Source organism: Magnolia sinica, chromosome 8, assembly GCF_029962835.1.
Source record: "Magnolia sinica isolate HGM2019 chromosome 8, MsV1, whole genome shotgun sequence".
NCBI lineage: Eukaryota > Viridiplantae > Streptophyta > Magnoliopsida > Magnoliales > Magnoliaceae > Magnolia > Magnolia sinica.
The window spans coordinates 81337301-81461465 of NC_080580.1; the positions used below are offsets into that span (position 1 = coordinate 81337301).

The window sequence follows — 124165 nt, forward strand, 5'->3', positions numbered from 1 at the left end:
CTGGACCCAAATCATCTACAACACTTGTTTTGCATCATGTTAATACGTGAAATCCACTCCCTCCATCAGGTGGTTAATGTTGGAGTAATAGCAACTCAATCACGATTAACACAAACTTCACAAATAACACACATAAGCAATAAGAGTTGTTTTCTTTGGATCGTAGGATAGCAGAGTATATTCAATTTTTGTTGTACATTTACACCACATAGTAGACTGTTTTATAGACAAGATGAGACACCTAACACTTGAGAGATTTAAGTAGCTACTGACATGTGGCTTAACCACATCCAACTTAGTTACAACAAACAGAGAGTAAATCGTGGAATTTCAAACATCCTTATGATCGTTGAGTTTGAATTATTCTCAACACGCCCTCTTAATTCAAACAACCTCAACTCCGAACATTTCTCGTAACTTGACGAATTTCTGCCAGGAAAGCGCTTTAGTGAAAATGTCTGCAATTTAATCCTCGGTGTTGCAGTATTCCAACTTGATTTCTCCTTTCGCCACGAGTTCTCTTATGAAGTGATGACGTACTTCTATATGTTTAGTCCTTGCATGAAATACTGGATTTTTTGTCATTGCAATGGTAGATGTGTTGTCGTAGTAGATTACCGTAGCTTCTTCTTGTTTTGCCTTCAAATCGAATAAGATCCTTCTAAGCCATACTGTTTGGCAAGCGGCACTTGTGGTAGCAATGTATTCAGCTTCCGAACTTGATAGCGCGGTAGTTTCTTGCTTCTTAGTCGCCCATGATATCATTCCGGATCCAAGACTAAGCGAAAATCCCGAAGTGCTTTTTCTGTCATCTGCACAACCGGCCCAATCACTATCACTATAAGTCACGAGTTTAAAATCACTCACCTTGCGATACCTAATTCCAAAGTTCAATGTGCCACGAATATATCGTAGGACTCTTTTTGCTGCTCCCATATGTTGTTTACTTGGATTTTGCATGAATCTGTATAGAAGGCTCACTGCAAACATTATATGAGTGAGATAGATTAGTCCACCAATCAAGCTTCTATAGTCTTTTCCATTAGTTTTATCTATCCCATCTTCTAACATAAGTTTATCATTTGTATTCATGGGAGTTTTTGCAGGATTACAATTAGTCATATAAAATCTTTTTAATATATCATAAGCATACTTTTCTTGACATACAAAAATACCATTGGAATCTTGAATAATTTGCATGCCTAAAAAATAATGTAAAAGGCCCAAGTCGGTCATTTCGAATTTAGACATCATATTTTCTCTAAATTGCTTCATCAAACTTATAAAATTGCTTGTATATATCATATCATCAACATACAAGCAAACTATAAGGATTTTCATACCTTGAGTTTTCACATAAAGAGTAGGTTCACTTTCACTCCTCTTAAAATTAGTATCAAGGAAGTACCTGTCGATCTTACTATAGCATGCTCTTGGAGCTTGTTTGAGTCCATACAAAGCTTTCTCCAATTTGTAAACCTTATTTTCTATCCCATTGAATTTAAATCCTGCAGGCCGTTCTACATATACATTTTCCTGTAACTCACCATTTAAGAAAGCTGATTTGACATCAAATTGATAAACATGCCAACTTTCTTGAGATGCCAAAGATAAAACAGTTCTAATGGTTTCTAATCGAGCAACAGGAGAAAAGGTTTCAAAAAAATCAACACCTGAAATTTGAGCATAACCTTTTGCGACTAAACGGGCTTTATGCCTTTTCAAAGATCCATTAGGATTAAATTTGGATTTATAAATCCATTTCAGTCCAATGGCTTCTTTTCCTGGAGGCAAATCAACTAATCTCTATATTTTATTTTTTTTCAATAACATCAATTTCTTCCTTCATTGCATCATACCACTCTTCTTTTGTCACTGTATCTTCAAAACATGTGGGCTCTCAAGAAAAGAGGGTAAAATCACATGATTGATAAATATCAGTAAGACTTCTTACCCTTCTTGGAGGTGATTCACTTGATTCAATATGTGGTGAATGTGGTGGATGAAACTCATTTGGTGGCATATAAGATGGGGTTTCTTCATGATCAACAATCAAATAAGTATTTTCGGCACCACTTTTATTAAAGATAACATCTCGACTGATGTTCAAAATTTTATTTTTTGGATTATAGAGCCTATAGCCCTTTGTTTCATCGCTATAACCAATAAAAATATATTTTTTGCTCTTATCATCTAATTTTTGTCTTTTTTGCGAAGGAATATGAGCATAGGCTATAGATCCAAATAATTTAATACGGCTCACATTTGATTTTCTCCTAAACCAAGCTTCATATGGAGTTTTTCTTGTGACAGCCTTGGTAGGAAATCGGTTTAATAAATAAACCGAAGTTGCAATGGCTTCAGCCCAAAAGGTCTTTGGTAGATCCTTTTCTTTCAGCATACACCTTGCGGTTTCAACGATTATTCAATTTTTTCGTTCCGCGACCCCATTTTGTTGTGGGGTAAAGCTTGCCGTGAGTTCTCTATTTATACCTACACTTCTGTATATCATAAAGAATTTTTTGAATGTAAATTCATCGCCCCAGTCAGTATGCAATTTTTTAATAGAATAGCCACTTTGTTTTTCAACAGAAGCCCAAAATTGTATGAAAAATGAAAGAGCGTTAGACTTTTTTTCAAGAAAATACACCCATGACATTCTAGTAAAGTCATCAACAAATAATAGAAAATATCTACATCCACCAAAAGAGGATGTACTCATAGGACCACAGATATCAGCATGTACAAGCATCAAAGGTTCAGTTGCCCTCCAAGATTTACCCACTTGAAAGGGAGTTCTATGATGTTTTCCATATACACATGCTTCACACAACTTTCCATCATTTGTCACCATGGGTAAACCAGCAACTATTGTACTTTTATGCAGTAAATTTAGCCCACCAAAGTTTAGATGGCCATATCGTTTATGCCATAGCCCCGAGGCATCACTAGATTCAACATTAAAAGCATTGATGGTGAGATCAGAAAATTTAAGAGGAAACATTTTAGTATCAGTCATTTCAACTGAAACTATTAATTCCTTGTTTTTCTTATTAAATATCATGCATTTATTTTCATCAAAAATAGCATAAAGTCCTCTTTTCATCAATTGTCCCAAGCTGATTAAATTTTGAGCAATGCCAGGAGCATACATAACATCATGAATAAGCTTCTTACCAGATTTGGTGTCTATGGAAATAGTTCCCTTACCTCGTACTTGAACTTGATTATCATCTCCCATCCGTACTTGAGACCTAATAGTCTCATCCATCTCAACAAATAATGATTTATCACCTTTCATATGGTTACTACAACCACTATCTAGATACCAAACATTTTCAGTACATGCAGTAAAACATGAAAGAAACAGGCTTTCTTCATCAGCTTTTTCATCATCACATTTTTCTTCATGAAAATTTGCCCTATCTTTTGGCTTATACCAACAATCTTTTCTAGCATGCTCAATTCTTTTACAAATTGAACAATGTGGTACATTGGAATCCTTATTTTTATACCAACAGTCTCTTTCAATATGCCCTTTCTTTTTGCACTTGTAACATTGAATAGGGGATTTACAATTACCTTGATTGGAGTTTGAGTTTCTAGAGTTGTTGTAGTGGCCTTTTCCTTTCCCTTTAAAGGATTGGTTTGGCTGAGCTTCACCACCATGACCCTTTTTAAATGGGTGAGTTGCATTGAGTTTTGTCTGCAATGCCTGCTCAACAGAATTTTCTGTGTCTTTTTGTAACTCTCTTCATAAGCTTGAAGAGATCCCATTAATTGAGTTAAAGGCAAAGTGCTTAGATCTTTAGATTCCTCTATTGCAGGAACAATAGAATCAAATTTTGAATTAAGACTCCGAAGCACATTTTCAACAATTTTTTGTTCAGATAGGTCTTCACCAAGAGACCTAGCTTGATTTACTATTGAGGTGACCCGAGTGAAAAATTCTTGAACCGATTCTGAATTTTTCATCAATAAGGTTTCAAATTCACGATGGAGAAATTGTAATCTTACAGTGTTACTTTACTTGACCCTTGGAATTCATTTCGAAGCAAGTCCCATGCTTCTTTAGATGTTTTAGCTCCCATTATTCTTGGGAAGATTGTGTGATCCAGAGCTTGCTGGATATATGACAGGGCCTTTGCATCTTTTTTCCTATTTTCTTTCATCTCCGCTTTTTGAGCTGTGGTCACCCTTCCTTCTTGATCATTATACTCTGTAAAACCAGTCTCTATCAATTCCCATAAATCGTGAGACATAAATTTCGTTCTCATTTTAATAGCCCAAAATGGATAATTTTCTACTTTGAAAACGGGAACAAAATTTTGATTAACACTTACCGTGCTACTTGTGGTTGCCATTACCTTTTACCTTGCTCCAGATCGCTGTGGAACTTGGCTCTGATACCAAATATGTTGGAGTAATAGCAACTCAATCACGATTAACACAAACTTCACAAATAACACACATAAGCAATAAGGGCTGTTTTCTTTAGATTGTAGGATAGCAGAGTATATTCAATTTTTGTTGTACATTTACACCACGTAGTAGACTGTTTTATAGACATGATGAGGCACCTAACACTTGAGAGATTTAAGCAGCTACTGACATATGACTTGACCACATCCAACTTAGTTACAACAAACAAAGAGTAAATCGTGGAATTTCAAACATCCTTATGACTGTTGAGTTTGAATTATTCTCAACAGTTAATGTCCTCGTATGTGCAAAATTTCAACCGAATGCAAAACTCAAATGGGCCAAGCCAGATGTGGCCCTCAGTTTTGGATCAAGTTGATTTTATATATTCACTTGATGCTAGTGAATGACATCTGGTGAACAAGTTTGATGAAGGATACACACAATGTTGGCCCCAAAAACAACCTATATTTTTCATCTCATCTTCATTGTTTCCAATATTGTAGGCTACCTGAGTTTTAATCTATTTGATTTTTTGTCGTAAGGCTTAACGTAAAGGATCAAACATGATGGACGGAATAGATATCAGATGTACAACATGGTGGGCCACAAAAAACTTAGTTTTTTTTTTTTTTTCAAAAGGATTTTCCTTGCTATAGATTAATTCGGGCAGCCCGATCAACAAAAAGAGATAGGGCCACCTATCGTAAGAAAGGGAAAAACAATGTGAAAAGCAAAAACAGATGATCACTCCTCCCTCATGTAACCCAGACCCCCTCTATACAGAAAACTTGGTTGTTTTACCCACCATGTAAAAAGAGTGTTAAGATTATTTGTCCTACCAAACCCTAAATCTATCTTCCCGTTGTTTTACTCTCAATTCCTTGGCCTTCTTCATCTCATAAAGACAATTTCTCTTTCTCAGCTCTTAGCCATCTTTAAAATAGAATGTCCCCTTTTCTCAACCATCTTCGTCTCATAATGAGAATTATTTCTTGGAATATTATATGGCCTGTTTTTCCTAGCCATCTCCATCTCATAATGAAAATCTCTTTCGTAGCTATTTTTTCTCAACCATCTTCATCTCAATTGGGAAATCTTTATTTGAAAGTGAGAAGATGGTTTGTGTCCTACCAAACCCTAACTCCATCTTACCTCGTTTTTCTCTCAATTCCTTGGCCATCTTCATCTCATAAAGATAATATCTCTTTCTCACCTCTTAGCCTTCTTCATCCCATAAAGACAATATCTCTTTCTTAGCTATTTCTTAAAATAAGATATGGTCCCTTTTTCTCAACCATCTTCCTCTCATCCTAAAGGACGTGAGGTCAAGCACAGTCTTCCTTAAGGATAACTACTCCGAATCCACTGAGCTTCTTCATCAAGGATAACCACGGAGCTTCTTCCTCAAGGATAACTACTCCGAATCCACGATGCTTCTCTGGACTCCTCACAGAGACTTCTCGAATCCACAAAGAAAAAAGCAAGAAAAATATAAATAAATTCTATAAAATTCGTAATTTGATTGATGAATGAAATAAATGAGTTCACAACCCTTTAAATAGGGATACTAAACAAAGGGAGAGGTTTCATAATCAAACTACAACTAAAACTCCTATAGTAAATTTACTTTTTATAGTAAGGGCCTGTTTGTTAATCTGAAATCCAAAGCCTGAATCTGAAATCTGAATCTGTAGTCGAAAAACTAATAATGAATCTAGAATAACTTGTTTGTTAACTAACGTCTAAAATATTTGAAATATATTAATTTGACACATTTACTCATATGAAACAATTGTGATTGAATCTCTACCTTTAAAAACTTCATGAATTTCATGGGAAAGCCTTCCCAAGAAGTCCACCACTGGAAATCTAGGTGGGGCCCACCGTGATGTTTGTGTGAAATCCACCACGTCCATCCATTTTGTGAGATCATTTTAGGACATGGTGCTAAAAATGAGCCTTATCTAATACTCAAATAGGCCGAAAATGTAAGGATTGGACGTCCATAATTAAAATATTCGTAGGGCCACAGAAGTTTTCAATTATGCTAATATTTGTGGTTTGAGTTCATCTCACTAGGAATGACAGTATGAACGGTATTGATGGCATGTAAACATCACTTTCAACCCTGAGGAGGTTTCAACGTTAAGAATTTTCCTACCCATCTTTTCCTTTAGTGCGACCCACTTAAGTCTTGTATTCTCCTCATTTTTGTCTCAAGTCCTAAAATTATATAAAACACAGATGGACAGATTAGATTTATCACAAATATAACGGTGGGCTCCACTTAAGATTCCAGTGCAAGAACTTCTTGCGAAAGGCATTTGCACATAATTCGCACCTCAAATCTGAGAGGGAGTTGCGTACCACCCCACCAAGATCTACCTAAATATGGACAATTAAGGGTTGTGTGGGGTCTACCATGATATATATGTTTTATCCATACCGTCCATTCATTTTTCATATTATTTTAGAAATTAAGACAAAAAACAAGGTAAATCTAAGGCTTAAGTGGGCCACACTACAAGAAACTATGGGAATTGGGTGCCTATCATTGAAAACTTCTTGGGGCAACATAAGGCTCTGATCAAGCTATTTTTTGTGTTTTTCCTTCATCCAGGTCTGTGTGACCTTATAAAAAGATTTGATGGCAAATAAGCTTCACGATGGACATCAGGAAGGTTTTAACGTCAGTCGTTCCAGTCCCTCTACTTTATGTGGTGTGGTTGACTTGAGCTTTGGATGTGCATCTTTTTTGGATCATGCTTTAGAATGATATAAAAAAGTTGATAGATGGTGTGGATCTAACACATAAATCATGGTGGGCTCAGAGAAGTGCCCCATGTTAAAAGTTGGGATGTATATAACGCAAGGTAGAAATCTTTGTTGCAAAGGACAATTTTGGATTAAAAAAAAAAATAACCACAGAGCGCATTCTTGATTCCCCATTAAGCTAAACTCCTATCACATAAAATTTTCGGCATAAAATGGTAGAGAGCTTTCCTTCCTCTGCGGTAATAAACACCACTAAACATGGAATATTTTCCAAATTCGACATTAAGTACAAAAATTCAACGTTAACAAACAGGCCATAAGTGTCCTATGTGGCTTAACCACGTTATTCTCCTAATTATTCTAAGCAATTTTCATATTGGACACAACTCCTAAAGCCCAACGGATGAAGAGTTATAATCAAACTAAAACTTACTAAAAATAGTAAAAACGGAAATAAACATGGAATTCGACTGCTGAACTGATGGAATCTCGCAAATTTGGCATGGGAAACCTGGCATAGCCAGGTTGGTTGGCTAAAGTAGCTTGTCCTACCTTAAAATCATATATGGTACGTCGAGTAACTCATTCCGGTTTGCAAGATATATTTGTTTTAAGGTTCTAACAGTCTTGATGACTTCTACCTTCTATTGGGCCTTCTCTGGTCCATCTTGGACACAAAAGTGTCCGCGACCCGCTCTACATCACTTTTTCTCAACCATCTTCCTCTCATAATGACAATTATTTCTTAGAATAGGATATGGCCCGTTTTTCCTACCAATCTTCATCTCATAATGAAAATCTCTTTCGTAGCTATCTCTTCGAATAGGATATGGCCCGTGTTAGGAGGGCGAGCGTTGCCCTATACATTGTTCCAATCATGTGGTCCAGTTAGATCATAGATGGGGCTGAGGTTTGGGCTCGTCACATAACATTAGGGGACACACCTGACAGTCAAGGTTGATTTTACATCAACATCACAGTGGGACCATCCAAGCCACCCATCGCTTGCATGGCGAATGTCAGACCAAAGGAACAAGATGAGTCTTTTTTTTTTTTTTTTTTTGAAGTAATGGAATGTAAAATTCATAATCATTAGTTTGTTCTTTTGTTTAATTTTCTCTTTTCTTTTTCATTGTTGTGCTGACATGAGCATAAATGTCGTGGCCAAATGGAATTTTAGGGCACAGGAAACCATTGTGCCCTTAACATAGATAATCTGCACTTCAAACTTTGTGGTGCCCACCGTATCCTGTGTGTAAATCCACTCTATATATCAAGGGGGAAATCTTTATTTGAACTATTCATGCAAAATATTAGCAAAGAAACTCATATAGGCCAAACTAAAGGGAACAATGTAAAGTTTCACCTACAACTCTTAAGTCCATGTGGTTTGGCCTACCTAAGTTTTAGAGGAGTCTTATTTTTTGTATCTTCATTTCATGATAGTGAATTACATTTGATTAACAGTTTTGATGAAAGATGCACACCATCCTTACACCACACAAACGTATGGTTGGAAAATCCTATTCCCATCATTCTCCTGGTGTGATACACCCGAATTGTGGATCTGGCCGATTTTTAATTTGATGACTTAGAATCATGGACATAGTTAGTGGGCCCCTTTTATACACCGAACTTTTCAATACTAGGGTATTGAAAGTCCTCAGATGTTATCATGAAAATTTAATTATATGTGTAGCAACTGAAATAACCTAACTTGAAATTTTAGAAAATCGCATATAATTTTAGCACGTAAACTTGATCATCGACTATTTTCACATTAGTTAGATTATGATCTTCTTATATAGGTGAATACTTTATATCATTGAAATCAAATTCTAATGGGTAAAAATACATCATTGATTACCTATAGCTTTTGAGGGTGTATATGTTTATACCCGACAATGAACCTCACAAAATCTATTTTTAAGAACATGATCGCGATGAAACTTCAGACAATGTTTAACTAGTACAATTAAGCAGTATACTATTAATTTCAAGACCTAACTCACCATAATCATTGTCCATCAAATTTTGCATTATATTCATTAGGCCACCTGGCCGAAAATCATTTAATGACTGTCGTTGTTATCCACAAAAGATCATGTCTATGCTTAGTCCACCCACGTCCAAGGAGAATCCTACATACTCCGTAATTTCTAAAACTCAAAATATATACAGTAGTCGTATGTACATTCCTCATCATGCACCCTCGCTTAATAAAAGCACTATTTAACCGTTGATCTGAGAAAATACTTACACATATATGCAATAACAACCCAAAAAACCTATGTGGACCACTTGAGCTATATTACCAACGTAATCCGACCATTAAATACAATCCCAAATCTCTTATAGCCATTAACGCAATGACGATTGATAGGAATCAATTAATAACGATCCAATATCACATGTTGGGTGGGTCACGGGACTATAGGACCATTAATCTAACTTACAAACCAAACCTAACTCTGCACATGTACAAACCAACACATGTGCGTGTTTGCATACAAACAAACCGAAAAATAGAAATCTCCTTCCCGCGTGCATGATGAGCGTTCGTAGGAAAGAATATCTGTCTAATTCCTTTAAATTAAAAGCCCAATCAAACTTAAATTCCCACAAATCATCTTAGTCTGATCTCAACCATCCGTTGAGAATGATCTCAGCCGTCCAAAGAAGGCGCAAGATGCAGCCTGAAATACACCTCCAGCATGACGTCTCCTTCAAGACCCGATCACAGCAGGAGACGTGATGTCTGATCAAGGTCGTTTGAAGTTGTGGGACCCACTTTCATGATACTTCGAGACCTTACGACAGTGATCGAACCTCCGTTTTCGTCGGAATAGTGTGCGGTGGAAGAGATCTTCAAACCAAAAACACGTGAAACCCGATCAAATCCGGATCGTAGACGTTACCAGACTCCTGGTTATGTTCCAACGAGATTTCACGACCATGAAGAAAGTCCGGGTTTTTCCGGAACTTTCATGACCATGAAGAAAATTGGATTTCGTGACCATGAAGAAAATCGTCATAAAATGTTTGGAAATCCGGGTTTTTCCGGAACTTTCACTTGCGGCAGCCACACCCTTCAAAACCGGAACCCATGAAGAAAATCTTTGCGAAGCTTCGATTTGAAGCTACTGCATGCTTCCTGACATCGATCAAGACCGTCCTACTAGGTAGAGATCTACTGTACAGGGCAAAAACTAGTGGACCGTGATGCCCATTTGTACAAAGAAAATTCTTGGACCGGCCTGGTAAGTCAGGCCCAAAACTGTCAATAATCCGGGGAATGATATTATGAGTGGCATGGCTCTTTAACTAATGGTATCCCCATACAACCATGGTTTTAAGACTTTGACGATACTGTTGCGACTCATCCCAACTGACTCAAAAGAGTCGGTAGGACCCAATCCCGTTCAACAATACCAGTTGAGTTGATCCAACTGGCCAAAGTCTTTTAACCATGCATACATCACATATAATCTATTTCCAGACTAAAAAATAAAAAATAATAACAATAACTCAGCAACTAGAATGATGATAGACAATAGGCAATGCTCGCCAATCCAGTGTCTGATCTAATGTGAATTTGAGCCATCACTGTCGACAATGAAGCCAATTAAATGAACCCAGATCCAAATCACCAAACCACATGCCACGCCTGGGAATCAGATGGGTGTTGAGGGCACCGACGTTGGATTTTGCATGCATTTGGATGCATCCCTGATAGGAATCGTAATTACTAGTCTAATGGTGGAAGCAAGCAGTTTCTAAATCTCCTTCACATATTTCTCCATCATACTGAACATTCACAATTCATTCAGTTCGAAATTCATTTCAATCCTGCATCCAAACACAACCTCAAGACAGCCATAATAACAAGCAAAATAAGCACTTGCGGAATAACATTGGAATCCATAGAAGAGGGGAATATAGCAGAGAAGAGATTCAGGGGTCACCACAGATCCATAGTAACATAGATCTTGAGTTCCAAGAACAATGTACGATTTCAGGACTCCCACCATCCCTACTAAAATAACAAATCCCAACCACCCACACTCAATTGGGAAGCAGAAAATTCTAGTGTGGGTCCAAAGCATCTCATACAAATCCAACCTCGTAGCCTGAAAGGACCTAACCTGCTAAGGTGGGACCAATCACAAGGTCACCGTTGTAGCAACAATTCAAATCATCCACTTTTCCGGTGAAAGTTTCTTGTTTATTATCAACACAAATCAACCATTCAAGAGACAACCCATGGACACAACTCAGACACAACTCAAGAAAGCGAATCCAATCTATCTAAATAGTGATATCCCAAACCAAGGTAGATACAAATGATCAATCATATTAATAGGTGAAAGAAGGGGCAAGAGAGTTCCACCACATCATGATGCAAATTAGTAAAATACAAACCGAAAGCATGGAGTGAAAGACAGAGAGAAGACTTAGGTAAGATCATCCTCTTCTTCTTCTTTGGCTTTCAGTGCATTCTTCGCTTTCAAGAGTAGAGAGGTTTTCCAAGCATCCTACATACAGATACAAAGTGGAAATATACGCAACTCAGCAAACAAAATGACACGCCCAGACACAAGGTATAGGCTCGTATACTAGCTTTGCTGAGCCAGGGTGTTTCTACACATTGCCACATATGCAAACCTGGCATAACCTGTGCATCAAGTGGTGGTATCCCACCATGGAGATGACCTGCCCAATAATTAGGTTGATCAATTCAACAGGTGGGCCAGGTGTCACAGTCAAAAAGCCAGTACGCAAGCAATGTTAATGTTTCCTGCATGATGAGCTGACAGGCCTGATTGTTGGATCAGGCCGACAGGGACACACCTGATGCAGGGGTTGGATGTCCTACAAATGCCAGCTACATGTAGAATTGTGTAGGCTTAGCAAAATTATGTATGTGTGCATTTATATAAGGAAAGTGTTCCTATAAGGTCAACCTTACTTTAGGGGAAAGGTCAAGCTGTGTAGACCCCACCATGATGTGTGTCATGCATCCACCCCATCCATCAGATGTACCCCCACTTTCTAGGCCTACAGCCCAAAATTCAGCCTGATCCACACCCACCCATTAAAACCTTGCTGATTGCTTGTGGGGACTCACTGAAGTGTGGATCAAACATCTGACTCATCTATTGTGTGTCCCTCTTGGATGAGGAGTCCCACCAAATTTCGAGTTATTCCAAAACTTAGGTGGGCCCCATGAATTGATGTCAGATGTTTTAAGCATGATTTTGCACTGTTCCAGATGGTATGGCCCACCTGAGTTTCGGATACAGCTGGTTTTTGGGACAATTCATCACCTGGAGGGGATTCACTGGATGCATGGATTAGATGTTTGAGACAATTATGGTAGGGTCCACAGAGCTCGACCTTACCATAAGCTACGGTAAGGCCAACCTTATAGGAACATTTCCCGTATGTATGTGCATGTGTATGCGCGCATATGTATGGCCATGTAGGTGTATGTATATATACATACATCCATGTGCACACAAAAAAAAAAAAAAAAAAGTAAACAATACAATTTTGATTTCTCATAATATCTGGTATAAAACAGGTCGCATGAAATGGTAGAAAGCTACTACATGTGCAAGGCCGATAAGATCAATCAGCAAAGTAAAATGAGGAATTATTGGGCCATGAAAGTGGTTTCGTGACAAGCAGGAGATACCCATGGTTTAGCAGTTCAAATCTTCATACAGGTGATTCAACCAGATTGGCAGGCTACAAAGGTTATCCGATCAAGTTATAGACCCATATGTGGGTATTGTTCACACAACTGCAATGTTCAGACATGTCTGTTCATCTATAGACAAGCATGAATTGGATAATTGACAAGTTAGTCCATATTTTTAGTTAGTTTACCATCACATTCAAGTTAAGGTAGTTCAAGTTACCTTTTCCAATTAAACTTGCTTCACAAGCAACAATGGTTGTTTAAGTTAAATAAGGAAATTGGTCAGCGCATTTGTTTCTGAGGCCGTAAAGTGGCATGTGATGCTCATTTTATCTAAATCTCCTTTTTAGTGGTGTGATATCCTAAGATTTATTCTCCTGTTTCTTTTCTCATTAATTCCCACAAGTATTTTTGCAAATTGGAGGTGAAATTTTATCCTACGATTGGCATCTACATTCTAACTTTATTTTTGGGTTTGGTTGTTGCTTCATCCTAAGTCAAGAATCACGTAGATCGGAAATTGTGACCTTTTAAGCTCCAGCCATTCTTCTTTAGATGTGGACTTTTTTTTTTCTTTTTTCTTGAGGTCTATTTGTACACTCAACAGTTAGGATCTTTGAATTTGGGAGATTTTAGGGTGTGGCCCATCTACATTGGGTCCCATCAGATCAATGGTTTATTATCACCAAACAAGGTGCCCCAGATGTACAAAATTACGACCCTAAGCAGAACTGGCCCAGGTTTTCAAAGCTTTTCTACCACTAAATTATGGTGGGTAAGCAACAAAAATCATGCCAAAAAAACAAAAAAAAAAAAAAAAAAACAACTGATCCATGATATGTCCATCCAGATCAGATCCGCCATCAGAAGTAAAATTTGAAACATGCCCCAGATTTCACAAGGTTACTACTAAGACCACTAATTAGAATGCAGCTTTCTTTTAAAATCAGTAGAAACAAGTTCCCACAGAACAGAAATTACCAGCCGGGTCATGCTATCGAACTCCTTGATCACGCTAGTGAACTTCTCAACATCTTCTTCATCAATTGCCGCAGCTAAATCCTGCCATATAAATAGAAATTTCCCGGTTTAGCCTAGAATCAAAATCATGAGGAAGCAAACAGTATTAACATAACACTCATTTTCATAATTAATCAGGTCATGTGGTTACTGTTAACGACCAATAATTGCTTTACGAATATTTATATAGCCTTCAAAAGAGGACATTTTTTAATACTTCGGCTAGATTTTAAGAGGAGGGCATGCTTGGAAGTTTCTGCCTTTAGCAGCAGCAGACAGGAAGTACTCCCACTCAAATTTCAATTAGGATAAGCATCGACCTTCCCTTTCTTATCCTAGTTCAGATTTAGGGGCCTTCCCTTTCTTATCACAGTCAAGATCTAGGAACCTTCCTGTTCCTATCCCAACTGAAACTTAGGGCAGAGAGCACCAAAAAAGGAATCACACTCCATGCAATTTTCCATTTTCGCAAGGCCCGAGGGAAGAGTTGACTGATATCTGCAAGTCATGGAACCAATTCTGATTTTATATCCTCCCAAACAAACTCTAAAGGATCTAAAGAAAATGCACAACCAGGTGCCGCATTTCAAACCAGCCATGTCCTGCGAGAGGCAAACTGATACAATTGATAGAAAAGTGAGCAATGAGAGGGTCACTGTTGATACCTCACCACAGCTCTGACACCTCACCACAGCTCTCCTATAGTTTTCATAAAATAAAAAGGAATGAGATTTATGCCAAAACTTACAGCTAAAAACTTGTGTTCACGCGTCCCTGAAAAGGTCGGATCCATTTCCTGCACAAGCATTTGCAAGATGCATATGTATAAGAAAGTCGATCCATATGTCAGATAAATTTTTGATTTGTTGATCTAGAGCAAGACATAGACCTCGTATCGCTCTAATGAGTTTGTTATTGCAACAACATCGCCCCTGCAAAGCTGGCAGAGGCCAGCATTGAGGAGAATTCCTTTAACACTGTACTTCAGAAGATTGTTGTTCATCGAATGCTTGGCTATCGCTTCAAAAATCTCAACCGCCTTAGGATATCTGAAGAAGAGAGAAAATATTATTATTATTATTTTATTTTTATATATTACTTTTTTTTTTAATTTTAGAGAGAGAGAGAGAGAGAGAGAGAGAGAGAGAGAGAGAGAGTTCAGCTTGTTTTATAATTAGCATTCTTGCTGCATATCAATGGCGTGCTCAACTCTGAGCAAATATTGCCAATTCTGAGAACTGATAATTGTTCTACATGCAGGTTAATTGCTCTGATTATAGATCAAAGAAAAAAAAGCATGTGATGACACCAAGCTGAAGAGACTCTTGAGTGACATCAAGGAGGGCCTTTCAGCCCAATTGCCAATCTGGCACACATGCAAGCTCTGGGCCATCCGTCAGGTTGGGCCCACCATCAAAACAGCCTATACCAAAAACCAGGCCTCCCAATCAATGGGGTGTTCAACTCACCATTTTTTAGATAAGGATTATATTTGCTTTACAATTAGCACTCTTGCTGCATATCAGCGGTATGTTCAATTCTAACCAAAATTTGAGTTCCGAGAATTGTTAATTGTTCTAAATTCAGGATAATTCCTCTTACTACCGATCATAGAAGAGAAGTTAATTACTCTAACTGAAAAGGGCATATGATAACATCAAGCTGAAGGGGATTGTGAGTGACACGAAGGGGGCCTTTCACAATAATTGTCAATCTGACACATGCAAAATGCTAGCCATCTGTCAGGTTTTACCCACACCAAAACACCCTAACCAAAATCAGGCCTCTATGGGGTCTCGCTCAGTGATTCTCCTGCCCAAGACACTTCAATCCAGTCAAGAAACTACAAGGCATGCTAGTGCGCTCCAGCTTTCTTCCCATGCTGCTCGAAATCAGCTGAAAACTCTCGAGTCATTTTTTTCTACGCTGGTTTGGAGCTGGCTTGACAAAGATGGATTCGAATAAGCGTCAATTCTCAAGCCGCGCTGTTGTCCACTACAATCAAATGGGTCTGAGATTGAATCATATCATTTTTCCTTTCTTATCCTTTCCCTTTCTTTTGAATATGTCCTTTCAATGCAAAGGTCCAAGGAAAAAAGAAAAGATTACTATCCATCCAGAAATGAAGGAATCTGCTAATCCTTTTCATCCCAAATACCCCATTGGTTCCACATGGCCTGTAAATTAAATGAATAAACTATGACGCATAGGGAGAAGCCCCAGCCATTACAGATAAAGCTCTATATTCAGAGTTATAGGCTCACCGTGATAGATCTGACTGCCCAATCTGCAGGCAGGCTGTGTATGAAAAATACGGTTCATTAGAAGAAAAAAAAATATATACCACAAGTGATGCAGCCTGATTTTGGATTAGGGCATCTTAACAGCAGGCTCAAAAACCACGCCCCCACCCCCACCCTGCAATTGAAAAAAAAAAAAAACAGATATGCAACCCCACAGCATTTATATCTCGCTCACAGAAGTCCCATTTGTGTTTCTCGATGGCACCATATTCTAGCATATTTTCTAATGAAATATGAAAATGACCAGCTGATTTTTTTAAATGGATATATTAGTATCCAACGCCATTGTTCAAAGTATCCCCGATATATCGATAATGTCCCTGACATTATTTGTATCTCCAGCTCAGCGACACCGATAAGACTGCTAGTGATACCAATAACACTGGTAGCATCGGAAATTCCAGGCATCAGCGATATATCGCTAAGTATCACCGATGTATCAATATCGCCAATGTATCACTAATATTTTCGACTGTGTAAATTCCAGGTGTCACTTGTATCACTAGTGTATCAATATCACCAATGCATCACCAATATTTTTTACTATGTAAATTCCAGTCGTCGCTTGTATCGCCAGTGTATCAACGATATTTCGATAATATCACCAATGTGCTGATATTGCCCAAAAAAAAAAACTGTTTTATTAAAAAAGTTTTCCCTGCAATTTTTTTTATGGGCACGTGGTTGTATGATGAAATGCATGCTTTTATGTGTATATATGCATGCATGCATGGATGGATGGTTGGATGGTTGGATGGATTGGGGTGTGTTTGTGTGTATGTGCGTATGCACGCATGCATGGATGGATGGATATTGGATCATGTATGTGTGTTTGTACGTATGTGCATTCATGGATGGATGGTTGGATAGATCTACAATTTTCCTGGATCATGTATGTGTATTTGTATGTATGTGCATTCATGGAGGGATGGTTGGACAGATCTAGAATTTTCCCTATGTTTCCCAAAGTCAACGATACATGTTTTTAGGCCCCATTAAAGGGAAACTTATTATTTGATTCCTAAATATGTAAACATACGTCTTTTTCGCTATTATTTGATTCTTACACATGCAAATGTGTTATTTTAGCATCTCCTGAAGTATCATACAAAAATTTGACCATTTGCCCCATGTTTCTCTATTTTTTCCAAGTCAGCATTACATGCTTTTAAACCCCCATTAAAGAGAAACTTATAATGCATGCATGTGTCTTTTTTGCAATTATTTGATTTCTAAATATGCAAATGTGTATTTTAGTAATCTCCTAAAGTTTCATTGAGAAATTCCATCATTTCCTCATGTTTCCCTCAATATACATATCTGGTTATCAGTGATATTATTGGCGATAACGATATTGTTTCCGTATACCCAACTAGTGAAACTTGTAGCAATGCCAATAACTCAAACACTGTCCAACATTAAGTATTTCAGGCACATTTAACCATTGGCTTTCCACAGCAAGTCTAAGACATGCAGGGATCAGGTTAATTAACAACCAACAGTTCGGAATTACACACATCTGATAGACAAATCATATTTACAATGATAACACATTATATAAACATGTACTAATTCCAATAATGTCGCCAATGTATCGATATCACCAAAAATCTGTTAATTTAAAAAGTTTCCACTTCAAAATTTTTTAAAGGGCACATGGTTGTATGATGAAATGCATGTTTGTACGTGTGTATATGCATGCATGCATGCATGGATGGATGGATGGATGGATATGAGTGCGTGTGTGTGTGTGTTTATATATGTGTGTTTGGGTGTTGTGCATGCATGGATGGATGGATCATGCATGTACGTTTGTACGTATGTGCATGCATTGATAGAAGGTTAGTTGCATGGATCTACAATTTCCTCTATGTTTCTCTGAGTCAAGGATACATGTTTTTAGGCCCCATTAAAGGGAAACTCATTATTTGATTCCTAAATATGTAAACATACGTTTGTTTCACTATTATTTGTTCTTAAATATGCAAATATGTTATTTTAGCATCTCCTGAAGCATCATTCAAAATTTCCACCATTTTCCCCATGTTTCTCTAATATTTCCCCGAGTCAATGTTACATTCTTTTAGACCACCATTAAAGATAAACTTACTATATATGCATCTTTTTTTCAATTATTTGATTCCTAAATATGCAAATATGTGGATTTTAGTAATCTCCTGAAATTTCATTGAGAAATTCCACCATTTCCTCGTGTTTCCCCAATGTTTCCCTCAGTCAGTGATACATTTCTGGTTATCAGCGATACCATTGGCGATAATGATATTGTTTCCATATACCCGGCCAGTGAAACTTATAACAATGCTGATAACTCAAACATTGTCCAACACCAAGTATTTCAGGCATACTTAACCATAGGTTTCCATAGCAAGTCTAAGATTGGCATGCAGGGATCAGGTTAATCAAAAACCAGCAGCTCAGAATTATATCCATCTGATAGATAAATCATATTTACACTGGTGACACATTACATAAACATGTACTAATTCCCATCAGAAAATACAGCTGCTAATATATAGTGCAAATTACTCTCACGTAAAAATTAAATAATAATTAAAAAAAAAAACTATTAAAGAAAATGAAGCTTCAAAAGGAATTTGCAGAACTTGCACATGCAGCAAGTATTCATTGTCCGAGAACAAGAAATACTAGGAGGAAACTTAAGAAAGTGGTATGGGATTCCTTAAATTCAGGAGCCAACATTTTTCAATTAGCGATATAGAATATCCTTAGATTGCGGTTCGATGATCAATCAAATTGAATTGCAATAATCTGGTTCAATAAAGTAGAAACATCCAAAGCAGTTAACCCACCCATTGACGCAACAAAATCTGGAAATACAATTAATTTTATAAATATGAAAAATGCATACTACTTTCTCGAAGTCAAAAGCTACAATTATAGATCCCAAGACAGATAAATGAAATACATACAATAGATTACGCAACACCATCTAATAACCCCGCAACTAATGAGATGGTAAGTGCAACACATACTCAAGGGACATACTCAATGCTTCAAACGTGAGAAAATTAACTTTATTCAAATATTCAAGTCTACTAATTAATGCATGACTTTGAAATTATTGCTATGACCTGATGGTTGCTCATGAAATCATCATCATCTAACCCTTATCCTGACTAATTGGGTTCAATGATAGTTGCTAGTTAAATGCCAAAAAATTAAAAGAAAGAAAGAAAAAAGAAAAATAATAATAAAAGAAAAAGGGAAGTCATATTTGACCATCCTTCAAAAAAAAAAAAAAAAAACTCTAAAAACCTAACGTAACGAGGAATCTTTTTTCCTTGAAAGATGGCTGATGTAGATCGTGTCACAGATACATTCCTAGCATGGTTGGGCCAAAAGAAGGTGGACCGTAAATTGATCATACTTTTGATCCGGGTATCATTACAGGACGCACAACCTATCAATCTTTACTGAACAGGTCATCCGAGGTGAATTGACCCACAATGGGTCACATCTATCCGTTTTGTCAGAAAACGTGTGCTTTCAACTCAAAAACGAATTTTTAAGGAAAATTACTATTTTTAGTAATTCTGATTTTTAATATTTTTTATTTTTGGAGTTTTAGATTTTCTTCTTTTTTAGAAATAACTTGTAATTATGATAGGTGATAAGGACTAGACATCACGCGCGCGCGCGCGCCGCCCCTTAAGCATGTACACCAGAAGGAGGACCCCACCATCAATCTGGATCGATGACAACGTCCAGGGAGGGCCTCTCAGTTAGGAAACGAAGTTTTGATTCAAAAGAGTGGGCCCGACAGTCCAGAAAAACCCACCATGGGAACTCATGATCGTGGCCCACTAGTCGGATTGATTTCATATTTTAGGTTTCGCTTATTAATGTTATTTAGAACATCATAAACGCTTTAGATTTATTTGATTAGTTTTTATTTTGGTTTACTTCATCGCCAAGTAATAAGTTGTGCACATGGCGCAAGTTTTGGGGTATAGGGGTTTCTTATAAATAGGCACCCCTTGTAGCTTTTTTTCATTCAATGAAGATTAATAAAAATTGTTGTGTTTTCCTGCTCCTTTTTGAGTTATGAAAACCTAATTGGGAGCGAAGCCCTCCCTTCTTCGAAGGGCTAACTACCGTGGTGCGAAGCCACATCTATCCCGATTCGCTCTCATCTTCTACCATCCGCCCCTCCATCTTATTTTATCCTTCCTACAACCATCTTCGCGCCCAGTCCATTTGTTTTGTAGCTGTTCATCTCTTCACAACCAGTTTTCAGAATATGGACCTATAGGAGGGCTGAAACTTCGACGAAGCACCACACCCAGACCACAGCCCAGATCGACGTGAAATTTGGAGGTTTTGCAACCTCAGCCTGGCCGACCAGGGCCAAGAAGCCGATTTGGGAAGGCGGGCCTTCATCACAAGTGCGGCCAGCACATCTGTGCACGAGCGTCAGCCTCGGGGCACCATCTGCACGTAGGAGCTATTTCTGGGTCAGATTTTTTTCTTGTTTTCCTCTTTTCATCCCTAATTTTATAAACCCTAACCCTAGATTGACCTAAATCCCCAATTTCTATCTCTTTTCTCACCCTAAGATTCCTTGATTTGAAATTGGTGAATTCCTTGGATTAGGGATTGATTGTCATGCATGTGTGGATGATTTCTATTTCCCTTTGAGTATTGTTTAGGTTCATAATTTTTATTGATCCAGCCCTAACGTGTGTAGGCTTGGACCCGTGCAGATTCCCCTTAATTAAATGTTTGAGCTTTTGTGTGGGATGTGGAATTAATATAGATTGTTTTGAATTAGTATGATCTAAAGCCTGAGATCTTGCATATCATATTTAATTTTTCATGTCCTGAATCAAATTTAGTATCAGAGCTTAGGTTTCTTATAGGAGAATGCATTACGTGTCTAGGGTTTAGTTGTTTATGTCCATTAAGCATCAATTCTCATCATATATGGCTGTTTAGAAGTCCACAAACCCTGACATAAGATGCTGAAATTTTTTGTCATCCCCTTATTTGAATTATTTTAGAAATTAACTAAGCATTCTATTTCTAGGTTTAGAAACTTTCCTTTTCTGTTTTTAGAAACTAAATTTTTAGAAACTTTCTTAATCTATTTTTAAAAATTAATTTCCTTTCCTTTTTCTTTTTAGAAACTTACTTTCTATTCTTAGAAACTTTCATTTTTCTTTTTTAAGAAACTTTTCTTTTCTTTTCTTTTTATAGAAACTTTCCTAATTTGTTTTTTTAGAAACTTTCCTAATTTGTTTTTAGAAACTTTCCTTTTTTTCATTTTTAGAAACTAGGTTGCTTTTTTAGAAACTTTCCTAATTTGTTTTTTTTAGAAATTTTCCTAATTTTTTTTTTTTTTTTAAGAAACTTTCCTAATTTGTTTTTAGAAACTTTCCTTTTTTTTTGTTTTTAGAAAATAGGTTGTTTTTTAAGAAACTTTCCTAATTTGTTTTCAGAAACTATCCTTTTTCGTTTTTAGAAACTAGGTTATTTCTTTAAATAAAAAAATAAAAAATAAAACTTTCTTATATTTTGACAACTATATTGCTAAATTTCGGTTTGCACCCTACACTAAACATGGAACAACTGCTAGAGTCACTAAACAAGCTGTCCCAGCAGATCGAGTCTTTGGATAAGCGCTTGGAAATGGACCAATGCTTTGAACAGCTTGATGTGCGCATTACCCGACTAAAGACCATCGCCAGGATAAACCCCACCATTGGGATAGATGTCCAATCTCAGGCAGGTGGCCTGGAGGATAGACCAATGAATGGAGTTGGTCAAGGAATCAATTATGGACATGCTCTCATGCACCCACCCCATGAGAGACATCAAGACCACTATTTTGAGGGGTACAACATGTGCGGCCTTGTGACTGAAGAGAGTGCACCAGAGGCTAGTGTAGAGTTACCCATTGAGGCCATTACCGTAATGGATGAGTTACGTGATATTTTTCCTAATGATCTACTAGATGAGTCTCTCCCTAGGAGGGATATATAGCACACCAGAACATGGGACACCGTAATACCTACAGCCGAGTTTACGTTTAATAATTCTATCGATAGGTCCACAGGTCTCAGTCCTTATGAAGTCGTTACTGTTTATAAACCTGAAAAACCTATTGAACTTGTCCCTATGTCACTGTCCCATAGGGCGTCAAAGCCTGCAGAGTCTTTTGCGTTTCACATTTATTCATGGCATCAAGAAATCAGGTAGAAGATCACTATTAGTAATGAACATTATAAATTTTCTACAAACCAGCATAAACGTTTCAAAGAATTCAATATTGGGGACTCTATGACGGTTCGCATCAAGCCCGAGCGGTACCCTCCAGGGGCCGTTCGTAAGTTACACGCAATTAGCGCTGGACCCTTCAAAATTATAAAACGAAACGGTCTCAATGTGTATGAGGTAGATATTTCACCTTCCATGGGAATTAGTTTTACGTTCGATGTGGAGATCTACTTATTTTTCAGGGGACCACTGATACTTTGTCCGACCCTTCGCCCACCCATCCTGATTCCTCAGATTTATCCCTTGATCCATGGCCCCCTTCTGACCCATTTTCTCAACCCCTACCTCTCATACCTATCCTTCCCGACCCATGTTCCCAGTATCTATGTCCCATACATACCCGTCCCGACCCATTTTCTCAGCCTCTACCTCCCATACCTACCCGTCCCGATCCATTTTCTCAACCTCTACCTCCCATACCTACTCTTCCTGACCTTTCTTCCGAGCCTCTGCCTTCCATACCTAACCTTTACACACCCAGAGAGGAAATAGAGGATATCCTGGACCATCAGATAGTTTCAACGTCGGATTGCGGGTTTCACAAGTACCCGGTTAAATGGAAGTCACGCCCAGCTTCAGACAGTACATGGCTCACTGAGGAGGAGCTTCAAAGACTTGATCCTGACATCCTGGAGCGGTTCAGGAGTTTTATTTTGCTGGTGACGAAATCTTCGCAGCCAGGGAAAATTAATGGGGACTAGACATCACGCGCATGCACGCCGCCCCTTACGCACGTACGCCAGAAGGACCCCACAGTCGATCTCGATCGATGACAACGTCCAGAGAAAGCCTCCTAGTTAGGAGACGAAGTTTTGATTCAAAAGAGTGAGCCCGACAGTCAAGAAAAGCCCACCATGGGATCTCATGATTGTGGCCCACTAGTCGGATCAATTTGTTATTTTATTTTTTATTTTTAAAAGCAACTTCATTAAAAGGAGAAAGGGAACTACAGCAGGAGGAAAAAAACAGAGAACGACAAAAAACGGGAAAAAAGCAAAGCTACCGAGATGGCAAGCCGCCCCTAACAACCTAGAAAAGATAAATCAAAAGACCTAAAAAAGTTTGCATTAGAAGCCCATTCAATCACCAACTTTTTAGCCTTAGTTCCAACCACGAAGGCGGAAGGGGAGACATTGTTGAAGCAGCGATTGTTTCTTTCCTCCCAAACAGTCCACCAAATGGCGATGATGGCCATACGCCAAATTATCGTTTTGACCTTCCCTACTTTTTGCCCTTTCCAACTGGATAGCAAACTGCCCACTAACGGAGGAGATCACCAAGTAACCGAAAAATGCTGACAGAAGTCGGCCTAAATTTTAGACATGAAAGGGTAGTGGACGAGCAAATGATCGACCGATTCAGCATCGCTCATGCAGCAGAGACATATTAACTATCTGCAAACCTCTCTTAACGAGATTATCCACTGTGAGTATTCTATTGCGGCTAGCTAACCAAGCGAAACAGATAAACTTAGATGGGACCTGAAACTTCCATATGAATGGAGCCGCGACTTGAACATGGGGATTCTCAGAATAGGAGGCAATGTATAGCGATTTCACGAAGAATTTGCCCGACTTCTCCAGCCTCCAAATGGGACCATCTTGCTCATTAGAAAGGGGAACCGATCGCAGGAGGCAATCCAGAAGAGCTTCGTACTCCAAAGTCTCACAATCGTTCAGATTTCTGAAAGTTCTGATGTCCCAAACAATGCGACCATCGAAAGCATTGTAGTAGTTGATGATAGGGGAGTCATTCATAGGAGACAGTCGGTAGATTTGAGAATATTGGACTTTGAAGGGCTAATCTCCAAGCCATAGATCTTCCCAAAATCGAATAGAAGCGCCATCGCCCAGCTCGAACGAAGTGTGTTGAATGACAGCATTTTTTTGCTTAAGAACCCCTTTCCAAAAATGGGAGACTTTATAAAGGGGGGCTTCTTTAGGCCACCAATCACCCTGAGAAGAGCCATACTTTCCTCTAATTATCCTAGCCCACAGAGCCGCCCTCTTTATAGCGAATCTCCAAACCCACTTCCCAAGCAGCGCAGAGTTCATCATTTTCAGGTTTTTTACATTAGCCCCTCCTTCCTTGAAGCCCTTACAGACGTCGTTCCAGTCCAGCAGGTGGAACTTCCTCTTATTTTCGATGCCGCACCACAGAAAATCTCTTCTGGCTTTATCAATAGCCTTAAGCACCTGGCTAGGACATTTGAAGAGAGACATGAAATATAGGGGGAGGCTAGACGGAGCCGCTTTGATGAGCGTAAGGCGACCTTCCATAGATAAGTAGCAACATGTCCAGGTAGCGAGGAGCTTGTGAAACTTGCTGGTAATCTTGTCCCACATGGTTATCGGCGGCCGCCCCACAGAGAGAGGAAGACCAACGAAGGAGGTTGGGAATGCAGCAACCTGACAACCAAGAATGTCAGCATAGATCTGAAGAGAGGAGGAGAGGACATTAACACCCAAGATCTTCGTTTTGGACATATTGATCCTAAGCTCGGAAACCGCTTCAAAGTAGTGAAGAGTAATTAGGGGGTTATGTATAAGAGCCTCCGAAGTCTTCCGAAAAGATGAGTGTCATCCGCAAATTAGATATGAGTGAGCGGGTTGGGAAGACCAAGCAGCGCAATTCCGCGAAGAAGACCCTAATCTTGCCCTCTGATTATCATAGAAGACAATGCTTCTGCCACTATCAGAAAAAGGAAAGGAGAAAGGGGGTCGCCCTGAAGCAGGCCTCTTGAACTTTTGAAAAAACCTTTTGGGGAGCCATTGAGGATATAACTGAGAAGTGGGCCGAGCCGATGCAGGCAGCTATCCACGTTCTCCACTTAACCCCAAAGCCCATCCGGCGAAGCATATAGAGGAGAAAATCCCATTCGACGTGGTCGTATGCCTTGGCTATATCCAATTTGCAGAAAATGCCTTTAGATTTAGATCTATGGCAAGAGTGGAGGACCTCGTTTGCTATTAGCGCACCATCCGTTATCTGTCTCCCCTTTAAAAAAGCATTTTGATTAGGTGATATGATATTGCCGATGACCTTCGAAAGGCGAGTAGCTAGGACTTTGGCTAAAATTTTGTAGGGGCCCCCTATCAGGCAAATGGGATGGAATTCGGAGAAGTGGCCCCTGCCACCTTAGGAATAAGAAAGATGAACGACGCTCCTAGCCCCTTCGATAATCTGCCACGGTCATGAAATTCCTGAATGAAAAGGATGAGATCAATGCGGACGACCTCCCAGAAAGTCTGAAAGAAGGCCATCGGAAAGCTGTCATGACCTGGCGATTTATCCCCTCCCAGGGCATCGACTGCCGCTTTGATCTCCTTCTTAGTGAACTGAGCTTCCGGCATCTCAGCGTCGACCGTCTCCAGAGAAGGGAAGGAGATGTTTTCCAAGCGAGGTCTCACCCAGTTCTCAGCCAAGAGGAGATCAGAGAAGTGAGCGATGGCTAGCGTTGCGATCTCGTTTTTGTCCTCAATTCTGCTCCCCTTGTCAAAGATGCTGAGGATGGCCTTGGAACGAGCGTGCGGGTTGGCCAGGTTGTAGAAATATTTCATATTCTTATCGCCCTCTGCAATCCATTTCGCTCTGGATTTAATTTTCCATGAAGCTTCTTCTTCGATAGCTCTATTAGGCAAAATCTGGATGATAGTTATTCGTCTGGACAGAGACTCGGTCAAAATTGGAGTGGCTTCAGTTGCCGAGTCGATTTGCTAGAGTTCCAACAACAGATTGTCGGTATCAACCTCCCTTCTCTTAACCTCCTCCTGACGCCACTCCTTAATTTTAGCTTTGAGAAATCTGAGTTTACACAGAATTTTGTGACCGGCGAACCCGTCCACCTGAAAGCCAGACCACCACTCGATGATCTTCTGCCTAAGATTGTCAGATTGGAGCCAAGCAGAATTGAATCTAAAGGGTTTAGGACCCCAGTCTTCCTCATCCACCGAAAGAAGTATCGGACAGTGGTCGGATGTGGTTCTTGGCAAAGCTGCTTGCTAAACGAACGAGAAAGCCTCGACCCATTCAGGCGAAACAAGAAATCTATCTAAGCGAGACTGGATAGGGGATGCCCGGCCATTGGTCCAGGTGAACCTGGCACCCAACCAACGATGAAGATATGCCGCCACAACGATGAAGAACTCATCGAACCAAAGCACCAACGGGATTTCATATTTTAGGTTTTGCTTATTAATGTTATTTAGAACATCATGGACGCTTTAGATTTATTAATTAGTTTTTATTTTGGTTGACTTCATCACCAAGTAATAGGTTACGCACATGACGTGAGTTTTGAGGTATAGGGTTTTCTTATAAATAGACACCCCTTGTAGCCTTTTTCCATTCAATGAAGATTAATAAAAATTGCTACGTTTTCCTGCTCCTTTCTAAGTTACAAAAACCTAATTAGGCGCAAAGTCCTCCCTTCTTCGAAGGGCTAACTACCGTAGTGCGAAGCCACATCTCGATTCGCTCTCATCTTCTACCATCCACCCCTCCATCTTATTTCATCCTTCCCACAACCATCTTCACGCCCAATCCATTTGTTTTGTAGTTGTTCATCCCTCCACGGCCAGTTTTTAAAATCTATCCCTGCAAGAGGGCTGAAACTTCGACGGATCACCACGCCCATATTGATGTGAAATTTAAAGGTTTTACAGCCCCAGCCTGGCCAACTAGGGCCAAGAAGTCGATTTGGGAAGTCGGGCCTTCATCGCACGTGCGGCCAGCCCATCTGCGCACAGGCGTCAGCCCCAGGGCACCGTCTGCACACGGGAGCTATTTCTGGATCAGGTTTTTCTCTTGTTTTCCTCTTTTCATCCCTAATTTTATAAACATTAACCCTATATTGACCTAAATCCCCAATTTATATCTCTTTTCTCCCCCTAAGGTTCCTTGATTTGAAATTGATGAATTCTTTGGATTAGGGATTGATTATCATGCCTGTGTAGATGATTTCTATTTCCCTTTGAGTATTATTTGGTTCATAATTTTTATTGATCCAGCCCTAACGTGTGTAGGCTTGGACCCACATAGATTCCCCTTAATTGAATATTTGGACTTTTGTGTGAGATGTAGAATTTGTGTAATTGTTTATGAATTATTTGATCTTAAATCTGAAATCATGCACATCATATCTACATCATATCTGAATTTCATGTCCCGCATCAATAGGACTCTTCTAGTAAAAGTTTATTTGGAATTTTTATTTTTAGAAATTAGGTTTTAGAAGAGTTTTTTTAGAATTAGGATTTTTATTAGAGTTAGGATTTTGCTATTTTTGGTAATTACGAATTTTATTTTTTTCTATATTAATGGTGTAACAGGGACACATTAGAAAATTATCCATTAATGAAATTTTGATTTCTAGAATTACTTCTAGTTTCTTTCTTCGTGGATTCGAGGCATCTCTGTGAGGAGTCCAGAGAAGCTCTGTGGATTCAGAGTAGTTATCCCCTTGAGGAAGACGATGATCGACCTCATCACGTCCATCCCTGCATCAGTTTGGTATCAGAGCAAGGACTCCCCTCGGGCCAATGGCAAACAACGAAGGTATGGGCCAAAATCCTGCGGACGGTGATCCAGGGATCGTTATCTTTTGGAAAGAATAGAAGCAGCATAGCAAGAGAATCGACAAGCCATGTAAGGGCTCTAGGCTTCCATCGATCGCATGACGAAGGCCATAGGGCAACTCCGTGTTCCTAGTGGTAATCCGCCACCAGCAATTGCTGGAACTCGTAATCATCCTGATCACAAGATAGTGCCGGCAGTGCACCAAAGGATCATTCCTAAGGAAGGGTGATCCAACGACGAGGAGGTCGATGACATGGTCCTCCAATATCCCAAACAAGGCGGCGATCGAGTAGATCACACAGATCGAGAGTTCAAGATAAGGGTCGATATTCCTAGCTTCAATGGCCAACTACACATTGAGGATTTTCCCAATTGACTTTCTGAAGTTGAGCGATTCTTCGACTATGTGGACATCCCAGAAGCAAAAAAGGTCAAGCTTGTGGCCTACAAGTTGAAGGGCGGAGCTTCAGCTTGATGGGAGGAACTGCAACTCGCACGAACCAACCAAACGAAAGCACCAATCCGCACATGGCAGTGGATGAAGCAACTACTACGCGCCCAATTCCTCCCTAGCAACTACGATCAGGTATTATTCCAACAATATAAGAATTGTCGATAAGGTAGTTGGTCGGTAAGAGATTACGCAGAAGAATTCTACCACTTGGCGGCACGTAACGATTTAGTCGAGACTGAATCGCAACAAGTCATCTGATTCAACGGCGGATTACGTATGGCGATCCAGGATCAGGTCCAGATGCAGTCTGTTTGGAGGATGAATGATGCAATCAAGTTAGCTACCCGAGCAGAAACACAGCTTGAACGTCCCAACACACGGATCTATCCTACCGCCAAGGTCGTCACGGCAAGTCCGCACCAAGGAGCTCCACAGCCCATAGGGAAGGAGCCCGTAGGAGCACGCACTCAACCTCCTACACCCATGAACCGAGATCAGGGAAGCGGGCAAGCTAGGCCCCAAAGAGGCGTATCGACTGTTGCTGGTCCGAGCAGGAACCCGAACCCCTATGCTCGGCCAAGACCCGACAATTGCTTTTGTTGCGGCCACCGGGTCACCAAATCAAATACTTGTCCCCAACGATAGGTAGCAAACCTCGCCACTAATGATGGTAGTGCTGAAAATGCCGAAGAAGATCCAGACACCGAGGAACCAGAGCATACCATAGATGACAAGGCGGATGAGACAAGTCGGGTTCAACAGGATCATGCGAGTCACTCGTCGTGAGGCGACTATTGTATGCGCCACGGAAAGAGGTACGCCCACAACGACATAACATCTTCCGAACTAGGCGTATGGTGAATCGAAGTCTGCGATGTTATCATCGACAGTAGGAGCAGCGAGAACATCTCTAGGGTAATGGTAGAAAAATTACAATTGAAAACGGAGCGTCATCCCTCCCCATATACAATCGTTAAAAAAGTGAGCAAAATAAAGGTAACTAAACAGTGCACCATATCCTTTTCAATTGGCAGACATCATAAAGATGTAGTATGCGACATAGTTGACATGGAAGCATATCACATACTACTCGGTCGACCATGTCAATCCAACCGTGACGCCACTCATAAAGGGCGAGATAATGTGTATATTTTCATCAAGGACAGCCTAAAAACCATGTGGCCCCTATAGGAACGGAGAATCAGCCCAAGACTTCTAAAGTGGATAGACAGTCTTTCATAACAAAACAGGCTTTTGTTAAACAATCTGAGGAAACAAGAGATATATATATATGCATTAGTTGAAAAGGAAGAATATAAGGAGCCTATAAACATCCCAGAGGATTTGAAACCAGTGTTGCAGGAGTTTAAAGCAATTATGCTAGATGAACTCCCTAATAAATTACCTCTCATACGAGATATACAAAACCACATTGATCTTGTCACAGGGACAAGTTTACCTAATTGCCCACATTATCATAAAGAATGTGAGATCTTACAGGGACCAGCGAAGGAACTAATCCATGCTAGCCAAGTCAAAGAGAGCATGAGTACATGTATTGTGTCAGCTCAAGAGCCTAATAAACATCGGTGTCAGAAGTTATCTGAGAATCATGAGACGAGTTTTTTTTTTTAAAGGTCTAATGTAGAACATGTCACAAAAAAGGTATTCAAAATCGGTTACATTTCGGCCGTACCGGCCGATACGTAACGGTAACAGTATCAACCGTTACGCGATACGGCCCCGAAACGGGGCACCTCTGTTTTTTGGGTTCGTAATGGCCGTTACGGCCCTAACAGCCATTGCGGTACCATAACAAGCATTACGGGCCATAACCCTAAAGAAAAATGAAAAAAAAAAAAAAAAAATACCCTTCTTCTTATTACTATTATTGGGCTGCAGCGCTGCTGCAGCAGTTGCTGCCCTTCTCTCTCTCTCTCTCTCTCTCTCTCTCTCTCTCTCTCTCTCTCTTCGGTCCCCTCTTTTCTTTTCATTTCCCTCTCCTTTTCTTTTTCCAGAAAAAAGGAATGAACTGGCGTGGCTGCTTCACAGCCATGCAGTTTTCTCTTTTTTTATACACTGCAGTGCACGCTGCATAGTGCACACGCACTATTTTATTAGTGGGGTGGGGCCCACCTTTATTTATGTATAGTAAATCCATGCCATCCATAATTTTTCAAGTTATTTTAAGGCATGATCCTTGAAATGAAGGGATCAAAATCTCAATTGGATAATGCAATTGGGATTGAATGCCCACCATTAAAATCTTCTTAGGGCCCATTATAATGTTTATTTTCCATCCAACCTGTTGATGAGGTAACATGGACCTTCACCTTAATAAAGGGAGAACACAAATAACAGCTTGATCCCAAAATAAAATGTGTTAAGAAATTTTTAATGGTGGGAATTAAATCTTATTTTGTGATCCACCTAAGATTTGGATCAGCCTCATTTTTCAGTCCATGCCCTGAAATAAGTGGGCAAAAAGGATGGACCACATGGATATACAACAAATGCATTGAGGTGGGCCCCACTTTTAAAGGCATGCTCACTAGTGGTCCATCGAAGATTTAGATCTACCTGAATTTTTGGACCATGACTTAAAATGAGTTGGCAAAATGGATTGATGGCATGGATATACAAATACATCAAGGTGACCTGCCTGGCCCACTAGTGGCCCACCTGAGATCTGGATTTACCCATTTTTTTCCAATACCCTTAAATGAGTTGACAAAACGGATGGATGACATGTATATATAATACATAATCGAGTGAACCCCACGTACATGGCCCTAAAAATTTATACATGAGGTATATATCAACTCAAAATTAACCAATTAAATTTTGGGACCATTGTTGCTATGTCACAATCCCAAAATTAAATTGTTTGAACAATTTTCACTATTAGTTTGCATACACTTGTCTTTTGAAATAGGACCATTTGATATTTTTCATTTTTCATTGTCCAATAAATGTCCACCAATCCATTAGTGGGATAAGTGCCAATAGATTGCATTAATTTGAGGCTAGTTTAGGGCATCAAACGGTCCCCTAATCAGCCCCGAATTGACAACACTATTTACCCCAATTTAATTTTAATTTTTTTTAAAGATCTATTGAGGAAAATGATATCAAATTGTTAGGTATATGAATTACATAATATGATACAAAAGTCCCTCGACTCTATATATTGAAATGAAATGTATGTGAGTCACGAAGTATGCAATGCACTAGCACTATAAATAAAAGGAAAACTTCAAAATATAAGATGTTTTGATATTACATTCATTAGATGTTTTGGTATTACATTCATTATAGTAAATTTATATAGATATTATATAGTTAGAAAACTAAATATAAAAGGTTTGCAGTTAATTCCAGGTTGTCAGGTTTGTAATTCCATCAGACAACCCGATATAGCATTCTCACCAAAAAGTGGACCGTTACACCACCATAAACATATTCCAAATTATAAATGAATGCATATTTGGAATATTTAGAATAGTCCGGATTTAATGGATATTTTTCCATAATTTTTTTACCGAAAATTTTTTTCGCACCGTTACACACCCTGTATCGGCCGATACGGGGCACCGTTACGCCCACCGATACCGCAACGAAACACCTTGGTCACAGATACATTCCTAGCATGGTTGGGTGAAAAGAAGATGAACCGTAAATTGATCATAACTTCTGATCCGAGTATTGTTACAAGACGCACAACCTATCAATCTTTACTAAAACAGGTCATCTAAGGTGAACCGACCAACAAAGTGGGTCGCATCTGTCCATTTCATTAGAAAACGCGCACTTTCAGCTCAAAAACGAATTTTTAAGGAAAATTACTACTTTTAGTAATTCCGATTTTTAATATTTTTATTTTTAGAGTTTTAGATTTTTCTTCTTTTTTAAAAATAACTTGTGATCATGATAGGACTCTTCTAGTAAAAGTTTATTTGAAATTTTTATTTTTAGAAATTAGGTTTTAGAAGAGTTTTATTAGAATTAGGATTTTTATTAGAGTTAGGATTTTGCTATTTTTGGTAATTACGAATTTCTTTTTTTTCTATATTAATGGTGTAACAGGGACACATACACATTAGAAAATTATCCATTAATGAAATTTTGATTTATAGAATTACTTCTAGTTTCTATATTTCCTTGTGGATTCGAGGCATCTCTGTGAGGAGTCCAGAGACGCTCCCTGAATTCGGAGTAGTTATCCCCTTGAGGAAGACGGTGATCGACCTCATCACACCCATCCCTGCGTCAATGGCAAATTAAAAAAATCCTTTCTATTTATACTTCTTGACAAATCATGTCTGTAGGATTTTATACAGAAGAAACCATGTGTGTGGAATCCCATACACAACCATAGGAAAGTTTAGGCTATATCTTCTTCTTCTTCTTCTTCTTCTTCTTCTTCAAATACAACTGAGATCGATGCCCATCCCATTACATCCACCTATCCCTTCTTAACACCTCCAAACACCTCCAATGCACCCCCTTTGGAACATCTTCATTAAGGAAAGCTATTGCAGCCAAATATGGTGAATAGAAGAGGGGATAGCAGCCCGGGGTGGCGAATAGAGCTAACAGGTCTTTCATCTGGAAGGATATAGCTAGTTTGTGAGACTCGACCTAAAAAAGTCAGGCTCGCTTTTTAAGGACACATAAGGTTGAAGATGGTAAGAGGATGTGTGGGTGGACGATTCCATGTTGGTAGAAAATATTCACATCATTTTGACTTTTACCCTCTTGAGACAAGAAATGCTTTGATTAAAAATTCCTGAGAACTAGTTTGAGAAAAGATGGTATCTTCTGTCCAATTTCATAGATATCTCTGCAATAGTGAAATAGTTATATGCTGGTGGAACTCCTAGACCTTGCCCACACGCATGCCCAGACATAGGGTTTTGCTAATGTCCAAAGCTTTAAATGGCACACGGCATGCCCTGTAGTCGATTAGGACTGTATTCATTGATACAACTAGGGGCAAGCCATGGTGCAACAATCACGCCGTTCAGATTATCCTAAAATCCCTTTTTTTTAAATATAAAAAAAAAAAAAACAATAGAACTTTTTAAAAAGAGAATAAAGATGGTGCAAAAAACTACAACCCGATCGAAGAAAAAAATTACAATCCTTTAAAGCATCTAATCAAGAGACCCATTCTGCCAATTAAATCTTCGCCCCACTGAAAACCTCAATTGCTCAATCACTCGTATTTTTGAAACATCTACCATTCCTTTCCCCCAAAAGGGTCTAATGACCGGCCAACAGCACCAATCTCCACACAACCCTTTCTTATTTCCCAAGACTCACCCTATGCCACGAGATAAACAAATCCGCCATTGAATCTGGCATCACCCACGGAATGCTGAAAATCCTGAGAAGTCTAGACCTAACCATGTGGACAAATGGGCAATGAATAAACAGGTGATCACTGATTCAGCACTTTCCATGCACATAACACAAACATTGGGGATTACCATTAATCTTTTCTGGTTTGAATTGGGTTGCAATTCAGTTCAATTCAACATCCAAAATGCAAATCTTTGAACCCTACTCATATATGAATTCCTAAGCTGTCAAAAAGAGTATGATAAAAACTGTGCTTCATCCACAGGCAAAGTTTTAATTGACCTGACTTTCCAGGTCTGCTACAGGTTGGCAACTCTAGCCAAGTGGAAAACTGGAAGCAATGAAAACCAGTCTGCAGCTTATCAACTCCTTGAGGGTGATTCCACGAGCGCTATGGTATGGGTCTCAAAATCTAGGCCAATTCCTTGGAAGTGGCAATATATTCTAAATGAAATTAAACGGCCGATGTCTTTGCAATTGGTTTCTTACAATCTTATTGCTTTGAAGCCAATTCCTAGGCCAGTTGTTTGGCCAAGGAAGGAGCATCCTGGAATTCCTTGCATGTTGGTGAAACTTATCCATTGCAACTGGATAATGTTTGTCTCCTTTTTCCAATGAAATCTAAGCATTGTTTATCTCTCGCCGCACACCCCGAAAAAAAAAATTCCTCACTATAGTAACCATGTGTCGTAGTCAGACACAGGTTGTGTAACCTTACAAAGAAGAGATTTGCAGCTAGAAGAGGGTGGGCTTACTGTTCCAGTTGAGCAGCAAATTGTGCAACCTTCTGCTTGCACTGGTTTGCAGATGTAGTCACTTCTTCACTTTGGAAAAGATCGGCGGCACGTTCAAAGTAATCCATCGACCGTTCAAAGTCTTGTTCAGTCTCATATAATTCACCAATTTCCTACACATTAAGATGCAGAACCCAAATCAGCCTGTTAATAAACCTTTATCAACTCCATATTAAGAAATAATGTTGCAGCGAGGGACACATCATGCATAAATATTGGTCACAGAGAATTTACCATATGGGAGCTACTATACCCACCTTGTATTAATTCAATTCCAAAACAAAAATGGCATACATCAATCGAGTGGGTGATATCAATTCCCTTACCATGACAGGTTTAGGTCCTTTAGGAACATATGGTTACAATTAAATTACAGTAAGAAGTACTTGAATCAAAACACTCAGAATCCAGCAGACATGCAGAGAGGAACTCAAAACTTTTTTTTCATTTTTTTTTTACACATGCACTCACACCACAGTGGTTTTTCACCACAATGGATACTTGAACCCATGACCCAGTGTTGAAACTCTTGTGAATCTACCACTGAGGAACTCGAAACTGATTGTAAAGGACCACCCAATATGATAGACTGAAATAAATATTTCCACACATTTTCAGATCAAAAAGTTATAAGTTGCAAACAGAGCAAAGACTTTACCTTGCAGTATCTTGCAGCCATGTTTAATCTCCCAATCTCCAAGAACAGATTCATGGCCTGATTTAAGCAAGATATAGCTTCTGCAGAGTAGATTAAAAAACACCCAATATCATCAGTGTGCAAGAAAAAATCTTTAAAAAATAAATAAAATAAAATAAAATCAGTGCAAGAAAATGTGTTTCATTTATAGATATTCTTATAATGAAAGAGAAGCAGCTAAAATAGATAGAATGGAAACAGAGTTTCTTCGTACATATTTGGAGGGAAGTAACTTGTGGCTGCAGACTTGATAAACCATGGAACTTTCTTATTATTGGCAACTAAATGAACTAATTAGCAAGAAAGAGGGTGACTGCAAAAAGATTCATCAAGATGGTGTATGCACACCCAAATATAAAGGGGAAGTCTAGTGATCTTTCCTACTCCAAGGAATCTACAATGGAAGCAAATTACCTTGATACATGCATAATGGAGACACTGCGAGAGGAAGTCCTCACCTTAATCTCTTGAACCCTTTCCACCAATTTACCCTCTTTTGCAATTGGTGTTGCTACAGCACCTTCTGCTCTAGTGAATTGTCCACACTTTACAAGTGTGAGTTCTATGTTATGGCTAATGATTTCCAAACCATGGACCTCAGTTGAAAGATCGATGTACGTATAGCATATGCCATGGCTGATAACTTAGCAAATCATGAGATTTAGCATCTTGAGATGGTTCTCAGATGAAATATAAGGAAGAAACAGAAATGGATGGGAAGAACAAGAATTGCAAGGGAGAAGGCCGTACATCTTAGGGAGTAGTTGGAGACTTGGAGGTTTGCAATTCAAAAGAGGGGAGTAGACACTGGTGTCAGTAATTCAAGACAAAGAAATAGAGCACTTTTGGGTAAATGGTTATAAGAACAGGATCAGGACACCCCATTTCTCAAAATTTAGGACATGGATAACAGTACGAGCATGCCATTCTTGACTAGTTATTCATATTTCATTGTTTTTACTGATAACATTTCATCCATTCCATTAGTTTTAGGTCCCATGTAGTAACATAATGCTACTAACAGTCTTTCTAGCATGCTAAGGTGGAGGTGGAGACTATGAAGGGAATTTACAAATGAGTATTGGAAAGTATTAAGTTTATGGTAGGTACAGGGGATACAAATAAGTTTTCAGAATGGCTGTTAATGCAGCCCACAGTGGATCACAATCAGATCGGTTGATTGTTGGATCAATATGGTGGCCACATGTCCAAAAGAACACCCGATGCTAACAGCTAGAAAGTAAATGTGCATTATTCATTTACAAGGACTTGGATCAATCTGGACGACTTGCTATGGTTTATGTAACTTAGCTAGAAAGTAGCATTTTATTGTTTTCTTTTTTAGAAGATGATGAAACTATTATTAAAAAGGAAGGAGGAGGGGTGCCAAGAAGGTGACCCAATTACAACCCAAGAAGATCCAAATTACATGAGTTTAGCTTAGAACACAAGAGGCCCATTCAATGGCCAAAGCTTTGGGCCCTTCGGGAAGATCCTTCTGCTGCCTTTGAAGTATCGCTGAAGCACCTAGCATTACGTTCTTCCCAAACAGCCTGCCAAATGGCGAGCAATGACATCCTCCAAAGCACTTTCTTCTCTTTCCCGATGATAACCTCATGCCAAGCACTCAAAGAAGATCAACCATTTCCGGAAAAAGACCACATAATTTGGAACCGGCCAAGAATATCTGCCCATATCAATCTCACAAAAGGGCAATGCAGAAAAAGATGGTCCACAGTCTCCTCATTATACATACACGGAAGGCAAATGTTGGGGAGTACCATAGATCTCTTCCAAAAATTCTCTATAGTGAGGACTTTTTTTTCCCTACCAACCACCTGAAAGCAGCAATTTTTGGAGGAACATCATAATGTCAAATGAACTTGGAGTGCCTCAGCACCATTTGGGGCCCGCCTCCACGCACAAGGGAATAAAGGGATTTAACCAAGAACAATCCTGACTTATCCACCCTCCAGATCGACTTATTTGGGTCGACACCAATCGGGACGAAGAGATGGATGCAATATCAAAGGGCTACGAACTCATCGATCTCCTCATCGCGAAGGAACTACCTGCGAGGAGACCAAACAATCTCACCTCTAATACGGGAGAAAGCAATTCACAACTACTACAGACAAGTCTCAGGCCAAGCAGAATGAGAGGAAATTCTGCTTTTAAGGTGGATGTTCCCATCCACTCATCTTCCCGAAACCAAATCCTTTCTCCATTCCCCAAAGAAAAGCCCACCCCTTCCAAAGAAGTTGACTTGATAGAAGAGATACATTTCCATAAAGCAAAAGCTCCATAAGTTGATGACCCCCTAGTCCACCATCCCTCATCCAAGGACCCATATTTGCTTCTAATAACAACATTCCAAAGTGCCCCTACTTCCACCCCAAATCTCCAATGCCATTTCCCAAGGCTTTTTTTTTTTTTTGAAAGATGATAATTTCATAGAAGGCCGAAGCCAAAATATACAAAGGAATAAACGAAAACAAAAGACAGCAGCATTGCTACCAACCCATCGGGAATTGGAACAAACTATCCAATCCTGACCCATTCTATTACAAACGATTTAGCCCTCCTAAAAACGTCTATCGCTTTCCCCTTGTTGTTCATGAAACACCGGCCATTCCTTTCAAGCCATAAAGCCCATAACCCCGCTAAAATGCTCAACCTCCATAACATCTTCTCTAATCTCCCAATTCCCCCACCATGCCAAGCTAGAAGAAAATTGTCTATCGAACCAGGGAGTACCCAAAACACCCCAAAAAAGTTGAAACGAGATCCCACATTTCTTTAGCAAACAGGCAATGAAGGAACATATGGTTCACTAATTCTGCATCCTGGAAGCAAAGAAGGCATGCGTTCAGAAGAATCATATTCCTCTTGCATAGATTATCAATAGTTAACACATGGTTTCTCCCCACGAGCCAGCCGAAAGCCGCTACCTTCAACAGAGCCTTGTAATGCCAAACATGAGACATCGGAGAAATCTCTATAATTTCCCCCTCGAGGTTAGGACCTATACAATGTTCATAGCTTTAAGATCCCTAATACCTGCTCCTCCCTCTTCATATGATTTGCATACCTCCTCCCAACTTACTAGATGAAATTTCTTCTTATCCCCCCTACCACAAATAGTTCCGCCTAAGTTTATCAAATATGGAAAGAACATATGCCGGACATTTTAACAGCGACATGAAGTAGAGAGGGAGGTTTGATAAGGTTTCTTTTATAAGAGTAATACAACCACCTAGTGAGAGATGTCGACTTCTCCATCTTGCAAGCATCCTTTCAAATCTTTCTATCACCCTATCCCAAAGATGAATAGCCGATTTGCCCACACAAAAAGGCAAGCCCACAAACGTAGTCATAAGGGATTCAGTCACACAACCAAAAACATCTCTACTAAATGAACCACCTCATCCGCCTCCATCCTAACCCTGAATGATGGTGTGGAATACATTATTCTACCTAAGTTTAAAAGAAGAAGAAATTAAGGGCTTCTTAAGCTCATTATCACTTTTGAGTGAAACTTCCATTGCAACGAATACAAAAGACGCGCACTTTTGGAAGTAGTTTGCAAATTGGGTGTTTTCTTCTAAGGCCTTCTTTGAAGCTTTAATGAAGTCCAGAGATGAGACCACTCCTTATGCCCTAGGGTGAAGCAAGCTAGTTCTGCTTCATGCTGTGGCTTTGTTGGACAATTTTCATTGACAAGAATCACAAGATCCCCACTGTAGATGATCTCCAAGGGAGGCAACATCTTCCTAACAAATGTTACATGTGCAAAAGGCCACAGGTAAAACAGTGAACCAAAAGCAATAGTTGGAGGCGAGAAAACAGAGAGTCCCAACTTTGTGGATTGCTAGTCATGGAGGCAGATCAGGGAATGATATCGTATTTGCAATGCAGACCATTTAGGTGTCTTGACAAATCAGCTGCATCATCAAAATTAGGAAAGTTGTTTCTTATAGCAAAATAGAATTTATAATTGTCCTCCAGAAGGAAAACGATGAAACCATGCTATTCATCCTACCGTCTGCTCTTGTACTGGACAACTTTTGCTCCTACCATAGCTTGTAATTTTAACTTTAGCTTGTAATTTTAACTTTATCTGCAATTGACAATTATGCCCCTACTGTCACTTGCATTTTTTTAGTAATAATTTTGCCCAATTGATCAAAAGGAGGATCACTCTAAAAATTATCTAAAAGAGCAGAGAGAGAGAATTGACAAATGTTGAATGTTCAGCTGGTGATGTTTCATCCAGTAACTGGATATGAAATTTTTACAGCTAATGATGAAAGGAAAGATATCTCAAAAGATGAACTACACCAAGTCGAGGAATGTATAATATGTGGAAGGCAACAAACACACTGTTACTTGAAGTTTGACTGTAACTGGTCAATCATGATTGTGGAATGCTAAGGCTGATTATGATGAAGGCTAACTTGGCATTTTGTTGAAATCAGAGTCCACGTAATTTGGTTTTCCTCAAAAGGTGTCTTGTTGAGCATCATAGATCTGCCCAACAGAACACTATTTTGGGAGTGGAATCAACAGTCCCACCATTAATTTGTGACGAAAAGCAACCATTTCGCCACAGACTGTGAGAAGATTCAACACACCCCAAATCTCCTAGTTACTTGTTTACATGCACGCACAAGATGCAACATCTTAATGCTAAGACTAAAAATGGTTCACAAATGTCAGAGAAGTCAAAGCTGAAATATACATGAGCAACAAAGTAAATGGTCATTCAGAAAAAAGAGATGAGACAAACTCTGTCATGAAAATTAACTCATGCAACCCTAATGAAACAAATTCATGTTTATGAGTTCATAAGAACCTTGGGGGGATATTTTCTTGTAACAGTTTGCTGCATCCACATAGGCCGAAGCAGCTTCATGCTTGCTTTCTGACTGTAAAAATGTAATCAATGACTATAGCATTATAAAGTTGCACAAGGCAATAACAGAAATTCTCAACCACATAAAAAGGTAAGATACAAACCTTCAAATGACAATTAGCCAATTTGATGTACACCGCTCCAGCTTTTTCCCCTGAAACACCGTCAATATATTGGTAGAGTTGGTAAGCTGGATTATGTCAGTTTTAAATGGCTGACATAAGTATGAGTGTGGGTATCAAAATACCAAGGATCAGGCATGACAGATCCTCATACAGGAACAACAAGGATTGGTTACAGCTTATAAGTATAATCAAAGTTACGAGTTGGGCTTTTGTCCAGTGATGACTCACTCTAAATTATAAATGCCTCCAGAGTTACAGCCTGTTTGGATAGAAAGAATTACAAAATGTGGATATGGAAAACCCAGGTTGCATCGTATGAGCAGGAAACACTGTGGATCCCGTTTGTTTGGCACAGTTGCTCCATGTTGGTTCATGAACAGTTGAAAAGTATACTTCCCTGGAAATCGAGTTCATTTTTTAGTGTTTCAACATTCCCAAGACCCTTAAGAACTTGGTAAAGCTGGAGTTTAAAACTTGGGAAAGCAATCGCTCATATAAGTATGCAAGTCGGGTACTCCAATTTTTAAGAATATAATTATTGAAGTACCATAGTAATTAATTAATTGCTTGATCGATTTGACAAGGAATCAGACTGATTCTAAGAATGTCCCGAAAAGGAAGCAGTAGTGCTTTGCCTATAGACATTGTTTTATTATGAGCACGCAGTTCATACAAGTGGTGCCCACCTTTCCATGATCCAAACGGTTCATCTGATGGCCCCTCACAGTCAATGGAGCACTTTATAATACCACTATCCTAGTTATCCAAACCATTCATCACATGTGAACCCTGCCTAAACAGAATGCTGACCCAAGTTAAATTGGTCATAGTAAAGGCGGGGAACACCCCTCTATTTCAAGAGCAATGAAAGGCCATCAAAACCCATCAATAGTGCCAGAAGAGCAGTTGCAACAAGCATGTATTCATTTTCTTTATCCTTTTTTTCCCCAGTGTATTGCCATTCAGAGAAATAATGCATAAATTTTATTTATCAATTTGTAAATATATAAAAGTTGAACGACGACGAAGATTGAGACAGGTGAAGAAGCTGAAGCTTACTCACAACATGCATGCAAGATCAAGTTAGTGAATCAAGTGAATCAAACCATGAATGTACAACCAATAACCATGATGGTCATATGATCCCAAGTTCCTAGGCACTGGATACATAGAATCAGTCGATGGTTCTTTACATAATAGAGACTAGTGAAGTCCATCATCTTGTATTCAAGAATTTTTCAAGCAATAAAATTATTTCACTTGGCAAAACAAAAACTTAGAAAAATAAATCATCAATAAGCAACAATCCAGTGTGAAAAAATAAAAAACTAATACATCAATAAGCAACAATCCAGTGTCAATAATTCCTCTCGGGGTGTCCTCCACTGGTCCCAGTAGCACCATAAGCTTAACGAGTTAACATGGTATCAGGCATGTGTGAGGCCCAATGGTGTATTCTTTCACACCGTCCAACCCATCCACACGATGCATCACCTCGGAAAAACCCTCACACACACACACACACACAAAAAGGCCCGATCCAAAACTTAGATGGGCCACAGCACGCGGAACGTATTGAGAGGGAAAGCGTGGGGGGCCCAACGTGTTCTATATATATAATCAAGGCTTTTCCAACCCTTCAAAAAGTCCAAATGAAGGGTCAGGCCAAAATTCAGGTTGTTTTGTGACTTAGATAAGCTCTTCTGAAATACACGGAGGCATTCCCTCCCAGCTTGTTCCCTTTTTATGCAGCCCTCCTTCGTTTTGGATTGGATTGAATTTTGGGCCCTAGAGGATTTCTGAGGTAAGTAGGTAACACATTTGATAGAAGGGTTGGAAGGTGTGAATGCATCATATAGGCCCCACATCTGCCCAGTAGCACTGTAATCTTACAGTGTTAGCGGTGCCATTGGAGCGCGCCCCATTCTCCTTACCTCGTCCCGGTGAAAATTCTAATGCAAGGACCAAGTGGTCCCAACCATGATCACCAAGGGAAGTTGGATCACTTTGATCAGATAAACAAAGCCATTTGATTAAGGGCATGAAAAAGAGATGATAAGAGCAAACAATACCCTTTCCATCCATTTCTCATGCCCTTGATCAGATGGCTACAATCAATCCCATCCAGGTGATTTCAGGGTCATGCATGACATTGCAGACCCTCCTATCCAACAGTCCACTATGGCCATATGCAGATCATCTGCACCCCAGAATTTACACCAAAACAATGCAAGATTCGAGACGGATTCATACCAAATCATCATAAACACAGCAATTAAGCTAACACAATCCATGCACTTGATTGGACAGTTGTAATCATCCAATCAGGGTGACTCCAGGGTCATCTGCTATGGAACCCTCCAATCCAACAATCCATCATAGCCGTAGGCAGACCATCTGGGTCCTGCAGCAAAATCTACACGCAGACAAGGTACCTTTGGGATGGATTCACACCCAATTCTCAGACACAAGAGCAATTACAATGTCACAACTCATGCCCACAATCAAATGATTCCTGTGCACCCCAACCACCAAACAGCCCATCACGACCGTCGCTAGACTATCCAGGCCCCACTTCCCCAAAATAAGGTAAGATTCGAGACGACTTCACACCCAACCATCAAACTAACACCAATCACAACATCCCAATCCATGCCCTTGATCAGATTGTTGGAATCATCCAATCAGGGCGATTTCAGGGCCATGTACAACCCGCCGTCGACACCTCATCCAACCATCCATCAACACCGTGGGTAGACCGTGTGGGCCCCACAGCAGGATCATCACCAAAACGACATAAGATTTGAGACAGATTTCATACTCAATCATCACCACACAAACAGCAATTACAAAAAACGTAATCGAAACATTCCTCACAAGATGAAAGATGCAAAAAACCTAGATATATGGGATCGGAAGCGAATCGAAAAAATCAGTTCTTGCAATCGATCGATCGATAGAGAGAGAGAGAGAAGGAGAATTACAGGATTTGGAGAGTTTGTAGCAATTAGCGGACTTATCGTATAAATCAGCAGCGTCTTCGTATTTGCCGGACCCGAACAAAGACCAGCCGGTCAGCTTCTTCTCGGCCTTCTTCTCGAATTCCTCTCCCCTCCCTATCTGATCGCCCATCGTTTTCCTTTTTGCTACCCTTTTGCCCTTCCGATTCTCTCCTTTTGGCAGCGCAGCAGTTGCAGAGATGGAGAGAAGAGAAGGGTTGCAAATGGTGGTGTTGGCGGTGGGTGGAGATGGAATAAAGGGAGAAAGGAAGGAAGATGGAAATGCTACTCGCGCGAGTAGGATTTGAAATGAGGTCGTACACGGAAATTCCAATCGGGTCTAGAAGTGGACCGCGATTCGGTGGATCCGTGACTGTGGAGACCACCTTGATGTATTTGTTTTATATCCACACCGTCCGTCCGTTTTTTCCAGCTCATTTTATGGCATGAAACCGTAAATGAAGCATATATGACTCTCAGGTGGACCACACAGTGATGATTGAATGCCACCATTGAAAATTCCATAGGGCCCGTTGTAATGTTTATTTGCCATCCAACCGGTTGATAAGGTCAAACAAACATGGATGAATGGAAAAAAATAAATATCAACTTGATCAAAAAAAATTGGCCCCCAAGAATTCTTTAATGGTGAGCATTCAATCAACATTCCTTCCTGAGGTGTGGTCCACTAAGATTTGGATCTGTTTCGTTTTTGGGAACACGCACTAAAATCATCTGATAAAACGGATAGACGGCATGGATATAAAACTTATACATCGTGGTGGGACCCACAGTCATGGATCCACCAGGCTAGCATCCTCTAGAAATCGGGTCCCGAGCCCATCAAAATACGGTCACGTCTATCGGGTTACCGTCGTCAGCCCCAGTCTCCGTAGGACCGTAGCAGTCTGGACGTTAGACGAAATATCCGCACGTGCACGGCGTCATCGCGGACTCGGGTTTAAATGCGTTGGATTGGCCCGATGGGCGGTGAATCCAACGTGAAAAATGGTGCGTATGCTTGAAATTTTAGACATGTGAGGCAGCTCCAGATGCATCCCCAGCATTACTTTATGAATCAGGTCAGGGTGCTCTCAAATTCAACCAGACCTGACCTAGTTTTGAAATTATCTTTGTTTGAGTTATGATAAAAACATCTAATACCAACCTATCACAAACCCAGACCCGATTCAAGCATAAGAAAATTATTTTATTACGTAGGTTTTTATTTTTCTTTAGGCTAAGTAGTATGAATTGTTTGTAATTGGATCAGCCAAGGTCTAACTTGTACTTTAATGAGTTAATGTTAGGCAGCCTCAAGTATAAGGCCACGTTGTAGTAATAATTTGATGAGATTGAGATTATTTCATAGGAAATTAGTGAGAACATAATAAAGGCAAAATGAATTTTTTGAATTTTTAATCCAATGGAAAATAGAATAATAAATTTGAAATAATAAATAAAAATATTAATGATCCAGTAATTTCCAATTAATGAAATCTAACATCAATTTAATTTATAAGTTGATAACTTAACTATAACTAAATTCCAATCTATTCTAATTAGAAAATATCGTAGTAAAATCAGTAACAAACATCTAATTAAGATAAGAATCAATATATGTTGATCTCTCATAAAGATATAGGTAATCCATCACAATGAATAAAAAATAATATACTTTATATCGAAATTAATAATAAATCAATTAATTTTACAAATTAATTCATTCCCCAATTGAAAATTTCAATCACACATAATCACAGTTCAATATGAAAATTAATAAAATTTTATAAAAAAATAAATTAAATATTAAAAAATTCATCAAGAGATTCATCCACTAGCCTTAACTAAAAGATTAGCCTGGCATAACTAATATCTTAAGAAAAAATAAATGAGAGAGAAGAAAACAAACAAGAACGAGATTTTGATAAAAGAACAACCTTGAAGAACAACATTTGGAAAAGCTTCAATTATTTTATTCCACCCCTTTTCATACCCTAAGTTGATATTTATAAACGCTATAAGGACCCCGATTTATAAAATTTACAAGTTATCTTACACACCACTATAAACAAATTGCAAATTATCTTTGAATTTATATAGTCACGCGAACCCTAAGTCGATCGAACTCCAATTTTTGATTGATTGAACCTAGTAAAATATGTCCAACAACGAATTTTCAAAATTCCAAACCTGTGTTGATTGATCCAATTCATGCCCTCGATTGATCGAAAACCTCAAAAATAATCCAGCAAGTTTTAGTAATAATTTAGTCAATTCACAATCACTCGAGCCTTCGACATACTATTAATCAACTTAGACCTGAGTTCGATCAATCGAAACTTTGCATATTTTTTTTGTTCTTTTGCAACTTGATTTCCATCACTTCCATTGTCTTGATATTTAATTTATTCAAGTTCTTTACGCTCTTTATCTTTAGGCTACAAATATTCAATTCTTCATCTTAACTTTCTTTTAACTTTAATCCTACTATTTTAAACATGTATTTATCTTTTATTTTAGAATCACCTTGCATACATAAAATATATATTAGTATATCATTTAACACTTAATTGCATATAAAAACTAGTTCAATTGAAAGTATAATATATACAATATTTAAGTCTCAACAGTTAAATAGTTGAAATTTAGATCTAAAATTCTAACCGTGAAATGAGTTAGATTCCTCTAATCCAAGCCTACCCATTGGGGTGCCCCCAACTAAAGCATGTAAGATACGTCCGACCACGATAGGTTGTCCATGCTCAATGGAGATATACAACTGTTGTGAATGGACTCCAGCGCGGGAAGGAGTGCTTATTTTTTCATTCTTCCCATACGTTCTTAGCACATGTGGGATAGATTGAAGCAGTCCCATATTGTAGATTTCTCAAAACTTAACTAGTCTATACTTTACGTGGTCAATGAGAATATAATTGATTATTTAAAGAACTTTGTTGATGCAGAAATCTGATCGTCCTCCTTAGATCGCTCGAGGCCTGCAAGATGGGACCATGCAAATATTAGCTTGATCTAGAACTTTTGTGGCCTATGAAAAGTTTTTAGTGGTCATTCACCGTAGTTCCCGAGGGGTGATCCGCCTTAGATTTGTATATGCTTTTTCTTTTTGGAGTCAACCCTTAAAATGATCTTTTAAAACAGATGGATGGGATGGATGTAAGGAACATACATCAAGGTGGCCCCCACCGTCAGGGATCCATCGACCTCAATGGATGTGAGAATCCAATAAAGTGTGCCCCCAACTAAAGCATGTAAGATGCGTCCGACCACGATAGGTTGTCCATGCTCAATGGAGATATGCAACTATTGTGAATGGACTCCAGCGCGGGAAGAAGTGCTTATTTTTTCATTCTTTCCATGCGTTCTTAGCACACGTGGGATAGATTGAAGCAGTCCCATATTGTAGATTTCTCAGAACTTAACTGGTCTATTCTTTACGTGGTCATTGAGAATATAATTGATTATTCAAAGAACTTTGTTGATGTAGAAATCTGATTGTCCTCCTTAGATCGCTCGAGGCCTGCAAGATGAGACAAAGATGGAAACCCTGGCTATTGCAAGGGATCCTCCGATGCCAAAGTCAAACGGGCCAACTAGGTCTAATAGAATGTAAGGTTTTAGAGTGTAAGATTATGCGTACCTTTCTTTGCAGGAGGGGCGCGTATGCGGACACACACACATATATATGTTCCCTGATGGCGGTGTTAGGTATAACAATGAATCTGCCAGCCTGATACCGTCTCACACTAGGATTTTGATTTTGAGGATGCGTGATTATTCTTCCGATATTCTCAGTGAAGATCTAGAGGAGGATCTTCTACTAGATTCCCAAGCGGTGGACAATCAACTAGGTCAGGGCCTAAGGCCGAGCTTGAACTCGAAGTTAGACAGGTTGAAGTTGGGATCGAGGTTGAGATCAGATAGACCGAGGTCGAAGTCGGACGGACAAAGTTCGAGGTTGGACAGACCGAAGTTGAAGTCGGGAGGATTGAGGTCGAGGTCAGATAGACCGAAATCGAAGTCGCAGTTTGTTTGAACTGAGATATAGTCGAGGCTAGTTGAATTCATGTCGACTTTGAGGTCGAGTGAATCACAGTTTAACAATGCTATTGGTGAAAGCCGTGCTGTCACCTTGAGTTAGCCGGTCAGTACATTTTCACCCGTAACAAACTTGAGTCATGGTTGATATTTAAAGTACATGTTTGGCTCTCCTGATAGTCGTTTAAACCGATTCCTTGGGCTGGAGATTATCATGGTGGGGCATACCTGAGGAATGCTCAGGTTCTTGTCATAATGCGACGAAGCCTCCGCCCATCATAGGTGAACTTGTACGTTATGCTCATCGCGTGGGACCCACTTACGATCTTTATCATACGCGTGGGGTCCAACTGGTTGATTGGCTGCAGAATTAGGATTCCGAAATGGGAAGTCACGCGTACGTACTCTTCGTCGTTCCTTGCATTTTCGCTTCTTCTAGTCTTCTAGATGGTGTTTAAGAGCTATACGCTAGCAAGGGTCGCCCAATCAGCTTGCACCACCAGGTGATGATCCAGACCGTTTATCTATGAGATACCAGTATATATTGTCTACTGGAAAATTTATTGGTCAGCAATCACGGGATATGGATGTGTATATGAGCGTAGATCTGCTTTCCTTGACCGTTGTTTCAAACATACTTTGAATGGATGTTTAGATATACAATGGGTGGGATATTTTCCACCTAATCCGTTGAGGATCAGAGATTGTAGATGAATGGCGTAGATCATCGTATGGTGGGAAAGAAGAAGCGAGCGGCAGGGGGAGTTTCCTGATCCCTTTAGGTGTCAATGGGCCAGGCTGGGATCTGAAAAGAGAATATCGAACCGGGCTTGCCCGGGTTCAAAACCGGGCCAACGCCTACCCCAGGCCCGCCCGCTGACAACCCTGCGCATCGTTGTTTCCGAAGAAAAGGACTCATTCTTCTGTACGGACGGTGCGTGACACGGACGCTACAAAAATCATAACGAAGCTTCCCAGGTCCAAGTTTGGGGCGCGATTCAGTCAGGTGGGGACCTGGTCATGACTGTGGGGCCCACATTGATGTATGTATTTTATTTTCATGCCGTCCACCCGTTTTGTAAGATCATTTTAGTAGATGGGTCCAAAAATGAATCTGATCAACATATCAGTTGGACCACACCACAGGAAACAATTCTGATTAAACGCCTACCATTAAGAACTTCCTAGGACCCACGGTAATTCTTTTTTGTCATCCAACCTGTTGATAAGGTCAAAAAGACCTATATTAAGGGAAAATACAAATATCAGCTTGATCCAAAACTTTTGTGACCCACAATAAGCTTTTAATGTTAATCACCACTATTTCTTTTGATGTGGTCCACCTGAAATTCGTTTTTGGGTCCATGCATTAAAATGAGCTCTCAAAACGGATGAAAGGCATAGATATGCAACATACACGTTAAGGTGGGCCCCACTACCTGACTGAATCCGCACGACGAGAGAGGATTCGATCGGGTCGCGCTTACACCTGGTCTGGTTAGGTCGTGACCGTGGGGCCCACATTAACGTTTATTTTGTATATCCACACCGTCCATCCGCTTTAACAGCTCATTTTAGGGCATGGGCCCATTAGGGAGATCCAAGTCTCGATTGAACCACACCAAAAACTACACCGAGCTGAAGGTCCAAATCCATTCTTGATTTCGCCTTATTTTTCTACAGCCATCCCTTTTTTCCAAGCATGGATGGATGGTTAAGAGTGCCTAACAAAGGCGATTCTTTGGAAACGTAAGCAATCCGTTATATCTAATGAGTAGATGGATCAAATTGTCAATTGCACCTATTTTTGCGTAAATGATCTTGACCATCCATATCAAAGACCATTGATCGGACGGTTAATATTCGTAGTTTTGGTGCGAGACTTGCATGGAGGCTCTTTAATGTGGGCTAGACATAATGAACAATCTAGATCAATGAATTGTACAGTCCAAGTGCCCCCATGCAAATGGGAGTACTGTAACTTACAGTGGTCTAAGAGAGCACTAGAGCATTCCCTTTAAGCAGAATCTGAACAGTTAGTTGCATTTCTTAGCCGTCCGTTTGTAAGCCACCAAGGGCTAGATTTGTTCTATCAGGGTGACTATTGGGCATGGTCCCCACATTGGACCAATGGATCACTGACGTGGGAGCTTGTATCGCTTGCTTGTCTTTTGGGGTGTGCATGTAGTAAAAGATGCCGCATTGACGGCAGAAATGAAGAAAAAATGCCCACCATGAAAACGGTGGGCCCACCACCATGAAAATCACGTGGTATAAGAATCAGGCCAGTCTGTACGAGAGCCACACCTGTACGTCGAGTCATACCATCGGCTGTCTAGCCATATTCGCATATACTGAGTTTAGGGTTGAGACATATTCGCATGTGTTGAGTCATGTCATCAATTGTCAATTGATTCCAACGGTGGGGCCCACCTAATGAGCTATTGGCCTGATTATTGTATGGGTGATCTCCATGTGGGGACTACCATTTCCACGACATGATTTCCCGCACATATGGCATCTTGGCAAGAATGACTTGTTTGGGCAACCATTATGATACTTCCAAGGGTGTTGTATTTTGTTTTAAAATTTATATTATTTAAAAAAAAAAAAAAAAATTTTTTGCCTACTTTCGAATTTAAAGTTTTTATCAGTTAAATTTTATTTACAACGAGAGTGTGCTCGTACTTACGTATTTTCATTTTGACATTTAGGCATGTGATTGATCGGTTGATTGCACTTAGAAATGTACATGAATTGAGTTAGCTTGGTTAATTCGCTTCACTCAACTCATAAAAGCTCAATTCGACTTGGTTCGAAATTGAATTTGAGCCGAGTCAAGCCTATCTTTAGAACTTGAAAAAATTTCGAGCCGAGTTAAACTTTGTCCAAGCTCGAATCAACTCAGATCGAACCCCAACTCGAATTGAACTAGTTCGGTGACTTGGTTATTTTGATTTTGATGTTGATTACAAAGTGTTTGATGAAATGACTTAACGAAGTGTCGATTGGTGGTGAGAAAGTTATGGATATGAAACAAATATCCTTGTATCTTGATTTTAATGTTGTCTACATAGTGTTTGATGAAATACCTATGAACTATTGTTGTTGTTTTACATACTGTGAAAAATTGAAAGTGCACTCTATGTGTTTGAGGAAATGGCCGCAAATGCTCGATCTTGGCTCGAATTTAGCTTGAACTAGCCTAAGCTGCTGATCGAACTGAGCCGATCTAGCCAGTTAAGCTTAAGGACTAAGCCGAATCAAGTTCAAGCAGGTCAGCTAGTGGCTGAGCCGAGTCGAGTTCAAGCAGGTCAGCTAGTGGCTGAGCCGAGTCGAGCTGTGTTAAGCTCAACTTGGTTTAACTTGTGTATAGCTCTAATCATGCCTATTGCGTTTATATTCAACGGACCAAATCATTTCGAAAAGGGTGCTTAATGCATCACTTCGGATTCTATATAAAGACTTTAATCTTATTTTTAAAAAAATTATGAAAAATTTCTACTTTTCTATGAAAAAACTCTCTCCATTGTTTTTTTATTTTACGAGTTTTGGTCGCTAAGTTTTTTACTAAGTTAACTCAACACTTTTGAATTAAACTACAAATAGTTCAAGCTCGCATACAATAAGTACACCCATAGGGTCGAGTAATAATTATTGAATTTTGGAAGTCGATTACTCTTAAATCTTTTGTTGCACTTGGAATATTGTCTAAGGGAAGTAAATTAGATTTCAAGCAGAGTGACTCGTATTACACCTCAACTCAACTCTATAAATATGCTATTTCACTTCTTTTATTTTTTATTTTTATTTTCAATTTTAAATAATTTATTTAATTTAACCAAATATTTTAAATATTTCAACAAAGGAAGTGTAGACCTGCGGTGGCCTGTAGATGGCCTACCAGAGCTCGTGCGCTCCAACCCCAAGATTAGCCTTTGATTGAGTGGAGTTTAGGCCCCTTGGTATTTGTGCCTCAGTCCACTTGAGAGAATCTAAGACACGTGCGTGATATCTGAGCCATTGGTTAGACATTACCCACAATCGCTGTGCCCCAACTGCGACAGTCAGATTCGTTTCACACGTGAGCCATGCCTCTAAGCAAACAGAGAATGTTAAATGGTCTTAACTGCACGTGCCACTGTGGCCCACTTTGATGAATAGAGCCGCCTAACCCAGGTGGGACCTGCCCAATGAACATCCCGGATCCACCAAAAGTGTCACGTGGCCACCTGCATGCGAAGTCATCTCTTGAATTTGGCTCATCCAACTCACACGTGCAAGTTAAACGGTACAATCTGCACCACGTGTTAGAGCATGGCACATTTATTTTGTGGGCCACTGATTTTAGGCCGCAGACTATTCCATTAACAATACAAATGGGCCTGTTCTTAGGCTAAATTGGGCCTCATTGGAAATCCCATGGCTTAGCCTGGGCAGTGGCCACTCCTAATGGCGGTGAAAGATGGGATGGTCTAGCCCATCTAGGCTTCCGATTCCAGCAAGAGCTGGGCAGGGACGACTCGACTCGCCTAACACAACTTGTCTGTCTCGTTCGGACTCGACTCGCGTAACTCAACTCATCCGACTCGTTTGGACTTGATTTGACCCGAACCGAATGGGTGAGTTGGTCCGCACCGAGCAGACTTCTCCCATTCCGAACTCAAACCGAATCGAGTTCGAGTTACCTAGTAACTCGACTTGACTCGATCCGAAACCAATTTAACTCAGATTCAGATATATATATATATATATATATATATATATATATAAATATATATATATAAAATAAAAAACTCTGACCTGATCCCAAACTCTCTCTTCCTCCCTCATCCTCCTCTTCCAATCCCAGCAACCACACACCTTCATCACCACCCTCTCTCTCTCTCTCTCTCTCTCTCTCTCTCCCACCCTCCTCTTCCAAGCCCACCACTACCCTCCTCTCCACTCCTGGACTTGGTACCGAGCCGAGTTGAGTTCGGGTCAGGCCTATTTCAAAATCGGATTGAGTCGGGTCAACCCTAACTCGGTCCGACTCGGCTCGATGGCCGACTCTAATTCCAGCTCACTTTGGACTATGTTGGGCTAAGCTTCAAGCCCATTGACAAGCCCTAGGGTTAGGTTTAGGTTGAGTCAGGCTAAGTACTGGGCCTAACTCATTTAATAATCAACCCAGGCCCAACCCATTTAAAATGGTTTTGGGTCCAAGTTAAAATAAGTGGACTCATTAATTTTACTTAATAGGCCAGGTATATGTTCAAGAGGAACCACAACTTAGCCATAAGATCCGTGGGTTGGGTCTGGGTCAGACCATGGCATTCTGGCAAAGATCTTTTATGTGATATAAGTGTGCATTGGTGTCATGTACGTGTTTTGTGGAATCCTCGTAGATATAAGTGGCATTAGCATTTTTTGGATGTCCTGTTTTCTTTTCTTTTTCCCATGACTTTGAACTCTGCCACCGGAGTATGAAAAACCATCAAAGTCCCAAGTTTGAGCCTATCTTACCTTTAAAAAATAAAACTGCCAATTAAACTATAATAAGAGTATTTATACTAAACTGTAATTCTAATCAATCTAAACCATTTGTTCAACCTCTAAAGGTTTAATTAAAGAGACAAAACATAGAAACTTTTAAATTTTTTGTGCAAGCTTATTAGTTAATGGCTAAACTAATCGTGATTTTTATTGGCCTTCAATTCTAGCACTCAGCCACTTGTAGTGATTGACTGGGATTGGATCAAGTGAGTGCTTCCATTATGTGTCGGGCATGCTAGAGTTGTATTTGACTTGAATTAAGCTAAATGTCTTATCAACCATCGATTGACAAAGACTTTGATGATTTGCAAAGAGTATGATTACTCCTATAGATGAGTTCCCTTTACCTTGAATGCATATGCTTTTTATTACATTGATAATAGCTTTGCAGCGCTTATCAATAAAAGAAACACTTAAAAAAGAAATTGAAAATATAAAGGTAAGTGCTAATTTTAATAAACTGAATAAAAATTCAGTATAACTAGTAAACAAATAAATAAATAGAGAAAATTATTGACGGCAATTCAAGCGGGTCTATTACACTTCTAATTCAAGACAGAACAGGCTAACAGCTTGCTCTTCTTAATGCACTGTTTAGAGATCTACAAGTGTGCATGTCCAATCAAATCTAGCCATGTGTCACTACATATCACCGCCTTAGCATTTCGCTGGGTTTTGACTCTCTGGCTCTAGACATTTTGTGTATGCCTAACTTGTTTTTTTTGACCGCATGTTACTAGGAGAATAACTGCCTCTGAAGTTTCAGTTGTACATACATTTTGGGAGCTATAACAGTCGTGGAAGGACAAATGTGTCTGGCACAGGCATCTTATTTTTGTTAGCTTGTTAGTACTACCCACGGTCAGTTCACACTTCACTGTTAGCCACCCCTGCTAGGGATCAATACCAAGACCTCAATGTTGAAACGCCGTATCTTTCACTCAATCTACCACTTGAGCTATGGATCAGGGTGTTGGGTATCCTTTGCATCTTTACGAGTTCTCTTTACGTGACCTCCCTGATGAGTGCTTTTAAAAAAAAAAATATTTGTATGAAAGTGTTGACACGTGGTGATATCTTATTCGTTGGATTTGGCTATAATAGGCAGGATGTAAACGGTTTCTTGTGATTCTTCTATGGAAGTTTTTAAATAACTGAAATATTAGCCCATGGGCCATGAACAAGTGGTTGTCCCTGCCGCCACAGTAGACTACAACAACCATCATGCAAAAACTCCAAAATATTCATCTCTGTGGGCCACCATTGGGATTTCCTCAGACATTCAGTAATTGTATCCGACGTCTGGACCCGGATCCACTCCACACATCCAAATTTTGGACCAGACCATTTAATTTTGGGGTGGGCCCACTGTCAGGTTAACCCAACTCATATGTACCCTTAGGTTTTGGGTCTTGAAACTATTTTGTTGGTTTGGACCTAGACTCAGATCCTTAGCTCATGGTCTGGACTTGGACCATTCTCAATCTTGACCGTTCACCAGAATCAACATATCAATGTTGAGAGTTGAAACAATCAAAGATGAGTTATTAGGAAAATCACAGTAAACATATCCTCTTTGGACTACACTCAAGTTTCGAGTCATTTAAAAAATGGTGGGGACTCTTCAACCGTACACGTAGCATAGATGTAAGGAAATCCAGACCGTCCATACCCCTTACCCAACTGTAGATGAATCATGGACCGCAAACCCAATCTCTTTGGGGCCCACCATGTTGTATATGTGGAATCCACTTTGTCCATTAGGTCTTGAATTTAGTATATGAGAACAAAAATCAGCCATATTCACAACTTAGGTGGGATACACCAAAGAGCTCGATGAGGATGGGACGCCAACCACTGGTTTGTGTGTGGGACCACCATGGTGTTTTTCTTCATCCAACCATGTTTTCATGTGTGATTCACTAGGATGAAGGGAAGTAGCTTTAGGCGCAACTTTACATTGTTTCCCTTGTGTGGCCCAACTGAGCATTTTATCAGGCTTTTCTTCTGCCTGTACGGTGGAGATAAATGGTTATCACTTGTGGACGGAGTGGATTCAAATATAAAACATGGCCCTGCATAAAACAGGTTCTTTATATGGTTCCTGTCCATGAATCATAACTGATGACTACACAGAAGATAATATTAACCATCTGGTTTTTCACTACGAACTTGGACCATTCACAATGTTACTTTTAAGCATCAACTTGATGGCCGTTAATTGGATGGTTCGGATTGTTTGATCAAAGTGATTTTAAACATATGCTCTATCTACAATAGGACCCATAATTTGGATGGTCTCCATGGCCATAAAGTACCACCACTTTTTAAATGAAAATTTTACAAAAAAAAATAGAAAATAAAAAACTACCTAATTAATATAAAATTTACATTATGTTATCTCTTTCAAGAAGGTTTTTTAAAATTACCTTATTAATCAATATAATTATCATTCCACTACCTTCCATCACGTAGCCATGCGAGCAAATGGGTTTGGTGGCTTAGGTAGGCCCCACTGTGATGTTTATTTAAAATTAACCCTGACCATTGGGTGCATCACCACATATTATATTAAAGCCTCCTGACGATCGGGTGCATCACCACATATTATATTAAAGCCCCAAAAATTTGCTCTAACTGTGATTCAGGTGGATCACGTAATCAGAAAAAAGTGCACAAGACAATGCTTGCTTCAAAATTATTTCCATGAAATGACCCACATAAGCTATAGAGTATGATTTTTGGTCCATGGAGCTAAACATTTTTTGTAAAATCTAATGGCCAGAGTGGATTCTATATAATTATCAAATCGGGCCCTATAAAAATCAAGCGTGGACATCTCTCTCCTAGTTGTTTCCTTTGGGGTGGCCCATGAAAATCACGGGTCAAGCTAATTTTTTTCCTTTGGGCTTAGCATGGGACTAAACATTTATTAGGCACCAGATTGAATCTTACACAAACATTATGGTAAACCCTGGCAAAATCAAGAGGAACACGTCCCATACCATTTGGTTTTTTCTAAATCCTCTTTGGCCACCGTTTCAGACGGCGAGACTTGAATTTAGGCTGTCCGACCATGATGAATATGTGAAACCCACTCCGCCTATTAGATAGTCAATCCCAATTTAGTCCCAAGCTCAAAAAATAAAGCTCTTGTGATTCTAGTGGGATGCCAAAGAAAACAGTCGGAAGAGAGACATTTACCATTGATTGTAAGATCTCCACCCTGATGATAATATGAAATCCACTCCAACCGTTGGATGCCAAAATAATAATAATAATAATAATAATAATTACATCCGTTTTAAATAAAAAAGGTCTACCAATGATTTTGCTTTATTCACTATTTCCAATCATGTGGTCCACCTAAATCACCAATGGGAGTGAATTTTGGCCCACTTGGCCCAACACGAGGTGAGCACACGATGGTTAGGGTGGATTTTACATAAATATAATGGTGGGACTAACCCTACAAGCCAATTCCATTAAAAGAAATGTAATCCAACTTAGTGAAATGATGAGAAAGTATTTATAATGCTTGACACTAATCTACGCCTCAATGCTAAGTCGAGTAGAAAAGGTGACTCGTTGTTGGGTTGATTCAGTTGCTTGACTCACTTTTGAGTAAACGATTTTTTATCTATTTCTGGTATGCTATACATGCTATGGTGAGCTGCAATTCAGACCGTCTGAATTGTGGGCCACATAGTGGAAGGAATATAGCTCGAAATTACACTGGCCAAGTGGTGGTTAATTTTACTGTTTATCAATGGACATTAAATGGTGAGCTGTTCAAATTAAATACAAGAAACAGATGATTAAGATCATTCTTTAATTTTCAGCTGCCGTCAATCTACAGTGGCCCTTGATTTGAATGGTGTGGATTGATGTGAATATGTGCCATCTACAAGGTGGAAAAGTTGCCACTGTTTGGTCAACGGTTGGGAGAGGACACCATATGCTGGCCTATAAAATCATAACCACTAATTTTTCCAGCGCAATGAGCCGTTTGGGAGTAGATCAGATGCGGCCCGGCCTTACCCAAGAAGGTACAACCCTTACCGTGGGGCCACATTGATATATGTATTCTACATCCATGCCCTTCATTTGTTTTTCCATATCATTTTAGGGCATGAGCCCCTAAATGAAGGGGATCCAAATCTCAGGTGGACCATACCATAAGAAACAGTAGTGATTGAACGCTCCCCCATTAAAAACCTCTTAGGGTTGATGGTAATATTTCTATAGTATTTATTTGCCATCCAACCTATTGATAAGGTCACACAAGGCTAGATGAATGGAAAAAACAAATAACATCTTGATTTAAAACTTTTGTGACCCACATAAACTTTTTAATGGGTGAGGTCAACTGTTAGTGGAATGGAGCCACCGGCTTATACCCTTTTTAAAGTTCTTTCTCATGTGGAGTGTCGCTAGAATCATTGTCTCTCTTAGATTCTTTCGGGTCCTTAAGATTTTTAGCCCTTGTCAGGATGCTTTTATCAACCGTTTTCCCACTTTTAAGAGTGGTGATAGCTTTGCTTGCTCCATATGTTGGGTATATGAGTGAGGTCACTTATCTCACATTGTAGTTTTGGGTTAGTTAGAAGTTGGGCTGGAAGAGTCCCCTTCTTACTAACAGTTAGTTGTGATTCTAATCTTTGAACGGACATTGTAAACATTCCTGAGTATGTTTTAATATTTTGGAATGCTTGCATAACATTCTGATTGAATTGCTCTTGATCGTTTCACCTTGGGCCTGGATCCTCTCGAGTCCTTTTCTGCGTTAAGAATGGAATAAGTATGGAAGGAAGAGGCCCTTGAAGGTTTTTTATCAGTATTAGCCGTTGGTCCGTTTCTCCAATTGAGATTTGGGTATTTCAGCCAAATAGAATTGTACATGTTTGATATTAGAGAATTGAAAGGCCTTTGATAATTGTTCATGACATTAGATTGCTTGTTAACAACTCTTAGAACGTAGGAATTATAGGATACTCATGCGTCAGGTGTATGTTACTTGCTTAAATATCACAAACAGTTCCAATGGTCTCCTCGGGTTTGACCATTTCCACCTTCTTTAATTACATAGACTCGACCTTTCTTGTGAGGTAGGCCACCCTAGCATTGACATTGTTTTCTTTTCTTAAGACGTACATTCCTCCCTTTTCCTTGGCTTGAATTGACCTGAGATGGGTTAGATTAGTTGAAGTATCTTAGGATTGTGTGTTTTCAGCTAACATATCAAAATAGTCCTACATGTCATCGGGATCCTTGTTCATGATCCCCCAATTGCACATCATCTCTGTTAATTGATGCATGGGTAAAGTCAGCCCATCATAGAAAAAGCTTATTACCCGTTAAATTTCATAGTCATGATGTGTGCAAGCACTTAAAAGATCCTTAAAGCTCTCCCAATATTGGATGAATGTTTCTTCTATCTTTTTATGAGAAGTTCATGATGACCCTTCTAAGAATGTTGGTCTTATGAACCAGGAAGAGTTTTTTAAGAAAGTCCTGTGTCATCTCAGCTCATGTCTCAATCGATCTTGGTTTTAAGGAGTGAAGCCATGACTTGCAATTCTTCTTCAATGAAAAAGGGAACAATTCCAGTCTTAGGGTGTCATCTGATACATTTTTAAAGTGTAGGGTAGTTACAATCTCATCAAACTCTTTGAAATATAGGTATGGACTTAGAGAATCTAATCCATAGAATTTCAGAAGCAGTTGGATCACTCTTTATTTAAAGTTTACGTTTTGTGCATAATGTGTAAAAATTATGCAAGAAAATGTGCTCATCTAATTTGTGGTAAATAATCACGTAGAGTTTTAGTTGGAGGACCATTTGAACCTCATTCTCATCTTATTGTCCTTCAGCACGACGATAAGGTTGATTCTTAGCCATGTTCTCGGGTAATTCAGAGGATCTTAGGTATTATCTAATACGACGATGGATAGGTAATCTTTCAACTAGTTATCCGTCACTTAAGTAATGTAGAGTGTTGTCACGAACCCACTTTGGCATTGACCACTCAAAACCTAGTTCTAAACCTAAATTTACTTCTACAGGAAAAAAAAAAATCTAAAAAAAGAAAGATGATTGGAAAGATAGTACCTGATTGACTATCCTATATAAGATTTTGTGAAACAAACGAACAATGTTAGCATCAGAAAATTTAATAAAGATCCTAATATCAAAATACAGAGAAAACTAATTCTAATCCTACACCAATTCTAACCCTAAAAGATTTCAAAAAAACACAATCAAAGTTTCCGGTAATGGTGCTAAAAACTTGATCTATTCAAAAGGATGACAACCCCAAGTACAGGGCTGCGATGTAGTTTTAATTCGGTTAGACCAATATTAAATTCACATGGACTTGTAACTGTGCATTCTTTAGAATACTTTAGAATTAGAACTATAAATATAAATAAAATTAACTATAAAATTAGATTTTAAGAATTAATGATTGAAACTAAGATAATTTAAAGAAAAATCAATAAAGCAAAACACTAGAGCGCTAATGATCAACTTATAAACATTCTTAATGTCTAATTCACTTGATTCAATTATATAACTTAACTGGAATCAAAGTAATATCTTATCCAACTGGATAATGGAGCGGTTAATTCATCATTCATAATAAAAAATAGATCCGAACTTCAATTGATTCAATTCCCTCTGTTGAGGCACAAATATATATATATATATATATATATATAGAAGTCTCAATGTGCATCCATCACCTTAGTGTGGAAATTTCATTGTGATCCTTGTTAGAGTGCAGAGGTCCTTGATGAGAAGCCCCTGGTTGTGCACTGGAAGCTATTGTGTGTTGCAAGTTGTTGTGTGCTGGAAGCTGTTGCGCGTTGGAAGTTGCTATGTGCTGGAAGTTGCTGTGCGCTGGAAGCTGTTGAGCACTGGAAGCTACTGTGCGTTGGAAGCTGTTGCGCGCTGGAAGTTGTTGCATGCTGGAAGCTGCTGTGCGCTGGAAGCTATTGCGCCTTGAAAGCCTCCACACATGCGAGACGCCTATAAATACCCCTCTCCCATCTTCATTTGGGGGGACAAGTTGGAGAGTCTCAAGGAACTCCCAGAGGAGAGAGGAAAGTGGAGAATGATGGAAGATCCGCACAATGAAAATATGACAAAATGAAAATATGACACAACGGAAATATGACACAACCGAATTATGGCATAATTGAATTTTGGCACAACCCAAGTTCATGAAGTTTCCAGCTCTTCTTAGATTGTGCACCAGTGTTCTTGCCCAAAATGCCCCTTCCTCGATCCAGTGCTCCACTTGCCGAATTCATAAAGGGAAAGTAAAGGAAATGTGAAGCACAGAGAGAGAGAGAGAGAGAGAGAGAGAGAGAGAGAGAGAGAGAGAGAGCCTGGAGAAATCGCCACTGAACTATCTTTTCTTTCATTCATTGTGTTGATTGATTGTACTTTATTTTTAGAATCAAGGGAATCTGAGGATGTAAATGAACTTAGAATAAATGTGATGATTGTTCTCTCACTCTTTCTTTGTTATCATTGAATAAATCCCCTAAATAAAATGCATTTGTTTTCTTGTCGAAACAAAATGGCGACTCTGCTAGGGACTTTTTAATGATAACTTAGAAAATATTAAGAGAACATTTATCACTTTTGGGCGTTGTATAGACGCCAAAATGGCGACTCTTAGTGGGAACATCCTCCTCTTCATCTCTAAAAAATAAAGTAAAATTTTATTTAAATAAAATAACTAACACTCTGTTCTGAATGACAGGTATACCACAATGACCTTTCTTCCGACTAACATGGTTTGTACTTCGCATCCAACGGATTTCCACCAGAAAGTATCAGAAAAGATCAAATCAGTTGCGAACAAGGACAAACAATGCCAGGTAATGTTCGAAGTAGTTTTTACTTCACCAGTAACGCATCAAGACGATGAAAGACAAATGATAGTGTGTTGGCACACAAAAATGGCTGCACAAATGGTTTGGGAAGTTGTGCGCACCTATGCAACAGTATTAAGTATAACGAGACCCTTGGGCGGGCTTGCGCAAAGGGTATAGGGTGTTGTGTGCACAGGCACAACGGTGATTCAAATAGGTTGACAGGGGTGGTTGAGATTTAATGAAAGTAGGCCCACGACATGCGTGCCAATGATTCATACGTATAGAGGTTTGAAAAATGAAATATAGTGATATCTGGAAAACGAAGGGTTTTATCTTCTTTTACAAGGGGTATCATCCTGCCAAGTATGGTTAAAGGTTCGGTTATGTGCAATACCATGAAGCATAGTCTTACCTCACTCACTCAGTTCATCCTCCTTGACGGCATCAACAATACAATTTTCATTTTCTCCTTCGATATTAGGATGCTTGAAGTACAAACACAAAAATTTGCCAGCAAATATTAATTGGCCCTCATCAGATGAGCATGTTGCTGAAGAAGTCATAACCTTCCAACAATGACTACCGTGAACAACAACAAGCCCTAAGGAAAGCCTTCAGATAAGAAATTAGTTCGATTGAATTAGACGTTGCCCACCAACGAGAAGACGAATCAATTAGTGCATTCATCAGTCAATAGAGAACCCTGGGAGCATCGTCACAATTTGCCAGAATAGAAAAACAAGTCAATACGCAATTTGAAAAGAGTCAAAGTGAAGTTGCTCAACCCTCATATGAATCAATTATTTCAAAGTCTTAAGAGAATGGCAACAGATATTGCCAAAGAAAGAAAGCAAAACGAAGGATCGTCAAAAGTAAAGAGTTGAAATTCCGATAAAGAGAATGATGGCGATTTTACAAATAAGAAAGTAAAGAAAGAGTTGGGACAATTCAAGGACAATGAGAAACATACAGATGGTACACTTCCTATAAGGAATCAATGGTTAGTTACAAAGAAAATCGAATTGTCTTAACTAAAGTATTTAAAGGAAGTGAAGCAAAGAAGAAAAAGGTATTCTAACGAAGATGACCAGCGATAGTAAAATTGTTATAAAGAAGATATGAAATAAGAAAGAACGTAATGATATATGGTCCTGATTGGAGATATTTACTCTATAGAAGAACAAGCAAGCATGAAGAAAGAAAGACAAGTATGTCCATCATGTGGGTAAATTTTCATACCTTTCAATTCAGTAAAATATATCATCCCTGAATACCAAGAGGATTCACGGCGTGTTGACTCAGAAGATTCACGGCATAATTATTCAAGGGGCAGACAAAAGCATACAAGATAATTATAGTTTTGATTTCGAAGATTATTAACATAATACTTCCAAATCAAAAGGGGGCAAGATAAGCAGAATACCAAGAAGGCCAAAGTTTCAGATAACCAAAGTCTCAGGAATGTCAAGTCTCAGAATGCCAATTCCATACATGAAGACAAGGCAGACTTTCAGGCACATCAAGTTCAAGCATATTATATTCAAATGCTGACGGTTATTGCCAAATCAGCAGTAGTTACTATTACCATCACCATATCACTGACGTGAAGATTTTTCCATTATCGAAGTTTATCGGAATTGATATTATTACCAAGACGAAGCTCCATTCGGACCAAATTTTATAATATCATCAACAGTAATGGGGCGATATATCAATCATGTCATCTTCAATTATTGATCTATTATCTTCAGCAAAGCCTGTACGATCAACTATCATGTTAGCGACAATAGTTTATCATTTAAGGCAGCCTAGCTAAGCCCTATACGGCCAACTACGCATAAGACCTATATTACTCGGGATAGCAGTTTGGAGCCAGCGGCCCTAAAAAGCCCGTATATGTCACATCACATGCATACCCATGCGGGTAGCGAATGGAGCCAGCGACTAAAAGCCTTAAAAGGCCGAAAAGTCGTAAAACGGCCAGTCACACGTGAGACCAATGCCGTCCGTGAGCTCCCCGACAGTGTCATGGACGAGGATGAAAATACCCTCCCAGGAATGGGTCCGAACTCACAGGCGAAGAAAACCCAGATCCCTGGTTTGATTTCGGTATTAACTCATGAGGAAGGGCTTAAACCTACTCATTGATGGACTAGCGGCCTTGGATTTGGTACTAGAGGTAGCATGGTAAAACCCTGCGAACTCTAGAGAGTTACCGCGGCCATCCCTGTGCGAAAATCCCACTAAGTTCACGGTCGTGATTCCTTCAACTACTCAAGAGCTTAAACTGTGTGTTGCTTCACTGATTAAAGAGCCTAAACTATGTAAAGTGTCCAGTCAGTAAAGTCAAGTTTAGTTTAGTAAATTCAAGTAAAGTTCAGTTCAGTTCAGTTAAGTTCTGTCCATTCAAAGGATGGTCAGTCAAAAATACACTAGCTCCATTGCTCAAAAGCATAAACTATGTGAAGCAAAGCATAGACTATTTATGCATCAAAATGCTGGAGATATATATATTTCACTTTAGATATACTCAAATATGCAATTACCTGATGAAAATTTCAAATATTGAGTAAACAACATGCAAAAATGCGTTTCTCTTGAATCAGGTTCAATCAGCAACAACAAATGCCTTCAAAATATTAGCAATTATTTACTCAAAAATAAAAATCTGCAAGATCAATTAATATATTGATAAGAACCGTGAGGTCTTTTTGTCTCTCGTCTTCTTGATGTAGAGAAATACTATCTCGCAAGATTCTCAAAGGCGGCAGTGAATAAATTAGTGAAGAATCATCATTCTCTCCCGGATAATTTGAAGATTTAGATATATTCTTTCAATTCATTAAAGGAGCAGCAAAGATTATCCATCCTTCAAGGGTATTAGCAGGCTTCACTTAGGAAGTAGTATCTTCTGAAGAAATCTTTATGCGAGTTGACCTAGAAAGGGGGCATGATCTACATCTTCAAAGTAATCCATGCCTTGGTCTTTTAATAATCTCTTATGCGCGTTAGTTCGAACCGCTTTCTATACGAACTGTAAGACCCAAAATCAATAGAATCACTAACTCTACATTACTTAAAAACTTAGGATCAATCTCAAAACCCAGTTGCTCTCGGGAGCACTTTGAAACTCCGTATCGGACCTGAACCGCGCGTCGAAAGTCTGATTTCTACAAAACTATATGGTTATGACCACCTTACTGTGCTTGACAACCATCTCGGAAATCAAATCCAAACAGTATCCTGAAACGCACAACTTGAGTTCGGAGCGAAGTGTGTGAGAAATGTGAATATCTTTAGAAAATGAACTCAAACTTAAGTGAATTGGGCCGTTCGCTTGTACGCCAAATTTAAGGTTTCAAACCATCATATTTTGACCCAACTACACCCTTAGATCAAGGAAATTTCCCTATACGTACCGGTACACTTGTGGCCCTGATCGAGTGACGATGACCATTGAACTGAAACAATTCCTCCACGGTCGATCCACAAATTCGATCGTATCAAAATCTTAACCTAGTATAGATCCACTATTAGGGAATTTTCTCCAAACCATACATGAGCAATGGACCTCCAGATGAGCTCCGTTGGCCCGAAACAGCTGCCTTTTGGCTATAACCTAAGTATACCATGGCCTTGAGGCCATTAACATCAGTTCTGGGCCTATATAAGGGCCTTAACCCACCCTTCTCTCATTCCATACGAAATTCCTAACCCTAGGAGAGAGAAGAGAGAAAAGAGAAGGAAAAAGTGAGGAGAAGAGAGAGAGAAAGTGAGAGATAGTTGCTGGGATTCGATCCCACCGCTCCACGTGTCGAATCATTCTACCTATATCGCTACACCGGCAAATTCAAATCCATTTTTGGGTAAGAAATCCTAACCCTAATCTGTTTTAGGTATCCAAATAAGTAGATCGGTGAAATAGCTAACCTATTTCATGATATAGGTACCCGTTATTCCGTATTTGGGAACGTAGGATTCGAACTGAGTTTGCTACATTAGAGAGTTATACCGTACATATATGGATGGTTGGGATGTATTGAAAATAATATTTAAGTGGACCATGTGGTACTTCAATGAGAATAGAGATCGATGTATAGTTGCTTTTATGAATGGGTTGCCCGGTTGTGAGATATGTGGCGTTGAATTTATGGTTATCCATATGAATACATGTACGATTTTCTCCTGTTTAAAAACTTACAAAATTGCCATCAAAATGTGTATATGACTTATGGACCTCTAAAACTTGTTAAAACATGTTCCAATGTAAGAAATACTTCAGTAAATTTGTCTAGAGAAATGTGAGAATCTCCATGGTATTTTTTGTTTAATTTTTAGGTGACTCAATTGGCGGATATAGGTACAATGTATCATTAGATGATAAAATATAGGTAAAATAATCAAATGATTAAGAGTTTAATCCAATATACAAGTTAATGTACGGTTACTTATATACTCAGATAAGTGCAAGATAGGTTTTTAGTTTATCAGATAAGTGGATCGTCAGATAAATAGATTAGATGATTAAACTATAATCATGAAAATGGATGGATGAATAGGTGATTACATACCTTACACGGCATATGAACAATTGGGTTTAGTATATGTTCCATGGTTAGTTTGAGCTGGTTAATGAATGAATGGTTAATCTTATGTGTATGAGTTACGAGAGTGCACACACACACACACACACACAAACCATACAATTATCAATCAATGATACACACTAAATAAATCGATCATGCATATCGATGGTCATAACTTACACACTTTATGGATGCCTGTATGCATAAATGCATGAATAAATGGAAGGATTATGCATGAATGCTTAGATGAATACAAGTGTGCATGTACGTACATGCATGTACACACATTAAAATTTCAAGTCAATACATTTTACCCTCATTGTAATTAGATTTTTGTTCTCAAAATTTAAACACACCCACCGTGTGGACGGGTGAGGGTACCCTACTATGGTGTGTTTAAGTGTCTGTTATGTTTCATGTGTTGTAGGTTTGTGTTCGTGCGAGTGTGTGTAATTACCTATACTAATTCAAGTTATTACACAAAGCATGCTCATCCATTAGTGTGTAGAGGAAGTTTCACAAAAGACCTGCTATTGCTGAATTCTCCATACCTAATAGTCACATGCTAGGTTGTCCTAAGATTTTGACTCAAAAGGAAACTCTTCCAGAAGAGATCCGAGACCTTTTTAGAAGTCCATAGAAAGTTAGATTGAATAGAGGAAAACCATTTAAAAAATAAAAGTAGATCATATATGATGGCATAACACAACAAGGATTCTAGATTCAAGTAGAATACAACTGCTATGGGATTGGCAGACTCATGAACAAGTAACGAGATCTTATGTATGGCCACCGTCTCTCGAAAAACTATAAAAGCAACACTTACATTTGAGTTTAGGACTGCATGCCAATACAAATACATAATCTTTCAACTCTACGCTACTTACCTCTTCCGTCTTCTATGGACACCTATTAATTTTTTAACTTAGTTTTCTCTTCCTCTATTTAGCACCATGTTGTAGCTGGTATAGAGTCTTCATTTTAGCTTCTTAACTTAATTTCAATTACTATCCAATGCATTACTACAATATCCAGTAAATTAGTTGAAATATTCATGACCTCGTCGTTGGATCTTAAATTGCTAAGTTCTTATTTACTACATCTCCGATAACATCCTGCTGACCTTGCACAACAATCATTTAGTATTTTTCATAGTTATTCTTACCAATACAGACTATTGTAAATAATTTCTTCTGCTTATTTATTTTACTTTTTGCTTATTGTACTACATTGACATTTTGATTAATAAAATTGACAATCAAACCCTTTAATTTGTCTTTCTTTTATCGCTTTTATTGAAAAACATAATATAAGCTATCACCGTTGAAAAAAAAAAAATTATTATTTTCGAAGTAAAAAGAACTTGTTCAGAAGGACTAACTCTTGGTAGATAGTTAGACTAATCTTCTCACATATTTACAACCTACTCAAATTAATTCGAAGTCTATAGGTATAGCATTCAATTTAATTCAAATCAGACACGACTCAAGAAAGCCTAACACCTAATCTAATTAAGTGTGTTTGACCTATTGTATTTTTGGTGTTTCAAAATAAATAAATAAATAATTTAAAATGATTTACAAAATTCTCTCCAAAATTTTAAAAAACAATAAAGGTATTTTGTCTTGTAGTGGTGCCGGTTTAGTCCCACTTTAGATAGAAAAGAGTAAAATTTTGAATTTATAAAAAGAAGATTTTGCATAAGGCTTGGGCACATTTCAGGGGCATATGAATTTGGTTGTTTAGAGGGACATGAATTTGGTTGTTTAGAAGGGCTATGCCATCATAACCACACGCGTATGCGCACCGAGCCATGAACATGGGCGTGTTGTGGTGCCGTGTGTGCATGGTGCATGTAATTACAAAAGAAAATAATCATAATCTATTTATGACCATTTAACATTGTATGCATCAACTGATTAGATAATGAGATGTTATTTCTTTCCTCATGATGGGATGTGGGTTGTCTCCCTCTCTTGGTGAGACACCCATTAACTCATAACTTGAGCACCGGAGTCGCTGAAGTGACATCACCTAGTCCTATAAGCCATAGTATAATATATGTGTTGTATCCACATCATTTATTTACTCACATGAATCATTTTAAGCTCTGGGCAGAAAAATAGGTAGATCTAAACATGGAGTGAACTCATTAAAGAAAACAGTGGGAACTGAATGCCTATCATTAAAAACTGATAAAAGCTACGGAAGCTGTGGATCAAGCTAATATATGCGTGCCTCTACCCGCAGTTTTCCATGGTGAGGTTCACTCAAGCTTTAAGCTTTGGATTGGCCAAATTCTCTGGCTCGTGTTCTAAAATTACTTCCCCAAGTGGATAGATTTCGTGGATACAGTACATATGTCACGGTGGGCCAACAGATCTTGGTTAGGTCACTTCCGTAACAGGTCTCGCTACTCAACTGGCAGTAGCGAATCCGCGTCCCTACACGCGCGCAAGGCGCCCAATCCATTCTTCGTGGTTGCAGCCGGTCATCATCTTACGAATATCCAGTGCACCATCCCACTTTCCAGGCCACATTCATCCAGCATTCCCAGCTGATGGATCTTCATTGATGCTTTAGGAAGGTACGAATTTACAAAATTACCCTCGCCCATGATTGAAGTTGACATCCCAGAAATGGAGCTCTACACGGATAGTGTCTTTTATAACTGTTGCGGTGCTATCAGTGGTATCGTGTTAGTTATCATGCACGTTACTGGATCAGGACCGTTCATCTGTCAGCTTTTAATATTGTGGGTTATATGAGCGAAAATCACATTAATTTGATGATCCTAGCCATCCTTAGGAAGACATTTACTTATAGGATATGGATGGCTAGAAAACATTCCATCCAATGCTACCCATTCAACGGCCAAAACTCCCGCAGTCTGTGGCTAGGATCATCTAATCATTGTGAATTTTGGGATATGCTGATTCTCCAGGAGAACCCAAGTGATTAACGGATCAGATCCTTTCACTAAAATCTTAGGTCCATTTTCGATTTCTATGACCCTCAAAATATTCTCTACCAAGGAAAGCATCATGATTGAGTTGAATCTCAGCCAATAAATACATGGTTCCATCATGTCTACAGAAAGAAGCTTGTGGGGCCAGATGGGTATTATGGTAATTTTACTCAAGAACAACATTCATAATTTTCATCTCGAAATGATCCAGTGCACTTACAGCACTTATATGTTAAAGTAATACTAGTTGCATCATGACACTTGGATAGTTCAATAGATCGATCTGAACGGTCCATTCAGTTTGAAGACATTTCTCTCAATATTATACAAAAAACCAAACCAATCCATCCGTCGAATCTGTCCTCAATAAGGCCTTATTTTCTACAGCCATCCATTTTACAGACCAAGAATGAGATGGTTAGGATTTCGAAATGAAAATGATTCTTAAGACTCATAGGTATTACATGACGTGGCCCACTAATAGATAGATCAAACTGTTGATCAGAGCTACTTATCTACAAAATGATCTTGACCATCCATACAAGAGACTACCAATCAAGTGCCCAAGATTGAAAGTTGAATCTGATTTTTGCATGGTGGTCCCATGAAATGTGTTGAACCTAAGTACGGTCCAGATCGATTGATCAACTGGACTTTCTAAGTGTCCCAATGCAACCATGAGTACAATAGCTTGCAGAACTCGCAGAGCACCAGATCATTTCTCAAACATTTGTATATAGCTCATGGACGTTTCAGGTGTCACAGAACAAGCGTCCAACGTTAAAATGAAGTCGGGAAAGGCTGCCGGAGAATTCTCTCCTCTTCTGCCAGCCGTCCAATCTCCGGCCGCGGAAGATGGCGGCGCATCGGTGTCCGGCGCGGTATTCAACCTGTCCACGAGCATAATCGGCGCTGGGATCATGTCGATTCCGGCCACACTCAAGGTATTGGGGGTGGGCCCTGCGATCGTTCTCATCTTCGCCGTTGCTTACATGTGCGACGTATCGACGGACTTCCTCCTGCGATTCACGCAGTCTGGTGGGTCGACGACGTACGCTGGCGTCATGGCGGAGTCGTTCGGGAAACTGGGATCGTTGGCGTTGCAGATCTGCATCATGGTCACTACCATGGGCTGTCTGATCATTTATCTTATCATAATAGGTGCGTGGATCTACTCTGCTTTATGGAATTCTAGGAATTTGGATGGAATATACACCGTTCGTTCGGTGTATATGCTTTTCTTATGAGTTGGTGGGGCCTACTAGATATGTGCCCCACCACCCCCAGAAGGTGGTGGGTCCCACTCTTTTGCCAGCATGATCGGACTCTGGTACAGACAACGTCACAGATATTGTGTGGCACCTTGCGATGTTTCCGGCCCACGTGCCATCATCGCTGCCATCAAAATGGTAGGCTCCGATATGAAGATCGTGTTGGAAAAAAATCAGGCTGTTCTGATTAGTGGATCGACCACACTGTCGAATCAATGGACAACGGACAATCTGAGTCAACATATATGTGTGGCCCGCTCAAAGAGCGGATGGATCTGATTATTGGCAAGGATGATCTTCACGGTGGGACCTACCGTTTCGATGGTAGTGATGTTCTAGAAAAGGAGCATGTTGGAGGGGAAGCGGATTGGGTGGTGTACCGCACACCAGTGTGTGCCTACGTGTCGTGCGAAGACGAGCGTTGCAGCTCCTCGAGAGTTGTACGAACGGTTCAAAGTAGATCAAAGTTACATGGACTCGAAATGATGTATTTATTATATCCACACCGTTCATCCATTTTTTGAGATCATTTTAGAGCATGATACCAAAAATGATTCATATCCAAAGATTAAGTAGACCACACCACAAATAGCAGTGGGAAAATGATTCTTACTGTTAAAACATTCGTAGGACCCACCGTAGCGTTTAATTTCCATCCAATCTATTCACGAGGTACCTCGACGAAGAGGAAAAGCAAATATCATGTCGGTCCAAAACTTCTGTGACCTCTGAAAGGGTTTAAGGGTAGACGTTCAATCCCCCACAGCTTTTTCTAGTCGGGTCCACTTGATATTTTTCGGTTCAAGCCTCGGGACGAGATAGCCAAATAAAAGGACGGTTGGATATAACACATGCGTCGTGATGGGATACACATAACTTGATGACGTCAGCACATCAGTCATATCGCTGGTACGCTTCCGTTGGAGGGAAAGATAAATACACGAACGTATGGACGCGGATTGCGTCCTACCCGCCTCCGGTATCTATCCACGAACGGGCAGTTTTATAGGCGGGCCCACTGTAATGTATTTGTTTATCCATGCCATTCATCTCTTTTCAAAGATTATTGTAAGCCATGAGCACAAAAATGAAGCAGTTCAAACGCTCAAGTGGGCTACACCAAATAATAAGCTTGGCTGCATTAAATGCACAAAGTGCGCATTAAATGTTAAAAAAAGCATGAAATGCTAATTTAATGTAAGATTCATTTGTGGCGTGGTCTACTCGACCGTTGGAATTGCCTCATTGTTGTGCTGATAGCTTTAATGATATTTGAAAAGAGATGACGGCCGTAGATAAGCAGATACTTCATTATGGTTAATCACCGTCCAACCTGATCATAAGGTTACATAGACCTGGATGCAGGAGAACATAGATATAGGATCCTTACTCTTGCTCCGGTGGTAGGCTCTCAGGAGTTTCAACGCCCAGTTAAAGGTTCCAATTATCCATACGTAATAAAATTCAGATTTAAAGAAAAAAAAATAAATAAATAAATTTTATTTTTATCTTTTAAAAATGGAGAACATGGGTATAAGCTTGATTCTAAAGCTTTCTACCACTTGAGCCTTGGAATGGGCTATTTTTACATGCACCTTCCTCTCATCTGCAAGAGGTAAAATTACAATAATGTCCTCACTTTTGTCACATGCTGTCCTTTGTGCATTTGGGCATTTATGGTAATGGATTTTCAGTTTCCGCACGAGGGTCCCACGGTTCAGTGATTAAGCCATGATCTGTTGCTAATCACTAATACGGTTCCTTTTTCTTTCCATTGAATGTGGACCATCCACTGTACTTTTGTACATGACTGCCATGTCAACAAATTAAAAAGTTAGGATTATAATGTAAAAGATATTTTAAATGTATAGTATTGATCTCGAAATTAATATTATAATATAGTTACAAATAAAATAAATTAAATTAAATCGAGTGCATATCTAATTTAAAAATCAACAAAAATGATAGTATATATTTTTGTTAGTTTCTCTTTAAATATGGTAGGCCTCACCTTGCTATTCTTAGGATACAATCACCCACTCAAGATGTTACCAAAAACATATCCAATACTAAAGTTTTTTGAAAACACTTTTCTTAACCAAAGGGAAAAGAGATACTTTTGATGAATAGAAAGATGATTCCAAGAAGGGAAAGAGGATTGTGTCGTACCCCGCATGGACAGAAATTGGTACATGTAGGAGAACTGTGGGTCCCACCATTATGTATGGATTTATCACTGCCATTCATCTCTCTCTCTCTCTCTCTCTCTCTCTCTCTCTCTCTCTCTCTATATATATATATATATATATATATATATATATAAAGATTATTCAAGGGTATAAACCAGAAAAAATGAGGCAGTCCCAAGTCTCAAGTAGACCACACCACAAGAAGCAGTAATGATAGTGATGACCATCGTTAAACCTTTATGCGGCCTAGTGTGATGTTTATTTTCCATTTAAATTGTTTATAAGGCCAGATAGACATGGATGAAGGGTAAATATAAATTTCAGCTTGATCCAAAACTTATGTGACCCCCAAAAAGTTTTTAATGATGGGCATTCAATCCTCACTTTGTGGCCCACTTGAGACTTAGATCTGCCTCATTTTTGAGCTCATATATAAAATGATCTATAAAAACGGATGAATGGCATGGATAAAAGAATATGCTCCCACGAGGGGGATTCTTGTAACCTCGGCCTACATGCAAGTCCTCTCTAATTGCTTGTAGCTGAGCTCATGTAACCCTGCTGTTTCAGTGGTGGCGGAAGTTGAATAGACGAAATGATGTTTATATCCTTTCCAATGTTGCACCCATCTCCAACGTGCACACACATGGCCTGCTTTTATTGAGCCATATGAGTAATTTCCGTCCACAACGTTGTTATACTTCCCCATAGAATGTTTTGACCTTGGACTAATATAATAGCGTGGTGGTAAACTTATATCATTGTATCTTATTTTTTATTGGATATTGCCGCTGTCAGATCATGGTATCCACAAATGTGTGTTTACGTGGCATAGTTTTGTGGGCCCCACCATAATGTGTTATATTCACACTGTCCATCCATCTTACATGATCATTTTATAAGATGAGACAAAAAATGAAACAAATCTAGATTAGAAATGCACCACACCACTTAAAAGTAGTGGGGGGTTGAACGCTTGCCATTCAAATTTTCTTGGGTCCATAGAAGTGTTGGATCAAGTTGATATGTATTTTCCCTACATCCAAGTTTGATTGACCTTATAAACAAATTGGATGACAAATAAACATCTTGGTGGGCCCTAGGAAGGTTTCAATGATGGGCGTCATTGATTTCCATGCTTTTTGCATGGTGTGCTTCACTTGAGCTTTGGATCTTCTTCATTTTTAATGACATACCTTAAAATGATATTGCAAAATGGATGAATGGTATGGGTATAACACATGTTGACTAAATTACATCTAAATGCATTCAATAAGAGTAAGTACTTCAAATATCATATTGGAAGTGAAGCTCCTTAAGGAAATTATGTATTGTCATCTTGTTTTACTTCCAACTCCAGTTGTAATAATATCATTACTCATTTACCACACATTACATATCCAAACAGGCCTCAAAAGTTAAATGGGCCACATGGGTTTTGGTCCAATTTACCCATTAATCAAATGTAAGGTTGTATATGATACACCAAAACATGGCGAATAAACCATTTCTGTTGTATTATATATATATCCTTGTATGCATGCTCTTGATTATTGGTCCCGTAGTTAATTGGCTACGTTATATGTGGCAAAACCTACATCACTAATGTAATGATGGCAAGTGTCAGAAGATGGGAAGCGCAGTATGTGGTGTGTTGTGGCAAAGGTGTTTGTATACGTGTTATATCCACATTGTCCATCCATTTTGTAAGATGTGAGCTCAAAAATGAAACATATCCAAATCTCAAGTGGACACACCATAGAAAGTGGTGGGTATTAAACACCTACCATTAAAAATTCTTAGGGTCACAAGTTTTGGATGAAGCTCATATTTGTCTTTTACCTTAATTCAGGTTTGTGTGATCATATGAATAGGTTGGATGGCAAATAAACATCATGGTGAGCCCTAGTGAAACTGTCTCCACTGCTTTCTATGGTGTGGTCCACTCCAGGTCTGGATCTGCCTTATTTTTATCACGTGCTCTAAAATGATCTTATGAATGGATGGTGTGGATATAACACATATATTGGGCTCACAGAATTTTGCCATATCAACACACTACCGTGGTCAGTGGTGTGTGGCACACCATGCAATCCGCTTCCTAGAAGATGGTCGTTTTTCTGGACGGTTATAAGCATCTGATCGGACTGGCGTGACTTTTGGCATTTGTCTATAGACAGTATCGCCCATTAATTGGACCATCTACACGTAGGCTTCCTCAGAAAGTAGAGATGGTTTATACACCCGCATTTTAGTGTATAGTAATCCCAAACATGCTAATATGGTATGTAATCGAGCACACGATGATGAAAATTTCATCCTGTGTATGTTGATCTGAACCGTTCATTTATCATAAGGCCTCACAAGTGGACCCCAGTCCCAAAAACCACAACACATACTAACCGTATAGTAATCATTCTACAAAAATCAATGATAAGATTTCAGTGAATTTTTATCTCCATGTTTAAGTCGTTAATTTTTTGGGTGGCCCACCCATATCTGTCTCCATTGAATGAACGGTTTAGATCACTATAAACAGACGCCACGTGTACGGTGTAGCAAACGAGGGAATGAAAATCGTGTCCTCTCAAATGTCCTGATCTATGGTACTCCTCTCTAACACGGAAACGGATTGGCTACTCCCCCTGACACCAGCCCCGGAGCTGGTGGTCGGTGCTCTGTGGGCCCATCATGATGTATGTGTTTCATCCATTCCGTCTATCTATTTTTCTAGATCAATTTATGTTAAGGCACAAAAATGAGGTATATCCCAATCTCAAGTGGACCACATTACAAGAAACAGTGTTGAATGAACTTTGACCGTTAAAAATTTTTTGGGGGCCATAAAAGTATTGAATCAAGTTGATCTTTGTTTTATCCCTTCATCTGGGTCTTTATGACCTAATAAACGGATTGGATTTCAAATAAACAGTACATCAGGCCTTAGGAGGATTTAAATGATGGATATCCAATCACTATTTTTTTCCTGTGGTGTGATCCATTTGAGATTTTTATCCCTCTCATTTTTTTGGTAAAAACATAAAATTATATTTTAAAATGTATGAACGGAATGGATGAAACACATACATCATGGTGGGGCCCACAGTGCACCGACCACCAGCTCCGGGGCTGGTGTCAGGGGGAGTAGCCAATCCGTTTCCTCTCTAACACCTATTTTGAATTTTGTTACTGCAGGAGATGTGCTTTCTGGGGCCCAATCGGAGGGAACCGTCCATTTGGGTGTTTTGCAGGAATGGTTTGGGGTCCACTGGTGGAATACTCGGGCTTTTGCACTCCTCATCGTCGCCCTCTTTGTGATGCTTCCTCTCCTATTGCTAAGGCGAGTAGGTTAGTACATCTTTCTTTGGCCCACCTTTCACTAATCCCCATAGTCAATCCAACGGTGATGATATCATCGACAATGAAAGCTAGCTGTCCGTTGTTGGAGCATGTGACCACTGTAATAAACAATCACATATGGATGATGTGGCATTAGCATACCTGTGTGGTTTTTTAAATGTCCTTTTAAAGAGATCTTGTACAGAGATATGGTCACATATTATTTAAAATTTTGTGGATTATCTTATCACGTGTATGGTCCACCATGATTTCATTACATGATGAGTACCACTTATTTTATGTCAGAATATCTGAATACGGATTGGGGTGCTGCTAGAAAAATAGACATTAATAATAAAAAATTCACATTTCCCAAAAAAATAAAAGCTACATTATTGTAGTTATGTAGGAGCATGGTGCATGTGGTAGTACCGGATTGAGAGAGTAGGTACCACAGCTTGTGGTACATACCATCTCTCTTCCTGCGTACATGCCACCTGTGTTGGACATCAGTACAAAGGAATGGCAGCCTCACCATGAAAATCATGAGTCCGGATCCTATGTTATCTGGTCAACAGGGATTTCCTGTTACCCTAATGGTTTGGCGTCCGAAGCTTTATTTATTTATTTCTTTCTTTAAGTGAGTGGTGACGTGGACCAATGAGGATTAGGGTAACAGGAAATCCCTGTTGACCAGATAACAGAGGATCCCGACTCGAAAATCATCTGGCAAATCGGGCTGGTTCATTCATCAGGCAGGCAACACCGTTTAAATCAATGGACGATGAAGATCTGGCTAGATGAGTTGACATGAGGAGCAAATTAGGTGAGATCCCGGCCTCACCGAATACAGTGGGGTCCTGATGTATCTATTCTGTATCCACACTTCGATTCTTTTTTTAGACCATTTTATTGCATGATCCAAAAAAAAATGAAGCATATCCAATTATCAGTTGGACCATAACATAGGAAACGGTGGTGATTGACCATTAATGGGCCACAAAGGTTTTGGATCAAACTGATATTTGTCTCATATGACCTTATCAGCAGATTGGATGACAAATAAACAATATATAAACATTAAGGTACGTCCATTTCAATCACCACTATTTCCTAGAATATGTTCCACCTAAGATTTTGTTTGATCTTCTTTGTTTCTGGGGTCATGCGCTAAATTCTTAGTAAACAAAAAACAGATGGATGGCATAGATACATCAAGGTGGGCCCCATGGTAAGGTCCGCACTGTCTTGGGTGAGGCTGGGGTCTCACCTAATCCGCTCCATGGATATGGGCTGCCAGGTAAGCGATCTGCTTGATTTACAAGATGGGTGATCTCGTGGTAGGGCCTATCTGTCTTATAATATTGATTTCTTACTGAGGTTGCATGTTGTTAGGAATGGTGGTATGGTACTATTGCCTACAGGTGATCTTTTGTGCCCTAGGTTTCAATTAGGGGTGTACGCTGAGTCGAGCTGGCCTCAACTCGACTCGGCTCGGCCACTGACCCCAGCTTGAACTTGGCTTGGCTCGGTCCTTGAGCCTGACTGGCCAGATCGGCTCGGTTCAGTTAGTAGCTTGGGCCAGTTCGAGCTAAGTTTGCGCCAAAATTGAATCTCTGCGGCATTTTCACAAATACATGCAGGGCACTTTCAGTTTCTCACTCTATGTAAAACACCAATAAGTAGTTCATGAAACACCTTATAGGCAACATCAAAATTAAGAAAAATGGTATTTGTTTCATATACATACCTTCCTTGCCACTAGTTGACACTTCGTTGAGTCATTTCATCAAACACTTGGTAAGCAACATCAATATCAAAGTAACTGAGTCACCGAACTAGTTCAATTCGAGTTGGTGTTCGATCCGAGTTGAGTCGAGCTCGGTTCGAAATTTTTTTCGAGCTAAAAAAGTCAGCTCGAACTCAGGTTTGAACCGAGTCGAATCAAGCTTTTTTGAGTCGAGTCGAGCAAGCTAACCAAGCTAACTTGGTTCGTGTACACCCCTAGTTTCAATTACTTTTCTAAGGAAATGAAATCATTTTGCATCAACAAGACAGTTGCATATATTTGGAAAGCAGGAGATGTTGCAGTGAAGTGTTTGCCTTTGCTTTCTCTCGTTAGGGAGAGAATGCAACATTTTTTTATATACAAGAAATATTAAAAAGAATTTGCCTCTGATGTATGTTTTATATGTAAGTTTTGGATAAAAAGATTTTCCTCCGTGGAATTATAATCCAAACAGTTGCAATGCAAAGGAAGAGGGTTTCCTTACCCTAGTGCTGATTTCAATTCATCTATACTCATGTCACATTTTAAATTTCTTTTGTATTTTTCTAAATTACGGCTCTAAAATTTTGAAATGGGTAAAATAGCCTTAGAAAGTGGAATTTGTGATTTAGTTTGTGATTATGGTGTGCAGACTCCTTGAGGTTCACTTCCGCAATATCAGTACTACTGGCTGTAGTTTTTATGGTCGTAAGTTCGGCCATGGCACTCTATGCACTCTTTCAAGGGACGACGGAAAGCCCGCGATGGGTACCTGATTTATCTGGCCAAGTTTCCTTTTTCGATCTTTTTACGGCGGTCCCAGTCATTGTGACGGCATTCACTTTCCACTTTAACGGTAAGGATGATATATATATATATATATATTCCATCATTTTCAATTTAAGCATTTTGGTATTGTCCACAAAAAGGTGTCTTGGTCATTATTTAGGCTAAAGGGTAATTTGGTAATTATTGATATTCAATGAAAAAAAAATTTAAAAATATTTATTTACAAAATTACTTATAAATTTTGGAATTTACAAAATGCTAATATGAATTCCTGGGTTGTGCTTTTCATGAAGAGAAATTACTAAAAATTCCCTTGAATTCTTATTCTTTAAAGGGTGAAGGCAAGATATATGGGGCCATGCTTATGCGTATCACCTCCAAACCATCCAACAGATGAGCTCATTATGATACTTATTGTAAAAAAATATGGTGAATCCAATACTAAGGTTCACACACTGTTAAAAACAATATACACTACCCAAAAACATTCAAATTCACGTGTAGCCCATCTGATGATTCGATTGTCCAGATTTTTTTTTTGGTTCGTGATTATCATGGTGGGTTGGATATATTTGATGGATTAGATATCATGCATACCACGCGGGCCCTATAACTGTCATCTTATTACTTAATTAAAGAAGAAATAAATAAAAGAATTTTGATAATCTCTGCTCAAAGAGTACCACAGGTATTTTAAATTTCCCTTAGGTATTATTGGGTAAAATTGGAATTCCTGAGAATTTTTGTGGTAAAAATCTTTTTATTTATTTTTAAATATATCTTGATAGACGGCTAAAAGGAATTCCTGAGAAGCTTTGTGGTAAAAATCTTTTTAATTTTTTAATATATCCTGAGAGGAGGCTAAAAAAGCATATACCTTTGATGAGGTTCTTGTAGATGCTGTGTGGGGCCCACTGTAGTTTTCCTGGCACCCAACTCATGATGAAAGGTCACCTGTCATTAAAATAAGACACCCCAAAAATATGCCAATCCAATCATCTGGTGGGCCACAATGTAAAAGGCAATATCATCCGCCCAAAAAATAAGTGTGGGTCAGCTTAAACCTGACCTGTTTGCTAAAGGGGGTTGGGTTTGGTGGCGTTCAACCCGAGCCCGATCCATTGACATGAAGCAGCCATATTCTCTAACCCAAGCCTGACCCACTACCCATTTAGCTTGGCCAAAACCTTCATTAGAAGTGAGCCCGGCAAGTCCATGGTTTAAAGACTTGGATGAGTCCTATGCCGCTTTGTGCGAGTCAACTCGGACTTTATCACCCCCTACTTGGGCGAGTCACGACTCGACTTGGAACTGAGTGAGTTGGTCCAAGTCACCAAGTCGTCCAACCAGGGCCAGTTGACATGATGGTTAGTCGGTCCCAGTCACTGGGTAGTGGGTCCGAGTCACCGGTCCAAGTCCCAGCAGTAAAACAGACCATTAATAATAGACCAATGGCTTGGATTAACGGTCCTCATGACCATGTGTGGCATCGAGTCAGAACCAGCATTATGGGGTGAATTGACCCAACTCGGCCGAGTCATCACTTGACTCAGGTCCACATAGTCTTAAAAACTTGTGGCCAACGCATTGCTGCTGCAGAAGATTTCATCGTTGATCAGAATGACTAACCAGTGGACCCTACATTGGATTGCCCATGGCCCAGAAAGATGCACTGATCAGACCATTCTATCCAATCCATGATCGACGGCCAAGATTCTATTAATTGGGCTGCCTTTTTTATCCGACCTGAGAGATTTTTAAGCCTTGCGCAATCCTAGGTGTGATTGACAAGATTAATGGTTCAGATCAGTTATCCGACTATCTTATTTCCCGATAATGAATAATTATCCTTACATTAGCTACCATCACCTACACATTGTCACTTACGTGCCCCTTTGAATGCATGCTTGCAGTTCATCCGATACGATACGAGCTACATAAACTCTCCGATATGACGACTGCTGTTCGAATCTCACTCATCCTATGTGCAATCATCTATGCCGCCGTCGGATTCTTCGGCTATCTCCTCTTCGGCGACTCCACAATGGCCGACATCCTCACGAATTTTGACCGGAACTCTGATTCTGCAACCGGCGCTGTCCTCAACGATATCGTCCGACTCAGCTATGCTCTCCATCTCATGTTGGTTTATCCCCTAATCAACTTCTCTCTAAGAATCAATGTAGATGGACTCATCTTTCCCAAATCTCTATCGTTGGCTTCCGACGCAACCCGTTTCTTGTTGATTACTGCGTTTCTAATCGGATTCGTCTACATTGTGGCGATCGCCTTCCCGAACATATGGTCTCTCTTTCAATTTGTTGGCTCAACATCGGCTGTTTGCATCGCATTCGTCTTCCCCGGCGCAATTGTTTTAAGGTATGTGTTTCTTTGCGGTGCCATCCATGCATAATCCTTTGTCGATGGGCAATGTTGGTCAGTCGGGCTTTTGGGGCTGGCCCACTTTGGGCCTGTGGGTTAGACGCAAGCTTATAATTTAAGCACATTTATTAATTAGGCCTGTCTTGGGCTGTCTGGTGCTGGGCATCGAGTTGAGTTGGACTAAGTTAGGCTAACCTGACTTGACCTGATTTTGAAATAAACCTGACCCAACTCAATCCGGTTTTGAAATACACCTGACCCGAACTTGACCCAACTGGGTATGGAGTCCAGCATGACTGACCCAATCCAAGTTCAAGCCTGGCCTAGAATAATCTGGACCGAGTCTGACTTGGTCACGGATACCGAGTCACGTAGGGTGCAGCAGATATCCGCAGGTTGAAATCACTACTCAAAACCTAAATGTACCTGTCAGAATCACAGCATCTTCATCAACTCTAAAATAGGATATATATATATATATATATATATATATATATATATATATAAAAGGTTCTATGTGGTCGAGCTCATGGGAACTTCTCATGAGGGCAAGCTGTGTGGGCCCCACCGTGATGCATGTCGAAAATTTATACTATGCATTTGATGCACCATTCCATGGTGGGCCACGGGCTTAAAAATCAGGTCAATCCGTGACTTGTGTGGGCCACACTACATACAAAAGTTGAGAGGGGTTTCCCTCCACTAAAACATTCATAATCATTTGTTGGGCCCACTGAGATGTGGTTAATAAATCCATGCCATCCAATATGTGTGTCCCACTTGGATGAGGGGTTAGACCAAGTTTTAGATGCATCTAAATTTCAGGTGGACCCCACCAAGTGCCTTTATATGTTTTAGGCATGTCTTCACATGATTTTAGATGGTATGGTCCACCTGAGTTCCGTATACGGCTGATTTTTGGAATATCCAATAATTTAAAGGGGACCCATCAAATGCATGGTGTAGATTTTCGACACGCATCACGGTGGGGCCCACACAGCTCAACATCATGAGAAGTTCCCATGAGCTCGGCCGCATAGAACCTTCTCCCCCACACACACAGATAATCCAACTGCTCAGCTGCACCTGTTCGGATGGAACTCGTGTGAACTTTTTGAGAACTCATCATACATGATGTGAGTCCAAAATCTGAATGGTTCACATGATGCAGCACCCCATGAAACCCCAAGGGCCCAACTTTTACTTTGATCCAAAACTTGGTAGGCTAGGAAAAGGAATAGGTTCCTCCCTTGATTTGCAGCTCTCTTTGCTATGGCCCACCAAAATTTAAAATCAGGGTGAAAATTGGTCCTTGGGAGTTTCACATGGACTGTTTAGATTGGATGCCCATGACATGTGTGCAAAGGTGCGCACCTAGGTGAGCATTCCTCTCTCTCTCTCTCTCTCTCTCACTAGTTGGGTTTTGGATGAGTCAAGTCAATACCGAGTTTGGATTTTGGGTTGAGTTGAGTCGAGTTCCTGTGTGACCCGAACTTGAATCGAATTGAGTTTATATCGGAGGAAGTCTACTTAGTTCGGATCGACTCACTCACTCTATACGGATCGAGTTGGGTCTAAACAAGTAGTCAGAGTCTTTCCGTGTCCAGCTCTAGCTATGTCTAAGAGTCCATTGGCTCAGCCTATTTAAGGTTTCAAGGGTACTCTCATGCATCATGCATGGTGGGGCACTGGCCGGACTCGGGTATCCTTGTCATGAATCATGCACCTAACGAACTACCAGATCTTGCTGAAAAATGGGTGGCCAGGATCGTGCTTGGACTTGTATCTTTTGGACTGTCATTATCGGTTCGATATCCGAGCCATGCGAAAAGTGGGTCTTGCCATGTAGGTCATCAAGGGCAAGAAATCAGGATTATTCATCAGGTGGGCCCTGAATTGTACGTGCCGTAGTTCTAAAATGAAGCAAATCCAGCCATCAGATGGACCACAAACATATGGAAAAGTTGGACGATTAATAAGAATCAACTAGTGATTACGTATGGCCTACTTGATGAAAATCCTGGCTTGAATTTCACGGCCACAACAACAAAAACGTGGGGCCCACGTGATGAACAGCTTGGATATCTCACACTAACTCCATAGTCCACACGCTACCACACATGCCAATATGGCACCACACGTGCAAGATCCGATATTTCCATCAAGCGGGCCACTCTGTTTACAAAACAAAAGGTGTCTAGAAAATTGTTTTTAGCCGTCGGTTTGTTTCACACAATGTGGCCCAACTAAGGAGCAAAACGACTTCTTCAGTAGTTCAGAAAATCTGAAAAATGTGGCCCACCTGATGAAAAGCCCGGATCTTTTACACGTGTACTTGTATTATTAGTTTTTCGAGTTGACGAAATTATCCTTGGATGTTTTTGTTGGTGGCAGAGATGTACATGGGATATCAACAAGGAGGGATAGAATCTTTGCAGCAACAATGATAATTGTAGCTGTAATTGCAAGCGCTATTGCAATTACAACCAACATCATCAACTTAATTACACCCACAACCTAGTATCCTTTTTCCCATTTTGCCCTTCTTTAAAGGGCAATTTGGGAATTTAAGTTGAGCCTGTTATTTGGGTAGAGAGGGTATTTTGTACATTTAAGTTGCAGCTGGTTTGTTGTGAAGCTGGAAAGATTTGTAGGTTGGTTGTCCACTTGTTACCCATTCGAGGTGTATTTTAAGACATCCATATTGGTGGTGATTAAATGGACGGTTGAAAAGAATATATTGTTAGACATATAGCAAAATCCGATGGTTTGTGCCATTGGGTAAGTGTAATCTTTGGGCTGTGCCCCACTCTATATTAATGAAATTTTATTCTTGTGTGTCCTTTCTTTTTAAGTCTCATTTTTCTTTATCAATGTATCTGTTTCTCGTAGAACTGGTTCTAATGAGAATGCCTGAAAGCCGGCTAAGTGGGTGTTACCCTGACCATAGGGCCCACCTTTATGATATGTTGTATATCCACTCCGTCCATTCATTTTCCCAGCCCATATTAGGGCGTGGTTCTAAACATTAAGCATATCTAAATCTCAGATGGACCACACAACAAGAAACAGTGATGATTGAATGCTCTCCATCAAAAATTGATGTAGATCGTGTCACAGATACGTTCCTAGCATGGTTGGGCTAAAAGAAGATGGACCGTAAATTGACCATAACTTTTGATGCGGGTATCGTTACGAGGCGCACAATCTATCAATCTTTACTGAAATGGGCCATCTGAAGTGAACTGACCCATAAAGTGGGTCGCATCTGTCCATTTCATTAGAAAACGCGCGCTTTCAACTCAAAAACGAATTTTTAGGAAAATTTTATTATTTTTAGTAATTTCGATTTTATAAATATTTTTAGAGTTTTAGATTTTCTTTTCTTTTAGAAATAACTTTTAGTTATACTAGGACTCTTTTAGAGAAAGTTTACTTGCAATTTTTATTTTTAGAAATTAGGCCTTAGAAGAGTTTTATTAGAATTATGATTTTTATTAGAGTTAGAATTTTGCTATTTTTGGTAATTACGAATTTTAGTTTATTTTTTTCTTTATTAATGGTGTAAGGAGACGCATTAGAGGATTATCAATTATTCATCAATCAATTTCGAATTTATTAGAATTTATTTCTATTTTCTGCTTTCTTTCCTCGTGGATTCGAGAAGTCTCTGTGAGGAGTCTAGAGAAGTTCCGTGGATTCGGAATAGTTATTCTTTTGAGGAAGACAGTGCTCGACCTCACGTCCTCCTCTGCGTCAGTTTGGTATCAGAGCGAGGTTTTTCCTCGGATAGATGGCTTCTAACGACGGGTCGGGCAACAATCCCATGGGCGGTGTTCTAGGGAATTTACCTTTAACGGCGGCAACTTTCGAAGCAGCACGATGAGAGAATCGGCAAGCCATGCAAGGGCTGCAGGCTTCCATCGATCGCATGACGGATCATTTGGCGGAGGCCCTAGGGTAGCTCCGTGTTCATGGTAGTGATCCACCATCAACAATTGCTAGAATTCGTAATCATACTGATTGTAGGGCGACGCTATCAGTAAACCACAGGATCACTCCTGATAAAGTGGAATCTAGCGATATGATTTTACAGCATCCTAGACGAGTCATTGATCAGATGGATCGGATGGATCAAGAATTCAAGATGAAAGTTGATCTTCCTAGTTTTAATGGTCAACTCTACTTTAAGGACTTCCTCGATTGGTTGCGTAAAATCGAACGTTTTTTCGACTACATGAACATAATGGAAGAAAAGAAAGTTAAACTCGTAGCCTACAAATTGACTGGCAGAGCTTCAGATTGGTGAGAACAACTTCAACCCGAGTGAACGAGACGAATAAAGGCGCCAATTCGCATGTGGTCGCGGATGAAAAAGTTGTTGTGCATGCGATTCTTCCCTACTAATTACGATCAGGTATTATTCCAACAAAATCAAAATTATTGGCAAGATAACCAATCATTAAAGGGTTATATAGAGAAATCCTATTATTTGTCGGCGAGAGGTGATCAGGTCAAAACGGAGTTGCAACAGACCGTAGGATTCATCAGTGGCGAACATGTGACCCCTATGGGAACGGTGAACCAACTCAAGACTTCTAAAGTAGAAGGATAATCTTTCATGACTAAACAAGCCTTTGTTAAACAATCTGAGGAAACGAGAGATATATATGCATTAGTTGAAGAGAAAAACTATGTGGAGCCTGTGAATATCCTAGAGGATTTGGAACCAGTATCGTAGGAGTTCAAGGGGGTTGTGCTCGATGAACTCCCTAATAAATTACCTCCCATACAAGATATGCAAAATCACGTTGATCCCGTCGCAGGAGCAAGTCCGCCTAATTGCCCACATTATCAGAAAAAATATGAGATCTTGAAGGCAGATGTAAAGGAACTGATCGATATTAGTTAAGTCAAGGAAAGTATGAGTATATGTATTGTGTCAACTCAAGAGCTTAGTGCCAAGTACAAAAAAAAGGTTAATGAACATCGGCGTCAGAAGTTATCTCAGACTCATGTGCCAAGTCTCTTGCGTAACTCGAGGACAAGTTTTTTTCAAATGGAGGGGTCTGATGTAGATCGTGTCACAGATACGTTCCTAGCATGGTTGGGCCAAAAGAAGATGGACCGTAAATTGACCATAACTTTTGATCCGGGTATCGTTACGGGGCACACAACCTATCAATCTTTACTGAAATGGGCCATCCGAGGTGAACCGACCCACAAAGTGGGTCGCATCTGTCCGTTTCATCAGAAAACGCGCGCTTTCAACTCAAAAATGAATTTTTAGGAAAATTTTACTATTTTTAGTAATTTCAATTTTTTAAATATTTTTAGAGTTTTAGATTTTCTTTCATTTTAGAAATAACTTTTAGTTATACTAGGACTCTTCTAAAGAAAGTTTACTTGTAATTTTTATTTTTAAAAATTAAGCCTTAGAAGAGTTTTATTAGAATTATGATTTTTATTAGAGTTAGAATTTTGCTATTTTTGGTAATTACGAATTTTAGTTTATTTTTTCTTTATTAATGGTGTAAGGAGACGCATTAGAGGATTATCAATTATTCATCAATCAATTTCGAATTTATTAGAATTTATTTCTAATTTTTGCTTTCTTTCCTCGTGGATTCGAGAAGTCTCTGTGAGGAGTCAAGAGAAGTTCCGTGGATTCGGAATAGTTATTCTTTTGAGGAAGACGGTGCTCGACCTCACGTCCTCCCCTGCGTCAAAAACTTTCCAAGGCCCACTGTAAGCTGAGCCGTAATGTTTATTTGCCATCCAACTTGTTGATAAGGTTAAGGAACTGGATGAAGGGAAGATACAGAGATTAGCTTAATCCAAAACGTTTGTGTCCTACATAAAGCTTTTAATGGTCATTCACCAAATTTTCCTGTGGTGTGGTCCACCAGAGATTTTGATCTGCTTAAGTTTTGGGATAACATCCTTAAGTGAGCTGAAAAAACGGATGGACGGTGTGGATATGTAATACATTCATCAAGGTGGGCCGCACACGGTAAGGATAACACCCATTAACTACAGCTCGTTTAACTCACTCGTCTCAACTAAAAAAAGCTCGATTTGACCTTGCTCGAAATTGAGTTCGAGCCGAGTCGAGCATATTTGGAAGCTCGAAAAAATTTCGAGCTCGAATAGACTTGGATCAAACCTTAACTCAAATTGAACTCAAATCAAACCAGTTTGGTGACTCGGTTATTTTGATACTGATGTCACCCACCAAGTGTTAGATGAAAAGACTCAAGTGAAGTTTTATTTTGGGTGTATACATTCTTCACGGGATTGGCTAGTGGCGAAGAAGGTATGAATATGTAACAAATTACTACAAAAAATAAAAATAAAAATTTACATGATAAAATTATATTTTTATCTTGATTTTGATGATGCCTATGGAGTGTTTGATGAAATGACTGTAAAATGCTGCTACTGGTTTGCATACAGTGGGAAATTAAAGTTGTGTTACTTGTGTTTGAGAAAATGCCTCGTGGGTTTGAACTCGGCTTGAAGTGGCCGAGCTGCTGACTGAGCCCAGTAGCTCAAGGATTGAGCTGAGCCGAGTTCAAGCTGGGCCAGCTAGTGGCCGAGCCTAGTTCGACTCGTGCACAGCTCTAAATCCATGTAACACCTAATCCCCTCTCTTGAGAACTCATCAAACATAATGTGTGTACAAAATCTGAACCGTTCAATAGATGAGTCACCTCAGGAATTCCTTAGGGCCCAAAAGTCACCCTGAATCAAAAATCAGGTGCGTCATAGAAAAGTGGGAAGAAATTCTCACCCTTGCTTGTCATGGGCCCCACCTGAGTTGCAAGACAAGTAATTCTCAGCCCAACCCTTCATTCAAGTTGGATGAAGGGCCGTTATATCACGTGAAATGACTTCTCAAAAGTTCTCTTCTTAGAAAAATAAAAATAAAAAATCTCTTCTATATTCCCTACATTTTTACACGTGGCAGTAGTAAAAATGTATCAAAACCACCTAAATTGTGGGGAACAATGTAGATTGGCCAGGTGGGTCAGCCATGTACGGCTAGGATTGGGCCCTGAACATAGACGGAGGGCTGGACCAGGGCTAATGATGAATGACGGGCTCGGCCTATTGGCCTGATCCAATGATGTAGTACACTTCTGTTTTAAACAAAGGAGTGGTCTTTGCTCAACGGGAGCCGTTGATGATTTATTATTTTTATTATTCATTTATATACCTGAAGGGCTAAAATTCAACGGGGATTGCGTATTGACACTGTCAGCAGCGATGTGGCTACTGGACGGTGCTATGTGTCCCCACAACTTTGTATTTGTTTCATGGGAGCGGATTAGGTGAGACAGCCGAGGTGGGTGGGACCCCTCACTATGGGCCCACTGTGAGATATGTGATTACATCCACGCCGTCCATCATATTGAAAGCTCGTATTAGGGCATGATCCCAAAAATAAAGCAGTTCCAAATCCCAAATGGACCATGAAACAGTGGTGATTGACCACTAAAAACTTCTTCTGTGGCAACAAAACCTTTGGATCAATAGGATATTTGTGACCTTATCAACAGGTTAGATGGCGAATAAACATTCCGGTGGAATCCATGGAGTTTTTAATGGTGGGGATTCAATCATGACTGTTTCCTGTGATGTGTTCCAACTAAGATTTAAGTCAGTTTCGTTTTTGGGATCATGCCCTAAAATAATCTTTTAAAATGATTGGACGGTGTGGATTTAAGGCACATATATCACTGTGAGCCCCATAGTCAGGGTCCCACCCATCTCGGTGGATCGGGCGTCTCACCTAATCCGCTCCCTTATTTTATTGACACTATAAGCGATATGAGCGACCACACCGCTGGAAAACGGTGTTGATTGCATCGCTCACCGTTGAAAACTTCCTAGGCTCACTATAACTTTTATTTGCCATCTAACCTGTGGACTAGGTCTCAAAGACAGCGATGAAGGGAAATTGCAAATATCAGCAAATTACAAATATAAGCTTGATCCAAAACTTCTGCGACTCCAGGAAGATTTTAATAGTAGCCATTCTATCATCGTTGTTTCTTATGGTGTGGTCCACTTGAGATTTTGATCTGCCTCATTTTTGGGCTAATGCCTTAAAATGATCCTACAAAATGAATGAACGGCATGGATAGAACACAAACATCAGGGCCCGCAGAGACCGTCGAGCAGTGTCAGGACTCGGGAGGCAAACCGCATCCGCTACTATGGCCCACTCATTATTAAAAACATACAGAATTAATGGTCTGGATTGCATAATGTTTCCCACGTGTTGAAAATGACACGGCACCAAACCCGCTCCTTATCTTGTCAGTGGGGGACAGAAAACAAGAAAACGACAAAAGCTTGCGTGTCGCTGATAAGAGGCGCATATTTCGCTTTCTAAGATTGGGATTCTGGGAATAAAGGAATGGACGGCTCCTATCTTCCGCGTTGGTCTGATCCCGGGTCCGTGCCCGATTTACCGACCCGATGTAATGGGTCCAGGTCAGGTCTCGGATACGGTTGAATTCGGGTCTAATCGGGTTTGATTCGGGTCCTGCAACTTCGACCCGGACGTGTCCAGTCAATTTTAATGATTATGCGTTTGTATATTGAATGTAGCAAGGTTTCCTAAGCCACGTGCATGTAAGAGAGAGGCCATCAACTCTGGACCGTTGGTTTGCTTCTTATCTTAGCCGTCTAATTATAATTCAACTCAGGCTGCCAAACCACTCGTTAACCCACAACCGTCCATCTAGTCAAACCATTGGCTATCTATTGATTTCGAGGGTGTAGCCCTCGTGTTGAGTGGAATCCCCTAGTTTTCAGCCCATGTGATTTTTATGGTGCGGACACATTTTGGACGGCTCGGATCTTCTGTACAAGTGACATGCTGGTGGGAAAAGGCGTGTTTATGTGTAGGTTCACACAACCATGCATGTGAAGATGGATTGATGAGGCTATCCGCCACACGTGTGCCAACTGGCATGTGTGTACGAGATCTTGGCCATTCATCATGAGGCACCCACTGAAAGATACCTCGTTTCAACAATGAGGTCTTGGTATCGATTCCCTAGTGGGGGTGGCTAACAGTGATGTGTGAGCTAACAGTGGGTATTCTAACAAAAAAATAAAAAGAAAAAAAAGAAGAAGAAGTGAGGCACCCGCAGAAAATGCCCAAGCCCAAAATTTTGGGTTAGACAAATGGGCCACACGTGTTTGAGATGAATGGAGAGTTAGAAATAGAGCTACGCATAATTGAACCAATTTGATCCGAACCAAAGGACAGGATTAGGTCGGATTGAGTAGGCCCACTCAGATTCGACCGTACATCAAGTCGAGTTTGGATCAATGACTAATTCGGACCAATCCAATCCAATCCGTACAATGTTCATTCAATACTGTTTCCTGTAATATTGTCCACTTAAGATTGGGATATACCTCATTTTTTTGTTAATATCATAAAATGATCTAGAAAAATAGATGGACGGCATGGATGAGATAAATTCATCATGGTGGGGTCCACACCGACCACTAGCCATTGAGCACCGATCTCTGAGATTATGACAGATAAATGCGGTTGATGTGAGCAAGTTACGTGGTTGTGTTATATGCACGGACGTGGTTGTGTTATAAACATGAGGTATGTGTTATATCCAAACTGTCCATCCATTTTGTGGGCTCGTCTTAAGGCTTGAGCAGAAAAATAAGACAGATCTAAAGATCAAGTAGACCACACTGAAAATAGCAGTGGGGGCATGAATATCTACCATTCAAACTCTTTTAGGGTTCATAGAAGTTTTGGATCAATATGAAATTTATTTGTCCTCTTCATCCATGTAGTTGTGACCTTATTAACAGATTGGATAAGGGTGAAAATTGATTTTTTTAAATTTCAAAAATAAAAATAAAGAGAGAAGATGATCCGATGAGGCTATCCGCCACACGTGTGCCAACTGGCATGTGTGTACGAGATCTTGGCCATTCATCATGAGGCACCCACTGAAAATTCCCAAGCCCAAAATTTTGGGTTAGACAAGTGGGCCACACATGTTTGAGATAAATGGAGAGTTAGAAAAGAAAGACCATAGGACCGGCTTGGCGAATGGCCAACTAGTTATTTGAGTGGGGTGGCTTTAAGGTATCATAATAGTTAAGATTTTATTTCAGTTGGAATGGGTTAAATAAAGTAATAGAAATGTTAGTCCTTTATACATGTATATTTTTTTAAATAACAATGTTTAAATTTTATTTTCTTTTAGAATATTTGTTTGTAAAAGTCAAATTCTTTGGTAACCTCATTTCACATTATTTGAAGAGAAAATCTAAAATGCTTTATAAACTTTAAGTGCTCTAATATTTTTATTTGGAAATTGTAGAGCGAAGAAGGCTAACTTATGTGCTTCAGTGTGGAGCATTGAAACACACATGTACAACACGGGCAATGAGGCTTTAGAGGCACTAGTTGCAAACTTTACACTTCACACGCACATGCACATTGATCACAAGTAGCATTGCTAAATTAGTATTAGCAAGTAGGTCCATTGCAAGATTTATCGTTTTAATGATCAATCGATAGAAATTGCTCATTGCGCCAATCGATTAACGAAAATCAATAGTCACAATGTTCGGTCGACAGAATTTGACCGTTGCATCTTCCGGCTATGAAAAACAATTGGTTTGGCGAGTTTGAGTTAAGTCGCATTTCTTCTTTAATTGACATAATCATTTTAAATGGTTATGAAATTGACTGTTTAGAAGTACCTTAAAAATAAAAAATAAAAATGCATGACCTTTCAATTTCTATAAAACATAGTGTAAATCGATGATTTATCATATCTTTCATTGCTCTTTTTAGAGATATAAATGTTTTATTGAAATTCTCTATCATTCCCTCTTTATAAGACCTCGAAGTGAGTTATTTGTTCATAAAACTTAAGTATACTAGAAGTGCAAAATTGCATACTGAGTTCTTGTCGTGGTTTCTTTATGATTATTGCACATAGAACCATCAAGGCTTGTCGTATCTTGGAAACGATTTGTTAGTAATTTGGCATCGATCTCATACTGACGGGAGAAGGTAAATAACGGTTTAAGAAAAACGTATCCAATGCGTGCTTAGAGTCTAGTTTTAAGTTTTTGATATGTACATATATATATATATATATATATATATATATATATATATATATATATATATATATATATATATATATATATATATATATATATATATATATATATTTCCATTTTTGTTTCCACCATTTATTTTTCCAATAATCTTAAAGTATTATTCTATGCAGATCGAAACCAGTATTGCTTCCATTAAGTTGATGAACCAGGATCTGGTCAAACTAGATTGATTCAATGTCACTAAGTCCACCTATCGGTAAGACAAACTCAAGTTCTCATTAATAACGTTGAAGTTTTTATATGTGTTGGATCCAAATATGGCCGCCTTCTTCCACCGACCGATCAAGATTCATAAGGGAGAGTTGGCAAAAGAAGGAAACGAGAAGAGGTATGCTGTAGACATATTCTCAACGCTTTGTCTGATCATCCCACAAGTTCAGATATAAGGCTGAAGAAGAAGGTACTAATAAATTCATCATCGTTATGTACATTAATTTTATTATAGTAGATAACAAGCTCATCTTATCTCAATTAAGATTGAACTACCTGAATCTATCTGCGTTGGAGCTATAATTGTCAAACTGCCTCTAACATCGAAAGATTATAGGAAGAAGATACGACACAAGTCCAAAGAATTTTTCTTAAAATAGATTTAAAAACATCTTTAAATTGAAAAAAAAAAATCGTGTTTGAGAGACAGAGAAGATGACACCACTTCTAATGGTGAATTAAAGATTAATATAATTCAAATGCCATCTCAAAATAAGAGTAATCTAGATAAGAAAAACTATTTGAAACTTAATAAGAATAAACATAAGTTTAATAAATCCTATAACAAAAATAAAAAGCCCAAAAGTTCATGCCACATCTGTAGTAAGAAATGACATTTTGCATGTGTTTGCAGGTTTTGCTAAAAACCTAAGAAAGAGGTAAGTTCAATGTATGAAGATATAGTTGTCATAGTAACTAAAGTCAAAATGGTTCAAAGAAAGATACTCGATTGGTAGTATAACTATAATGTCCTACATTTTCGTTAACCTGGATTTAAAAAATCCTCAGAAATTTTTTGCTAAAATTATTTTATTTTATCACTTAGTGATTTTTAACACTCGATCCTAACTTATACGTAGTTGTTATCAGTAAAGAACCAAACAAATTCGATTAATTAATCGTAAGAAGTTAACGAATACACTTGATCACCAAAATCTTGAGTCCAACCCTCTCATTTATTAATCGAGGGGCAAGATCTAAGTGACCCACCACTGATTAATTGAAATCACTATAGTTTAATGAAGATCTACCTAAAACTAAGATAACTAATGAATTAGATGGAAAGTTCACCTTCATATGAAGATTTGCTACAAAGTTCAAGACATGAAGATAGTTCTACTAAGATCAAGTTCACTTCAAGTTCAAGTTCACATCAAGAACAAGTTCAAGATCAAGCTTCGAGTGCAAGTATATATCAAGTAGAAGATCTACTGAAGCTACTGAAGAATCAAGTTCAATGTTTCAGGTATATATGACCCTAAAAAGACCATAGGTTAAGGTTCTTTCAATTGCATATTAGTTATGGATTTTTATACTTTTTATAGGCTTTAATTCGACTAGTCCTAGCCTATGCTCGACTAGTCCAGGCTCTGGATTGACTAGTCTAAGAATTGCCTCGACCAGTCCAAGATTTGAATTGAAAATCAGAATTTTCTAGTAGGTCCTCGACCAGTTGAGCACCCTACTCGACCGGTCATGGAGACTGGCTCGACCAGTTGAGGGGAGCTCGACTCGAACTCCAGCAACAATTTTCATGGACCCTCGCCCAGTCGAGTGCTGTGTTCGACCAGTTGAAGGTCGGTTTTATCCGATCACGCTAGAAATTTTAAAATTTGGTTGATTCTTAGACCAGTCGAATGTGACCTTAGACCAGTCGAAGGAACCATTTTTCAGCCTATAAATAGAGGTTTGTTCTTAGTTTAATTCATTCATTAAAGCCACATTAAGCCTCCACTTTGAGAGAAAATCCCCCGTCATTATCAAGCTATAGTCCGGTAATTTTAGACTCTTTTATAGCTTATTTGATATTGTAATTCCTTGATCTCTTTGCTTTAAATCTGATTTTGTAAAAGGGAGTTCTTCTTTACCCTTTGAGATCCAAGGAAGAGAAACAAGAGAGAGTGACAGAGATGTAAGGTGAGAATGAATCAATTTTATTTCTCAATAAATCATACGAAGGAGAGAAGCTTTTCTTATAGGCATTGTACAACCTAATGCTAGTTGTATCTAATAAAGAAAAACCTATAATAAAAGATTTGAGAGCTATTCAATCTAATAAGGAAAATCCTATAATAAAATATTTACAACTACAATCTAATACTCCCCCTCAAGTTGGAGAGTGAGCATTAAAAACTCCCAACTTGGAGTTCAAACGATGGAAAGAATCTTTGCCCAACGCTTTAGTGAATAAGTCCGTAATTTATAAGTGAGAGGGAACATATGAAGTCTTAATGGTCCCGGATTGAATCTTGTCACGAACAAGGTGACAGTCCAATTCTATATGCTTGGTATATTCATGGAAGACAGGGTTAGCTGCGATGTGGAGGGCGGCTTAATTGTCACAAAATAGCAAAGCGGGTCCAATGTCACGGACATTAAGATTGTGAAGAAGATAAAATAGCCAAGTGAGCTCACAAGTTACAGTGGCCATAGAGCGATATTCGGCTTCAGTTGACGAACGAGATACAGTAGACTGTTTCTTTGATTTCCAAGATAACGGAGAGTCACCAAGAAAGGTACAGTAGCCTGTTAAGGAACGGCATGTCATAGGACAACTGACTCAATCAGAGTCACAATACCCTTTCAAGGTGAGGGAGCTGGAAGAAGACATGAGCAAACCTTGTCCTGGTGTGCCTTTGAGATAGCGAAGGATGCGAAGGGCAGCATCCCAGTGGGGCCGACGTGGTTGACTCATGAACTGGTTAAGAGTCTGAACAGAGTACACAATATTGGGCCTAGTGATGGTGAGATAAATGAGGCGTCCAACTAGACGGCGAAATGGAGTGGGGTTAGAAAGAATATTGCCGATTTTATTGGAGAGTTTGGTGTTGACATCCATTGGTAAATTTGTGGGCCGAGAACCAAGTAAGCCAGCATCAGAGAGAATGCCAAGAGTATATTTTCGTTGACTGATGTAAGTGCCATGTTTAGAACGGGCCACCTCAATTCCTAGGAAGTATTTGAGTGGGCTTAAGTCTTTAATTTCAAAATGACGATGAAGGAATGTCTTTAAGGAGATAATGGCGGAAGTATCATTGCCAGTCACGATAATGTCATCAACGTAGACCAATAGAGCAGTGAAGGAGTCACCATAACATTTGGTGAAAAGAGAATAGTCAGGTTTGTATTGAGTGTAGCCTGCAGAGAGTATGGCTGTGGAAAACTTGGCAAACCATTGGCAAGAAGCTTGTTTGAGGCCGTAGAGAGATTTGAGAAGACGACAGACTCGAGTCTCCCCCTTGCTAGAAAAGCCTGGTGGAAGAGACATGTAAACCTCTTCATCCAAATCACCATGTAAGAAGGCATTGTTGACATCAAGTTGATATAGCGGCCATTTGCGGATAGCGGCCATCGCGAGTAAGCAGCGGATTGTGACCATCTTGGCAACAAGGGCGAATGTCTCGTGGTAATCAAGACCTTCTTGTTGGGTGCATCCTTTAGCAACAAGACGAGCTTTGTGCCGTTCAAGAGTGCCATCAGAACGGAATTTAAGCTTGTAGACCCATTTACATCCAATCGGAGTTTTATCGGGAGGTAGAGGAGTGAGCGTCCAGGTATTGTTTTGTTCAAGGACCTTGATTCTTTTGCCATTGCATCACGCCAACATTAAGCTTTTATAGCCTGAGAGTAATGAGTAGGTTCAGCAAGGGAAGAGATATTGGCGAGAAAAGCTTGATGAGGTGGTGAGAAATGAGAATATGAAAGAAATCGGGAAATTGGGAAGGAAAGAACCTTACCTGAAGTGGACGATGCTGGGGAAAAAGGCATGGTGGCATTTAAACACTCAAAAATAATACAGCCAAACTGGTGGATGGCGGGGACGAGTAGTACGGCGGATGGACGTGGTGGAGGGAAGAGTAAGGGACGAAAGTGGGGAGGATGCAGGAGGGGGAATATTAGGGGATTCGGTAGAGGGGGTAGGGGCAGGGATGTTGGAGTCATCTGCTTCTGCATAAGGAAGAGGGAAAACATGCATGTCAGGAGTGGAAAGATTGGCAAAAGGAAAAATATCTTCATGAAATACGACATCTCTTGAAATGAAGTTTTACTAGAGGAAATATCAAAAACGCGGTAACCTTTTTGTGCATATGGGTAGCCCACAAAGATGCACTTATGGGAACGGGATTAGAATTTATCACGATGTTGAGATAAGGTGGAATCGTAGCATAAACAACTAAAAACACGAAGATGAGAGTAGTGCGGAGGTGTACAGGTCAGTTTTTGGATTGGGGTTGCTCTTGAAAGAAGGAGGGTGGGAAGGCGGTTAATGAGATATGTAGCTGTAAGAATACAATTGCCCCAAAAAGCGAGAGGAAGATGTGCATGAAATCGCAAGGCTCGTGCAACCTCAAGGATATGTCGGCGTTTTCTTTCAATGACCCCATTCTGTTGTGGGGTGGCGAGGCATGAATGTTGATGGATAATACCAAGTTCCTTGAGGAGTGATTGAAAGTTATGTGAAAAGAATTCCATACCATTGTCTGTACGAATCTGTTTAACTTTCTTGTGAAATTGTGTGGCAACCATAGCAAAAAAAAGAGCGAAGAAGGGAATTGGTGGAAGATTTATGATGCATGAGAAAGGTCCAAGTTGCACATGAAAAATTATCGACAATTGTTAAAAAATAACGTGCACTAGAAAGAGCAGGGACTGAATAGGGTCCCCAAATGTCAACATGGATTAAATCAAAAAGATCATTTGTAGTAAAAGAACTTAAAGGAAATGGTAAACGAGTTTGTTTGGCTAAAGGACAAACATTACAATGAAATTTATTGGAAAATAAAATACTAGAAAAATATTTGATAGATGGTGAAGACGAGCATTTGAGGGATGTCCAAGACGTTGATGCCAAAGGGCTAAAGAGGCCGAAGAAGAACGCAAAGCAGTGAAGGCAGCAGGGGCTTGTGGTAGAAAGTGATAAAGGCCGCCTTGCTCTTTACCCAGTCCAACCGTCGTCTTCGTAAGTAGGTCCTAAAATATGCAAAAGTCAGGATAAAATGTGACAGAGCAGTTTAAAGAGCGGGTTAATTGGCTAACAAATAAAAGGTTGAAACGAAAGGAGGGAACAAATAAAACATCTTTAAGAGAGATAGATGGTGTGAGATGGACAGTGCCCATATGGGAAACAAGTGCAAGCTGGCCGGTGGGTAAGGTGACTGAAGAGACTTTGGGAGAGTGAAAAATGGTGGGAAATGGAGAGGATGAAGGAGACATATGAGTGGTTGCCCCGGTGTCAATGACCCATGAAGAAGGAGAAGAAGAAATGGTAGAGGAAGAGGAGATACCTGCAAGGTTGGCCGTAGGCTGTGTAGTACCTTTATCGAGTAGATTCAAGATTTGGCAGTACTGATCGGGAGTAAAAGTGGGGGGAAACACGGTGTGGTTGGAAGAGCCTGGATTGTCAGGAGTGGATGTTTTAGGGGGTCTTGTCGGAGTAGTGCCATGGAGACGATGACCTGGAGGATAACCATGGAGTGCATGACACCTATCTTTTGTATGACCAACCCAATCGCAATGGGCACAAATGAGGGGAGATCAGCGCTGACCACGAGTGTCCTTAGAAGAGCTTTGTCCAGAGTTGCGAGAGAGGCCCATGGATGGAGCAACTAGTGCTTTTGCATCATCAGATGACTAGTTGGGAGTGCAGATCTCACGTTGTTTTTCCTCTTGAAGAAGAAGGGAGTATGCATTGTTGACAATAGGGAGAGGATTCATTAAAAGTAACTAACCTCGGATTGCTGAATAGCTTTCATTGAGTCCCATGAGGAACTGCATAAGACGCTCTTGATTTTGATGAGGAATGATATCCTTGGCAGTGCTACAAGTGCACACGGGGAGGGTAGTAAAAAAAATAGTTCATCCCAATATGTCTTCAATCCAGAAAAATAGACTGCAAGGGAAGTTTGTCCTTATGTGTGGGAGCAGATGGATCGTTGCAATTGAAAGAGGCGGGGGCCGTTGCTTTGGAAAAAACGATCTCGCAGATCTGTCCACACGTCATGAGCATATTCCGTGTAGACGACCGAATTGGACAATTCCTTTGTGAGGGCATTGAGGATCCAAGAGAGGACCATATTGTTGCAACGAGTCTAGGATGCAAAGTCAGGAGAGGAGATGGATGGTTGTGGATAAGATCTATCAATAAAACAGAGCTTGTTCTTGGCACTTAACGCAACGATCAGGGCGCGACTCCAAGTGGCATAATTGTCACCATTGAGTTGTTAAGAGACAAGTATAATACCTGGTTGATCAGAATGGTGAAGGTGTAGTGGATTGGAAGAATCATGAATTGCTTGAACATTGGTGGAATTGGATTTGGGGTTAGGTGAAGTAGCCGATGAAGTAGCCATTTAGGACTAATCTGAAAGAGGAACACTAGATTTCTGCGCTTTTACGGAGCACCAAAAAAATAGACAGAAAATAAGCAAAGGAAAGTTAGCTCTGATACCATGTAAGGTGAGAATAAATCAATTTTATTTCTCAATATGTCATACGAAGGAGAGAAGCCTTTCTTATAGGCATTGTACAACCTATTGCTAGTTGTATCTAATAAAGAAAAACCTATAATAAGAGATTTGAAAACTATTCAATCTAATAAGGAAAATCCTATAATAAAATATTTACAACTGTACAATCTAATAAGAAAAAGAAATGAGAGAGAGAGAGAGAGAGAGAGAGTTGCCGACTGCAGGGGAGAAGAGCTGTAGGAGTTACATTCGCCTGCAGGGGAGAAGAGTTGTAGAAGTTGCATCTAAATCCAAGTTATGTGGCAACAGCTAGTAGGTAAGTAATGTATCCCTAAGCTACTCGCAAAATCCAATTATGCATTAATCTTAAACAACAACTACATGTTGAAAACTGAGATAGCCCATTTGAAAACACAACTGTATAGGTTTTAAGGTGAACCTGAGAAAACCTTGATTTTTAGTGAATGTCAATATCACGTGGGTTGTGATTATTGGGAGTAGAGTAGGTGTAACTATTTGAGAACAATTGATGTACACACTGAACCACTATAACTCCTGGTGTTTTGTGGTGAATGATGTATGTGATGTATATGTATTAAATGATTGTAATCTTTTCATGTACATGTGGTGAATGCTTGTAATAGATAACTTTCTTCTTTTACCTCTTGTTTTAGTTTACGATCTTGATCTTTCTGCGTTCAAGAAATCAAGTTGTCCTACCATAAACATTTATTTAACTTATACGTAGTTGTTATCAGTAAAGAACCAAACAAATTCGATTAATTAATCGTAAGAAGTCAACGAATACACTCGATCACGAAAATCTTGGGCCTAACCCTCTCATTTATTAATCGAGGGGCAAGATCTGGGTGACCCACCACTGATTAATCAAAATCACTATAGTTTAATGAAGATCCACCTAAAACTAAGATAACTAATGAATTAGATCTTGCTTATCTTACATACTTAAATTAAATTGACCTAGTGATCACTCTTTTAACAAAAAATCAACGATTTAAGATGATTATAAACGAATCACCATTTTCATTAATTGAGAAAAATTGACACTATGAATTTAGCTAATCCAAACCTTGTCTATCTCACACGTGAAATTTCACTACCTAATCTATTCCAGAAATACCCGAATTAACCAAACAAACTCTATGTCACTCGTTAGTAGGCAGATAGACTCGAAACTATAAAAAGACGTTCGTCTTAGCGGACTTGATGTGCATAGCTGAACATCTAGCTAAAATTGCATTTCGAATTGCTAAACTTGCACTTTTAATGGCAATGCATGATATACGTAAATATTCCTGAAATTAAATAAAAACTTAAGTTAATTGTCCATGTCCGATTTTTGCTAAAGTTGTGTCTTTTGAACTGTTACATCATGATCAAATTAAGGATATAAATCTAAATTAATATCCTACAAGCATCCGTATAGTCATTACCCCGATCGACAATCGGTGACCATTGAACTAATTTATTGTTATAACTATTGATTGGTGTGTCTAATTTGCGGGGTGATTGAAGCCTTGCGTAGATCATCAGTAGGGTCAACTAACATATGACATATATCGACCCATACATCTCCTACTAGACTCTAAAAGATAGAAATAATCTCACATATGGTTATAATATATATTACCTTGTCTATAAGCCAATTGGAACACATGACACTATATAAATCTAATTTTGGGTAGCACCTTTGCTCCATATGAGTTTCCCTAGAAAGGGAGAAAGAAAAGAGAGGAAGAGAGAATTAAAGATAAAGAGAGAGAGACGTTGATCTTGGTGGTTGTCCTTGCCGTAATTTCTTCAATCCAGTCATAAAGCTTCCTAATCCTTTGCCAAATTCAACCCTATGTGCAATCAGAGGTAAGATTTGCATCTATCCATCAATTTTATAATCTAATCATAGTCTTTCTTGATTATTAACTGTATTTTCTTATTTTACATTAGAAATTAATGTTTTCCCCAAAAAATTCTAACCCTAATGCAATTAAATTGGATAACTTTCTTTTAAAGTGTGGACCATTCCTTTTAGGTTTTCTTTTATCAACCATTGAGGGTCTCAGTTGATGAATCTTCTCCAAAAAATTCTAACCCTAGTGCAATTAAATCATATAATCCTCTTCTAAGGTGCATACAATTTCTTCTAGGTTTTCTTTTATCAACCCTTGAGGGTCTAATTTGATGAATCTATGTTGTAATTTAGATTTTATGTGTTATCATTATTAGACTTACTTCGTTATTGCTAATCTTGATGTTACTTGCTTTTGGTGGTCAACATGCTTGATGAAATGCTTGAATGAATAAATTTTCTGATTTTATGGCTTGCACATAACATTAATAAGTTGCTTAATGAGTATCTAGATTGCTTTAGTTAGTAATTATTTATGATTGACTTGCCTTGTTATTATATAAATTGTTAAATATCACCTTATGATTAGAATTGATATAGTTACGAACTCGGCTTTGTAAACTGTCTAAGTTAAAAGGTGCCCCGCATTAGGTTGGGCACCCCATGCTTGTTTGATTGATCGGGGATGAACATGGATGATCGACAGTAGTTGGACTATGCGGTATGCCACGCCCTGAAATTCGATACCCGAGTTGGCCAGACCCGACTCCGAATTCTAGGTCATAATTTAATATTCAAGTGTTCATAACGATATTTAATAAAGAAAAAAATCATTACAATACACAAACGTTCATCCAATACAATGTAAAACACTATCAATCTAGACTCACTTCTAAATTTCTACTATACATATTTTTCCAAATACAAACAGAGATATAAATACAACAAAATCGATGGTTAGATCTTCACTCTGCTTCGCTCCGACTAAACTCAAAGTTTTGAAACACTGTTATTATGAGTGTAAGTATAACATCTTGTGGGATCTTATTCAACCAAATATGAAATTTGTATAATTAAATCATATGTATAAACAATGAAATACTTTGTTTAAAGTTCGTATCAAAACACGAATCAAATATGAATCTTAAGAATGCCATGTATGTAATATTGGAATCATAAAGATTGCTCTAAATACAATACTTTTCATGAATTCCATAAATAATGAAATCAAATAACCATCATTTCTTACAATACCGTACCCAAATGGATGACCACGTTGTATTAACACCCACGCACTGATACCTCGTGGTGAGGGACTCATTTATACGTTAAATAGTCAGATTAGTACTGTTCCAGTTGTACCTCTAACATATGTTCACGCATACAATTGTACTCATACGTCGAACACAAAGAAAATACCGAATGATCCAATGGGTTCTAGGGTCTTTCACCTAAGGGACACAATTATCATACTTGCTGGCATTAAGGTCTTTCACCTAAGTGACACGATCGTCCTACTTGCTTGTACCATTCTTCCATTTTCTTTTTCTTTCTTTTTATTTTTTTTCTACAATTTCATAATCCATGGATATGCATGTATAATATGAATGATTCAAAGATCAGTAATAAATAAGTAAATCAGATTTTTATATCACAATTCATGTTTTAGACAAAAGTATAAGAATACCAAGTTATTAAATTTAGTGTGTGGAATTTTCTAAAATATCAAGCTGTATTCTAATAATCGTATTGTAATTTTTTGCTAAAACTCCTTAACTTTACTAGAAATTAATTCAACTTCTATAATTCTGATTCAATTAATTTAATTACGTGTTAAAATAGATCAATTAGTTTACAATTAATTTTAATTCTCTATTAACCATTATATGTTGTTATGTTTGCAATTGTCAATTATTTTGTATGTTATTTTATTTAATCTAAAATTTGGACTATTAAGATATTAAATATAGTTATATAAAGTACGAGAACAATTTAATTAAAAGTCTAACTTAAATTAAATCAGATTCATCCAAATTAATTATTTTTATAATTTAAAAAAATAAATCCAAATTATGGATTGACTTACAAAATTAAGAATTCATTTTTTCTTTTAAATTGTTAAAATTTTAGAAATTGAATTATATTACGATCTATACTTGACAATTTAATTTTTGAACGTTTTAATATATATATATATATATATATATATATATATATATATATATATATATATATATATATATATATATATATATATATTACAAATATTAATGTAAAAAATAAGCATAGAGTCCTAATTTGGCATGGGGCCCACTTGCCAACCCTATGTGATGGCCCATGTCCCCCACACTCATATCAAGTGGATGAGAATTGAGGAACGCCAATTTTAAAAACCAAATTATTGGAGAATAGGGATAGCTTTTCATAATTGATTGCTTTGTGTCCATCTTTTCCTTGCCTTCCTTATCCTAAAATGGCCTCTCATGAATTATTTTTATTTTTATTATCATTATTTTATCCTATCAGCTAGAAAATAAGATCAAGTAACATTTATAGTTTGAAATTTATAAGAATTTATATCATAATAAAATCTTAATAATAATTAATCTTAAAGTCATAGTTTTTAAAATTAAATCAAATATTTCAAAATTTAGTATATATACCGTAAGTCCGTCACACAATTATACATGCTAATAAGAATATATATATATATATATATATATATATATATATATATATATGTATGTATGTATGTATGTAATATATATATATATATATGTAACATGCCACCAGCACCAATCTTTGGTGGACTGTACCAATTGACTCAAATTCAACTCGAACACAACATGATCGATGGTTTCCTTACACCATCTCTCTCACTCTTTCTATTTAAAATCATCCGTCGTTGAGGTTTTCAGCATTAAACGCTACTAGAGATCCTACACAACTAGGTATATGATGTTGGTTTTGAATGAGTCATGAGGACGGACTTACACTTGAAGCATGTACGATTATGATTGATGGGTGAAAGATAAACGGTTTGTGATTGTTAGGCTATAACTTTCTGGTGTAATAGAAATCTTCTGCAATCCAAAGGAGATGAAAAAATCTTACATCGTGTGCTTAAATAATACAAGAGACTCGGTTTCAATAGGTGTGTTGCTGATGGTCGATATTGTAGTTTGAACGACCCATATTGTTACATATTCACCCCATTATGATGAACAACTTGGATTTGGGTGGTGGGTTTGGAATGCTAATCGAGATTTGGTCGCAAAAGGAGAAGCAGAAAAATAGAAGTAAATGAGAGAGAGAGGTGGTGCAACTTATGGAATGCGGTTGCCTGCAGACCTCCTTTATAGGATTTCCTATGAGAGAGTTAGGTGGGTTATCACGATCATCTGAAGGAGTATGGCGAGAGAGGGAGATGTGGGTCTTTGGGCTCGCAAGGTAATGCACAGATACGTACGTGTTGAAGCTCTTTTTCTCTTTTCTTTTCATTTTTTTTACTCGGCAATTGTCGGACACTAAAACTGGAGAATTTCTCTAGGGTTCTTACAAACGGAAGTGGGTGTTCATTTTGGGCTGCTCTATATGAGTTGCATTGGGGCCAGTAAGGGTCTCATGCACAGTACATATAGGGGTCCCATAGGTGATCTTAACGAATGAGCAGTTAGATCATCAAATGGATGGTTTGTGAGTAGTAATTTTTTACGAACGATTCATATATTTCAAGTATATAAATGAGTGGTTAGATGTGAATTTCATAAGGTATGTGGACAAGTATGGGTGGAATTTGATGAACGATGTGGAAGTGTTGGTGGGTTGTCCTAAATGGATGGTTGAATGTGACCCACATTATTCGATGAAGTAGAGGAAGTGCATAAGCACCGTTATTGTTATTGTGTTAGAGAAAAATAAGGGATTTGGACTCCCACGTCCAAATTCTTAGTTTTGTGGGTGTATGAACGTGTGGTGTATGTGTGCATAAGCACATGAGTGGTACATGTGTGTCACATGTGTATGTGATCAATATATGTGTGATGTATTGTGTATGATGAATGCATGTATGTTTACATGGTTGGATAAGAAAATTGTGTGCTTTAAATGGATGTTTAGTTGCATATATAGATTTGATGGTTTGGGTTGATCTGAGGGCATAAATATTAGTGATGATGGTGGTCAAGACAGATTTGAACGGTCTAAATTTGAGATTAAATGAATGGGTTGACTATTGAGCCCCACTTTTTTACGTATAGATGAGACAGAGACGCCCTACACAAGGCCATTATATATCTACACACGCCTATACCTTGCCATAATATTATATTATATTTTACTTTTAAAAGGTCTCTAACATTTTCAAATGGCAGAGGCTTAAGGTCTCTCTTATTAACCTTTATGATGAAAATTTGTGTGGGCTTTAATCTAACTGTCCTTTCAAGATGAAGCTTAATGATTGGATCCTCTGTGATGTGTTCTATCTAATGAGCCCAATATCGACCCATGATTATTGAAGATGGCTCAAAATGAATATTCAACAGTTCTCATTCTTCCATGATCTTGTGACGGGTGTAAATTTAGAAGTTAACCGTTAGATTTAAAGTATACTCCATAATTTATAAGGTAGATGGTTTATTTTGTGTTTGAGTGGCTCAGTTGGCAAGTGCAAAGTGATGTACGGTTAGATGGTAAGATATGGTAGGATAATCATACATTTAAAAGCATAATCACATAATTGGGTTAACGTACGGTCACTTTCACGAATAAATAAGTACAAAGTGGGTTTTTGATATAGATCGACTATATGGTCCAAAACCCGACTCGGCCCAACCTGTCCCGACTCGGCCCAACCTGTCCCGACTCGGCATACTATATATACCCCTTTTAAAAAAGAAAACCCTAGGTTGCTTTCCCCTTTCCCTTTTAAGAAAACGCCCAACCCCAGCCGTCCCCACCAAACCCTCTCCCCTGCTCGCTCTCTCCCTGCCCGACCCCACCAAATCTCTCTCTCTCTCTCTCTCTCTCTCTCTCTCTCTCTCTTTCTCATCCGACCAGCAGAGGCCATCTGCCTCTCTCTGCTCGTCCCTCTGTCCAACCACCAGAGGACCTCCGCCTCTCTACTCTTCTCGTAGTCCGTCCAGCAGAGCTCGCTCGTCCCTCCGTCCAACCGCAACAAGTATGATTTCTCTCTCTCAGTGTGGATTCCAAATCTCTCTCTTTTTGGTGTTTATGCTCTGAACAACTACGTGCTCATGATTTTTATGGAAAATCTGAAGTGGGTTTTATTTGGGTAGAGAAGAGCTTCAATCGTCCGTTCTGTAGACACCAATCTGATGTTGATGATCACTCTATCATGTCATTTTAGGGCCACAATCCATCCACAATGGGGCAGCGCACATGTCCGTGCTTGTGCTACGGATATGTTGCTGATGCTCCTTTATGGCATGGGAAGTCACACCGTTATCTACTCTGTCCTATTAGTGCAAATGCCAATTCTATAATAGCGATGCGTTGGGTTTCTTCTTTCTTTGATCATTGATCTGACATTGTTTCTCTAGATATTCTTTTTGTAGTTATGCTTTATTTGTTATCTTGATATTGTTTTTGTGGATATGCATTATTTATTCTTTACACTCTTAAATGCCTATGTTAACCTTTGCCTACTAGCTTTTGATAACACTTCATGTTTCTATTAGAGTGTCTGTCAGGGTGGCTTAAGAGTTTTTCTTTTTTCCAGTTAAATATACTTGTCTTATTTTGTGATGCTTTGAGATTTTAGTATACCGCTCAATCAAGTGACTTGGAACATGAATCTTTGTTCTAGTTGCTGTTTTGGTGTGAATTTTTTTCACAATAGAATTGTATTGGGTCTCATGGAGTTCTTTATATGATATTATTATTAAGTTGCTAAATTACGTCTTCGTGTGAAGGAAGTTGGGGAAATTTGTAAATCTAAGGCTAGTGAATTAGGGGATATTGGGATTTTGGGAAAAAAATTGGGTGTGATGATGGGGAAGAATTGGGAAATAAAGAAGGGAAAGAAAGGCAAACAAATCCTAAGGAATGGAGCTGGCTTTGATATCAAAACTAAAGTAACTAATTTGAAAATAATTTTAAAAAAAATATTTGGATACAAATTTATTTATTTATTTTCACAAAGATCAAACCACAAAGATTGATATCTACTAGTCTAGTAGCAGCTATGCTAGTAGTCTCATATTCTCACTCTCTTCTGGCAACGTGTATTATAGTGTTTAGTTAGATTTTATGGTAAGTTTTTCCCTTTGCAAACATGTTCTCATCAAGTTAGACGTTGCATTCATGCAACGTGCATGTTGTTGACTAGTGCCTGTGTGCATGTGTTGGCGTGTCTTCTAGCCAACTATTGGTAGCCACTACAAAAATATCACACTGTTTGGATGATATTTGACCTCAAAATGCTGGTCATCTTTGTTGTAACCACCCATTTTAGAAGCCACGGATTGAATGACTAGTATCATCTAACAAAAGTATTTCTTTAGAAGTATAAGCAATCCAAAGCAGGTTTCATTGAATAGACAATTCAAATTTATGCTTGGACCTATATATATATATGGATTGTTTTGTATGTTGTTGCTTGGATGCTTGGGATCTTCTTATCGGCGTGATTCTTGCATCATTACCTGCAAAGACTTAGCTAGAATAAATTAATGGTCCAAACAGATGTTTAGATGGTCTAACATGTCAAAAGAAACTAATTGCATGGTAAGGCTATAATCCAACTAGTGGTATATAGGGAAGGATCCAATACAATAGTTTTACCATAGCCTTTTGATACAACTAGTTCCACATAATATAAGAATGAGAGCACTGATATCCCATAGTTCACATTTGTCCTCCATGTCAGTGGTGGTTAAGTTAAAATCGAATCATGGATGCATGGTCTAATTGGGCATACCACATTGGTTGTTTAGTTATTATTGGTACCATGTTGTTCACATTGTCCTTCATTTGAATTGGATGCCTCCTAACTGGCCAAGCCGGACCAGTTGGAAATCACGGCCCATGCCAACACAAGTATGGTGCATCCCACAGACAGCACTATTTTTTATGAGAAAATTTCTAGTACCTTGTCATGGTTTTAAATGAGTTTCTTCTCTATTTGAAACAAAATTAGACGAAAGAGTTATGGAGCCTGTTTTTACTGTTTCAAAGATATTTGATTTCATATTTTTGTGCATGGCGGGGTCACTTGGCACTTCATTTGGCAAAAATTTCATCTACTTCTCAACTACATTCTAGTAAACATCACAAATTTCATCTACTTCCTCAATAGATTCTAGTAAACATTACAAATTTCAACTACTTAATAGATTCTAGTAAACATTACAAATTTCAACTACTTAATAGATTCTAGTAAACATCATAAATTTCATCACAATTTAATTCAATTCATCTTCATGAATTTGGGCTATAGGGTCCTCTAATGCGAGTTGATATGATGTTGGTGTTTATATACATGTCGGTTGTTATTTAAGATCCTCTATACCAATTGGATGGTAATGGTAACCTTTTGGACTTCTATAAAACTGTGTGGCTTCTACACACTGTATAACTGTAAACACCGTCCATAAGATTAGTAAATGTTTAGTTCTACCATGATTTAGACATTATTATTTAATTGTTAGATAAGTTGATATGCCTGTAGCTTGGCTTCCTTTTGCTTTTAAATAGGACTTTATGTATGAGTATATAGTATATACTAGAAAGCTCCACATGGAATCTTTTATCATAAATGTTTTCTGTTTTTGTTAATTAATCTTAATCTATGCTTATACCAATTGCCTATTAGATATATTTTTATTTTTTTGTTCTTGTTGTTGTAGTATAGGATAATCAGTTGCCCATTTGAGGATTTCTATGTTGCCAGACATAAATTGAGTGTGTTCATGGATGCATAGAAATTCTCAAATTGTCCCTTTTTGGACAGTTCAATGTTGGATAGACAGTAATGTTTTCATTTATTCTAATTTAAATGCACATGCTTGTTTCGGTTCGTCTCTCCTAATTCTCTCTAGATATATTTCTTGCATTTACTTCCTCATCAAATATCCACACTTTGTGTGGATAGTTGACGTGTGAATCAAATACAAGATTAATATATTCTGGAGAGATAAGGGGAGATGCTGCCGAAATTTTGGCATGGCATTTAAATTGAATAATGAAAGCATTACTATCTATTCAACATTGAATGGGTAACTGATTTAATTATTTTTTATATTTTTGTTGTAGTATAGGATAATCAGTTACCCATTTGAGGATTTCTATGTTGCCAGACATAGATTGAGTGTGTTCATGGATGCATAGAAATTCTCAAATTGTCCCTTTTTGGACAGTTCAATGTTGGATAGATATTAATGTTTTCATTTATTCTAATTTAAATGCACATGCTTGTTTCGGTTCATCTCTCCTAATTCTCTCTGGATATATTTCTTGCATTTACTTCCTCATCAAATATCCACACTTTGTGTGGATAGTTGACGTGTGAATCAAATCCAAGATTAATATATTCTGGAGAGATAAGGGGAGATGCTGCCGAAATTTTGGCGTGACATTTAAATTGAATAATGAAAGCATTACTATCTATCCAACATTGAATGGGTAACTGATTTATCCGCTTAGGAAATTCTTTACTAAGGTCAAAGGATAAATGAAATTGTTTCATATCTTTATATATGGCTAGTGAGGATGAAGTCTCACCTAACTCTAGTGTCGGTGCCAGTGCGTCAGCTACCTCACCACTTGTTGTTGAGGGAGAGGGGTCTTCAGCTGCAAACAAAGGAAAGAAACGGTCAGCTGTTTGGGATGATTTTGAAGAAGTAGTAGTTAACAATGTCCCCAAGATCAGATGTATGCACTGCAAAAGTCTATACACCAAAAGTGTCAGGGGGTCGACGTCTCATTTAAACAGACATAGACAAAATTGTGTAAGGAGACCTAGACTTCCACATTTAGGCCAACAATTGCTATCGTTTACAAAGTTCAAAGGATCTGCTTCTCAAGGTACACTTACCACTCATAAGTTTGAACAAGGGAAGCTGGAGGAATGGTTTGCAAAGCTTATTATCGTTGATGAGCAGCTATTCAAGATGGTAGAGAGTGAAATATCTATGGGATACAGTAAATTCCTTAATCCTCAGTTTGAGAAGGTCTCCCGTGTTACTGTGAAGAGGGAGTGCATGAAGATGTATGGCAGTGAGAAAATAAAGCTGAAAGTAGTTTTAGATTCGGTTTTAAGGGTAAGTTTGACGTCTGATATGTGGACCGCACAAAATCAAAGAAAGGGTTACATTTTATTGACTGTACACTATGTTGATGAAAATTGAAAACTCTACAAGAGTTGAACTTTCACCACCTCCCACCTCCCCATTCTGGTTTGGTTATTTCAGATTGCATTTACAACTGTTTATGAGATTGAGGTATTAAAAAAAAAAGTCAATTCATTAACTTTAGATAATGCTTCGACAAATGACAGTGTCATACAATTCTTACATAACCAGTTCAAGGCAACCGACAGTTTATTTTTTGAGGAAAAATATTTCATGTTCGTGTTGTGCACTCATTCTCAACTTAATTGTACAAGAAGGGTTGAAATCAATTGACCAAACTATAGAGAATGTGAGGAAAATTGTAAAGTACATAAGAGGCTCGCTGTCAAGATTAAGTATATGGAATGACATCGTCTAACGTTTGAATTTAACGTCTCCAAAAATGTTGAAGCTAGATGTATGCACACGTTGGAATTCCACTTTTGAGTTGTTGAATTCAGCCCTGGAAGTGGAACATGCCTTTTCAGAATATGCAGTGCGTGATAGAACATATGCTTGGTTGCCTACTGATGATGATTGGAGCAAAGTGAAAGAAGTTCACAAATTTTTGAAGGTTTTTTATGACTGTACGAAAATATTTTCTGGCAATAAGTTTCCTACAACAAATATGTTTCTTCCATCTGTGTGAAAGATCAAGGATGCCCTGAAGAAAGCTGCTGATGACGGTCCATTTTTTCTCCAAATCATGACAGGTGGTATGCAAATGAAGTTCGATAAGTACTAGGATGATTGTTATCTGATAATGTCCTTAGTTGTTGTTCTTGATCCTCGGCACAAGATGAGTTATGTTAAGTACATCTTCATGAGGATTTATCCTACTGAAAAGGTAATATCTGAAACCTCGAAGGTTCGTGACGCAATCGAAGCATTGTACAACGCGTACACAACCACAGTGTCCACACCAAGTGCTTCTGAAGTTAGATCGTAAGTTGCTTCAAGCTTCGACGATGCTGATTTCATGTCTTTCTTAGCAAAAGAAAATACAGACACAGACACAAAAGAATCAGAGTTAGACATGTATCTCAAAGAGTCGGTCGTACTATGGCAGGATTCAGAGTTCGATGTTTTGGAGTGATGAAAATTGCTAGTTAGTGAAGAAAAATATCTTACACTATCGACGATGGCACGAGATATTTTATCAATTCTTATTTCAATATTGGCATCGGAATCTGTGTTTAGCACAGAGAGCAGGATCGTGAGCAAGACTAGAAGTTTCCTTACACCAGATATAGTGGAAGCATTAATTTGTACATAAGATTGGTTGCGTCCGAGTCTAGGAGGTGATCTTAATGAGAAAGAGGAGGAGAATGTGAATGAAGCCGCAACACATGAAACAACAGCAATATGATGAATGTTTGGGATGAATGTTATAATCTTGTTAGTTTATTTGAATTTACAAATGTTGTAATGGATACTCTTTTGACTTTTATTTTTATTTATCTGTTAGGTTGATAGATGTTATGCAAGCTACGCATTGCATTTCTACATCTGTTTGCTGACTTTTATTTTTATTTATCTGTTATGTTGATGGATGTTATGCAAGCTGCGCAATACATTTCTACATCCGTTTGCTGACTTTTATTTTTATTTATCAGTTATGTTGACTTTTATTATTTTTAATCCATAAATTACTTTTATCTTATGTTGGTATTTCATTATTGTTAAAAAGCCTAAAATACTTTTCCAACACAATATGTAGATATGTCTTCAAGCGAACCATCGGTTAAAATTTGGGACTATGGTTCCTTAGTCCATTCTCCAAAGTTTGGAAAGTTCAAGATTTTGTGTAATTTGTATGAAACCAAGTTTATTAACAAAACTAATCGGCTCAGATTACACTTATCCTGTCAGGGTGGAGATGGAAGACCGTGTCCTAAAGCCTCAAAAGAAATCCAAGTTCTTTTCCAAGCAGTTCTTGATTCAAACAAAAAGCTTCCACTCCCTAATCCAAACATTTTGAGGTAAAGAAGGAAGCTAAATTATTAGCATTAGAAGAAGAACAATTCCAACTCGCCTTAAAGCTCAGTATAGAAGAGGCTTCTACACATCAGCGATGTCCTCCAAGACCACATGATGTCGAACTAAGTTCAAGCTGCACGAGTAAAAAGAAAAATAGTAAGAATTTAGCAAAGTTTCTCTCCAATTTGGGTGCGTTTTACAAGACATTGGGAACTACGTATAAATCTTTTCACAAAAATAGTTTGAAAATTCTTATTCAAACTATACAAGAGGAGGGTGATAAAAAGCTATCTCCACCTTCTAAAGAGGGAGAGGTGAATGAGTACGTATATGAAGATTTATATAGCAGCTCGGGCTCAAATGAATCTCCTCGACAGTAGTCAGTAGTGTATGACTGTATTCAGTTTGTATAAAATGTTTTATTTTATACTTTGTCAAATGTATGTAAATGTAGTAAAATTATAATATATCCTCTCTCTCTCTCTTATGAACTTGTAAATTATAATGGAACGCGGATTACCTGCCAAAGCCCTTCCCATAAACTTGGCGTAAGGTTTGAAACTAGCCTAAACTCGCTCGATTGTTGTCGAGCTAGGTTCGGGCTAGAGATGTTGGCCCAGTGACCGGGCCGGGCCAGGTTCAGGCCTGGTGCGGTTGTTGAACGGGCCTGGGTTGGCGAGTGCAAGGTGATTTACGGTTAGATGGGAGATACAGTAGGATAATCTTACATGTAGAAGCATAATCACATAATTGGGTCACTGTACGATCACTTTCACAAATAAATAAGTGTGAAGTGGGTTTTTTTATATGGATCGGCCGAATGGTCCATTGAATGAAAGGTTTAGATTGATGGTTAGAGAAATATACCTATGATCGTGTGCATAGATAGACAAGTGGATGCTCGGGTGAGTTTAATGCATGTTCAACGGTTAAGATTGGACGAATTTGTAATTGGACAGTCAATTTTATAGGCATTAGTGGTGAGAGAAAATACACACACACACACACACACAATCATATATTCATTAACTACAAAAATTCAATGGTTAACACTAAGCAAATCTACCACACACATTAATGACCACTACTTGCAAAAGTTTAAGGATGCGTGTATATATGAATGCATGTATGAATGGATGAATCTAGGCATGTATGCTTAGATAAAGCACGTTGCACGCATGCACAAGTACAAATGCACACCAAAACCTCGGGCCAATAGATTCTACCACCCTAATAATAATTTCGTCATCGAAATTCAAAAGCACTAAACGTGTGGACAGATGAGGATACCCCGTTCTTATTATTGGATAACACTCAATAGAATCTATAATACTATTGTTCCTACTGGAATGAGTCTATTTGTAACTATTAGTGTGTTATAATTATACAAAGACTCATGAGCTGGGCATGGTAGTATGAGACATCGTAGCTGAGCTATTCGCCTTCACTGAGGTGACGAGCCTCCCTGTAGTAATTAATGAGTACTGATGGAAGCGACAAGCCTACCATATTATTATAACAACGGGTAACAAGCCATTTTCGCGTTGATTTAGTATTGGATGATGAGCCCTTACTTTTTTTATGATTTTTCTTAAGTGATGAACCATTACCATTGGTTTAATTGTATAATTTGGACATTTGGGTGATGAATCCTAAAATGGATTAAGGGACACCGGTGATGAGCCGCTATAACCCAACGAGCATCGTAATCTAGTTAGACTCGTAATAAAATGGTGGTAATCTAGCTTTACCAATATATTGTTTTAATATGTAATAATAAATATTTAGTTAATTATACATAACATTTGTGCTATCGTGGTGAAAGGTGTTGCAATCATTGTGATGAAGGAGTCTTGATATTGTAAGGAGTGCATTCGCATATCATAACACCCACCCACTTAATAAGCAAGATTAGAAAATTCATACACTTAATAACTAGATTAGAAAATTATTATTTTGTTATGTTATTATTAACTGTGCTTGATTTTGTTGATAACATCGTAATTTAAGAAAATGGTACCATCGAATTAGTTACTTACTCCCACTATGGACAATTTTTTAAAATACTAACCAAACGACCTTGTCGATGCATATACCGCCGAGACCAACACATTAGATGAGACAGAATGGACCATATTAATGAATCTCTGTACTTTCAGTTGTCAGATGGGAAGGTTTAGGCGGATTGTCCCGCTGCCATTCTTTTATGGTGCCTTGTGCATGTATGTTACTATACTCTTTTTTTGTACATTTTGAGGATTGTATATTAGAGCCCATATTTAGGTGAATTCCATAGTTTGATTTTTTGAAATGTATATTATGGCTAATGTAGTCTCCATTTAGGTGGACATAACTTTTGGAATTATGCATTTTAAATATTAGTTATATATTTTTAGGTTTAATTATCTCATTTTAACTTTTGATGTCATTGATTTAAAGGTATTCTGATTATTGATCATGGGTGAATGTTAATTAGATTGCACGGGCACGCGAAAACTCACCCATGTGTATTTTTTTTTCTAGGTTCACACCCGAGAACTGGGGATCGGAGTCTCCGTAGTTGGGTGACGAATTTTGGGCCGTGACAATGACATTATATCCACAGTCTATGTCAATTATGAAAAATTAGCCTTTAAAGTGCTTAAAGATGTTACCAATGGTCAAAATGTTCAAATGGAAAATGAAGGTAAATTAAGATTAGTTAGAAAAAGGAGCCGTGAAAATCATCTTTACTTCTAAAAAGAAGATTACATTGACCAATGTGTTACATGTCCCAAACATGAAAAGAAACTTATTTTATGAAGATTTTTTGGATAAACCTAGTATTTAGGTTATGTTTGAATTAAGCAAATTAATTTTATAAAAAAAAATGAGAACGTTACTGAAAGGGGATATTCTTGTAATAAATTGTCAAATTATCTATCAATAAAAGAAATTCTCCTTCTGTTTATATGGTTGATTCTGTTTCTTAATATAAACTAATGGTAAAAAATAATTTAATTTCATGTGATGCAAATGATAATGATAAATGTAAAGTATGCATAAAATTTAAAAATGATTTAATCTCATGTGTATACTCAAGTTTTGAACTTAATATACACCGATATATGTGAGTTGAACAATATTCTTACCATATGAGAAAAATGTACTTCATTATATTTATAAATGATTGTTCTAGATTTGTATGTATATATATACACACCTTTTCAGATCTAATAATGTGGTCTTTTATGCTTTTAAATACTATAAAGTTGTAGTAGAAAATTAATTATATAAGAAACACATGATCATTGGTTTAGATTTGACTATTGGATTATTCAAATTGAGCGATTCAGTGGACCCCATTAGAGTTGTGATATTACAAATAGGTTTGGGGCGAGATGCTTGAACCACAGTCCCTATAGACAATTATTAAGTCGGATACGGAAACCTGTTGTAACACCCCGTATTTTAAGTATGGGGTGTTAGTTTAAAACTTTCAATAAATAGATAAAATCCTATAGTGTGGCCCACCTAAGCTTTGAGGATCTGTCTGATCTTTGGCTACATGTCCTAGTTAGACTTTTAGAATCGATTGGTCGGAGCGAATTCCGCAAAACGTAAATGTGGACCCCACTTTTGAATTGTGCATGTGCACAGTTTGTGTGCGCATGTGGTGCACTGGACCGCTTGGTTTGGTCAATCGAGTGCTGACCCGATGTTTTTCAAAACAATGAGGTTCCCTCTCTCTTTCACGTTTCCCGCCCGAGGGGCATTCAAACGAACGATGTCTAGTTCAATTCGTTGTAGCCTACAATCATTAGTCATCTTGATGATCCAAAGCATCTATATTGTTCATGAAAAGATTTCAAACACAACCCAAGCATTTCCACATGTGGAGACATTTGTGTAGGTGCTTGATTTCAGGCGTAAGTTAGCCATGTGCAGTTAGTTATATTTGAAAACGGAAAGATTACATTCTCTCTCATAGCTAGACGAATCCGTGTGAAGAGCTCTCCCTTCATCTTAGCCATCCAAACAGAGAAATATCAGCTGTTAGATCCATTCCACATGGATTAGCTATTCGTGTATTTAAATGGGTAGGTTTTTCAATTCCTTCTCTTTTAAATTCTGAAAATAGAAACCCTAGCTTCTAATCGATCCTAGCCATCCATTCCTAACCTTTCCTTTGTAAAGAAACCCTAGAAACTCGGATTCAAGCGCCTCTTCTCCATTTCTTACAGCGCTAAGAGAAAACACCCAAAACTCTTCCAAGTTTGAAACCACCACAGAGCTTCGTTTATTCCATTCCCCAAGCTCCTTAAAGCTCCTCCACACCAACCACAAGACTCAGATCGAAGAAAGAAGCGTCGGCCGAAGTTCCACCATGAAAGCTCCATCATCTTCCTCGTCAGATAGCAGTCGCCATAAGAAGTCGTTTGGCCACCAACTTCAAATCCATGACATCCATCTAGTAGCCATATGATGAGTGTTTAATCCATGATTGGTTTCATCAAAGATCAGATTCCACAATGGAGTTAGATTCTCGAAACTATGTGCGATCTATTATCACACCATGCCGAGTCGTTGAGTCTTGGACCGAGTCATCCTAGTTTTAAGTCGATTCTGGGTCGATTCCAGACTTCTTTTGAATACACACACACACACACACACACACACACAGAGAGAGAGAGAGAGAGAGAGAGAGAGAGAGAAGGGAGGAGTGGTAGGAAGTGAGAACGGCCGGGTGAACTCAGTGCACCCTGCATCGTCTTAGCTGTGAGAAACCGGGCTGAGTCAGGTCAGTGTGGACCCACAGTTGCACCACAAGAGAGATAGAAGAAAGAAAGGAAAATGAGAGAAGAAAGGAGGAGAAGAAAGATAGGAAGTTAGGATGTGTTGATTCAGCTAAGTTGACTCGCTAAATCAGTGAGTTGGGGCCGAGTTTGAGTTTGGGGATGTCAGACTTGGGTTAGAAAACCCCGAGTGTGGATTGATCATGGAAAAAGAGTTGTTGGAGCGTCTAAAGTTCAACTGAGTTAGGTTCGAGCACCATCGGGTCAATTGTGTTGATTCCATTAAAACTCAGGTTCGATATTGATATGTGAAATGTGATTTCTCTATAGAGCTAAATTCTAATTAGGATTTATTTCTCTTTATTTAAATTTTTTAACTTAGGAATTAAAAATCACCTAAAACATAACCCTAGATTTTGTTGGGAAAGCCAATGCACTTTGGTTTCATGATCAAATCATTATGTTGATCTTAATCATGCAATTTTTGGTAAATTAGGTTAAGACTCTATCCTAAGGTGCTTGCATTTGTCCTATTGACATCAGAACATGATCCAAATCAAGAGGTGAGGATTCACCCTTCAGGCTTACTTTCATTATAATAGATAATTCAGTCTTCTTTTGAATTAATTGCTCAATAATATTTATGACTAGTTTACATGTATGATTAGATCGTTAATTGAGTTATGAATTGTTAATCCTCGTTTTAAGATGATTCATATTTATATATGAACATTCTCTTATAATTAAGAATCATATGAGTTCGTCCCTTGATTTACATATATTAATGTGCTAAATCTTAAAGAATTATAATTTATTTGACTGTTAAATTAATTAGTCTAGTCTAGTTTTCATGAGTACTTACATGAGTATTTGCTTAATGATGTATATTGAATTGATTGTAGATTAGTTTAACACTTGATGATGTATGTTGAATTGATTATAGTTTAGTTTAACACTTGATTGTGTTAAGTTGTAATTGGAATTTAATGTTATATGTTAGTGGATATGTATATTAGAGTTTTCTTGAGCTAGTGGTCGGTCGTGAATAAATTAAATGTTATGTGGTCGTAGACTTGCCACATCTCATGGATTATTTATGTTCATGTAGTTTGTGGATTGTATTATTTGGTTGTGTCCTTGAAGAACTTGGTGCCAATGTGGCTTATTGGAAGGACTCTTGTTGTTGGAACCATATATGGACTTGTGATGGTCATGTCTACGTGTCGAATCATGAGTGACCACTAGTTGTAGAAATTCTTATAAATGAAATGTCTTGAATTCTTTATTTTACAAATATTATTTATAATCATCTGAGTGTCTTAGAATCTTACTTGTTTGAGTCTCATGAGTTGAGGATGGTGGAATGAGATACAATGCCCGAGCTGTCGGCCTATACTGAGTTGCGTGCGCCCCCCATAGTGACCTTTGAGCTTCTCTGATATTCTGTTTGTAAATTGGACTAATAACGGTTGGGTTAATAATGCATATATGGCACGCGGGCGTTATTGGGCGCCTGGTCGATTATTTGAAAGACTAGTGTACTGTTCGAACGACCCTTTTTACATTTTGAATGGTTGATTGTTTGAAAGACACGATATCTTATATGATGGGCCAACTATTTAAAAAGTCCATTCATTTGTTCAGTTGGATGTGCATCCCCAAGCTGATTGCATTCATGCATCAATTCATTAATCAAGATTAAGTTGACGATTGAATATTGTGTCAGAAGTGGATTGTATTTTCTTATATTATACATTAAATTGTACTTTAGATATTATAACCATATGTTTTATATTTGTGGAGAATTAATTGTATTTCATCATGTTATACTTTTAATTCTGGATGGATATGTAGTTGGTGTTGTACTTGCGAGTGGTGATTGTAATTTAGATATTATATTTTCTTAAATTGTTACTTGAAAATGTGAGTTGTATCTTCTTCTGAATTACATGTGCTATCCTCCTATATGTCACTTGTGAAACATAAATTGTTCATTCTTGTATTTTACTTATAAAGTTTATGTCGGATAATATATTCTCCTGAGTATATTCGAATTACATTTTTGACTATTGTAATGCTTGATAATCTTAGAGGGTATGCCTTACTGAGATAGTCATTGATGTTATCAAACCGTACTCAGTTGATGCAGGTTATTTAGATGATGCACCGATTGACATTAATGTGGGGCATTTTATTATATATCATGCATTAAATTGTTTCCTTAATGTATTCATTAATATTGACATATTGGTTTGTATAAGCCCTGTGGGCAGCCGCTTGTATATTTTGAATGTGTATTCAACTTTTCTTTATGCTTGATTTGTGTCTCTTCCGCTGCAATGCTCACTTTTAAGAGAGAAAAATATTATAAGTAAAATAAGGGCTATCTTTAAAGATTAATACTTAGATTTTCAAAAAATGAGTACTAAACTCGATTACGAAATCCGAGATGTTACAATCTATGTGCGGTAAAGTGTAAGATGAAAAATAGAATTTGTTCCAAGAAAAATATAATTTCTCCATATGAGATATAGAAAGATATAATACCAAACTAATTAGAATATCTCAAAGTGAGGAGATTTCTAATGTATTGTAGAACTCCTAATCGTAAAAGAACCAAACTAGGCCTTAGAACTGTTAAGTATATATTTGTTAGTTATGCATGGTATACTAAAAATCTATAGACTGTTAGACTTAGAGTCTAACGTGATAATATAGTTTAGAAATATATAATTATTTGAGAACTCAAAGCTAGTGAAGTCTAAATATGCTAAAATTCGAACTCCGAGTGATAACTTTATAGAAAAATCTCAATCCAAAATACCTCAAAAACCTGTTGATTCTCTTTATGAACTTCGAAGAAGCCAAATGATTAGAAAAGAGAAGAATTTGGATTTCAACTAGATAGATTTTCTAAACATCTCATTTCACCTTATTGAAAGTAATAAAGAATATGTTATAAGAAATGACCATTTAGTGCTTAACATAAAGGATGAGCCTATGTCATTTAGTGAAGTAATATTTTTTAAAGACTTTACTTTTTGAAAAAAGGGCATTAATGTTAAAATGGACGGTGTGGATATGTTATACACATCACAGTGGAGTTCACAAATGCAAGTCAGCTTTTTCGGACTAATTTTCGAGAAGAAAATGCATTTGCAATTTCAAACAGGGGGAAAAGGTATTAATGACCTTTTTCAAGGGTATTTTCCAATTCCCTCAAAATCAAACAGGCCCTTAACATCAATATATCATCTTCACGTTCAGCAGATGGATGTGAAGACTACATTCCTAAATAATGAACTCAATGAAAAAATATATATGAAACAAGTAGAAAGATTCGTTCTTTCAAAAAATAAAAATAAAATATATAAATTTGTTAAATCGTTACACGCATTAAAACAAGTAGCAAAACAATATCATGAAAAGTTTTACTTCAATGTGCTATCTTTTGATTTCATGCATAATGTAATTAATAAGCACATATATTCTAAAATAGGTAATGACTGCAATATCATAATATATCTGTATTTAATGATATGTTAATCATAAGTAATAATATCAATGATGTGACTAAAATAAAGAGGTTTATATCTTTTACATTCAAATGAAGAATTTTGAAAAAGTTGATACTATTTTAAGTAATAAAGTTAGACATTATAGTGTAGGATACACAATCTTATTATATTAAGAAGCTACTAAACAAGTTTAATAATTTAAAAACTAAATAAGTAAATATCTCATTTGATCTAAGTATCATACTTATAACAAATATTAGAAGAGTGGTCTCACAACTTGAATATGTGAGTATTATAGGTAATCTCATGAATGCAAGGCAGTGCACAAGATCCAATATAGCATTTGTAGTGAGTAAACTAAGCAGATTTAGAAATACTCTTAGGGCATGTTTGTTTTTAAGAGTGTGGTGAATTTACAGCGAAAACAACCAAATGACTATGCCTATTCTACTTAGAGTTTTCAGCTTATTATAATGATATACTGATGCGAATTGGATATTGAGTGTGGGGGACAATAAATCCACTACAAGATCGGTATTTGACTTAAGAAGTGTAGCGATTTCTTGAGGATCTAAGAAACAAACCTGTATAATACACTTGACGATGGAGTCTGAGTTCATAGCTTTAGCTGTAATAAGCAAATAAGTTGAGTGACTGAGGGATCTGTTACTAGAAATCCTATTTTGTTTAAAGTTTATATTGATAATATCACTTCATTGTGATAGTAAAGTTACTTTAGCACGAGCTTATGGTGATGCATATAATGAAAAGTCTAGACACATTAGTATGAGACATGATTATGCAAGGTAATTGACTCAAGATAGAATAATTGTGATTACTTATGTGAAGCTAAGTAATAACTTAGCTAATTATTTCACAAAAAAAAAAAAAAAAACCTCTTACAAGACAAATGACAGGGACTATGGATGTAGGTCAAAACTCTTTAATTAAAATATCCCTCAGTGATAGAAATCCAACATAACATTAGTAAATCATTAGTTCTTGAGCTCAATAGGTAAAAATAAGTCACTGATGCATGATAAATTTTACCACTAAAATTAATAAAAATCTTATATAAGAGGAACAATACTAATTATTACAGATAGAAGGTCGAGTCGTAGAACTCTTAATGAAATCCACTTCTAAAGACAAGTGTTTAAATTGTAATAGGACACTAGAAAGACTTCATCTATGTAAGTATAAAGGTGGTTCCGTCTCTCATGTGAGTTACAATTTCTCTCGAGATCGCTAATGAAACATGATATGCATATGTCCATTAAAAGTGTTAAGTGAGTTAAATATTAGGAATCTCATATATGTAGATGTGATTATGTGTGGTTTTTTTTTTAAAACTATATTATTAAAGCATAACTTGTTCAAAGCATATTTTTACAAGAAATTTCGATGGGACTTTGAGAAGTTACATTAAAGAATGGTTCAAATTGAAAATACATTTCTATATACATAAGAACAATATCGCTTTTCCGTTAGAAAATTCTATTATATTTAATCAAGTGGGAGATTGTTGAGATTTTATTTCTATTGAGATTTGTTTAATAAAATAATAAAAATGTTAGTCATTACACGTACATTTTTCTATACTTTTATTTAAAGGTATTTAAATTACTATTTTGTGCTCTAAAACTTTATTTACAAAAGTGAAACTCTTCGAAAATTTTTAGTTCCACATTGTTTGAAGTAAAAAAGCTAAAGGCTTTATAAGCTTTAAGCTCGCTAGTACTCTTATTTGAAAATTGTAGAGAGAAGAAGGCTAAACTGCGTTTTCCAGTGTGGATTATTGGAACGTATGAATGCTCATGCTTGCGCTGGTGAGGTTGTAGAAGCAATGAGGCAGTAGAGGCATTAGTAGTGCACTTTATACTTTGCATATAGCACAAGTGTGCTACTGTGAACCAATGCGATCTAATGTGACTAGGCTAAGCCGTTGTTAAATCGGCCGTAGCAAGTAAGTTCATCGTTGATCAATCATTTTAATGATCAACCAGTAGAAATCAGATGTTGCGCCGATCAACTAGTAGAAATCAATCTTTGCGATGTTCGGTTGACAAAATTTGACTGTTGCGAAGTTTTGATTGACAAAATCTGACCATTGCATCTTTTAAGTATGAGAAACAATTGGTTTGGCTGATTTGAAATAAGTTACGTACCTTCATTAATGGACAAAACCATTTTGAACGATTATAGAAATGATTGTTCAGAAAAGTCTCTTTTTAAAAATGTACAACTTTTCTTCTCATTAAAATCCTGTATAAATCAAGGATTAATCATATATTCCATTGCTTTTTTCAGATAGAGAAATTTTCTATTGAGAATCTCTATCATTCTTTGTCTGTTAGTACTAAAAGTGAGTTATCTATTTACAAAACACAAGTAAATCATAATTGTAAAACTGCATATTGAGTTTATATCTTAGTTTTCTTCATGGTTGTGCATTTAGAACCATCTAAGCTTGTCATATCTTAATGACAATTCACTATCAATTTAACAATGATCTCATACCAATGAGAGAAGGTAAACAACATTTTAATAAAAGTTTATCGCTAGCAATTCGACAACGATATTGTGAATAATAATATGAAAAACATAGGTAACTATTAATTTGTTTTTTGTTTTAATTTATTTTGCTTTCCATTGTTTATTTTTCTAACAAGGATTTCTCGTCCGGCTACCTAATTAAATACAAAAATGTAATTGTGCTGCGAGTCAAAGTGCACGTGGAAAGAGAAAAACTTTTATACTCTAGAGGAGGGTAATGGATGATACGCAAGCACTTAGAAATTACAAATTACTTAAATAAAGCATACATGGAACATTATAATCCAACCGTCCAAATCATGTTTACCAGTTTAGATATATTATACTAAAAATTATACTTATTTTCTTTTCTGAATTTCAGATTGTAATTGACGGTTAAAAGTAAAAAAATATTCAATAGCCCTACTAACAGAGACAAGTGCGCACGAATCTGAGGTTAGGATTGTTGGACCAGTATAAGTTTTGGATGGTAATTTAGAACCGTAGCTTCTAAAGATTTTAGTCGGTTTCTCTTAAGTTAATGTATGCCACGTGTATCATTTCCAAGTGCCTGTGTATCAAGCGTCATACGCAGCTAGAGTATCAAATAACTCCCCATGCGGAAAACCGGAAAAGGTGAAAATCCATTTTCAGTGTTTGTTGGACCACCATTCCATTGGATACATTCCATACATATGATCACAGCGTGTGGGATCCAGACCGTCCATCACTTATACCCCACAGTGAACACTTACTGTCGTAGAAATTAAGCAACTCCCTCATCAGATGCCCCATATTATATACATGTGTGGACCATCTGATGAACTGACCTGACAGATTTCTTGTCAAAGCAGATTTATAGTGGGGCTAGTAGCCTCATGAACGACAAGGATCTCATACACGAGCACAAAAAGATCTCACACGTGTACCTAATCTCCTAACGATGCTTCTCGGATATTGCAAGCCTATCCGTAGAAGTCGCTGAATATAATTGTTTCCCAGTATTTTATTGTAGCGGTGATCATACAGCCCGCTGTATGCCAACTTATCATACAACCTTATGTTTCCTGCTAACATATCATTTTCTTAGTCATCCGTACCAATCAAACGGTGGATCCAACGACAAAATTCATATTCTACAAAACGAGGCTGGTTTATTATCATTATCATTTGGACCACATTGTTGGAATCAATGTACAGTGGACGATCTGATCGAACATATATATGTAGCCTACCCAATAAGTGGACTATCCTGTTTTTGGTATTAGGTAATTTTCATGATGAGGTCTACCATTTTAACGATGCGGATTTCCTTTATAAGTGAAATATTAGCAGGAAAGATGAGGCTGCATGATAAGTTAGCTACAGTCCGCTGCAAGTGAACCGTTTCCGTTTTTTTTCCTCTCAATTATGGTACTCCCGCACATTGGCATTATTAGCAGCGGATTACGTCCTGCCCCCGCCTGGACAATAATCCGTCCAGGCAGGGCTCCGTGGGGCCCACCGTAATTTATGGGCTTTATCTACGCTGTCCATCAATTTTTACATATTTTTTTAGAACATGAAAATTGAGTTACAAAAAAGCTTCAATTGGACCACACGGTTAGGATTGAAGTCTCACCATTAAAACTTCTTGTGAGTGGTAGAAGTTTTGAATCAATATGGTATTTATTTTTTACCCTTCATCTAGCTCTTTGTGACCTTATTAACAGGTTGGATGGAAAATAAACATCATGGTGGACCCTAGGAAGGTTTCAATGATGAGTTTCATAATCACCGCTGCTTGCTGTGGTGCGGTCAACTTTAGCATTGGTCCTTTCTAATTTTTATACCCATAATCTAAAATGATATGAAAAAATGGATGGACGGTGTGGATAAAACCTATACATCACGGTGGGCCCTTAGAACCACTGTCTGGACGCATTATGCATGTAATGCATCCGGACGGTGGTAGGTGGCAATTCGCTTGCACTCGCAACTACTCAAATAGCTTGTTGTTAGCAACATTCCATGTGGCAACAGCATCC

The 124165-nt window shown here is 38.4% G+C and overlaps 2 protein-coding genes across 2 annotated transcripts; one reads left to right on the forward strand and one right to left on the reverse strand.

The window, feature by feature from the left end:
* Positions 1 to 11490: 11490 nt before the first annotated feature.
* LOC131253513 (alpha-soluble NSF attachment protein) lies at positions 11491 to 43730 on the reverse strand. Its single transcript, XM_058254537.1, has 9 exons — positions 43456 to 43730; positions 40451 to 40500; positions 40287 to 40359; positions 35393 to 35472; positions 34696 to 34847; positions 14814 to 14973; positions 14673 to 14720; positions 13886 to 13966; positions 11491 to 11735 (listed from the first exon to the last, which is right to left on the reverse strand). The coding sequence occupies exons 1-9, from the start codon at positions 43601 to 43603 to the stop codon at positions 11655 to 11657; spliced, it is 873 nt and encodes a 290-aa protein (XP_058110520.1). The 5' UTR covers positions 43604 to 43730; the 3' UTR covers positions 11491 to 11654.
* Positions 43731 to 69253: 25523 nt separating this feature from the next.
* LOC131253514 (amino acid transporter AVT6C-like) lies at positions 69254 to 83088 on the forward strand. The gene is made up of 5 exons (XM_058254539.1): positions 69254 to 69669; positions 75164 to 75316; positions 77728 to 77931; positions 79778 to 80243; positions 82641 to 83088. The coding sequence occupies exons 1-5, from the start codon at positions 69294 to 69296 to the stop codon at positions 82765 to 82767; spliced, it is 1326 nt and encodes a 441-aa protein (XP_058110522.1). The 5' UTR covers positions 69254 to 69293; the 3' UTR covers positions 82768 to 83088.
* The last annotated feature ends 41077 nt before the right edge of the window (positions 83089 to 124165 follow it).

What these genes read in the sequence shown, in the direction of transcription:
- LOC131253514 (XM_058254539.1), top strand. Translation starts at nt 69,294, where the DNA reads ATGAAGTCGGGAAAGGCTGCCGGAGAATTCTCTCCTCTTCTGCCAGCC. An exon ending in CCTATTGCTAAGGCGAGTAG is followed by an intron (nt 75,317 to 77,727) that starts GTTAGTACATCT and finishes TATGGTGTGCAG; the next exon opens with ACTCCTTGAGGTTCACTTCC. An exon ending in CCCGGCGCAATTGTTTTAAG is followed by an intron (nt 80,244 to 82,640) that starts GTATGTGTTTCT and finishes TGTTGGTGGCAG; the next exon opens with AGATGTACATGGGATATCAA.
- LOC131253513 (XM_058254537.1), bottom strand. Translation starts at nt 43,603, where the DNA reads ATGGGCGATCAGATAGGGAGGGGAGAGGAATTCGAGAAGAAGGCCGAG. An exon ending in TGGCTGCAAGATACTGCAAG is followed by an intron (nt 34,848 to 35,392) that starts GTAAAGTCTTTG and finishes CTTAATGTGTAG; the next exon opens with GAAATTGGTGAATTATATGA. An exon ending in GTGAACACAAGTTTTTAGCT is followed by an intron (nt 13,967 to 14,672) that starts GTAAGTTTTGGC and finishes TTTATATGGCAG; the next exon opens with GATTTAGCTGCGGCAATTGA.